At 42.3% G+C, this 133,739-nt stretch overlaps 7 protein-coding genes, 2 long non-coding RNA genes and 1 pseudogene across 19 annotated transcripts; 3 read left to right on the forward strand and 7 right to left on the reverse strand.

Annotated features, from left to right (window-relative positions):
• Window positions 1-2,634: 2,634 nt before the first annotated feature.
• LOC105052496 (potassium transporter 7-like) lies at window positions 2,635-12,814 on the reverse strand (annotated as a pseudogene).
• Window positions 12,815-21,011: 8,197 nt separating this feature from the next.
• On the reverse strand, window positions 21,012-32,528 carry LOC105052505 (uncharacterized). Its single transcript, XM_073251196.1, has 11 exons — window positions 32,497-32,528; window positions 32,298-32,395; window positions 32,064-32,173; window positions 31,652-31,932; window positions 31,506-31,545; window positions 30,962-31,010; window positions 29,893-29,924; window positions 29,746-29,799; window positions 29,020-29,217; window positions 28,783-28,939; window positions 21,012-21,214 (listed from the first exon to the last, which is right to left on the reverse strand). Exons 1-11 carry the CDS (start codon window positions 32,526-32,528, stop codon window positions 21,012-21,014), a joined length of 1,254 nt encoding a protein of 417 aa, XP_073107297.1.
• Window positions 32,529-40,068: 7,540 nt separating this feature from the next.
• LOC105050935 (5'-adenylylsulfate reductase 1, chloroplastic) lies at window positions 40,069-43,397 on the reverse strand. Its single transcript, XM_010931167.4, has 6 exons — window positions 43,188-43,397; window positions 42,774-43,092; window positions 41,413-41,761; window positions 41,166-41,303; window positions 40,741-41,067; window positions 40,069-40,638 (listed from the first exon to the last, which is right to left on the reverse strand). Exons 1-6 carry the CDS (start codon window positions 43,252-43,254, stop codon window positions 40,408-40,410), a joined length of 1,431 nt encoding a protein of 476 aa, XP_010929469.1. The 5' UTR covers window positions 43,255-43,397; the 3' UTR covers window positions 40,069-40,407.
• A 3,849-nt stretch (window positions 43,398-47,246) lies between these two features.
• LOC105050946 (uncharacterized) lies at window positions 47,247-70,015 on the reverse strand. 2 transcript variants are annotated; one of them, XR_012138716.1, is made up of 3 exons: window positions 69,932-70,015; window positions 68,699-68,794; window positions 47,247-50,657 (listed from the first exon to the last, which is right to left on the reverse strand). It is a non-coding gene; the product is annotated as an uncharacterized lncRNA (long non-coding RNA). The 2 variants fall into 2 exon arrangements; XR_012138717.1 differs by lacking the exon at window positions 47,247-50,657 and adding an exon at window positions 66,854-67,012.
• On the forward strand, window positions 61,044-66,854 carry LOC105050956 (glucan endo-1,3-beta-glucosidase 1). Of its 6 annotated transcripts, XR_012138715.1 has the most exons (5): window positions 61,044-61,244; window positions 61,337-62,623; window positions 64,070-65,297; window positions 65,860-65,930; window positions 66,361-66,414. XR_012138715.1 is itself a non-coding variant. In XM_010931185.4 (4 exons), the coding sequence occupies exons 1-4, from the start codon at window positions 61,172-61,174 to the stop codon at window positions 66,533-66,535; spliced, it is 1,563 nt and encodes a 520-aa protein (XP_010929487.1). In that variant the 5' UTR covers window positions 61,044-61,171; the 3' UTR covers window positions 66,536-66,854. The 6 variants fall into 6 exon arrangements, 5 of the variants coding, with proteins under 5 accessions (XP_010929487.1, XP_010929500.1, XP_073108350.1 ...); XM_010931185.4 differs by lacking the exon at window positions 64,070-65,297 and having other exon boundaries at window positions 65,903-65,930; window positions 66,361-66,854; XM_010931198.4 differs by lacking the exon at window positions 64,070-65,297 and having other exon boundaries at window positions 66,361-66,535.
• Window positions 70,016-71,848: 1,833 nt separating the features above from the next.
• Window positions 71,849-74,040, reverse strand: LOC105050978 (uncharacterized). 2 transcript variants are annotated; one of them, XM_010931224.4, is made up of 4 exons: window positions 73,626-74,040; window positions 73,373-73,518; window positions 73,184-73,291; window positions 71,849-72,654 (listed from the first exon to the last, which is right to left on the reverse strand). In XM_010931224.4, the coding sequence occupies exons 1-4, from the start codon at window positions 73,906-73,908 to the stop codon at window positions 72,106-72,108; spliced, it is 1,086 nt and encodes a 361-aa protein (XP_010929526.1). In that variant the 5' UTR covers window positions 73,909-74,040; the 3' UTR covers window positions 71,849-72,105. The 2 variants fall into 2 exon arrangements, with proteins under 2 accessions (XP_010929526.1, XP_010929518.1); XM_010931216.4 differs by having other exon boundaries at window positions 73,593-74,038.
• Window positions 74,041-77,646: 3,606 nt separating this feature from the next.
• Window positions 77,647-82,806, reverse strand: LOC105050993 (uncharacterized). Of its 2 annotated transcripts, none has more exons than XM_010931246.4 (4): window positions 82,221-82,806; window positions 79,801-79,877; window positions 79,602-79,712; window positions 77,647-78,502 (listed from the first exon to the last, which is right to left on the reverse strand). In XM_010931246.4, exons 1-4 carry the CDS (start codon window positions 82,789-82,791, stop codon window positions 77,918-77,920), a joined length of 1,344 nt encoding a protein of 447 aa, XP_010929548.1. In that variant the 5' UTR covers window positions 82,792-82,806; the 3' UTR covers window positions 77,647-77,917. The 2 variants fall into 2 exon arrangements, with proteins under 2 accessions (XP_010929548.1, XP_010929539.1); XM_010931237.4 differs by having other exon boundaries at window positions 79,801-79,946.
• A 13,733-nt stretch (window positions 82,807-96,539) lies between these two features.
• Window positions 96,540-102,342, forward strand: LOC105051005 (L-ascorbate oxidase homolog). Its single transcript, XM_010931255.4, has 8 exons — window positions 96,540-96,994; window positions 97,094-97,203; window positions 99,003-99,273; window positions 99,596-99,698; window positions 99,890-100,235; window positions 100,896-101,261; window positions 101,355-101,433; window positions 101,862-102,342. Exons 1-8 carry the CDS (start codon window positions 96,857-96,859, stop codon window positions 102,072-102,074), a joined length of 1,626 nt encoding a protein of 541 aa, XP_010929557.1. The 5' UTR covers window positions 96,540-96,856; the 3' UTR covers window positions 102,075-102,342.
• A 5,365-nt stretch (window positions 102,343-107,707) lies between these two features.
• Window positions 107,708-119,748, forward strand: LOC105051014 (uncharacterized). 3 transcript variants are annotated; one of them, XM_073252252.1, is made up of 13 exons: window positions 107,708-107,964; window positions 108,061-108,149; window positions 112,055-112,158; window positions 114,171-114,343; window positions 114,470-114,648; window positions 114,783-115,127; window positions 115,239-115,303; window positions 117,380-117,428; window positions 117,516-117,669; window positions 117,950-118,034; window positions 118,118-118,187; window positions 119,001-119,141; window positions 119,302-119,498. In XM_073252252.1, exons 1-13 carry the CDS (start codon window positions 107,835-107,837, stop codon window positions 119,308-119,310), a joined length of 1,593 nt encoding a protein of 530 aa, XP_073108353.1. In that variant the 5' UTR covers window positions 107,708-107,834; the 3' UTR covers window positions 119,311-119,498. The 3 variants fall into 3 exon arrangements, with proteins under 3 accessions (XP_073108353.1, XP_073108351.1, XP_073108352.1); XM_073252250.1 differs by having other exon boundaries at window positions 107,709-107,964; window positions 119,286-119,748; XM_073252251.1 differs by lacking the exon at window positions 112,055-112,158 and having other exon boundaries at window positions 107,825-107,964; window positions 119,286-119,748.
• LOC114914612 (uncharacterized) lies at window positions 114,435-120,295 on the reverse strand. The gene is made up of 2 exons (XR_003802105.2): window positions 119,783-120,295; window positions 114,435-115,027 (listed from the first exon to the last, which is right to left on the reverse strand). It is a non-coding gene; the product is annotated as an uncharacterized lncRNA (long non-coding RNA).
• Between the last annotated feature and the right edge of the window lie 13,444 nt (window positions 120,296-133,739).

Here is a 133,739-nt window from a genome sequence, read left to right on the forward strand (position 1 = left end):
TGATTTTGGGGTACGAAATACTCCATACATCCAATATCAGAGTATTTTTCATATTCCAATCAGACCTCCGAAAATAAAAAACCAGATTCTGTTGGGCTGCTTGCCATCGCACCCTGTCCTCCCCCACATCCTTCTTTTCTTTCCTCTTCCCCACTGCATTGAGGTCCAATGTCGACGCGAGGGCATCGGCAACGCTTGGCGTCGGTGAGATCCTCCCGTCCCCTTTCTCACCCTCTCCTTTTCTCCATCCCTCTTTCTCTCTCTTCGGGCTGCCTCCAACCCATGCTGGCCATGCTGTGTCCCAGTGTCAGCAACCACCGTCACCCTTGTTACCGAGCTTAATGAATCCAGCCATCCTTCCCTAAAAATAGCCTTCTTAGAGATTCCTACACTCAACTCCATCACGTCCGTTGTCACCACCACCACATCCCCCGTTAGAACCGCAACCGATTTTGTTGGGGACTGATTGGGGGGTGAACCGTTGGCCATTACAGGCTAACAAAAATTATTAAGATCCTTGACCCGTTTGGTGAGATATATCTTGAATACCACTGGAATATCATCAGTGATTGATCTAAAAGAATTATTGAATGGATGTTTTCGGAAACTATCTACAGAAAAAAAAAAAAAAAATTGTTGAACGGAAGATGTCTTTCTACGGTTAGAGCTCGCCTCCATCAGCTGTCGAGCAGAATCGATCCCCCCTCCAGGGTTCGATCTTACCACATAGAAAGGAGGTTCGGTCTTACCACACAGAACCGAATCCCCCCTCCAAGAGATTCGGTGCCATCACGTTCTACCCGATTCTTACTCAGGGTTTAAGCTATAGAACGTCTGATGAGGGTCCTGTTGATCAAAAAGTCCTATCATGCAGTTATGTCGCTCTACTCATCTATCCCACATCATGTCTTGTCACTACTTTCACGGCTAGCTGCACGCCAAGCCAATTCATGATCTCTGTCAGAGATATTTAAGTGCCTCACATGGCTCTATGCAACAGGACAGTCATAATAACTCTCGTCTTTTTACTGTTGACCCTAATTCTCTTGGAGCCACCCCGACTAAAGTGGCGTTACTGATCCCCAACTCGGCCATATGATCCCGTTCCCTTTCGAACCCATCGACAGTCGATCCCCCCTAAAAGTAACTTCAAGACACCGAGTATTGAATCAGAAAAGACACAACTATTCTCTAAGATTCTTGGCCAATTATTACTCTTAATCGGACTAAGGATCTTTTACTATTACAACCAATCATTTCTAGAAGGTTGGCCTCCATAATATTGATCCTCCGAATAGGACCCTGCGGGAAGTCTTCTGATATCCATATCTCCGCTGCCAATCCCAATCTCTACCAACCCATGGATGGACGAACTCGAGCTAACCGATCGATCCTCTTCTTTGGCCAATGCTCCCTATTTAATAGTAAAGACTCCCTTAGGTCTCTCGACTTCGATGTCCAAGGAGGGATCGGGCATAGGACAATAAACACCAACCACACGGACAAATCTAAGGGTTAATAATGACTTTTGTCTAAATATGTCAAGTCAGGATACATCACCGTAATTCTAGTCACCTTCCACGTGCCTACTAGGCCCATGTCATGTCGCCTCCTTTATCGGCTACACGATAGGCAAAAAGTAACTCACCAACTGACATAATCTATACCACTCATCATCACTAATCTCTCTCTAAATGGAGGTAAGAAGGAGACCCCAAATACGCTCACATGTGTGTCTCAGAAAATACTTTTTACTCTCCCTCTCCTCTGTTGTGTCAGTTTCCTGACTTGACCGTCGGAGGATCCTCGTCGGAGCCAATTCTGATTAAGATTTGTTTTGCAGGAATGTTACTTCGTATGTCTTCCATTTGCTCCAGTCATTTTCGTACGAGGTTAGAAATCTTCCGCAACAGATTTATTTACTTTGAACTAAGATTACATTTGGTGCATTACCAGGCAGTGGTAATCTGGATTACTTACAATCTAGATAGATTGCTAGTAATGTTGATTACTGTGTTTGGTACATACAGATAATGTTATAGTAAAATTATCGAAAATCTTAATTGACATGTTTAATATGACAATCAGATTACTGATAATATAACATCAAATTTTTAAAATATCTTTATTATTAATTTAACATTTTAACATATTTATTTAATTTTTTAATGATAAAAATTATTATATGAAAAAAAATATTTTTTATTAAATAATCAGATTATTTAATTTTTTTATTATTTTTAAATACTTATTATTATTATTATATTTTTATTTTTTCCCCCTCCTTCTCACGTACGCCACACCTCAACGCCTCCTCCCCCCTCCCCCCACACACCTAGCCATCAAGCACAGCCCCCCGACCGTCCGTGCCTCCTCTCACCCTCCCGCACCACCCCCTGGCCTCTCAGTGAACGTGCACCCCACACCCCTCGCGGCCATCTCCATCACTGCCCTCATCCACCCACGCCGCCGTCCTCACCCATCCCACCGGAGGCCGTACCGATAGAAAAAGGCGGCAAGGGTCAGGAAAGATATGGTCGGTCGGTTGTCTCTTCTTTTCATATACGGTCATCCCTTTGAGACCGTCAAATCTCAATAGATCAGTGATTTCCTCTTGATTGCCGGCGACTGCCGCTAAGGAGATGATGGCGGCTCGCCGATCGACTGATTTCCGACCGTCATTGGCCGGATTTTGTAGAAGAGGACGTCGGTTTTGGCCTCCCTCTTTTCGCTACCCATCGTGAGGAAGAAGACCGTGGGATGGATGGTGGCGACAGGAAAGACGACGGTAAGGGCCACAATGGTGACATAGGGAACGGCCCTACCGTCAGAGGCACAGGCGAGCGACGAGTGGCGCCGCATGGGGAGGGAGGAGGGGAGAAAGACAGTTTCGTTTAAAAATTTTATTGCAAGATTACTAAAGTAATAGTAATCTGGATAGCCATCCCTCTTCTTGGTAATTCAGATTATCTTATGAGAGATAATCCGGATTATCAATCTAAAAAACATACCAAACATGATAATCTGATAGGATCTCTTTAAATTACCAATAATCTGGATAGATTACTAGCTACCAAATGCAACCTTAAGATTCTAACCTAAATATCTATTTGGTGGTCAAGCTAATTATAAAATGAGATGGTAAACTGCGATCGTAAAATCTGATTGTGAAACTTGCAATAGATCTTTCCTCCACGAAAAGTCTTAGATAGATCTGCTTGCAAATGTGATTCTAAAATCTGAGATAAATCTGCTTGTAATTTGATAGTAAAATCTGTGAGGAATATACTTGTTGATCTGATTGTAAAATGTAACTTCCACTACCATCATGTATTGGACAGCATAATTCGGCTGTTGAAGGCTGTACACCGTTGTAACGACTCGGCTCATATTTTCACTTTTCCATGTACCCATTTCATACACAATGAAACGAGTGGAGGTATTAACACTTGTGTTGCTGAAGGAAGCATATCTAGTTTCTTTGTTGATTGAACATAATATTACATATCCAACACCAAGACAATACACACTGCCATTGGGAGCTACAAGAACTCTGAAACATGTTTGCGGTTCTCCCAAACGCTCCTGGGCTTCTCAACATATAAATTTCTCAATCAAAAGCCGTTCAAATAGCTGGTGCTCTTTGCCTACATCCTTATAGCCATACATGCATTAAGCGACCATTCTGGAATAAGTTCATAGAGTAAGTGATGAACAATATGCGCTTGTATAATATCATATAACAAAATCATATAGAACAATTACATGTTCGTAATTTAATTTTAACTCAATCTCAAGTCAGTCGACAAATCTATTGTGTTGAAATTTAGTATACTCTAAACTGTAGTCTGCATATATACAATTTACCCAATGGCTTCAAGAAATAGCTATTGTAATGTTGTAATATTTATTACACTGCTATATTACATTTCAAAATAATTTGGAAAAAGATTAAAAAAAATTGTACACATTTATTGTGGAGGTTACATACTAGTTTTCAACTAATACACCGTTAGATTTAGAGCCTGGCACTTCACTGATAAACAGTTGAATTAGCCAATAGGTTAAAGGAACCTCACCGCTACCATGAAATATTGACTGATAAATATACCATGAAATACCATAAATTGAAATTTGAAAAAAGTAGTGTCCCGACAATTTTCAGAAAAAAAAGGTTATAGCTGTTGCATATGCTTTAAAAATGTTGCTATCTAAATGGCCATTTATAAAGATTCGGAGTTCAGCATACCCAGCAATGCAATGAAACATGTGATAACTTTTCCAGTAGACCCGCTGAAAGAGACCTTTCATTCTGAGGCACCACAGGAACTGGTACATACTTTATGCAGACAAATATGATCATTGAATGAACTGCTGACAAGGTGGTCAGAAAGTGGCCAAACATTGTCGGGATTCCTTTCACCAGTTCGCTGTAAACCTGGACAATTCCAGCTGCTCTAATGGAACAGAAGATTGCAACCAACTCCATCATCAAATCCATCTAAAGCTTCATGTTTTACTTCAGTTTCATCCTTCAACTTGCTGCCACAATTCCACACGTACATAATCATAAACAGTGCTGCTGCAAAGACCAATAAGACCAAGCTTCCATCTCCCACACTGCCCAAAACTGAAGAGAAATAATTCCAGCCCTTGAAAGAAGGTGAGAAAGCATTGCATAGCTATGATGTTAATCTGCCATATTAGAAACATAATAATAGTTACTACGATTGTAGTCGTCATCATCACTCCAAGCAAAGGAATGATGGCAGGATAGATCCAACATAAGAGAAATATAAGGAAGATTAATGCATAAAAGACAATAAGAGTAGATTGTGCATGTTTAAGGATAAGAGTTCAGTCCGATTTGAAATACCGTATGCATGGCCAACCCCATTTATGCTTCCAAAGGAGGTGAGAAATCCCAGGGAGTAAACCAGCAAAAACATGCTTATCAACGGAATATATATCTGGCCCATGAACTATGGAGATGTGTGAATAATTTTAGACATGGAAAACAACCTAGAGCTGTTGATTGTTTTATGCATGAAAATGTTGCTGTTGCATTGCCCGACGTGCAATCAATGCAGCTATATTAGCTATGAAGAAGACTGGCCAGGAAGCTCTGCCTGCAATTACAGATAATGTATTTTCCCCTTAGTATCTATTAAACAGCAAAACCAAAAGAAAACTTGATACCTCTGGCATTGGAGGGTTTAGACCCTCAAAAGTGTTCTTCACAGATAAGTCAATTACAATACAACTCATATATAAATGGCACCACAAATTATATGACAGATCATGTTGGTAAATAAAAGGCTCGTGGACAAGAAAAGAAATGGGATCAATGTAGCTTAATTGGAATAGATGAAAAGAAGACCAGCTGATTTTTAGTTAAGTCTTTCATAAGGAATGCAGAACCAAGGTATCCCAGCAGGGGACAAGGCAGAACCAGAAACATAAAGGTAAGCTGCAATAAATAGCGAAATCAATCAACCATGGAAGGTACACATAGAAGAAGATATGAATAAGTAAACTTAAGCGATGCCTTACCCGAACTGTCCAAGCAGAGAAGCAGCAAAGATCTGCAGACATTGCCTCAGACCCTGAAATGTAATTAACAATGCAAGTGACGGTCATACTTCATCATAATAAATACACATAATTAATTAACCAGCGATGGAGGAGATATGGAAGAATCTTGCTGAGGTGTAGGGACTTACTGGCAGTTAAGATATTTCAGTTTCCTCTTGCACATAATTTTCATATTCATGTAATATTAATTATTCGAGTGGGTCATTCAAGTGATATCTAACGTTATTTTAATTTTACTTTTCATCGAAGCTATCTGCATCCATTAATTTGACAAATTAGGAGCCTTCTCTGACAAAGAATTATATCAAGGATATCTAGTCAATATGCATTTCAGATTTTCCTTTGATGTACACATTAATTGATGGAATTTTAAAAGTTGCTTCTCCTTCTTCTCATGGTATTGAGAATGCTCTAAGATGAATATAACTCTTCTGATGACATCTGCCCTCCAGCCCTTCCCTCTTCTACTAGCCCTTCCCGGTCAATTGCGGAAAACTTTCTCAATTCAATTGCCAATTTTTTAGCCTATCTCATGGTGGACTAACGAACTTACCAGTCTTGATCGTTATAAAGGATGATGCTACCACATCAAAACCATTGTCGAGGAAGAAAATCAATATATTGCTTATGTAGCTTATCCTTTAGACCTTTTTGAAAAAGATTCTGTTACTAATATGTTTACTTCCATTGTGGATAATGTATTTGGTTTCAAAGCCCTACAAGCTCTACATCTGAATTATCTGCGAATTCCCCCTTCTTATTCCAAAACTTTCCAAGGCCAACTCTACAAACAAAGCTTTCTAACTCAGCCTTAAGAAGATTGTATCCTTTGGATTTTTGGGACCAAATGAGCTAGGACAGCCTATACCGAAGGAGACAAATTCATACCCTGCTGATTTCTAGGGCTTGCTTTGCTCAGATGTTATTGCCTTTGCCCCCATGCCAGCTTGATCTCTCATCCCTCCCACCTTTGCCTATACCTTGCTTCTATTCCCTCCATTGGTTGATCGACGAGTCCATTGATATCTAGAGCAGTATTTATTTACGCATTGCTTCTCCTTCCTCTCATGGTATTGAAGATGCTGTAAGATGAATATAACTCTTCAGATGACATCTCAACCAAGTTGTCTAAAAGTTTCAACAATTGTTGATTCATAAACTTCTTAACTATTACCTTATATTTTTGTTAGATAATATTAAGAATTGTCATAGTTCAAGAAATTAAAATCCCATCAGCCCTTCTGCCAAAAGATAGCATTCTAGTTCTCATATGCATTTCTCTGCAAGTTATTTGTGCTCCTTGTAAGAAGATCAGGTCTGGGTTAATCAGCCCTCAGTTGTACTATCACAGAGATGTAGAGTTACAAAATGGTATTGGAGCAAACTAAGGTTACAAGATCTACAAGAATAGTTTGTTTTTTCTTTATTTTCTTTTATCGCTTCATATCTCACCCTTCTTTCTGCCTCCAGATCATCATGATGGAGCCATAAAAGTTTTCTAGACTGACCTATTGTGAGAACAAACTTATTTTTGTTTTAAAAAATCTATGGTATGGCAATAATGATATACATTTTCTATATCATACATTGATACAATCTCCTGAAGAGATGTAAAACTATGGCTCATCAAACTTCAGATCTCATCCAACTCTTACAGTTTTGATTTAAAATTGCTCTCTGGATGATAAGTGTTCAGGTTATAGTACATGAAGACAGTTTTAAAACAATAATGTAACTCATATATAAAAGTTGTGATGGGCTCATATAAGAATTAACAGCTTTTATTGTTTAATTTAGAATCAAGTCAGCACTTGTAATATATATTGACCGTTGTCCCATGATCTTGATGACTATTGTTTGTTTCTTGTTAATACAGTAATCAGGCCAGTACCTCCAGTAATTTTCGAGGAGAAACCTTTCCTGTTCTCTCCAGCAATCCAAAACCCTTTAAGTCCCAAATTTAGTTCCTTGAAACCTCTTGATCTCTTATACCTACCGCTTAAATATCCAATTATATATAAAATCCTGCAATAGTAGATTATATTCAGCACCCAGTAAGAATGTGGAGCAAACAGATGCCAAGAACAATCTCTTATCTCTTTTGAATTTGACATACATATCATGGATCTTCAGAGAAATGACATTTCCTATTAGGTTCCAGGAAAAAAAAAGGTCCTCACCACGACAATGATAACCTAAGCGATTATTTAATATGTCATACACAGATTTATATGCTTTTAGGAGTATTTGGGTGAAGACCTGCATTTCAAGTAACAAAATAACAATCCTATAAGATAAATATACACAGTATTCCTGAGCTGTTGACCTGAATTGTGATAGAAGCAGCACTTTTCCAGATAAGGTCAAATTATAGAAAAAAAAAGATAGCATGCCACCACCCACACTCTTCAAATAGCTGAGATAGTACTTAATAAAGTGATGCCAAGGGACACTGAATACCATCCTTACCTGTGGCACACAGAAGACAGCCCCCAAGGGACATCCAAGCACGAGTTGGATTTCTCTTAAAAAATGATAAATCTAAAGAGGATAGAATGCTCTCAAAACTTTTATCCCATATTTAAGGAGCTTGTAGATCCCAATGCCCCCAGGAAGGCAAAACAATATGATCAAAGCAGGGCACACCACAAGTCCCACTTTACTCATCCCAAACCTCAGGACACTGAACAAGACTATAGGAAATGCAACCAAAATCATCACCACTTCATCTGCAATAATAATAGGAAAAATTAAAATGAATAACTGCAGCAGTGCAACGTGAAAGAGCAGATAACTAGATAAAATAATGAAGCATCATTTCAATCTTACAAATTTAGTTTCCATTACAAATATCGAAGGTCTATAGAATAACGATCGAGCACAGAAAATACTGCCAGACAGGCTCACTTCCCTAGGAAAATCAGTGTGAAGCATAAAAGTGTAAGTATGCCTGGAAAAGGACACAGATCTTTTCCTTCAAATGTGACATATTATTCATGAAATTGATATGTCAAAGAATAACCAACATTTATATGATGTAGAAATTCAAAAATGGAAGCATGAATTCATATAAATAAATCTATAACTGTGTTAGCACTTCGTTCTTTATGTTTGAATGAAAAAGCAAAAACTGATAATTTCTTCCAACTGTGTCATGATTGTGAGCACAGCCTTTGGATTTTTGCCATGCGCGATAAATGTGAACAATATCAGAAAACATCAGGTCAGAATATTGATGTGAACTTCAAGGTCAGATCTACATCCTGTACACATTCCCTTTCTAATTAGGTTGAAATCAAGAAGGTGAATATACTAACAAATGTTCACTTGTGAAGAGTCTGATCTCTACCTCTCCTACATAACATTTGCAGTCAGATTGTAATATTAACCTCCACATATTCTTAACTTCAAATTCCCACTAAAAGGACCAACTCGCAAGCTGATCACATGAATGGAAATCAACATCCTAAATGAACCCTCTTTCTCTTTTTTTGGTACATAAAGGAAACCCTCTTTCAACTTGCAGGACTTCTGGAAAAAAAGATCCTTTAATTAGAGATGACAATTGGTTAGGCAGGTTCAAGTTCAGGGGCTGGTCTGAGATGCAGATTTTAGAAGAAAAAAAGTGCCAGTCTGAACCTAGCCTGTTTATCAAGCAGGACAAAAATTGGAACCTAAATCTGACCCATTTAATAAAAAGATTACCCAACCTGACCACCTAAACTTTTGGCTGCTTAAGAAACATATCAAGTCAGCTCCAGTCTCCAGGAACCTGTGTATCCGATTTGACATAGGCAGAAGAGTCATAAACATGTTGTAATGGATCAGCCTGACTTAAACCAACTATTACAGGTATAAATGGGTTAAAGGGGTCAGAAATCTGAACCTGAATCCAAACTATTTAGTAAAGAGGTTCAGTCATGTTGGCCTGTTTATAAACCAAAACCATTTATGTCAAACCAGAACCTGCTTATCGTGGGTTGGTTCATGTCATGGATTACCATCCTACTTTTACTTTATCTAGAACCCTAGCCTCCAACAGAGTGAAAACAATCTGGTTATTAGGAGTAGAAATACAGTCTACCACGACCGAAAAATAAGTCCAGGAAAATGTTACGATCAGTAAAGCATTCAATGCACTAGCTTCTCATGACACAACAAAAGAGGAAAGAAGTCACAAGCTGTATAATGTAAACAGTAAAATTGGTAGGAAGACTGTGGTTATTGACATACACCACATGGAAGGCTGATTGAAGCCGATCTTTTCTCAACTGATATGTTGCCCCATATCCATGGCCAAAAGTCTGGTTAACCATGTAGAGTACTTGGAAGGCAACAATTCAGGAGTGCTCAGATAACATAGCACATGTCTTTGACAAAAAAGCTACTGCAAGCCCCACATTTTTCAGTGATCTTCTGTGTTCCACATTGGCTATTCAAGAGGAGGCTAGCATTTGGGCAAAGATGACATGAAGGAGACAAAAAGTGGCATTTGAAGACCCATTTCTTACAGAGCTAGCCAATGACAAATCCAGTCAGAATTAATTGGGAAGCTGAATGCCCAATCATTGAACAAGTGTTAGCCAATGATTCAATGACCTTACTAAAAAAACACAATACTTGAGGATCCTATAATTTAAGATCTATCAGCTAAAGAACAACTACTTGGAAAATCAGTGTGCAGAAGAATCAAAGATGGTGGATGAATCACTCACTGCAATTAATTCATCTTCAATACGATTCATCAACTGTTTTATTTCATCCAAACAATGAAAGAGTGCAACTACATTGCAGATCCAATATCGAACATTTGCTGAGAATAAGGATTTATGTTGGCCTCCACCATCAGATCGTAGAGTTGCAATTCATCATGAATTCATGATGATCTTGAAACAAGCTCCTGGGAAGCAGAAGTAGCTGATATAGATTGTAATTCATGCTAGTTATGTATTCTTAGCTCATTTAAAGACTGAAAATTAATAAATGTTATGAAAATCTTAGCAAATATGAAACACATAACAATAAGTATATACATGCCAGAAAAAAACCTGGTTTTTAAAGATCCTTCTTGATTCAAAATCCTGGTTTTAGTATATACATGCCAGAAAAAAATCTAATTTGATTAATAGGTAGTATTAGGAAGGTTTTCAATTTATGAGGACTATATTGAATTGATTTACCTACATTTTACGATTACCTTACTGTGAACATATGTATACACCAATGGCCTGTCAAATGGGAAAATAAAGTGAGATATAGAAGGCACGGGCATGCTTCAAGGCCCTTCCAATATATGCATGAAAATGAGACAACTACTTGCTAGATTAACCATCAAAAACTATCATATTTAACAAATAGAATGACATTTCCTGCAAGCATGCAGTGGTAAAATATGCATCCATTCTTGAATTTATAATAGAAAACTGCAATATAATATGCGGATATTATCTGAATTAACAGAACAATTGTAAGAATACCAGTGCATGATCATTTTTCACAAGCTGGTTAAGCATAATATGCTGAAACAAAGAATACCAAGATTTTCTGCTATTAGCAACTAAAAATAGAGGTTTACCTTGTTGAACACTAACTATTCGGACCTTCAGTCCACTCACAGCTGGCATGGCTGTAATTTTCAAAAGAAACAAACAAAATGGTATAAATAATGACAAGGAGATAAACAAAGAATGAACATTCTATACATTCATTTGGCTGAGAAACTGATAGAGGTTATTATATTCTGCAATAATACGTTGAGAAGCATTTTGTTTGATACTGATGAGAGTACAATGTAAATAGGTGACAACTCCATCTGCTACGACCATGGAGGTGCCAAACAGCACCAACATTAGAGGTAGCTTCTTCGATGTTAATGAAGTCTCAAGACTTTCCTTAATTTTTCGAGACATCTCAAGGTTCGGTGATGGGACCTTGAGCAGGAAACCCGATATAGGAGCATCAGAAGGCAATTGGTTTGGGAGAAAACTTGCCTTCCATTCCTGCATATCAATGAGCAAACGTGCCCCCCTGAAAAAAAAAATTAGGCAGGAGAAATGAAAGAACACTAAGTTAAACTCTTTCAGTGCAATAGCTAAATACAATAAGGACCAAAAGCAAATAAATATTTACAACCCCCTGCATACCTTCACCGTCATTAACCAACAGAACAATAAAGATTTACTTCATCAAAGGCATCAAAATCAAAGGATATATAACAAGAGAGGGTGCTCCAAGAATTTCTTTCACACTAATAGAATATTTGTTGAACATCACATCAAAAGTGTACAGTAGGCTCGCCCGGAAATCCCCAAATACAATCACAACTGTCTGAAGAAAAAGTGTAACATTCCTGCGCAAATGAAACTCCTGCAATTGGGTAGGAAAATTTCAGAAAGAATTATTCACGTACTTACAAACTTTTCCAAACTTCAATTTCACAGAAGTAACAATTCATGAACTCAGGAAATCATAAATTATGCTTGCAACTGCCAATCACGATTCAATCTTTAAAGCTTCTTTGTCCGTTCAACTATCAAATTAAGCTAGACAGCACGTCGGATAAATCAAGATACCGAAAATTAAGATCCAGTTAACAAAGTGTGGAAGGCCTAATCATGCCTCGTGGTCGTTTCTGTGGGCTCCGGGGAGCTCGAGGACCTCTACGTCAAAGGAATCGATCCGGGGACCGGTCCTAATCAGCCCCTGCTACATATAATCTTCTTCTTCTGACTCGAAACTCGTTCGGTGCGCGATTCCTCCCCTTCTTCCTCCGAGCCCTCCTCGTCCTCGTTCTGGAAGACCCATCGAGATTCCGCAGAATCCATCTTCACCAAGTTCCTACTCTCTCTCTCTCTCTCTGAGCGTTCCGCCATTCAATTTCACTCCAAATATCCCAACAAAAGCCTTTAAACCACCAAAACTTAAATCCAAGAAACGATAGGAAGCGGGGCAATCAAGAAAAGATCGAACACAGAGAGAGATCGAAGTCCAGCATGACGGGAGAGGTTCGGTGATTTGATGTCGATGTCTCCGAGACGCACGAACGACATCGACCGAAACCGAGAGAGATCCAATAGGGGGAAGATATCAAGAATCAAAGGAATCGGATTTCGGAGAAATAAATCTTGAGAAATCTAGACGTTTGAGAAGTGTACGGACTGAGCCCTTTTCCAGCGAGGGAATCTTGGCGGTCGTTACCTGTGGAGAAACCCTGAAGCCACGGGCCCTATATTCCGGTATCCCGTAACGGCCGTCATGACTGTTTGGAATACCTCCGTTAAAGGCCGTGCAAACATTAACCGCCACTGTACAACGGCCTTAAACACGAATAATTTTTTGTTTTTGGAGTAAAACATGAATAAATTTGAAAAGAGTTTATTTTTAAGCTTTATTTAAATTTAATTTCAGCTTTTTATTTTACCCTTGAATAAACCTCCACTAATAAAATTCAAAATTGTAGAAAAACTGAAAATACTTTTTGAATGGTGATTCAATTTTAATGAGATTAAACTATTCAAGAGGCAGGGGGCATAATATTTTTGTTATTAATAATAAATAAGCATCCATTCGATAAAGTTATTCAAATATATAGCTATATATTCCATCAATTTTTTTCTAATCATAGCAAAATAATAAGTAAATCCTCATAATTAATTATAACTAATTAAATTGGACTTTTTAGCTATTAAATAAAACTAGAAGGTTATGAATAAAAAGGATTACAAATCTTTCGAAGCCAAAATTTCAAATCATGAAATAATGATGTGGTTGCCACATAGTTGACAGCATGAAACAAATATGGAAGGAATGGTTTCAGGACTTCACAAGCTGCAATAAGGGAAAAGCAATTGCATCTCTCCTTCTAACTATGCAACGGAAGGTCTGAAAGGAAAGAAATAACAGAACTTTCAGATTCGAAGTTTAAAACAAACGAACCTTCTCTTTGAAGAATGGATGAGCCTTACTGCAGATAGGAAAGGATACACTAAATCAGGACTGTAAGAAGAACTGCAATACCTACACCAGCATTTCAGGAACTCAAGGAGTACATGACAATTAATGAGGTATATACCTACACAAATATTTACTCAGTCGACAGGATTCGAGGAAGGTTGAGAATGACTACAGGAAATAAAGACTGAGGCAAACAACATCGAGATTACATAATAGAGTCAAAAGTTTCTTATAAATCGGAAGGGCCCCCACAAAACTAAGCATTAATCTTAACCTCTACCCTCAGAATTAGCTACAACCTGCAAACCCAAAGTGGAAACAACGATGTTTTCTTAAAATCAAAAATAGTGATAATATCACTACCCTGTAAACTCCTGCAAACTCCTGTAAACTCCCTACACACACATCACAGCTCTGTAAATAAATCATCTTTAAAATTCAATGAAATTTCTTCGGGGAAGCCCCTTTTCTTCTGGTTTCTCAAAAAAAAAAAGTGCTACTTATTGTTACATGAAATAATGGACAAGAAATATTTAAGAATAAAAGAATAACATTTTAACAATTATAAATATACAATATAGTAGAAAAATGTAATTTTATTTTGTTCAAGTCGTGGTTTACTAAATAATAAATTATTTGCATAAATATGCTAAAGATAGAGATATTCTATGAAAATTTATTCATTATTATGGCAATAAGGATCGCATTCGTGATGTTTTAATGGCTATATATTGTACTTATTATTTGAAATTTTTTTATCTCAATATAGACACTACTATGTTATATTGTGAATGTTAATGTATTCGATAGATGTGAGCTTTTTTTTGGTAGGAATTTGATGTATGAATCGAAGTAAAAGGACATTACCACTTGTGCATTTAAAAGCTCCTATAAGTGAATATGAAGTTGGTATGCTTAGAGATCATGATACAACTAATGATTAAAATAAAAAATATATTTGATATTGTACCAATATATATATATATATATATATATATATATATATATATATATATATATATATATAGTAAATTCATCAATTGATGGGATCATAGTCATTTAACAAATACTTTCTTGTTTTCACAGCTTGCATACATCAATTGTATGAATTAATATCTCTTATTTATAATGCAAATTCATAGCTAGGGGGTGCGTGTGTTGTGTGTGTGTGCACCTATATCTACTTTCAATCTTTTCAACTCCGCACTCATCCTTGAAAAAGGGCAAATGTATTGCTCCCTCTCCTCTTATATTTATATTCTTTCTATGTAGATATCTCTATATATAATTAATATAAAACTAATATATATTAATTAAAAATAAATTATATATAAAATTTTATTGAAATATCAATTTTGTAACAAAGTATTGGATTTTATAAAAGAAATATATGTTTCGAGGTTCTAATACACTTTTGCTTCTAAATTTAAATACCAGACCAGCTCTACACATTTATTGAATATCTAATACATAATTATTGAATGCTCATACACATATTTTGAATAGCCGATATATATTTAATTAGATAACTATCAATTCCATATGTCCAGTGTTTGCTAAAAATCTTTTCTTACAAGATGAATAACTAATTTTTATAAAATTTACAAATCAACTATATTAATATACTTATTTATTTATTTTAAATAAATTAATTATTGGTATTACAGCCATCCACCGAGCAACTTTTTCCTGTAACATAGCATTAACCGTGCCAGACGCTGGCGATAATACAGCAGAGGCGTAATGATTCCCGCTGAGTTTCTCCCGGAACGGCTCAGCGTCGTTGCCGGCGAATTGTGATATGGCGAAGAGTTGGCATCCTGCGGCTGCAAAGCCCCGGGATTGCTCGCCCAAAGCTTCCCTCTCCTTTTCCGCTCCAGGGCACGCTGCTACAAGCTCAGGCAACAAGAAGATGACAACGACGCCAAAGAACGTGACACGCAGAAGAAAGCGGAAGGAACGCATGGGGCCGTCCATTCTACCCTCCACAAGGCCCGAGGGCGGCACATTCTCGCAGCGCCCGCGTCCGCCCCACCGACACCGTCCTTGAGATCGGCCCCGGCACCAGAGACCTCACACTGAGGCTCCTTGAATCCACCCGACGGGTGATGGCCGTCGAGATTGACTCGACGGTCGTGCGTCCCAGCTGCGTATGATATGCCCACAACTCGTTTGTTCTAATTTCCCAAAGAAAGAATCGAACCTGTCTAACTTACCGGCTTTCTTGCTGGTGTTCTTGGGTGATCAGAAGCGATGCGCTCAAGACCGAATTTCCAAAATGTAATCTTTGTGTGGCCAACATTCCTTATAGGATATCTTCTCCCCACATCGCAAAACCTCTCTGTTGCGGCCAATCGCCTCGTCGTCCGATCGTCGGGGAGCGTGCACCTGCAAAAGGAAGTCCGCACTGACCGAAGGCGGCTCCGACGGTCAAGTCAGAGAGGTGACTGGGCAACAGTGAAATGTAGACAGAGAGCTCAATCGAGAGAGAGAGAAAGAAGGGCGAGCCTGCGTATGAGAGAGAGACGGAGCGGATCGATCCCTTGCACTGTTGCCTTCCCCGGTTTATATAGTGGAGCACAGTATGGCGCCGTCATTAATGGCGCGGACAAGTGAGGACCTGTCAACTCACTGTGGACTGTCAGAGTCGCCGTGAAAACGTCATGTCGCCGTGTGGCCGTCCAATCACCAGGGTTGACCCGGCTCTCGGCGGGACAATGCCCCTAGGTAACTGTGCCGCATGTCCGTGTCAGATCTGACAACGTCTGGCGGCTGTACGGTGGTTGGAGGAGCCGACCGACCCAAAGTCGGTAGCCAGCTGAGTGGTGTCGGGCCCCTCCATTGGTCGGCGAGTGAGTCGGCCATCAGACTTCTTGGTCGGTCGGCCAGTCGGTCGGTCGGTCGGTCGGCCAGTCGGTCGGTCGGCCAGTCGGAGTCGGCCGTCGGGGTCGGCCAGTCGGAGTCGGCCGTCGGGGTCGGCCAGCCGGTCGGTCGGCCGTCGGAGTCGTCCGTCGGGGTCGGCCAGTCGGAGTCGTCCGTCGGGGTCGGCCAGTCGGAGTCGTCCGTCGGGGTCGGCCAGTCGGTCGGTCGGCCGTCGGAGTCGGCCAGTCGGTCAGTCGGCCAGTCGGAGTCGGCCGTCGGGGTCGGCCAGTCGGGGTCGGCCAGTCGGAGTCGTCCGTCGGGGTCGGCCAGTCGGAGTCGTCCGTCGGGGTCGGCCAGTCGGTCGGTCGGCCGTCGGAGTCGGCCAGTCGGTCGGTCGGCCAGTCGGCCCCTTCGACCGTAAGTCGGTCGGTGGGGATTCCCCAACAGTTGCCCCCCTCCACTCCTGAGCCCGATGTCGTGTTGGCTCGCGTGAACACGTGGGCGACGGCTTCGGACGAAAGGAGTGGTGTTCCGTCTTTTCCTGCCCCGACTCTGGCGATCACATCAACGAACGATCCAATATCGGTCGTCCCGACTGTAGGTCGAGCATGCACGTCGGGTCGGAGGTCGGCCAACCTCCGAACGTTGCTCGTCGACACGATCATTCTGCAGAATCTGATAGTCGAGTAGCATCCGACGTATTCGGATAGGATGACGATGGCAAGTCGAATATCCATTGTCCAGCCCTTGGTCGGACGTATGCGTCGGGATGTATGATAAACGGTGGCAAGCCGAATATCCTTCGATCGGTCGTGACCAGATCGGTATGTCGCGAATGCGACTGCGGTCGTCTTGGCATTTTGCCTTTCTTAGTCGAAGCTAAGTCGGCAAGTTAGCCAGCCGCATTAGTCGAAGCCCTTTGCCTTCAGAGGCCGAGGCCGTCGGTTCGGCGATCGGTGATCGAGCCGTTGATTCGGCGATCGACGATCGGCCGTGTCGGTCGGAGCCTTTTGCCTTCAGAGGCTGAGGCCGTCGGTTCGGGGATCGGTGATCGAGCCGTTGATTCGGCGATCGACGATCGACCGTGTCGGTCGGAGCCTTTTGCCTTCAGAGGCCGAGGCCGTCGGTTCGGCGATCGGTGATCGAGCCGTTGATTCGGCGATCGACGATCGGCCGTGTTGTTCGGAGCCTTTTGTCTTCAGAGGCCGAGGCCGTCGGTTCGGCGATCGATGATCGAGCCGTTGATTCGGCGATCGACGATCGGCCGTGTCGGTCGGAGCCTTTTGCCTTCAGAGGCCGAGGCCGTCGGTTCGGCGATCGGTGATCGAGCCGTTGATTCGGCGATCGACGATCGGCCGTGTCGGTCGGAGCCTTTTGTCTTCAGAGGCCGAGGCCGTCGGTTCGGCGATCGATGATCGAGCCGTTGATTCGGCGATCGACGATCGGCCGTGTCGGTCGGAGCCTTTTGCCTTCAGAGGCCGAGGCCGTCGGTTCGACGATCGGTGATCGAGCCGTTGATTCGGCGATCGACGATCGGCCGTGTCGGTCGGAGCCTTTTGCCTTCAGAGGCTGAGGCCGTCGGTTCGACGATCGGTGATCGAGCCGTTGATTCGGCGATCGACGATCGACCGTGTTGGTCGGAGCCTTTTGCCTTCAGAGGTCGAGGCCGTCGGTTCGGCGATCGGTGATCGAGCCGTTGATTCGGCGATCGACGATCGGCCGTGTTGGTCGGAGCCTTTTGCCTTCAGAGGCCGAGGCCGTCGGTTCGGCGATCGGTGATCGAGCCGTTGATTCGGCGATCGACGATCGGCCATGTCGGTCGGAGCCTTTTGTCTTCAGAGGCCGAGGCTGTCGGTTCGGCGATCGGTGATCGAGCCGTTGATTCGGCGATCGATGATCGGCCGTGTCGGTCGGAGCCTTTTGCCTTCAGAGGCCGAGGCCGTCGGTTCGGTGATCGGTGATCGAGCCGTTGATTCGACGATCGACGATCGGTCGTGTTGGTCGGAGCCTTTTGTCTTCAGAGGCCGAGGCCGTCGGTTCGGCGATCGGTGATCGAGCCGTTGATTCGGCGATCGACGATCGGCCGTGTCGGTCGGAGCCTTTTGCCTTCAGAGGTCGAGGCCGTCGGTTCGGCGATCGGTGATCGAGCCGTTGATTCGGCGATCGACGATCGGCCGTGTTGGTCGGAGCCTTTTGCCTTCAGAGGCCGAGGCCGTCGGTTCGGCGATCGGTGATCGAGCCGTTGATTCGGCGATCGACGATCGGCCGTGTCGGTCGGAGCCTTTTGCCTTCAGAGGCCGAGGCCGTCGCAGGTATTCTTCCCCCTCGATCTCCATTAGGATCTGCGCACGAGGAGCGGAGAGAGGAGTGTAGGAGTCATACTAGGGGCGTGTCAGCCTTGGAGTCTGCTGCCGGGGTGACTTTTGGATACGTCGGGGTGGCGAGACCCGACCATCGGTCGGGGGCCTGCTGGGTTCAGCATGGGCCCGACCTTTCTTCCATTTTTCTTTTCAGCCCGTGCCTTAAGTCAGGCGCCGGTCGGAAGCTCCTTCGTCCGCGCGTATGTACTTGTACGCGCGCTCCAGCAATTCGGCGTATGTTCGGGGGAGGGTTTTGTCCAGGGAGTAGGTGAATCGGGACGCCCTCAGGCCCCGCTTTATGGCTGAGACAGCCATGTCTTCGTTGTGGTCCCGGACCTCGAGCGTGGCCGCGTTGAATCGCGCCATGAAGTGTCGGAGCGTCTCGTTTTTCCCCTGCTTGAGGGAGAAAAGGCTGTCCGACGTTCGCGGCGGCTTTCGGCTGGTGCTGAAATGGGCCACGAACGAGTGCTCGAGCTGCCCGAAGGAATGGATACTTTTCGATCGGAGACCGGAGTACCAGGCCCTGGCAGCCTTGCGAAGTGTGGCGGGGACCCTTGAATCGTCGGTTGCCCCTTGAATCGTCATGAGAGCTTTATAGCTCTCGAGGTGGTCAACTGGGTCGGTGGAGCCGTCGTATGGCTCCACGTTCGGCATTTTGAACCGACTGGGAATCGGCTCGTCGAGGACCAGTCGGGAGAGAGGTTGGGCGGTCTGGAAGTCGACGTCGTTTGAAGACTTCTGGCCGTCCATCTGCAACTGGGCGAGTCGGCGGTCGATTTTCTCGAACCGTCGCTCGTAGTCGTCCGCTCGTCGATGCTGGGAGACCCCAGGAGTGGAGTCTCCGGAGGATTCCGAGAGGGAGGCCGACGGTGTGCGCGGCCGCTTCTCCTTTCTTGCCCGTTCCAACGGGGAGGGAGAGGGCCGCTGGGACCGTCGGTCGTCGCGCCGTAGTCGTCCCTCCTCCTCTCCGCAGAAGCGCTGTTGGGAGCGCTCGCATGGAGGTGACAGGGATCGGCGCGGTCGTCGGCGGCTGCTCCTGGAGGGCATAGGTCGGGCCGCCGGTTGCTGCTGGAGGCTTTTGACTGCGTCGGTCAGTACGGTCATCTGCCGTACGATGGCCGCAATCTGGGCCTCCGTGGTCACCGCGGGGCGCGGAGAGCTAGGCTCCGCCGCCGGTGGGGGCGGGGAGGCCTCTTCCCGGCGGGAAGAGCGCCTGGCCGACCCGGTGACTCTCGATCGTTGAGCTCTTGTCTTTGTCATGCTGTTCCCCTACCTGGCGCGCCAATCTGTTGCGGCCAATCGCCTCGTCGTCCGATCGCCGGGGAGCGTGCACCTGCAAAAGGAAGTCCGCACTGACCGGAGGCGGCTTCGGCGGGGACCCTCCGACGGTCAAGTCAGAGAGGTGACTGGGCAACAGTGAAATGTAGACAGAGAGCTCAATCGAGAGAGAGAGAGAAAGAGGGGCGAGCCTGCGTATGAGAGAGAGACGGAGCGGATCGATCCCTTGCACTGTTGCCTTCCCCGGTTTATATAGTGGAGCACAGTATGGCGCCGTCATTAATGGCGCGGACAAGTGAGGACCTGTCAACTCACTGTGGACTGTCAGAGTCGTCGTGAAAACGTCATGTCGCCGTGTGGCCGTCCAATCACCAGGGTTGACCCGGCTCTCGGCGGGACAATGCCCCTAGGTAACTGTGCCGTATGTCCGTGTCAGAGCTGACAACGTCTGGCGGCTGTACGGTGGTTGGAGGAGCCGACCGACCCAAAGTCGGTAGCCAGCTGAGTGGTGTCGGGCCCCTCCATTGGTCGGCGAGTGAGTCGGCCATCAGACTTCCTGGTCGGTCGGCCAGTCGGTCGGTCGGTCGGTCGGCCGGTCGGCCAGTCGGAGTCGGCCGTCGGGGTCGGCCAGTCGGAGTCGTCCGTCGGGGTCGGCCAGCCGGTCGGTCGGCCGTCGGAGTCGTCCGTCGGGGTCGGCCAGTCGGAGTCGTCCGTCGGGGTCGGCCAGTCGGTCGGTCGGCCGTCGGAGTCGGCCAGTCGGTCGGTCGGCCAGTCGGAGTCGGCCGTCGGGGTCGGCCAGTCGGGGTCGGCCAGTCGGAGTCGTCCGTCGGGGTCGGCCAGTCGGAGTCGTCCGTCGGGGTCGGCCAGTCGGTCGGTCGGCCGTCGGAGTCGGCCAGTCGGTCGGTCGGCCAGTCGGCCCCTTCGACCGTAAATCGGTTGGTGGGGATTCCCCAACACTCTCTTTTAGTTTAGTAGGCCGTGCTGCTTCCGGAGCACGCGCCTGCTGGCCAGCCCTCGTGACTCGGAGTTCAACTGCCTGGCTGCGAACGTGAGGCGGGTGAGGTGAGTGACGCAGTCGAGCTCCTTATGGATGTCAGCAAGAAGGATTTGTTCCTTGCCGAAGGCTGACTCCTCTCTTGTTAGAATATGACCGAGGTCAGATGTCCCTGCTGTCCCGAAAAGGTAACAATATCTACTCCATTCCACACGGTGTCGGTGGCCGTGAGGCGGACGCGGCTGACGCGGCCAGGGAGGCGCGGCCGGTGGAGGCGGGCGGCACTCGGTGTCGCACCTCACTGGGCTGCTAGCCCGGGACCTCTGGATCCTGGACCTTCAGCTGTCGTGGGTGCTTGGTCGGGAGCGGCCTCTCGATCGCGTTTTTTTTTTTTTTTTTTTCTGGACAGACGTTTACACGGCTCTGATACGAGCACAGCACATAAAGTTAGAATACAAAAGATTCCACGGACATATCTCATCTTGTCTTCAGGTTCAATCTTCGAAATGCTCTGTAATATAACATACGATGAATCTCTGTTGCACTGTTTGTCTTCTGAAAATATGTCAGACATACATTCTGATTGAAGAACAAAAAGCAATCTAAATATTATAGAGAATTAGATGAGCCTCCAACTGTATCATGGTGTTCCAGATCCAAGGCAAAATCTTTTTGTATGAAAATTTTTTCTATTGCATCTTTCATTTAGGAGCTCTAGGGCCACTCCTTTATCAATGCCATCTCCATCCTACTAACTATAATAACCAATTTCATCCAGGAGCTCCAGCGCCACTCCTCCACTAATACCACCTCCGCTCTCTCTACGCTTAACTATTGTTCGAAGTTTAGTTTTGTCCACATTAAGTAATTTTCACGGTACATGATAGTGCATGATTACTTTTCATTAGATATGAGAATTATTAATTATGAAATTTTATAAGTTTAAATATGCTGTGGATCTCCATCTCAGTTTTGGCCAATTATCTCCTCGACACCAATACAAGATACTAAAAGATCGGATTTAGTTGAACACAGTAGGTATCCATAGCCGACTTAAGAGCATCAGGTGCATGCTCTAAAATTGGAGTGGGCCACATGGGACAATGGATGGCAGTTCGCTCCTCTGCTCTTGCCAAGGTAATTACCTCGATCGTCGATGAGGTCTTCAGATAGACCCCTACCGACCTACAGTTAGAAGTCCTCCATTGATACAATCCTCGACTCTTGTCGGTATACAGCTGAAAGTCCTCTTCATTGACAGAATCTATCTCTCTTGTAACTTAGAAAAGTTCAGATAAAGAAGAATATCTCCGCGATCAGATTATGCTCCGAATGGAAATAATTTTCTGTTAGCCTAATCTACGCACAATATTCGAGATTCAACCAGACTCTTAGGCATGCTCCAACTTTTCCTCTATAAATAGACGTATGGGAACCTCCAAGGTAAGCTTTAAAGTCCATTCTCTCTTTCTCGTTGTTCTCTATCTTTTAACTTGAGCGTCGGAGGATCTTCACTGAAAAATCTTCGATGAGATTTTTTTTTTCAGATTTTCAAGTCTGAGCTCAGGCATCAACTTTGTGCAACTTTGTCACCTCAGCTGTCCGACCTCAAGTGTAGGAGTTGGGAACAACAAAATATATGAAATTGAAACTTAAGATAAATTTAGATTTTTCGTACAATTTCAAAGTTTTTAGCGCACATAACCTATCAGTTTATCTGTTAGGATTTGACGCCTCGAGATTCAGTCCACATTGAGCTCACAGTGAGGTTCGCGGTGAAAAATGGAGTCCAACGAGATCAAGATCACCTGAAACGGAGCTTGGACAGAGGAGATACGAGCTTTTGAAGTCGGCACGAGATTCGAGGCAACGGAGAACCACCGGCGGCGGGCGGCAGCGTGCGGGATGCGCGACCCAAGCCAGTGCGGGATGTGCGACCCAGGCCCGCGGCCCAGGCGCGTGCACAGCCCAGGCGGGCGCGCAGGCCCGTGCGCAGGCACGGCCCAGGCCCAACGGTCTGCTGGCCCCTTTGCACCGGTCCACCGTAGACCGAGCGGTCCACGGCTGGGCCTGTGGACCGCGTGGGCGTTTTCCATCCATTTTTTGCGGTCCACGGCACTATTCCGTGGACCGGAGCGCGATCGGAGGGTCCAGGTGGCTCCCGGTCTTGATCCGACGGTCTGGGACGTGATTTGGATTGATTAAAGAGTCATAATCATGATCTAAGTCATGATTAAGGTCTATAAAAGGCCCTGTGACGAACAATGAAGTAGGTGTTTGGTTTTCTCGCGCCGTACGAACCCGAGAAGAGAGAGAGAGGCGAAAGCGCTGAGAGAGAAGGAGCAGGAGGCTCCTAGACAGCGGTCGCCAGGCACTTCAGGGGTTCAGGGGGTCTTCCAAGAGAGAGAGAGCTTTTGTGAGGGAAACTTCAGGTGAGAGAGCATTGGGTGTACAAGGGTTGAGGGTGAGGTCTCCTCTTGTAAATTTTTTTTTTCATAGTGAAGTTTGCATGCCCCGTGGAGGCGAGCCTTTTTGTGGCTGATCCACGTATTTTGATTGTTTTTCCTTTTGTTTTGTTTCTTCTTTCTTCCTGCTGCATTGCGTGGTACTGAAAAGATTTTGGGAGGTGGTGTCTTGGCCAGACATCCACCCAACAAGTGGTATCAGAGCAAGGCGGTATAAGGACGCAGATTGCAGTGGTGGTGAGCAAGACTGAAGATGGAGAAGATAGGAACAATTAAGATGGAGATCAACAAGTTCGATGGTAAGAGCAATTTCTCCTTGTGGCAGGCAAGGATGAAAGACGTGCTCATCCAACAGGGGTTGATCGAAGCTCTCTTGTACGATGAGAAGCCAACCACCATGGAGGTGCGGGATTGGAAACGACTACAGATGCAGGCGGTGAGTACCATCTGCATGTACCTGGCGGATGAGGTGGTGATCCATGTGCTGAGCGAGACTTCTCCGACGGTGCTGTGATCGAAGCTCGAGGAGTTGTACATGGCGAAGTCTCTCACCAACACACTTTTCCTCTGGAGGCAGTTTTACCAATTGCGGATGACTGAGGGACAGAGTGTGCAGGAGCATTTCAGCCACTTCCAAAAGATCCTCACCGACCTCCTCAGCGTTGGCGAGAACGTTGAGGAGAAGACCAAGGCGCTGGTTTTGCTGGCGTCGCTTCCCCCTTCGTATGAGTCTTTGGTGACTGCTCTTCTAGTGGGGAAGAGCACTATCAAGATGGACGAGATCACCGCGGCGATACTCCAGAACGAGGTTCTCAGGAGGGAGAACCCAGCTTCGAGCTTAGGTGGCGATAGCTCAGCTTTGGTGACTTCTGGAGGAGCAGGAGGCGGTAGATGGAGCGACAGGAGATCGCAACGAGGGCGGTCCAAGTCCAGGAGGGACTTGAGCAAAACCAGGTGTTACCGGTGTGAGAAGTTGGGGCATCTAGCCAGAGATTGCCCTCAACTGAAAAATCGAACAGTGGCTGCTGTAGCGACGACCTGCAGCGATTTAGATGGAGATGTCCTTGAGATATCTGACGAGGTATCTACTTCTTTCCAGCAGTGGATATTAGATTCTGCATGCCCCTATCATGTATGTTGCAGAGAGGAGCAGTTTGACTCCCTGAAGAATAGTGAGGGCACTGTATATCTGCCGGATGGATCGAGCTGTGCGATCAGAGGCATTGGGATGGTCAGCTGAAGGACACATGACGGTGCAGTGAGGAGGTTGGGGGAGGTCCGATACATACCCGATTTCAGGCGAAATCTTATCTTACTTAGCAGACTGGATTCGAGAGGCTACAGGACGGTAGCTGGTGGAGGAATCCTGAGGGTGCTACGCGGCGATAGGATTGTGCTGGAGGGGAAGAAAGGGAGCAGAGGACATTATTACCTGGCAGGGAGCACAGTGTGGGTAGAGCTTCGGGAGCCAGGTGGAGCCCAGAGCGAGGTGGAGCTCCAGGAGACGGATCGGGCACGAGACAGGAGACTCGGGAGGACGAGAGGCGACGTTGCAAGGTGAGATTCCTATTGCCACAGGATGATGCCCCGAGCAGGTCTCAGGTCAGGAGGAGCACAACATATGATGGAGATGGGATCGAGCAGCCTGGCTCGACCCCCATGTTTGCCCATCCATGATCAGCAGGCGATTGCCCCAGGGCATGGGGGCGAGGAGATCCAGAAGCTCTCGAAGTTTGGAGAAGGTCGAATATCGAGTCGAGGTGGAAATTGTTAGAATTTGACACCTCGAGATTGAGCCCATAGTGAGGTTCGTGACGAAAAATGGAGTCCAATGAGACCAAGATTACCTGAAACGGAGCTCGAACGGAGGAGATACGAGCTTTTGAAGTCGGCACGAGATTCGAGGTGGTGGAGGACCACCGGTGACTGGCGACGGGCGGCAGCGGTGCGGCCGCAGGTGGCGGCGCGCGGGACGCGCAACCCAGGCCCGCGGCCCAGGCGAGCGCGCGGCCCAGCCGGGCGTGCGGCCCAGGCGGGCTCGCGGGCCCTTGCGCGGGCGCGGCCCAGGCCCTCGTGGGCGTGCCGGCCCAGGCCCAGCGGTCTGCTGGCCCCTTTGCACCGGTCCACCGTAGATCGAGCGGTCCACGACTAGGCCTGTGGACCGCGTGGGCGTTTCCCACGCGTTTCTCGCGGTCCACGGCACTATTCCATGGACCGGAGCACGATCGGAGGGCCCAGGTGGCTCCCGATCTTGATCCGACGGTCTGGGACGTGATTTGGGTTGATTAAGGAGTCCTAATTATGATCTAAGTCGTGATTAAGGTCTATAAAAGGTCCTGTGACGAACAGTGAAGTAGGTGTTTGGTTTTCTCGCGCTGTACGAACTCAAGAAGAGAGAGAGGCGGAAGCGCTGAGAGAGAAGGAGCAGGAGGCTCCTGGACAGCAGTCGCCAGGCACTTCAGGGGTTCAGGGGGTCTTCCAAGAGAGAGAGAGCTTTTATGAGGGGAACTTCAGGTGAGAGAGAATTGGGTGTACAAGGGTTGAGGGTGAGATCTCCTCTTGTAAAATTTCTTTTTCATAGTGAAGTTTGCATGCCCCGTGGAGGCGAGCCCTTTTGTGGCTGATCCACGTATTTTGATTGTTTTTCCTTTTATTTTATTTCTTCTTTCTTCCTGCTGCATCGCGTGGTACTGAAAAGATTTTGGGAGGTGGTGTCCTGACCAGACATCCACCTAATATTATCGTGAAGGTATATGGTGAAGACTTCAACGACTTAAGAGAGCTTTGCTTCTTGAGACGCGCGCACACTCTTTTACCTTTTAAAGGATCTGGCCATTTAAGATAGAGCTGGCCTATTATGATCTTAAGAACGTGGGAGAGCAGACATGATGAATTGGACCGCAATAGGAGAATCTTTCTGCCAACCTGTTTCAATCTCAAAAAATATTCGAAAGCAAATACAAAAATTCTAGAGAATACTAAAAGTAGTAATTCCCTTGTTAAGAATTACAAATCCTCAAATAACTATAATAACTTTAGTTGCAATCTTGATGCCTGAGAGAGATGCCCCATGCAAATGAAATTAGATTCCTTTTTCAGGCTAAAGCAGTTGATTTTTGTATAAATAGAAAAGCACAATTAGAGCTAACATCGGTATGCATCAAGATTCAAGATGACATCATTTACATCCACTTCTCTCATCTGAACCATCAATTCCTGTTAAATTTCATATCTGCAACTTGATCAAAATTTATTAGGTGATAGGATAGCAAAATCGAGTTGAATTATGGCAAAATCGATGCCATAGGGAACTAATCATGTTTATTTTGTTACATTATTCTGTAGCCAATCCTTTTGCTGTCTTGAACAGCATAACATATATGATTAAGAAGGAAGTTGGGCCTTATGAGAAAAACGAGTTCCAGTCAAACGTTGCAAACAAATCTAATCTAGACTTTCTTGAAGCAGTTCAAGTAGTTCACAATAGTTGAATTGATCATCTTAAATCAAAGGTTTAAGTTTGTCTCAGAAAATATGATAAAACTGTAAGCATAAACATCTGTTTAGAACTCATCATTTCACTCAAAGATATTTTTATATCTTTTTAAAGAGAATTTAATGAAACACCACTCAACTGCCACATAAAACCTGAATTACTTTCACGACTTTATTCCCAAATTATGCAGAACATACCAGGATATTGTCGCATCAAAATTCACTAAACACGTTGACATGATGTCTAATAGACTCATTTCAATGACTTATGAATAATTTACCTTTTACATAAGGACTGAAAAAGTAAGTAAAAAGAGGAACATGGAACCAAATTTCATTTCCAAAAGAAAATTCCATACTAAAGTAGGCCATCCTCTTGTTACGAACTCTGCTTTTCCTTGGTCTAGTTCACTGACCTGTCAGAAAATGGAACCAAATAAAAAGAAAGTATATCAATAGCAAGAGTAAGGTATGAAACATAAGCTTTTCAAATATTCAGTAGCTAGCTGGACTGGACTTAGTTTGTTGGCATCCTCTCAAATTGGAAGATATCCAAAGTTCAAATAAAAAATTCAGATATATTATATAGTGAGAATGTGCATTACTTATCTTTTTGTTTTGTATTTAAAATATACTTGGAAGTATATGCTTGCTTAAGCAAGCATGTTTTCCGTTACAAACAATTAGACAAACTACCTTAACAATGTTTTTTGGGAGATTGATCTTCTCGAAAGCTTAACAATTGTATCTAAAGAGTCTTATCCTTCATTACATTCTATGTGATTCATAATATTTATGTAATAGGTAGCCATTGCCATGCATCAGAAAGTCCATGACCTACAAAACCATTGTAATCAAAATATATTTGGGGAAAAAAAAATCACCTTCTCATGTCATCTTTATTATCATCAGAGAAATTTTTGTTCACGATGCTCAAAACTTGGGCTTGTAGATGATTATTATTAGTCTTATAGAAAGGTTAAGGTTCCATACATTATTCTTGTCCCACCTTTTTGAGGAAGAAAAAAAAAGAAACATCAAACATGTTATATAAGTTATAGTATATAACAAACTTTCCGTTTCACAATTCTAAAAATAACTTTGATGGTTCTGCAGATAAAGTGTCCAAAACATTTCATATAACTTTAACGTCGAAAGTAATTGTTTGCTTCAACAAATAATTTTTTTTAGATAAAGAGAAATCACCTATGATGGTTATGTAAAGAAATAATTTTAGCAGTGATTCCCTAGAATAGGTGGTGTGTGTGTGTGAATATGAGTGTGTGACTTGTTATAATTGATCCTATTAATAATTTCGAAACTGAACCTGTTATCTCTATTAAGATGATTTTATATCATCGGATATTTATTCTGGTACCTGGAGCATAGAATATATAGAATGGATAAAAAAAAAAGAAACATTTGAACTATGATCCATACCTACTATTTACCATTCAAACTTCGCAACTCAATTTGTTTGTTTTCTTATAGAACATACATATCAATATACATGAATGATACCTTTTCTTCCGCTTACAGGATGTCAATAGGATTTAGAGTTATACTTATTCCAATAGCAACAAAAAAACAATTGTCATATATGGGTTTTTCCTCGTATTTTTCTGTTAAGTGTAGCTATATATGGGATATCTAAGAATATCATCATTCCAGATTCTATGTTTAATAATATTATTATATAATATATAGTTATTAACATGCATCATACGGTCCATCAAGTGCAAAGCCATCCTAGTTGAAATATATGTGAAAGAAAAATCACCTTTTATATATTCTTTGTCGACATTTGAAGAAACTTTTTCCCCGATACCTAAATGTTGGGCTTTTGTATTATTGTCACCAGCACCCTCTTCTGCAAAGGATTGAGATTCCACGCTGTTTCCGTTATTTTCCTTCACTTGCTCGCCCACTAGCTCATTCTGTGCAGAAAGAAGACACAATAATCAACCAAAGAATGAAAAATAAAATAATAAGCTTTAAAATTTCCATGAAATATTACCAACAGTTTTGATATATCTTCATTATCTTCTTCAAAATTATCCATGTTTGTCTTTTCAGCAATGCCAAAGGTTTCAAAATTAATTCCAGACGTTGGTGCGCCACAAGATGTAATGGGAGTTAGAGAAGTAGCACTATCTCCGGATTGTGAATTGTCTTTAGTACTAGAATGTAATAGTTCCTTTCCCTTTCTTGTAGACTATCAAAAAAACAATTTAAAAATTATTTATTCCATTCAAAAAATAAATATGTCATATATTAATTATAACATGCAATCAACTTGTTAGAATTATTGATCCCTAAATTTATCACTCATTTTCACATAAATAAGTTTCAAATGAATAGTAAACATAAGCCAAGAACTTACATTAGCAGTTCAATATTTTTTTAAAAAAATATAGAAGTGAAAACAATAATAAGCAAATGATATGAGAACTTATGCTATGATTAAAATACTATTTCGACGGGCATATCATTCAATAGAACAAGATAATCTAAGAAAATGTTAATAATACTGAAAAGAACAACCTCTTCTTCTACCATAGTCGTAACCATTTCTTTTTGAACAGATGAACTACTTTTTATTAAAATTATTATCCAAAAGACCTAGAATTAGTGGATTAATATTATTGGAATTGTCCATTACAGATACATGCAATCCTTGTGCTGGCGATTGTTCTTGTTGCCAAGTAAATGAATGGAGTTGTGGAACTTGGTTTGAACACACTAATGGTGGATTTATGCCCTTTTGTCTCACACTTGAAAAAGTTGGATCAATTACCTGTAGAGAAAATTGATATATTATCTTTATCAGTAAAAGTAACGTATGTAAGAATGTGGGAAGCAAGTAAACATTCCACAATAAACCACTTACAGAGTGAGGCCAACCAATTAGCTTATCTTGACCTGCATAAAAATGAAACATATTTTTTTGATATAGAAGACATAAGATAGAATTATTCTAGTCATACACTTAAAGACCTAAATTTTTATAGTTTTTTTTAACTTTGTGAACTGTAATTTCAAGAGATAGTGAATCCAATAAAATTTCAACCCACCATGGTCAAATCTCAAGAGATATTGGAACCTGAAATATATTGTTATTTAGATTATAAAAGGATATAAAAACAAAAATTATTAAACTATTGATGGATCTAATGAACCATGGTGTTTCAAGAAAAACTAGGTTTCTTCTATTTAATAAAACTTAGTTCTTTTAATGTATTATATATATATATATATATATATATATATATATATATATATATATATATATATATATATGTATATATATATATATATATATATATATATATATGTATATATATATATATATGTATATATATATATATATGTATGTATATATATATATATATATATATATATATATATATATATATATATATATATATATATATATATATATATATATATATATATATATATATATGTATATATATATATATATGTATGTATATATATATGCTAGACTAAGATCTATTCTCTTAGTCCAAATCATTTGAAAAATCAGAACTTCTAGTTGCTTGGGCATCATAGAAAGTAGCCAGTTCTTCTTCATAAACTGATATAATAATACCAGAAAAATTATAATATTAAGTGCATAAAAAATATAAGACAAATCAAAGTTTCATATAAACTAACTAAAAAATATTGCATAAATAAGAAGGAAACAAATAAAAATAATATAATATATTATATTAAAATAAGATTAAAAAAAAACTCTAAGTATTAAGGATTTTTTTGAAATAAATAAATTGTAGAAGTTGCAAAAATACTAAAGTGTAATTGCTTCAACCTCCCCTGAGGAGTTATAATCTTCATTTGATTGAGTTCCCTCGATTATATAGATTAAGTAAAAAATTTAGGCACAAACTGAATAATATCAAATAATCTAGATGAATGCAAATTGATATTTGGCATACCACATAATTCCATTGGTAGAGATGTAACCAGTGGGGAATGCTTGGAACCCTGCAAAATAGACTTCTAATGCATAAGTATTGTTTGTAGCTAATTTAGTTAATTAATGATATGATGGTACACACCAAAATCATATTATTATTTTTTTAATCTCACATTCATTTAATAAGATAAATCAAACTAAATCTTATAATTATCATATTAATTTATAGTTTAGAACAAGGTTCCAAATAATATAAACTAATATCTTGATTTAAAAAAAAAAATAATTATAGAATTATAAACTTCATTCCCAAGTTTTAGCAAGTCTTTTTATATTATAGAAGTAGATAGAGGCAAATTTATATGACCATTTTGATAACTAATATTTGTTAATTAATTATAAATTAATAGAACTTCATGATAACCTATGATAATCTAAAAAGTATATCTATTATTAGCACATATGAAATAATGCTTTAATTAAAGATTCAATTATTTTATACATTAATTGAATCAGAATATATTATATAAATTATGAAATTGAATATTTTGGAAAATGCTTACCATTTGTAGGAAGCCATCGATATTTAAATGTTGGACTTGCCTGTAACACAAAAACAATTTGCACATCATAACTTCAAATTAACCAAATAAAAATCGAACTGCATGACTTTCAGATTTGAAATTTTATGAACTATAAAAGGATATACCCAAGATGATATGTGGGTGTACTCCTGGATCGTCTGTCGTGTTGCATGTCTCTAAAGAAGTTATGTTGTCGGGGCCTTGTTTCATCTATACTAGCAAATTGACGCATCAAGGTGTGTTGCCTCTCATTCTCTTGACTTCTCATCAGAGGAAAATAATGTAAAATAGAATTATTTGATTGTAATAATGATGCCCCTTGTGGTGTCATATTGGGGTGCATTATCAATGATTGAAGCCAGAGATCTTGTTTATTTGATGTTTTAAAGGGCTCCAATATAAACTCCTGAGAAGTAAAAAGAGAAAATATGAAATCAATTGAAAAAATACTTTAAAAAAAAATAACAAATAGGGACATGACATATTTTCATAGACTAATTGGGCATAATAAGGGATGCTTCAATTTTTTTTTTTTACCTTCTGGATAGTTCCTTGGCTTTCACCACTTGACTGCTTTTGAAAGTATGAGTCACTAAAGATTGACCACCAATCAAGCAGGAAATTGCTATGATAGTCATCAAGAATTTCTGAAATAATTACAAAAATATTTAGTTTATACACATGGATATTCCACATAATTTTATTAAGGATGCATGATCGCAATTTCACTATACAAGAGTTTGCAAAATTGATCATGAAAGGAATCTTTACCCATGAGTTCATCAGAGATGTTCACTTCATTTTTAAAAGCTTGAGCGGTAGCATGTAAGTTTTTTTTCAACAAATAATCATAGATATAATTCCTAAGCCTGCAAACAAAAATCAAACCAAAAAGGTTAATTTTCAAGATACAACTAGGAAAGAAAACATAAAAGATGATCAAAAATAAGAAGCAATATTACTGTCTCACATGATTTCGGGATCCTGATGTTGCAAATCCATGATCATTTGAAGAAATTTAATGAAAAGAAGAAGCTAAATCACCAAATATTATAGGCTATTAAGGTCGGGGGCGGTGAAAGGGGCAGAGGGGAGAAAGAGAATTTATACCATGCAATACTGGAGATGATCGAGAGGTGTTTATTTTAGAAGGCTTTAAGATGCATGCATTGCAAGAGCTAAAATAGGAAATTTGATGGTCACTGGATACGCTAATTTGATTTTCGAAGAAAGGTGTGATACGCTTATTCAAAGCGTGATTCACGGAAAAATGATGAGAAGAGAAAATAGGATACAAGAGCAAAAAGGAGCAATGAGGTGGATGGTGATGTTAGTGCAAGCCGTTTATTATCCAAGCAACACTAGATAGCTATGTAGAGGAGAAATTTTATCTTAGTTGTTGGTTCCTTAAAATCTCCGAGAATCTCAAGTTGTATAGATGACCTAGCTAGAGGGAGAGATAGATAATGTTAAATCAAACATATATTGATTTTTATGATTCAAACATATATTGATTGTTAAATAACTAATGTTGTCATAAGAATAGAATGTAAAACCAAAGTAGAATATTGCAAGAGGGAGAGATAAATATACAAGTAAATCCAAATTATTTAGCTAGTTTCATAATATATAGATTTCAAGTGCATGATTTCCAATATCAAGCTACATATTGGAGTATTTTGGCAAAACAAATTAGAGTTATTTTTACCAACATGAGACTAAAGTAATATTAAATGTTAATTTTTCATTTTGTTCTTCTATTGGTTGTTATGGCAACGCAATGTTTGTTTTGATATTTATCTATCGGCAAGATATGTATGCTAATTTAGCTTCATTATAAGTACTTTAGCTGGGAGATGTGATAAGACAGAAATGGAAAGAACTATTTTGATCTCATAATAAGTATACACTATATTTTAAGGGTAAGGGCACCTTGACAGGCTGAACATGATTGAGTTCGGTACTCTTTGGTGACCCATTATTAGAGAGGAACATGTATTGTGCTTTCTTATAATCTTTGGAGGATAAAGCTCCCAGATAGATCCTTTGACTGTGCTTCTTACGTTGAGATGGAGGCATGCTTATTGGCGCAATCATTGGTTATACTTTTCGGGTCCTAAGAGCAACAGAAGCTAAACAAATAGTAGATCCTTGCTTAGCAAACTGTAACCTAATGGTTGTTGCTAGTAACAAATATTTCGTGTGTGCAATGGAGGTATGTGGAGAAAGAACACATGGGACTTGATATCTCAGCACTGAAAAAAATCTTTCAGGTTGGTCATTCTAAACTCAAACATCATTTTAAGTAGCAGTTGAGCTCCTGTGGAGGAGCAGGTAGTGGTGATGGACTAATGAGGCACTAACAGCCATCAAGGATCTGGTGTGTGAGAGAGATCGAGAAAGAGAGAATGGTGGTGATGGACTCTTGTCAAAGGGGGTGGGTGGTGCCGGTCATGGTTTTTAGGGGCCTACGCTGGGCTCATGGTGGCGGGTGGCATCTCTTTGACACTTCTGTTCCTGGACCTGAGCTAAGGGTAGTTTGGATGGGTATCACCTATGCAAGGCAAATCCTAGGAGTGGAGCAGCTGATTGTTGAAGGGATTCTACTATAGTGATTGGATGGATTCAGGACCGAGCAAAAGCGACCCACACCCACTCCATCTTAGGATGCGCATCTCTCATTATTAGGCATGTTTATTAGAAGGCAAATAGTATGGTGGATTGGAGCATCTTCTATGTAGCTCAACAATTAGAAGACACTTTGTGGAATGAGACGGCAATTGCTCCTATTAAATTTATGAATATTTTGTTTTTAAATTTTATTGGATGTACTCATAGTAGACTAATATGATCGATCTAGTTTGATCAAAAAAAAATAAAGATGTGGGTGCGTTGACAAGCCTTCAATCACCACCAAGATTGGAACGTCCCATTTGCACTAGCTCTATTCATGAGGTGAGCGGCCCGGCCAGCCTGGTTGAGCCAAAAGCCTTTTAGGCTGATTCGGCCCAAAGATTTTAGGCCCAACAAGCTGGGCCGAACCTGGAAAATAGGACCCTTTAATCAACGGACCATGCTTGGGCTTGGTGGATTGAAGCCGATCAAAGCTTGGCTGGGCTGAAGTTTTTATTTTTCTTGTATTATCAGTTTATGTTTGATGAATTTGTAGACAATTGTTGTTAATATGTGAACCCAATGGCGCTAATTGTAAATTGTAGATAATATTTAATTATTCATTTTAGTATTTTAAAAATATATGATTTTTAATATTTTTAGTATTTTTAAAAATATAAAATAGTCATAAAGCACGAGCTCCGAAGCCTAAGTAAGAGCTGGCGTGTTCTTGGAAGGTTAACTTGAAGGCCAAGCTGGATCAAGCTCGAACTTAGATAAATTGTGTTAATCTTTAGGCAAAGCTTACCTAGCCTGTGAAAAGGGCCAAAAAAAAATCTTCTTTGGCATGGATCCCCAGACTTATTGTGGGTTTGGGCCAATCTAGGCCTTGCATAAAAGACTACGGAAAGATTTTCCATTGTATCAACTAATAATCGTAATATGAATTAGTTAGTTACAACAATAGATTATACAACTAGTAGGAGCTGTGAAATTAGACATAAGAACTGTTTTGGAGGCAAGAAAATTCTCAGGACTTTCCTCCCATTACTCAAAGTCTGGGTAATGTTATGATTGATATGCATACATGGGTGTGGTTATAATACATATGAAGTACAAAGACAAGATTTTGTACCCATTGTCAAATTCAATGCTCAGAGCTGAAAAGTACAATGTTCAAAATTATCGATTATGTTCCATGAGATATACATACATACATACACTTTCAAAATATCTTGCCTATGCATCAAAATGCTCCAAATAAAAATATAAAGATGAGTGATATTAATTTTTGACAAGAAGTTGAATTCAATGACCCACATTTTAGATTTTCAATTGGTAATTCCGATCATTTGAATTTGATAATATTTTTTGAAATGTTATTGAATTTGGATGTGTGTGTGTGTGTGTGAAGAATACACATTAGTTTGCAACAGTTGACAAAGATGGTACTTAAGTTGGAAGTTGGACGGCTCACCCTTATTCATGAGGACAAGCGGCAGGGTGAGGCAATCAACATCGACGAAGCTGAAATTAGTGGGCTAAGACCCAGGCATCGTGAAATGCCCTGGCTGTTACAAGGCGAGGGGATTCTGAGCTCAGTGCTTACCTTTGGCCGCTATGTGTTACCAACATGATCTCCGATTACCACCGAGGTAATGATCCAGCAACCATGGCCTCATATGTGTTAATTTTGAAAAAGTTCCAGCAAGAAGGCTCTCACCAAACCCATTCGGAATCCCAAAACCAACCATTCAAGACATCTGCAAGACAACTAGGTCAGCTTATATAGTCCTTTCTGCTGTTTAAGTATCAAAAACCTCTCTCAATCTGAACTGATTCGATGGACCACAATGCGGTGTATCATACTGGCCATCCATCGTACGATGGACAGAAGCATTGTATACCATATGCTCCGGTGCACCGTAGGGGATCCGCACTCTGTGTGACTAGCTTTCCAACACCATGGTTTCTGTGCTCCATATTACTCCAACTTCTTGTAGGTAGTCCATTTTACTCCAAGTTGGCATTGGTCCATGCATCATAAGAGATGACATTCTAACCCATCATAGCCCACTTTTGCCCGTTTTGGATTCTTAACGGAAAGGCCACGCACCTCCTTAGGTTTAAGGAGTGTCTCGAGCCAACATGCTGAAATCCTTAGTTGGACTCATCCTTTTTTTCTGATAAATCTGCGAATAGTTTTGCCACTTTATCCAACATGCCTTCAACAATCCACGCGCCCTTCCTCTATTCTGTGAGTACGATCGGCTCAATGAGATAGTACTGGATTGGTTTCTCTCTTTCAAGAATTTAGATCTAATTCTTACATTTCAATTTTAGTATTCAGAAAGGTTGGCCGATTCTATTTTTAAAAAATTAAAATTTATTTGAATCGATGGCTGTGGTTCATGACTTTCTCTTCCCACTAACGCCATTCCTTAATGTTAGGATTTGACGCCTCAAGATTCAGCCCACATTGAGCCCACAGCGAGGTTCGCGGCGAAAAATGGAGTCCAACGAGACCAAGATCACCTGAATCGGAGCTCGGATGGAGAAGATACGAGCTTTCGAAGATAGCACGAAAACCGAGGCGGCGGGCGGCAGCGGCGCGGCCGCAGGCGGCGGCGCGCGGGACGCGCGTCCCAGGCCCGCTGGCCCGCGTGGGACGCGGGACCCAGGCCCGGGCGGGACGCGGGACCCAGGCCCGCGCGGGACGCGCGTCCCAGGCCCAGGCCCGCGCGGGACGCGCGACCCAGGCCCAGGCCCGTGCGGGACGCGCGACCCAGCAGCCTGCTGGCCCATTCCCGGTCCACCGTGGACCGGGTGGTCCACGGCGCGGCCTGTGGACCGCGTGGACGTTTCCCACTCGTTTCTCGCGGTCCACGGCCCTATTCCGTGGACCGGAGCGCGATCTAAGGGTCCAGAGAGCTCCCGGTGTTGATCGGACGGCTTGGGACGTGATTTGGCTTGATTAAGGATTCCTAATCACCCTCTAACCTATGTTTAAGGCTTTAAAAGGCCTGAGACACAGCAGAGAACGAGCGGGTTTTGGTTTTCTCGCCGCCGTACGAACCGAGAGGAGAGAGAGAGGCGTGAGGCGCTGTGAGAGAAGGAGCAGGAGGCTCCTGGACAGCGGTCGCCAGGCTCTTCAGGGGTTCAGGGGGTCTCCAAGAGAGAGAGAGCTTTTGTGAGGGGAACTTCATGTGAGAGAGAATTGGGTGTACAAGGGTTGAGGGTGAGGTCTCCTCTTGTAAAATTTTCTTTTCATAGTGAAGTTTGCATGCCCCGTGGAGGCGAGCCCTTTTGTGGCTGATCCACGTATTTTGATTGTTTTTCTTCTGTTTTGTTTCTTCTTTCTTCCTGCTGCATCGCGTGGTACTGAAAGGGTCTTGGGAGGTGGTGTCCTGGCCAGACATCCACCCAACACTTAACCTCCACCATCTCTCACTAACTCTTCAAAGACTCCATGGCCTCCGTCCCCTCAATAAGCCTCATGATATCCCATCATTTTTAAGATTGAAATTGGATTGAATATGAATTGGATACTAAAATATTTATATCTTTATTATTTTATTTGATAGATGCAGTTATGGATACAAATTTATAGAATGCAAAAATTTACATTCATATTTATTTTAATTAGATATATATATATATATATATATATATAAATTCAATATTGAAAATATAATTGTAAAGGTGGATATAAGTCAAATAATTAATATTTATAATCATAGAATTAAAGAAATTATTAAATAAAAGATAAATCAATTTAACAGCATATTAATGTGATCATTTATTTTTCATAAAATTTCAAGATTGTTATATAAAATTAAATAGGATGATAAATAGACTCCCTATCTGTATGTATCTGGATATGAATATAGATATGAATGTTAATGAAATACTTAAATTTATATCCAATAAATTTAAAAATAAATATAGATGAAATATTATCTGATTCACTATTATCCTGTGCCATCTTCTCTTTTTTTCTATGAGTAGTCTCCATCAAAAACAAACGCCTTATATCGCCCGCACGCGTCCTCGTCCAGCACGTTTCCAACCCCTCCATGCCCTCCTGTTTATACCCACATTTTCACTTCCACGCTCGACTGCTCTGACGACCACGCTCACACAAACAAGCTTCTTCATTGATCTCATCCCTTTCACTTGTTGAAATGGGTCCACTCCCAAGTGTTCAAATTTGGCTACCGCCTCACGAGTTCCCCTCCAGAACTTCTTGGTCCATATGGATGCTTCTGACTGACACGGCAACGCTTGCGTTGGACGACAACGCAGAGGTCGATATCGCTTCGTGCATTTTCCGCTTCAAAGTGTGGGCGACTCAAGTGTGCATATCAAATGTTGGATAAGATAACCAATAGGACGTAATTCCCGGGATCGGTGGGCCAGAGTTGTATCGGGTGATGTTGAAGGAGAAAAAAGAGGCTAGTGAGCGCGTGTTGGTGGACATCCTCTCATCTAGGCCTCATCGACGGAGGGATGTGTGAGAAAGAAAAAGACAAACCGTACTGTCACGATAGGCGTTGCACTGATTGTGCGTGCGGAGAAGGATTTTTAGACTTCCCATGTGATGTTAAGAGAAGGCCGTGACATCTTGCTGCACGATTGTTGGAGCGCTTGCAATCCATGGACATGGTGAAGAGTTGTACTGGGTGATGGAAACGCATGGAGTACCATCGAACGGAAAATTTATGATTGAGAAACACTGTATATAGTACCATAAAATTATATTTTATTATTTTATTAAATTATATGATCATTATTTTTTAATATATATTTAATATTTATAATTTTATTTTTTCATTTAAAATTTTAAACGATGAAAATATATTTCTTTACATTTTTTGGTATATTATGACATCCTGCAGACAAATTATTATTTCTTGCACAACAACAAGTCATAATTTGGTCACAGAATATCATAAGTAAGAAGGATATTTTTGTAAATATCCTTCTCTTGTTATAATTTTTTAAAAAAAATTATGACTTCTTGTTGCTGCGTGGGAAGCTATAATTTGATTACAGAATGTCATAATATGTCCATAAACTATCATAATTTTTTAAAATAATATCATAATTTTTTTAAAAATAAATATATTTTTATTATTTAAAATTTTAAATAAAAAAATAGTGATGCACAGAACCCACTGTTCGTTGCATCCAATCACTATGATCAAATTCAGCCCAGAATGAGCACATGCATCCGTTGCAAGGTGGAGAGATATAGCCGAGCTGTGTAGCGTAATTGGAGGGCACCTGAATAAGGACCACCTGATAAAGTCGTGAAACGAAATAGGGACTAAAGAAATTAATCGCTTTTGATCACGTTATCATCAAAAAAAAAAAAAAAAAAAAAAACACTTTTGATCAGGTAAAGTGACAATAAGAGGCTTGAAGGCTGCTTACACAAATTACCATCAATTAAAAAAAGGGTTCTGACACAAATTAACCGGTCACGCAAACTCCCTTGAATTTCCAAATCTGGTGCGAAAACCTTATCAAGGTTTTACTACTTTTTGAGTATTAGAATAAGAACCCAGCCAAAATCGAGACGGGCGCAGGATCTAACGAGATTGGCATCCAACCCACTAATAAATTCACCGCATAAAAAACTATGCTCAAACAGAAACGCATCTGAACCTCAAACAGTACAACCAACTACATTACATTGCCATCAGTAAGGATCTTCAATACATTTGTATCTCCTCCAGCACGCACATACCACTAAATGCAATTGTGTCAGCCACCACAGCGTTAACCAATAATCCACAAATCAATTCCCACGTAGAACCTAGACCTCAGTGCTCCAAAAACTCCTTCCAGATGCTTTAGAAGGGACATGAAATGTAAACATCTTTACCGCAAAGAAAGAAGAGGAAAAAACCAAAAGGAGCGGCAATTTAGGAAAAAACAAAAAGGAATACTCCTTTCAGATGCTTTAAAAGGGACATAAAATGTAAACATCTTTACCACAAAGAAAGAAGAGGAAAAAAACAAAAAGGAGTGTCAATTTAGAAAAAAACAAAAAGGAATACTCCTTCCATCCTACTAAGTACTTAACGAAAAATACACCAATTTAGGAATTCCTTCCTCTAAATCACCTCCAGAAACAACTGGCGGGAAGTGAGGCTCCCCGAGAAGCTAACATGTGGAGTCCACAAATTCTCTCAAAACATATGATACGGAATCCCATTAAATCCATCAACCACCAAGAAGAATTATGCTAGAAAACACCCCATCATCGAAGAGCATTGATAAATGCAAGGAGCGAATCAACGTCTCGTCGCTCTGAAGGATACTTGATGGGCCTTGATGCGTGCTTGGGAAAGAACAGAATTGTGGGGAAGCTTCCCAATTGCAGTTGTTGTTGAGCAAATGTTTTCTGGTCTCCATCAGCCCGGAACTTCCCTACCTTGATGCCTGTACCAGAGAGCTTCTCAGCCAACTCTACATACGAAGCTTCCATTCCCTGACGGACAGGTATAAAGCAAATCAGCAACTTGATCAAAGCCACTTATGGAGCTCCTGGATTTGAGAAAAAAACCAAAACCATAGCCTGCTTGTTACCTACCTGGCAAAAGCGGCACCAAGGAGCATAGAGAACAACCAGCCAGGGCTCCCTCCGGTTCTCTAGCCTGAGCAAGTTATCTATTCCTGGCCTGCTTAGGTTAACAATGGCTTGGGTCTCGAAGATGTCTGGTATGCCATGTACGGAGTTGACAGCCGCAGCTCCATTTCCATTAGTACCTAATTTTTGTGCCGCCTCCTGTGCGACGTTTCCCTTGTGGAGTCCGCACTCCTTGGCCTTTGCATCCTCCCACCACCACCTTCCTTCTCTCTCGTGCTGACCAGGCAAGACAGGTCTGGTGCAGGGTTCACAACCAATGGACACATAACCCTGGATACAGAGCAGATGGAGGAACATAAATATCATTTACAGAGAATCAGCAGAACAACCACAATTATATGCTATCAAATTCCTCCACTGATGTGTACCTGTGAGTGCAAGGAGTTCACAGGAACATCCATGGTCCTGATGAAATCCCATATATCTTTGCCTTCCACATTAGCGACTGGATTCCACTTTATCAAGCTACCAATTCCACCATCAATCCCTTCAAAAGAAGGATCTACCTGCATGTCCAATCGAATAACCTCAGCACTCTAAATAATAGATATAGAGTTGATGGGCATCATGCATCACATTCTGCTGCAAGATGGCAGGCAAAATTGAGAATGATACCTGAACGACAGGGATTTGGGCTCTGGTGCCAGGGGATTGATCCTTCCTCTGTCCAGTGATCCAAGCCCTGAGGCCTTTGAGAGCCCTCCTCAAAGGTCTTACTTTCCTCACTCTGCAGCACTCCTGGTGCCCGTCCTCATAGAAAGAGAACAAACCCTTGCTCCTCACAAGGGCCTGCACTTCCACTGCATCTGGGAACATGTATTCAATGTGAATGCCGTAATGCTTCTCCACAGCATCAAAGAACCTGTATGTCTCTGGGTTCAGCCTTCCAGTGTCAAGGCTGAAGACTCTGAAAGGCCGACCAGTCAACCGAGCATACTCTATCAATGCAACATCCTCCGCTCCACTGTAGAAGAAAAGCAACAAATTAGCCCAAATTTTGTTTAGTATGATTAAGATTTAGATCATGAACTCTTTTGTCTCTCTTCTTTCCAAGCAAAAAAGCTGCAATTGGATCAAGAAGCAGTATATGCGGGTGCATACGCGTGTAAAAGATACCGGCAAATGAAAGTTGAAGATTCATCAACTATTTTGGGTGACTGTGTTGTGCAATACACAGAGTCTTCCCTTTTGGAAAAAAAAAAAATGTAGAAAAGTATCTGCCAGAAGTTCAATCCGCTATTTATAAGCTTTCTTTTTTGAGGGCTCAATATTAACATCAAAAAAATAAATATACATATCGAACACTCTTATTATTAGATTCGATGATATATGAAACATGTTGAGACCTAATCCTTGGAATATGCAATATGTCGATGGAAAAGCCTGAATTCAAAATAAAGCAGAAAAACTAGTAAGCGTGTATTCATACAAATAACTCACGATCAATCGATCACCTATATTATTCACACTCATTATTAGACGAACAGCGAAATATAGGCTCTTCTACGATTTACAGGTATAACTGAAATAAATCAGAAATAAAATATTTGAGCTTTTGAATCAAACCATGGTGAATCAATTTTTATCTAACATGGATCGACTATGATACTTGCGCTGCTCCATGATGAATGGAACCAGACAGAAATGGGTTCAGCTACTGCTCGCACCCACGAATTCCAATAATAATGGTTCCAATTTGTGACCATATGCCAGAGATGCCGGCTTTTCCTTTTCTTTATTTTACGGTTGAAGTTGATGGAAACATCAACACTTTCTCTTATTAGCATTTAAAATGGAAATAAATATCCATTATGGGAATATATATATATATATATATATATATATATATATATATATATATATATATATATATATATATATATATATATATAATAAATTATTTTTAACACGTAATAAAAAAATAAAAAAGCATTATGGGCGAGAGAGAGAGAGAGAGAGAGAGAGAGAGATAAAACCTGAAGGCGATGGCGATGTCGTCCCCAAATTTCTCGAGGGCCTTATCCATGATCTCGAGGGGGGAAGCGTTCTCGAGCTCTCTCGCCAGCTGATCGTAATCCACCTTCTCTTCCTCCTCCTCCCTCCCCCTCCCCTTCTCCTCCGCCACCGCCTCCGCCATCGTAGCCGGCGCCGCCGCCAGTGGCGCCACGGAGTCGTTCCTCCTAGTGGGCTCCACCGCATGGAGCGGCTTCACGGCCCATCGCCTCCGGGAAGGACAATTGAGCGTCGACGGCACGATTGACGCCTCCAGATGCCTCACGGATCCAATCAGGGCAGCTGCACCAAGAACCAAGAACCATCTATCTCAGAAACGGAAAATAACAGAAGTAGGAAACCATAAGGCGAAGAAAATTGGCGGAAAGAAAACGCACCTCTGGCATCGCGGGAGATGAGCGAATGCGAAGAGATTGAACCGGAAGTCGCAGCAGCGGAAGCCATTAGACGAGAATCGTAACTTCTTTTCTCTTTCCAAAAATCAAGAAACGCTCGAAGAAAGCTTCGATCTCGCGCGCGCCTTTTCAATTCCTGGCTTTCGCTCGAGCTTGGGGGATTTCGGAAACAGAGAGAGGAATAAATAATGGCCGTGGCAGGCGGAGGGCGTTCCGGTTCAATGAACCTGGACGCTTTTCCTTGGAACCGCCGTGCTGACACGTGGCGAGAAATGATTGTAAGAGTCTCTTGCGCGTCGCGGAGAGATTCCGTCACTTGGCGAAGCGCGATGGCCGTGCCGAGCTGGGAAGCGAAGCGCTTGCGTCATAGCCCAGATAAACAACCCATAAACAAAACGTATCTGCGTTGTTAAATATGAGAACAATGTCATCGAACCCATTAAAAGACCCAGAAAAAAGATTGGTCGGTTGGCGGGTACGAGCGGCGTCGTATTGTGGGTTGGGTGTGGGTCCGGTGTTTTGATAATTTAGTTGGGTGTTCTAAGAATAAACCTTTGGAAGGAGAGATGCTTCTGGGTAGATTCGGAGGTTGTGTACGGGATTCGCCCAACTTTTTTTTGGGTGGTGCGGGGAGAGTGACGGTGATTGTTAATTTTGGGAAGTCAAATATCGACGCCCCAGTCCTCTCCTTTTATTATTATTTTTTTAATTTAAAGATAATGAAATCTATGATTTAGATTTTGTGATGGAGAGGGCACATAATAAATCTGTGGAATAAAATGACTTCTACAGGGCCAAGAAAACAGAGAAACAGAAAATCGTCGACCAATTATTTTGTGAGGCTGGCTTGCAGCCATCGGCAACACAATTAATAGAAAGATATATCTAACGGTCGAATAATTTATGAAGGCCTCAAAAAAGTGTTTAACGAGAGCACACGTCGCATGTCCTTTTCTGGGGGGGGGGGGGGGGGGGGGGTGGTGTGCAAAATTTGACGCAGCTTTGACTAGTCGTCCAATCTTACTTGTCCTTGAACCCTTTGAACTTCCCTTATGGCAACCAAAATAGGATTATTGATTATCCAGAAAAAAAAAAAACAAAATAGGATTGTTTGACCATCCAGTGCTGCATCGTCCATCATTTTGCTCTTGGAAATAATGAGATTAGCGCGCGCGCATATATATATATATATATATATATATGTCCGTAGATTCATGCAACGCAAATATCATGCAAGTATCGTGCATCTCGCGGCAAGATTGCAGCAAACAAAAAATTGGAGATCCAATGGCCCAAGACATGCCAACCTCCCAGATGTTTCCATCCTTGTTTGGATGTCATGCCTCATGACTGGTTAAATCGATATGGTTATGGTGTGGTGGAGCATTTTGTTGGGTTTTTTATTTAAATAATACTTTTTAATATTTTATTTCTAAAATATCACTGTTCAAAAATTATTTGTGGATCTAACATGCTGCGTGCCACGTGGGTTCAACAATTTCATGTCCACATGGGTCAAAGTCATAGATTCAACTTATGATTTTGATCGACTAAGATGGCACTATGAAATTCTGGAGTGGAGCCATATTTTCAAGTGAAATCGTGGGTCGAGCCTATTATTTCATTTGAAATTACAGCTACAATCCACGATTTCACTTGAATTATGGGTTGAGCTCATGATTTGATTGAATATTTGAATTTTTTTTAAATTTCAGTCAAGCCCTTCTTCCTCCTCACTTATCTATCTAAAAAATTTTCTCAATATATCTCTCCCAACCTCAAATCCTCATCCGTATTCTAAAATCGACTTAATGACTTCAAGAAAAAATAAAGGTATATTTAAAAGAAAAAAAGTTCGATTAGAAAAAGAAAAACAACCATCACATAAGTACGAAGAAAATTTGTTTTTGAACAATAAGTAGCAAAAATTTTAAATCTAATTTTTTTTGAAAAAAATAGTAGAAAAAAGAATAATAGATTTCAATAGTTTCAGCTATTAAAATTAAAATTATTATAAAAAATTTAACTAAAATAGGATAGCTTGGTTTGTCCAGCAACGTAATCAGAGATAGTCAAACTATCATTTCAAATAAAAATTTAATTTAAAAATCATTAAAACTATTTAAATATACTATTCTTCTCTTATAATTTTTCTTCGAGAGAAATCAGACCTAAAATTTTTGGTGTGCCCATTATTTAAAAACAAATCTTCTTCGTACCTACATAAAAGATATTTTTCTTTTTCAACTCAAGTCATTTTTTTCTTTCGACATATCTTCATCTTTTTTTTTAAAGATATTAGGTCGATTTTAGGATAGGAACGGAGCTTTAAGGTTAGGATAGGTGCATTAGGGAGATTTTTCGAAAAGATGAGTGGGGAGGAAAAGAGGCTCGGTTGGGGTTTTAAAAAAATTCAAACACTAAGTGAAATTGTGGGCTAAAAAATCATGAGTCCACCTCATGATTTCACAATGCCATATTAGTTAGTCAAAATCATGGATTGAACCTATGATTTTAGCATATGTGGACTTGAAATCGTAGATTCAACGCATCATTTAAACCCTGATTTCAACCCACACGATACGTGGCACGGTAAATCTAAAAATAAATTTTAAATGATGGTATTTCAAAAATAAAATATTAAAAAATATTATTTAAAAAAAATCCACATTTTGTTGGCATTTTTTTTTTTTTTCACTCTGAGCCATTTGTCTTGCATCACCGTGAGCCATTTTTCAATTTTTTTTTTTTTTAACCTTATGAAATACGGAGGCTCGGAAACCAGCCGCCTATCATTTATTGGAAAGAGTATTTACAGGCTAGCAATGGCACGAGGATAAGTTACAGAGCCTTGTTTCAGACACCAGGAGGTAAAAAACACAAACAAGAAACAAATAGGAAATACGGAATTGAAAGACCAACAGGAAAGTCACAGAGCCACCGTCTAAACTCTAAACTCATCTCTTAAGTGTACCCATCTTATCATAACCACGCAGGAGGGTGCCATCATCCGTCTGTTTGAGAAATTTAAGAATGAGGAGATTCGGGGTAAAAATTCTGCACCATCTCTTTCGAAGATGATCGGTGGGTTTTTTTTTTTTTTTTTCTCTTTATCTTCTTTTTCCAAGCAATTGGTACTGTTGCTGGATTTTGAGCAACCGCCAGACTGTCTTCTACAAACTGATTTTACTCCTTTTTTTTTTTTTCTTTCTTTCTTTCTTTTTTGGGCCAAGCTGCACCGACGATATCATTTCTACTCTTCTGCATTCTCTCTCTTTTGTACTCTCTTTTTTTTTTTTTGATAAATTTGAATAAATTTTCCCATTCTTTTCATAAAAAAGAACAAAAATTAGGGCGGCCGCCTAGTTGATTAGGCAAGAAATTTATGTGGCGAATGGCGAATATGCTTTTTTTATTGTTACATACTATCACATTACTTTGTTCAATAACTATAGTAAATAATTAACATTGATTATTGTCAATACATATGTGCATACGTACATACACATATACATATGTACAAATAAATATGCATGCATGTATGTATAACTCTGTATCTTATTCTTTGACACGTCATCCCTATTTAAAATTTTTGGATCAACTTAGAGGGACATATTGTAGCAGAAAGATGGGATGGTGACCGATCGGCACATAATTTTGCATCCTGCTTGTCCTGTGCCAGGGGTTTGCATGATTTTTGTGCTGTATGGTGCTAAGTGCAGTGCTGGGAAATACCCAAACAAACCCAAAGCCAGGTATATAAGACACGCAAAGAAATTAAACCATAGTTTGCAGAGGGTGATATCCTCTGTTCAATGCTTGCTTCCAGCATAGGTCCCCAGGAATTTAGCCAAATGAAAAGAATATTTTTTATTTCCTCTCAATTCTTCCGGAGTTTTTCATCCTTCAGTAGTGTGTGCAGGGTATCGGACATTCATGATGAAGAAAATCCCGCACAAGGTTATTGCAAAGAAATCTAGTCACACAGGTATCACCAGACTTAAATCAAGCGGACAACCCGAATGAAGCACAGGATCCAAAGGAACTGAAACTAATCAGCCCAGAATATTTACCGGCTCATTACGAAATAATAAAAGGCATCATGAATCCCAGAGCACAACTAGGCAGTAGACGCCAAAGGATACGCTTCAAAGGATCGGCAGATTATATACATACCAGCAAGCGCATTGTACCATAATTTGTATAAAACCTGAAGCAATGGAACAAGAAGTTTGGTATCTGGTCGTGCGTACGTCGTGCCACATATATGTGAACAGTAACAATAGCATGCCTTATAAGCCTGCAGCACCAGGAATGCTAAACCATCGCAGTTGCAGTTCCACTTCACCACTCTCCACATTTCTCAGCTTAAGAACAAGATCTTGGGTAATTCTGCCATCTTTCCACACAACAGTCTCTCACCGGATAAGCAGTTATTCCTCTCAGGTCTCACTGTCCTCATTATTGTGCCATTTGGAAGACCGGAAATCCATCCTTACAGCCTCTAAAAATGACTGTATTTCAAAGTCTGCATCACCCATTCTATCATCTCGGCCGAATGTGTCCTTGTCTAAGACTGGATAAGTGGCCTTACCCAGTCCGAGAGAGAGCTTCCGGACACTTAACAGATGCCAGCCTCATCAAATCTACGAAGGCTGAGGAGATATATTGGAGACAGCGTTCCAAGGTGCAATGCTTAGCTGAAGGAGACAATAATACCACCTTCTTCCATAAATCAGCTGGTTTTCGCAAGAAGTACAATTGGATATCTCGCACAGACTATAATGGCTCGGATGTTTCAGACCGCAAAGGCACCCAGAAGGTCTTCAAAGAGTATGTCAGGGGTATCTTTGATGTGCAATCATCTTCTCAATTTGACTTGGATTGAAGTCTCATTTATCCTCAATGCAATGATGACTTGAACTATCTGGATGGGCCTTTTTCTCTTGAGGAAATTAAGGAAGCTGTCTTTAGTTTTAAAGAGGATTGTTGTATGGGGTCGGATGGAATCACAATGTGCTTTTTCGCAACATTTTTGGGCAATGGTTCAAGAAGATCTCCTCCACTTTTTCTCTCAACTTAATGAATCCAATGTGAACCTTTCTCGGATCAACTATGCAACCCTTTATCTCATCCCAAAGAAAGAAGCAGCAAAGCATCCTCCGACTTCAGTCTATCAGCCTCGTACATAGCTGCATCAAAATTTTCACAAAGGTGTTGGCTAACCGTCTCCAGCCTTTCATGGATAACCTTATAGACCTAGCACAGATAGCATTCATTAAAGGCCTATTCATCCTTGATAATTTTTGTGTGCGAATGAAATTCTTCACCATTCAAGAAAGATGAATGCTGATGGGATCATTTGTAAACTCGACTTCTCCAAAGCCTTTGATAGAATTCTTACTATCTATTTGCTGAATGTAACAAGACACCGTACTTTTCCCATGAAATGGATTGGTTGGCTGAGGAATGTACTAGAATCATTGAAAGTTGCGGCCATGGTGAATGGAAAAGTTGGCGAATGTTGAGTTGGAAAGGCCTTTGGCAAAGAAACCCCCTCTCCCCTTTTCTCTTCTTACTTGCAGTGGATCCTCCGTGCCGGATGCTTAGCCTTGCCTCTTCGGCTCATATCATTGAGGGTCTGGGGAATCCTTGGTTTTGCAGTGGTATCAAGACCCTCCAGTATGCAGTCGATACTCTCATTTCTGCTCAAGCTAAGAAGGATTGTATGGCAGTATGAAGTTGATTTTTTATGCATGTGAGTTGATCTTCGGCCTTTTCATCAACTACTTGAACAGCTCTGTCTTTGCCGCCGGTCGCAATTGCCCATCTTCAGAAGTTTGTGCTCAGTGGCTGAGCTGCTCCTATGTATCCACTCCCTTTACCATTGAGTGGTGGTAAGCCCTCCAAAACCAACTGGACGGTTCTCATTCAGAAGGTTGAGATGCAACTGTCAACTTGGAAGAGCAAGTTTTTGTCGTTCGCCGGCCATCTTGCTTTGATCAACTCGATGCTCACTTCCTTATTTATCTATTGTCTCTTTTGAAGCTGCCATCATGGGTCATCAAGAGGATCAACAGGTATTGGCGTTCCTCTCCGGTTGGGATCTTCTTCCACTTCAGGCCTCTCTTGAAAGGTCAACTGGAGGTCCATTGGTATGTCGAGAGAGGGAGGAGGACTCAGGGTGAAAGACATTAATATTCTCAACACTGCTCTCCTATTTCCAAGCAGGGATGGAGGTTGCTTTCCAATGAAGCAAGCCATTAGAAGAATCAAATTAACCTTGCATATCACCAGAAAGTTCGTCTCTTTACTTGTTGGAAACCAACCAGAAGATGTTTCAGCTTATCGCGTGATGTTGTGAAGGCGCTTTCAGCATTTTGGAACCAAGTCCAATTTCAGATATCTCGGCAATGGCCAACATACTCTATTCTAGAAGGATACGATGCCCCTCTCAAAAAGATCTTCCCTGCCCTGTACTCAACCAGCCGCAAAAAGAATGGGATCATCGCAGACTTCTTCCACTGTAGAACTCAAACTTGGAAAATTAAGCTGACAAGTAATCTGTCTGGTGACACTAGATCTCAGTTTGCTAATGTAACTTTCTTGTTGTCACAGGTCTCCCTGAAATCCATAGAAGATCCTTTAGTTTGGAAAGCCAATAATCAAGGAGGATTCTCTACCCCATCACGGTATAATTTCATGAACTTCAGAGGTGTTAATTGCAGGTTCACACCTACCCTCTGGAGCCTCAGCATTCTCCATAGTTCAAATGCTTCCTTTAGTTGGTGTGGAGGAAGAAACTAAATACCAGGGAGGCCCTTGGAAGCAAACTTTGTAGATTTCTCGGCCTGGTGTAAACTGTGGTCAAGCTCTTGAGACTGTTGCTCATCTCTTTTCCACCTGCTCAGTCTTCAGCCTTACCCGGAAGAAGATTTGGTTGGCTTTGAGAGTCCTTCATCCCCAATCCACCTTCAATCATTTCTGCACTCATTGGATAAATTGAAATTTCCTTCGGATCAGAAGGCGCATTATCCTCATGCTTTTGGTTGCTGTTGCCTGGTCTTGCTGGAAGGAAAGGAATACCAGCCTATTCCCCAACAAACACAAATCCTTGGCCTCCATTGCATTGGATGCTTTGCTGCTCTTCAACGATTGGTCGATCATCTGTAAATCAGGAGAACTTGCTTGAGTTTGCTGCTGTTTGGATGAACATCAGGATGGCTCTCACATTCAGCTCGATGGAAACTAATTTCAGCAATCATGCATGGTGATGCTGCACTTTCTTTGTCTATAGATCAAGCTCTTCAGTATCACCGGCACGCCTACTGGCACATAAAAGTTTTTCCAGCACTCCTACCTTTCACCCTCTCTCTTTGTTAAAATTGTTCTCTGTTGTGTTTGCCCGAACTGTACCTATCAATCACTGCTGGGTGGCTAGCCTCCCAAAACCTTCAAAAATCACTTAAATTTGATTAGATCTAGATTAGAAGATAAGATCCCACATTGATATTTCAAGTTATTAGATGTGATTTAGTATCTCTAAACTGCTTATACTAAAAATCATGTGATTTAAAGACTTTCTAATTATATATCATGGAGTCAAAAAAATATTGTTTCATATTTTTTAAAATGTTCAATTTTATGATCACTTGATGCATAAGCTAGGTATCTTCAAATCATATGATTTTGATGTATAAGCAGTTTAAATATAGTAAATCAAATCTGTTGGGTATAAAAAAATCCCAGCCGAAGTTCGTAAATAGCCGATTCTTCCAGGGCTCTTTCGGCTTCCGACCTTGTGTGGCGTCTTTCCGAACTCCCCCGATCGTCCGAGCTTCCATAATACCATCCGGACTTCTCCAATAATGGGCTCCTCCATTCATCTACCGGACTGCTCCAAACGCTCTCTGAGCTTCACTATCAGCCGATTTTCTACAGTGATCGACTATTCTCCGAATCTCAGCCTAGACTTCTTCCGGTCACGAACGACTTTACTCCGAACTTCTTCCGGGCTTCGTCGACATCCGAGCTTCTCCAACAACAGGACTTCTGCAGTAACCAGACTCCATCCAAATTTCTATGGTGGTCGACCGCCTTTCGGATTTCATCCGAGCTAATTTCACTCGAGCTCCTACAAGAGCTGGATCCCAGACGAACTTCTACGACGGATAGGCTCCACCGGATCTCTACTCCGAACTTCTTCCGGACCTCATCAATGACCGAGCTTCTCCAGCAGCGGGATTTCTACAATAAGAAATCTCCATTCGAGCTTCCACGATAACTGATCTTCGATCGAGCTTCTACAATAAGCGACATCCTTTCGGACTCCTACGAGAGCCGGACTCCATCCGAACTTCTACAGCAGAGCCGTATCCCGGACTCCTCCAACGTTCGACCTTTCATAGTGTCCTCAAGTCTCCTCCAGCGAACGAACCTCCACAACGCCATCCGAACTCCACTGTCGGTCGACCCTCTGCCGGATTTCTCATGAAATCGGACTTCTCCAACAGAAAGTCTCCGTCCGAGCTTCTACAGTAGATGACTTCCGCCTGCGGCATCAGCGCTCTAGACACCCGACAATAGTGGACTCGTCAGCAACCTCAAAAATATCCGAGCCTCTCTTAGATTGCAGAGACAGAGAGCCATTCCGCTCCATCAAACGTCCCAGTCGAGCTTCAGCCGTCAGACCCGAACTCTTTGGCAAGTCACGACAATGGCCACTACCCCACTCCACTCTCTGTAATAGATTTCACGTGGTCCCACCACTCTCTGGCAAGTCGCGACAATGGACATCACTCCACTCTCCATAACAAACTCCACGTGGCTCTGAACGGCCCACTGACGCCACTACTCTCCGCAACAAACTCCGCATGGCCACGAACGGCCCACTACCAGGCGGTTACAAACATCGCTGTCGATCAGTTATGCTCTCCGTCTATAAAAAGAGACCCCCAGATACGTTCTTCTCTAAGCTAAAAACTCTATCTCGAAAATCTACTAAAATTTCATTTGAGTGCTCCATTTCTGTTGAGGCAGAGTACTGACTTGAGCGTCGGAGGATCTTGCCGGAGCACTCCCAACTCCGGTTTAGACTTTCCTTGCAGGTTCCGGCGGCGGACGCGATCTACTCGACCCCAGCTTCTCCGACGTCGGCGGAATTCTGCACCAACAAAATTGGTGCCAGAGGAAGGGCGTGTGTCTTCGCAGTACCCTTGTTCTTAAAGGAGTACTCAGTGGGATTGTCTTCGGTCATCTTTTTCGACATTGTCTCCTTCTTCTCCCGCCAGATCTCCACCTGATGCCTCTCCGAAAGGCATCCACCAGGCGATCCACGGCCTCCGCGGCCAGATCTCAGCGAGACCCGCAAGCTCTGGCCTCGTCTCCAGTTTCTCAGGCTCTTCCTCTGGCAACGGCAGTCGACATGGAGCAGTTCGACCTGCTAGTTCAGCAGATCAGGGGCCTCACCGAAGCAGTGCAGGCCATGCAGCAGCAGCAGTAACAACCGCAGGCATCTGTGCGGCTGGAAAGAGCATCGCCAGAGTTCCAGAATCCGACGATCGGGCGGGCCGCTTGGGCCAGTCGCCCTATCTTTCCCGAAAAAGGAAAGCAGAAGACGAAGAACCCTCCGTCTGATCACGATTCCACCCCCGGAGTGTCCCTACCTCTGTTCCATCAGGAGACCCTCGAGACTCGCAGTCAAGAAGATCTCTTGGATCAAAGGTTTCAAGAGATGAACCGACGGATCAAGGAGCTCATCAGACGAGATCGGCTCGACAAATTCATCCGACGCCGACCTGAAGATATGGAAGATCGATCGAGGGCCCTACCACTGCCAGGGCCGCCAAGGAGAGAAAAACAGCCTGAGGATCGGCCCCCCATCGGGATCATCAATACCATCTCTAGAGATCCCCGGCGGGGAGCAGTCAGTGGATCGGCTGAACCGCCCAAGCGGCAGAGGACTGAAAAGTCTATAACCTTTACTGAAGAAGATGCCCGGGAGATTCAATTCCCCCATAATGATGCGGTTGTAGTTTCTTTAAATATTGCTGACTATGATGTACGCCGTATTCTTGTTGATAGTGGAAGCTCGGCTGATATTTTGTTTTATGATGCATTCTCAAAAATGTCCATTCCGGATGGTCGATTAGGGCCGATAAGCTCTCCATTGGTGGGATTCACTGGCGATGCCATGCCAGTAGAAGGGGTAATAACTTTGACCGTGGTTGCAGACCGGTACCCGAAGCAATCAAGAGCGCAAGTGGATTTTCTGATAGTAAGGGCGCCGTCTGCCTACAACGCAATACTCGACCGACCTGGTCTCAACGCCCTTCGAGCTGTGGTATCGACCTACCATTTGAAGCTGAAATTTTCTACTAGCCAAGGGGTCGGAGAGGTCAGAGGAGATCAAGCCCTGGCAAGACACTGCTACAACATAGCCCTGCAAAGAAATGGTCAGTTTGACCCCTGTACCGTTGATGGATTGGACACCCGCGACGATCTTGCTGAAGAACGGGGTGAGCCAATTGAAGATCTTGTCTCAATTCCTTTGAATAATGGGAATGAGGAGCATGTGGTGAAGATCGGCTCCAACTTGGGAGAAAAGGTACGGGTAAAGCTCATCAATTTTCTATAAAAGAATGCAGACATTTTTGCTTGGGCTCCGACGGACATGCCAAGGATTGATGCTAAAGTCATGGAACACCGTCTGGCTGTTGATCCCAAACATCGGCCGACGAAGGAAAAAATCCGAAGCCATGCACCGAAAAGGCAGATGGCAATGGCTGAGAAAATTGATAAACTCCTGAAAGTCGGGTTCATCAGAGAAGTCAACTATCCGAACTGGGTCTCCAACGTGGTTCTGGTCAAGAAGGCGAATGGCAAGTGGAGGATGTGTATAGACTTCAAAAAGCTGAACAAAATCTGCCTGAAGGACAGTTACCCTCTGCCCAGAATTGACTAATTAGTGGATGCAACCTCGGGCCACGAGCTTCTCACTTTCATGGATGCATTTTTTGGCTACAACCAAATTAGGATGGTACCAGAAGACGAAGAAAAAACTGCTTTTATTACTAACCGTGGTCTTTATTGTTACAGGGTCATGCCTATTGGCCTCAAAAATATAGGGACGACCTACCAACGGCTGGTGAACAAGATCTTTAAAGAGCAGATCGGCCGCAACATGGAGGTCTACGTGGACGATATGCTCGTAAAAAGCAAATCCTCAATGAACCACGTCGCTGACCTTGAGGAGACCTTCAGCGCCCTCCGAAAATATAAGATGAAGCTGAACCCGACCAAGTGCGCTTTTAGAGTAACCTCAGAAAAATTTTTGGGCTTCATGGTATCGGGACGCGGGATCGAAGCAAATCCAGAAAAGATTCGTGCCATCCAGGAGATGACTGCCTCAAAGTCAATAAAAGAAGTTCAGCACCTTATTGGGAGAGTAGCAGCTCTGAATCGCTTCATCTCAAGGTCGGCCGAACGATGCCTGCCTTTCTTTCAGACTCTCAAGCAGTCGAAGAACTTCTGTTGGACCACTGAATATCAGCAAGCATTCGAAGAATTAAAGAACTACCTCGGCTCACCTCCGCTATTAGCAAAGTCCGAATCCGAAGAGAAGTTGTTCCTGTACCTGACGGTCTCCCCTGTGGCTCTCGCAGCAGTTCTGATTAAGGGAGAAGCAAAAATTCAACGACCGATCTACTACATAAATCGAGTACTGAGAGATGCCGAAACCAGATATACTAAGCTAGAGAAACTAACTTACGCCTTGTTGATTGCAGCTCGAAGGCTCCGACCTTACTTTCAAGGGCGCACCATAACACTGCTCACCGACCAGCAGATTAAGGCAGTTCTGCATCGAGCGGATGCTTCCGGAAAGATAGCGAAATGGGCAGTCGAGCTCACAGAATTCGACATCAACTATCAACCTCGGCCGGCGATTAAAGCCCAGATATTAGCAGACTTCATAGTGGAGTGCACTATTCCGGAAGAGGCCGAACTTGAACAGGGTGAAGCTGCCAACTCAGGATTTTAGTCGAACCCCCCTGAGGAAAGAACGGATCTTCCTGATGGTTTCTGGGCGCTCTATGTGGACGGTTCCTCCAACATGTCGGGCGCGGGCCTGATCTTGGTCAATCCTAAAGGAATTATCGCAGAGTACGCGCTGCGCTTCGAATTCCCTGCGATGAATAACGAAGCAGAATATGAAGCTCTGATTGCAGGACTGAGGATCGCCAAAGAGTTAGAAGTAGATCGGCTTCAAGTCTATAGTGACTCCCAATTGGTGGTGGGACAAGTCAGCAGAAACTATGAAGCTCGGAAAGACAGTATGGCCAAGTATCTCGAAAAGATAAAAGAGATCATCCCTGCCTTCGGTAGCTTTGACATCAAGCAGATTCCAAGAGCAGAAAATACCAGGACCGACCTTCTCTCCAAGTTGGCTACACTGGCTCCAGCTGAACTGCCCAAGCAAGTCTTCTTCAAAGTTCTGAAGTGCCCAAGTACGGAAGAGCCACAGTTTGTGATGGAGATCAACCATGAATCCAGCTGGATTGACCCACTGGTTGCGTACCTCAAAGACGGGGTTCTTCCTCCTGATGCAAAAGAAGCTCGGAAGCTTAGGAACCGGACCTCCCGATATATTCTTTATGAAGGCAAGCTGTACAAGAGGTCATACTCTTTTCCCCTTCTAAAATATCTCCGACCTTCTGAAGCCGACTTCGCCTTGTGGGAGGTACATGAGGAAGTCTGCGGAAGTCACCTGGGGGCCAGATCTTTATCCCACAAGCTGCTCCGACAAGGCTATTACTGGCCTACCATGTACCACGACTCCATCGAATATGTCAGAAGGTGTGATCGGTGTCAGAGATATGCAAATATCCAAAGGCAACCCGCCTCCAAACTTACACCCTTGAGTGCCCCATGGTCGTTTGCACAATGGGGGATGGATATCCTCGGACCTTTTCCCATGGCATCCGGGCAGCGAAAGTTCCTCCTGGTGTTAATTGACTACTTCACCAAGTAGGTCAAAGCTGAACCTTTGGCGAAAATTATAGAAGCCAAAGTGCAGGACTTCGTATGGAAGCCAATTGTCTGTAGGTTCGGCTTACCCAGAACTCTCATTACCGATAATGGACGGCAATTTGCTGGAGCAAGGTTTACTGAATTTTGTGAGGACTTAAACATCTCCCATAACTTTACGTCAATAGCCCATCCGCAAGCAAACGGCGAAGCCGAGGTTACTAACAGGACTCTGTTGCAAGAAATCAAGGCGGGACTTGAAAAAGCAAAGGGGACTTGAGCGGATGAGCTTTATCATGTGTTGTGGGCATACCGAACTATCCAAAGACAGCCCATGAGGGAGACCCCCTTTGCCTTAGCCTTTGGAACAGAAGTCGTGATCCCGATCGAACTCAAGCTTCCGTCAGCGCGAATTGTGGCATTCGATGAGCAGCGTAACTCACAGGATCTCAAGGCCAACCTCGACTTGTTAGAAGAAAAGCGGTAGACAGCTCAAGTTTGGATTGCCGTCTACAAGCAGAAAGTGGCCCGCTACTACAACTCCCGGATCAAAAGCAAGGCCTTCAGAGTGGGAGACTTGGTACTTCGACGAGCCGCTGTCTCACAACCTTAGAATCAAGAGAAACTTGCCCCTAACTGGGAAGGTCCGTATGAAGTCAGGAAAGTGGTTCGGTCCGGAACATACTATCTAAAGGAGCTCGGAGGAGCAGACCTTCCGCGATCATGAAATTCGAAAAATCTACGAATGTATTACCAATAACTTTGCCTTAAACAAAAGTTACTTTCATATTCGCATATCTTTTCTTTTGGTATGAGCTTATAACGACTGGGAGTAGCTCCTTCAAACAATCGAAATTAAATATGTCAGGAACAAGAGAAAAACATCATCCTGACACAAATGAAGGCCCGATTATTGAGAGACCGGATAGGAGGAGAGGCCCTTGCAACGGTCCTTATCCGCCCCCACAGCCATGTTAGGAACAGGAGGAGAACCTCGTCCTAACATGAGCAAAATCGAAGGTCCGATTGTTTAGAGATCGGATGGGGGGAGAGGCCCTTGCAACGGCCCTTATATGCCCCCACAGCCATGTTAGGAACAGGAGGAGAACCTCGTACTAACATGAGCAAAGTCGAAGGTCCGGTTATTTAGAGACCGGATGGGGAGAGAGGCCCTTGCAACGGCCCTTATGTGCCCCCATAGCCATGTTAGGAACAGGAGGAGAACCTCATCCTAACATGAGCAAAATTGAAGGTTCGGTTATTTAAAGACCGGATGGGGGAAGAGGCCCTTGCAACGGTCCTTATGTGCTCCAACAGCCATGTTAGGAACAGGAGGAGAACCTCGTCCTAACATGAGCAAAGTCGAAGGCTCGATTATTTAGAGACCGGATGGGGGAAGAGGCCCTTGCAACGGCCCTTATGTGCCCCCGCAGCCCTGTTAGGAGCAGGAGGAAGACCTCGTCCTAACATGAGCTGAAATTGATTGTGTCGGAAACAGGAGGAGAACCTCGTCCTGACACAAATGAAGATCTAATCGTTTGAGACCGGAGGAAGGGAAAAGCCCCTCAGCAACTCCTCTACACCCCTACAATCCCGTTAGGAGCAGAAGAAAAACCCTCGTCCTAACACAAAAAAAAAAAAAAAGCGACGAGCTACACCACAGAAAAAAAAATGAAAATGAACTACATCCAAGGTTCAAGGGACCTCATCTCAACGAGGAAGAAAACCCTTGTCGAAAATCTCCAGTCCCTAAGGGCGAGTCAATACGGCGATGATCAGGAATCTTCAAACAACGTCGACATCGAATAAGACAGAAGACAAAAGAAGTTCGATAAACGATAACTTAATGCAAGAATGGACAAGGTAATGAAAATTTTTCTTTTCATTTCATTAGTAAAGTGCGGTTACAAAGCCTTTGAAGGTCAAAAAAAAAAAGAGCAACGAGAAAAGAAAGGAATACATAGAATAAAAGGTAAAAAAGCTCTAAGGAAGCTCGGCTTCTTTAGACTTCGAACTTTCGGTTCCATCCATCATCGAGGATTGCTTTAAGTATTTAACTTCTTCTTCTTCCAGTCCTCCTTTTTTGCTTTCCCCTTCCGCGAGATTGGAAAGTACTCGCGGTCGAAGATGTACCACGAGCGCGGGCACTGGGCGATCAAGATGAAGCACGACCGTATCTGTCTCTTTTACCCTCGCCTTCTTCGCCGACCCAAAAGTTGCAGCGCCTTTCCTTTTGTGGGCCTTGAGACTCTTGGCTAGCATCCAAGCCGCGTCCGCGTCCATATCTGCAACGAAAGAAGATCGGCACGGCTTAAAAACAGAGCCACGAAAACAGGAATTCTGGAACTAACCTAGGCTGGTCTGAAAAAGGCAGAGGTGCAGAGATGGGGACGACTCGAAGAACGTCTAAGGCTGAGAAGGACGCTGGGGAAGAACGAAACTCTCAGGAAAAAGGAGGGACCGCAGAAACTTCCAGGCAAAGTGAGAACCCTGAAGGAGGGAGGCGGATTTAAATAAGCAACGAGGTCCGGTGCAATAATGATTGCAGATCTCCTCTGGCCGATCTACGACCGCCACGTATCCCACTCACCATGGCAAGTGGCTAAAAGCGGCTGGCCACTGACAGAACTATTATTGCACCGTACCTAGAGCAACGCTCCAGCGAAAATTCTAAAAAAATCTTTTCGGATCGCCTCAATTTGAAAAAGCTCCAGCATCGGCGCGCCAAACGCCAAAATATTTGAAAACATCCGAGTACGAAAATCAAGGGAGACAACTTCGGCTGTGAAAATTTCTCTGTACTTCCTTCATTCGGAATCCGAACTCGAAAGTAGGGGGACTGGTGTTGGGTATAAAATAACCCCAGTCGAAGTTCGTAAAAGGCCGACCCTTCCGGGGCTCTTCCAGCTTCCGACCTTGTGTGACGTCTTTCCGAACTCCCCTGATCGTCTGAGCTTCCATAATACCATTCGGACTTCTCCAATAATGGGCTCCTCCATTCATCCACCAGATTGCTCCAAACGCTCTCTGAGCTTCACTATCAGCCGATTTTCTACAGTGATCGACTATTCTTCGAATCTCAGCCTAGACTTCTTCCGGCCACAAACAACTTTACTCCGAACTTCTTTCGGGCTTCGTCGACGTCCGAGCTTCTCCAACAACAGGACTTCTACAGTAACCAGACTCCATCCAAGTTTCTACGGCGGTCGACCACCTTTCGGATTTCATCCGAGCTCCTATAAGAGCCGGATCCCAGACGAACTTCTACGACGGATAGGCTCCACCGGATCTCTACTCCGAACTTCTTCCGGACCTCGTCAATGACCGAGTTTCTCCAACAGCGGGACTTCTATAATAAGAAGTCTCCATTCGAGTTTCTACGACAACTGATCTTCGATCGAGCTTCTACAATAAGCGACCTCCTTTCAGACTCCTACGAGAGCCGGACTCCGTCCGAACTTCTACAGCAGAGCCGTATCTCGGACTCCTCCAACGTTCGACCTTTCATAGTGTCCTCAAGACTCCTCCAGCGGACGAACCTTCACAACGCCATCCGAATTCCACTGTCGGTCGACCCTCTGTCAGATTTTTCATGAAATCGGACTTCTCCAACAGAAAATCTCCGTCCGAGCTTCTACAGCAAATGACTTCCGTCTGCGGCATCAGCGCTCTAGGCACCCGACAACAGTGGACTCGTCAGCAACCTCAAAAATATCCGATCCTCTCTTAGATTGCAGAGACAGAGAGCCATTCCGCTCCATCAGACGTTCCAGCCGAGCTTCAGCCGTCAGACCCGAACTCTCTGGGGATAATTTACTTCATCATCCAAGATGCATGATCGATGTTATATCTTGCAAAGGGGATAATTTTCAAGCATTGATAAACAGAAGAGATGCTGCTGCTTCACAATGAAAGAGAGTAAAAGCAATGTCCCAAGCAGAAAATGCCTGTGAAAATGAAATTTTAATACATGTTTATGAAGAATCATCTGATTTGGTCATGATAAATAAATGGTCTTACATGAGGTTCACGGTTGGAAGCTCCCCATGCTCAATTTCTTGCAAATTATCTCTACCGCCTGTAAAATGACCGTACATCATCTAAACCCAGATGCGTGTTAAACCTCCATTTAATAAACATAATTGCTGTTTTTACAACATTTTTATAAATTTCTCTAAAATATATTCTACCCGTAGCATATGAACAGAAAGAGGTTCACACATGGAGAGGTCTTTTCGCAAAGAAAAGGTGATTGAATAACTACGGCTGTCCATCTCACACGTGCTCTAGCACGTGCTAGATACCAGCATAATGTGGAACTTTTTTTTCCCCCCCTCTTTTGGCCTATTCTTTTATTTTCTGTAGGCACGAGAACGAAGCTGGATCTGTTCGATCTCCACGGCCGACGGGAAAGAGCAAGTGCGCGCAACTTGATGTCGGCGAGAATGGGCTAACTTTCGATCTGGGGCGTCCTTGGCCTCTTTCCCAACTGAGACAGCTCAGCTGACTTCTCCTTTTGTTATATCAAACACTGATAAACACCAAATCTGATTCTATTTAAGAACTCGAGAAAAGACACGCAGCATGTAGAGCAAACATTACTTGAGCTGAACAAAACCCCAGAGACTGTGTCCTCGTCATTGTCCGCATCACCCAGTCCAATCTCTCTGTATAATTTCAATTCTCTCAATTACCTCTGCCCTCTTATCTCAGTCACAGGTCCCACTCCCACGAGTCACACGTCTGAATGTTTCTACAGATAAAGACGGAGTGGAGAGGGAGCCGTAAGAGAGAAAGAAGGCAGTAAAACTGAGACAGATAGAGAGAGAGAGAGAGACATTCCAAAATTCAAGCCACCCCTTCCCCACCTTTCCTTCCAAAATAATGCTACCGTCTTCCCCTAACAATAAAGGCCAACTCTACTCGAAAAAGAGAGACCCATGGGAATGACTCCCATCCTGTCCATCTTCCACTTCCTCTTCCTTTCCCTATCCTTGTCTTCCTTATTTGCCGGTAAGACTACCGTCCAAATCTCCCCAACCCTCCTCTTCTCAACCCTCATCCAAGCAATACTCATAGATAATTCTTCCATCATTTCTTTGCAGCAGCGGCGAATCAATCAAAAGACGAGGAGACGCCGTTCGTCGGTGTCAACATCGGCACCGACGTCTCCAACCTTTTTACGCCGGAGGAGCTGGTGGCCTTTTTGAAGTCCCAGCAGATAACCCACATCCGGCTCTACGACGCCGACCCAGCCCTCCTCGCCGCCCTCGCCGGCACCGGCATCCGTGTCGTCCTCGGCATCCCCAACAACCAGCTACTCGCCCTGGGTTCCTCCAACGCCACCGCCGTAGCCTGGGTCGCCCGCCACGTCCTCTCCTTCCTCCCCTCCACCCTCATCTCCGCCATCGCCGTCGGCGACGAGGTGCCCGCCTCCCTCCCGTCTGCCCTTCCCCTCCTCCTTCCCGCCCTCCGCTCCCTCTCCTCCGCCCTCTCCTCCTCCGCCGACCCTCCCATCAAGCTCTCCACCCCTCTCCCTTTCTCCATCATCCTCGACCCCTTCCCCCCCTCCCAGGCATTCTTCAACCAGACGCTGGCCTCCTCCTTCCTTCTCCCCCTCCTTGAATTCCTCTCCGACACAGATTCCCCTCTCATGCTCAACCTCTACCCCTATTACGCCTTGATGCAGAGCCGCGGCGTGATCCCCCTCGACAATTCTCTCTTTAAACCCCTCCCACCGTCGCTCGAGGAGGTGGATCCCAATACCCTCCTCCACTACACCAACGTCTTCGACGCCATGATCGACGCCGCCTACTTCTCCATGAAAAACCTCAACGTCACCGATGTGCCTATCCTCATCACCGAGACCGGCTGGCCCTCCAACGGCTCCCGCAAGGACGAGCCCTTCGCCACCAAGGACAACGCCGACACCTACAACTCCAATGTCATCAAGCACATCCTCGACCGCTCCGGAACGCCGCTCCACCCGGAGATCACATCGAGCGTCTACATTTACGAGCTGTTCAATGAGGATTTGAGGCCGGGGCCGGTGTCGGAGGGGAACTGGGGGCTTTTCTACGGGAGCGGGACACCGGTATACTTGCTTCATTTGGTGGGGAGCGGCGAGTTCTTGGCGACGGACACGACGAACAGGACGTACTGCGTGGCGGCGGAGGGGGCGGACGGGAAGGCGCTGCAGGCGGCGCTGGACTGGGCGTGTGGGCCGGGGCTGGCGAATTGCTCGGAGATACAGCCCGGGGAGAGCTGCTACGAGCCAAACAATGTTGGGAGCCACGCATCATATGCATTTGATAGCTACTACCAGAAGGAGGGGAAGGTGCCCGGATCCTGCTACTTCCAAGGGGTGGCCATGGTCACCACCACCGACCCCGGTAAGTGCGCCGACTCCTTTTCTATACTTGTATACCAACCCCAGCGTGTTTGCCGACTCTTTAGTGGAGATGTCCATAGTCTATATTATAACTTTTTTACTTTAGTGCGTTAAGTTGAACGGCATTGGATTCTAGTTGTTGCTCTTTGTATCTGTGTGAGGGTGGTGATGGCCTCCGTATTGCATGCATCAGGTGCAATTGGACCGCGTGAAATCCCACGGTGGATAACACGCCACGCTACCCCTTAAATGTCACCAAATTTCGATTGCGCGCTTTCCGCCGTGAAAGCTCCGGGATTTGCCCTGGTTCACTTGACCAGGCGCATGGAATAATTTCCCGTCGTGATGGGCTGTGGAGAGGAAATGGATTGGTGGAATTGGAATGTAGTGGGATTTGATAGGAGAGGGCACACTGAGGACAAGGATGACCCTCTTGGGGGAGCAACATGGAAGCCGAGGAAAAAAAAAAAAGACATGGAAGACAGAGGAAGACCAGAGTACGAGCTGAGTGTGGCCTGGATCCTGCTGTAAATTTTGTTTGATACTCTCCGCTGTTGGGACTTGGAAGTCATTCGTCAGGACTTGGTTAGAATCTATGCATAGACCTCCAAAAGAGTGAGCTTTTGTTGTTTTCTTCGTGCTTGTTTCTGAACACAATGAGAAAGCTTTTGGGTTTCATTGGTGGGCAGGAAATATTTTAAATTTACATTGATTGGCTACTAAGGTGACTGAACAATTCAAATTTTTAATATACACATGAACCATCCAAATTTTTAATATCACATACAAGTCCTTGTGATCATTTGACGTGTTGGGCTTTGGTGTTTTACTAGCTCTAGCCAGAACGAGTATGCATGGAATACTTGTTCCTTAAAGTTGGTATCCAGGGGGTGCATTATTGGTAGAGTTTCTTCTTCCAATTTCTCATCGACCACTCGTTACCCCACCTATATACCAATCTTTTTGCTGTGTTAGGAGAGCTTCCTCTCTGTCAAAGCCATCTTCGTATCCATTCACGCCTTGGTTGCAAGGAAAGAATAGGAAGAAAATAAAAAGAATAAAAGAGAAAATATTAATTTTTTTAATTAAATTTTTTTTATAAAAATAAAAAAATAGAAAAAATATAAATTCTCTCGAATATGTAATTTTTTTTCTTCAAATCAAATGAAATTGAAGAAAAAAAAAATTAGTGAAGCTTTTATAATTTCCATCTTATCTCTTTAATAATAAAGATCAAAACTAAGATTTTTCTGCTCCAAAAGGTAGTTTAATTTTTTTATAATTGATTTATTTCTAACCATTAAATTAAACATGGATTGTTTGAATTTCTCCATCAGCAATTAGTTGGAGCACCAGATGTACATGATAAGTGCGGTAAATATCTAAAGATCAGAATTAAATTAAATAGTATTTTTTTTTCTAAAAACCTTCTTGCCACCCATCTTAGGTCATCATCAAAGACGAAGGCGTGAAGGTCGAGGGAGGAGGGGCGACAGCCTGTGGTGGAGAAAAAGAAAGAGGAGGGAGGCGGGGCGGTTGTGGGAGGGGGGCAGCGGCCTGCGGCGGAGAAAGAAGAGGGAGGCGGGGCATTTGTGTGAGAGGAGGGGGGCAACCTGCAGTGACGAAGAAGAAAGGAGTGGAGGGGGCGGCCTGCAGCGGAAAAAAAGATCAGGGGGGTTTGCAGCAGAGAAGAAGAAAGGGCAGCCTCAGCCTGTGGCAGAGAAAAAGAGGGGTGGAGAAGAAGAATGGGAAAAGGAAAAGGGGAAGCAAAAAGGCTTAGTATAATCCATGCAACTCTAAAAAAAACAACATACCCAACCTAGCCTAGAAATATCTAATAAAGGATTATCAATTGATGAGGGGGAGGGAAGGCGGTGCAGTAGCAGGATGGGAGGGTTGCGACAGAAAAAAAGGGAGAAGGCAACGCGGTTGCGGGAGGGGGGACACGAGCATTAGGAGGAGGAGGAAGACTGCCGGGGAGGTGGGCGGGAGGTGGCAGATGACAGCGAGAAGAAACGAAGGCGGAGGATTAAAAAATAATAAATAATAAATAATAATAATATAATATCATAAATGCTCTTCATAATAAAAAAATATTAAAAAAATATCATATCAAAATTTTTAAAATTAATATTATATTTTAATCTTAAGATTTATTTCAAGCTTTCCACCTAAGTTTTTCATCTGATTGAACTCTTGTGAATGGAAAAAAAATCAACGAAAACAAAAAGAAAGATGAAAAAAAATAAAAGACAAAATCTTTTCTTGATTTCTTTTTTGGATCTATTGATTGGATTTATTGAGTTCGTTTTAAGAGTATAATAATAAAAAAAAATTATATTTTTTTTTCTTTCTTCTTTACTTCCAATCAAGAAGGGAAGAAATAATTTTTTTTTCTTTCTTTAAACTTCCAATCAAGAGAAAAAAAATATATTTTCTTTTTTTACTTTTCTTTTTTCTTCTTACAATTTTTTTTTTCTTTTTCAAAAGCGTCAATGTTGAAGACTCTCTATGGATCATTTGCAACAGTAGTGACCATTCATGGCCAACCAGAGAAATTATAAGCACTTCAACATGAGGGTTTTATGTGCAACATTAAAGAATTAGAGGGTTTATATGCAACTTGAGAAGATTTCAATGACTAACATGCTGAAAACGACTTTTTAATCAGAAAGGTATGCTGGGTTTGCAGCCAGAAGCTGTGTACAGTTCCCAAGTCATAGACATTAACAGTGAAATCTTTGTTGCGATGGCCACATGCTCACGACTGAGAAGTTGTCGACTCATAACTGCAATAAACATAACAGCAAATTCTTCCTAGAGGAATAAAATACCAACCGGAACATGTGATGATTGTTTCTTAGTTTTTTGTTGAGCTGATACTAAACCAGATTGTTTTTAGGTATCTTGATCAATTATTATCCCAATTTCCCCCTAGTACCCACCAGTTTGAATCTATTATCTATCCATCTAGCAGCTTAATTGCCCACACAACCCAATTTTCATATATTCTGAGAGTGGTCCTACTTGTTACAACCAATTGCAAATGGCACTGGCATTGCAATTTAAACAGTCTTTTACTTTGCATATAAGGTATCATTATATGAGTTGACCCAATAGTTGCATGCTCAGGGACTAATAATTTCTCACTCTAGCTTTTAGCTGTCATTTTTGTTCAAACTTTTTATATTATGTCATCATTATCATTACCATTAACTATTTTTCTGGTTGTGCTAGAACTTTGGTTGCTGAGAGACAAAAAATTGTGGTTATGTTTCAGGTCATGGGGATTGCATCTTTCCTGGAAGGTAAGAACCCTCCGAACCTTCCATCCTTTTTTCTTTTTTTTTTTTAAGCATTTTTCTTATTATTTCCCTACAGTTTAACACTCTGCTCTGAGTGCTCTCCTATTTTACATTCTAATTCTCACTCTTTTCTGCTTTAAGTGCATTCCCTTGGTGTGAAAGAAGAAAGATAATGTAATTGAAGTTCCATAATTGTCCCTCAGCGCCATAAGTGCTAGGTCAAAGGCAATCATATGCCACTCTAAGTCCATCAGCATGACTCTAATGGAATGTTGAATTCATGGCTTTTCCTTAAGAATTTTTTCATGTTTGACGGGGAACTTGTTTAATATGCATTGTGGCGTTAAAATTTATCTATTCGCATTAAGTTTTGCGGTAGCTTCAGCAAAAATCTAAATTATGGCGGACCCTTTTATTTGTTGTTTTCGGGCAGCAAGCAGGAGAGTAACATCACCAATGCTGGAGCTAATGCAACTCAGGCCAGTAAGGCTGAGGGATGCACCAGATTCAGACCAAGAAAAAGATGGAATCAAGGCCTCCACATTCTTTACATGGTCATGAGCATGATGGTGGTGGTTACCTTCTCAACCTCCAACTTCTGGACATGATGGCAGGCAACAAAGAAGAAATGGAATCTGACAAATTCGCCAGAAGAGTCCAAAAATGTGTTCATTCTTCTCATAAGCTCATGATTTTATGCACCTCGTCCTCGTTATTCATTTTTGCAATACTGTTTACTCTTTTGATTTAATTTTTTTTTTGTATTTATTTTTACCCATCATTTATTATTTGTGGGAAAAGAATAGGAAGCCAGACAGGAAATCACTCGGAAACTAGTTAGAAGTGTGTTTATGTGCACGTGCTTCATTGTTTCCTGCTAGTTGCCTCATTTTGAGGAAGTGGAATTGAATATGTTTCCAATGACCATGAAGGGTGTTGTCTCTATCATCACTTTGAAAGAAAAAAAAAAAAAGGCATAGCAACCCGCATGGAAAAAAACATGAAACCTTGGGGCAACCATCTGCTGAAAAGTTGGCAGGCTGATTTTTTCAATCCAAACTTTGACACGGTGAACAGCATTAAATCTGCAACTAAGGAACAACAGCTATTTCACTGTAACACAATAGAGTACTGTAATTTTAATGATTAGGATCTATTTGGATGATGACTGGGTCCAAAATTCCATAGATTGAGAGTTTGGATGACTAATAGAACTATTATAGTGCACCGGTCTGAATCCCAAGGAGTAAAAAAGATCTACTGAAGATAGACTGCATCGGATTTTTTTCAGGTATAACATCAGCATATGAAAACTTGGAGGCAATCGGATGAAAACCAGCAAAATGGATTTAAAATTACAGATCTTATAGCAAATAGATTGATAGGATTGTTTTTTCTTCTAATTGCACTCTTATCGATGGCCTTGCATGACACGTGCCATATACACCTTCAAATAAAGTAGGACTTGACTAAAAGCATGAAACAATACCAAGTCAGTCCCTAGTTTTCAAATATTAGCATTTTTATAAACCATGAAAGATGCATCTATAACGACCAGAGTTTATGCTATATTTGGTTGGATCATGAGACGATGGATGGATGAGATTAGAAGAATAGATGACCCTCATTCACTGTTTGATTCAAAAAATTATAAGAATGATAGATGAAAAAAGTAGATTATCCATCTACATTGACCCACCATTTTGCATCCTCTCAAATTAGAAGGATGAAGGATGGATGGATGGAACATTGAAAGGATAGACTTTTATACTGACAAAATTACCCCTCATTAATTTTTTTGATAAACATATAATATTTCTTTACTTTTTCATTAATATTATTTATATATATTTTTATACATACTATTAATTAAATACTATTAAATTTTAATAGTTATTGTTTTAATTTTAATATATAATTTTCATAATTATAATTAAATAATTAGATTATCTTCTATTTTTTTACTTATATTTATTTAATTAACTATTTGTATAATATTAATTAACTATTTAAATTAAATTATAAGTTAGTTAGTTATTTATATAATTAATTTATTAATAATTAATTTATGAAATCTGTATTAAATTAAATATTTATATAATTTTTAATATGATTATAGATTATAAAGATTATAAGTTTATAGATTCTTTACTTCTTTAATATAAATAAGTATAAGTATTATAAATTAATAATAATAATATTTTTATCAAAGGATAGTTTTGTAAAATGTTATAAAAATATCATCCTTCCTTTCTCTCATTCTTCCTATACCAAACGGATAAGAAAATCATTTCCATCCATCCTTCCATGTTCACCAAATATATGAGACCTTTCCTCCATCTATCCTTTCTTCAATCCATCCTTCATACCAAATAGAGGGTTAAAGAGAAGGCATAATGGATTGTGATATTGCAAATCAAAATGCAATACAGGGCCACCATTGGACCATCTGATGTGCTAGGCATGGACTGAATTCATGCCTGCAGGGGCCAAGGGCTAGTATAAGTTCACAACCAGTATGAAATGCAGAACTTGGATGCACCAGTCCTTAAAAGTGGAAGATGAACGCACGATATGAAATAGATTTCATAGTTCTCTTTAGAAGGCAAGGATACTTTGTACAAATGGCACTACGAATCACAGCTCTAAAGGTTTATTGTTAGCACAGTTATTCCATCAACTTAAACGAAAATATATTCAAGGACAAAAGTATTAGAAAGTCAGATAAACATATAGGGGCCATTGAGAAGTCTAAGAATCCCTCGATTTACCTGTCAAAATAGAGCTGAATGTGAAGTTTATCTTCAATCTTCTACAGTAATTCCATCCGCAATGTATTAACGACCGCATTAGAAAAGTAATTTCTCCTGCGAGGAAGGGAAAATCATGTTTAGTCAGTTCATCTAATTATAAAGATCAGAGCCAACAGATGATCAACGCAACCATTTGACTCTATAAATCAGGGTTCAAGACTAGCAGAACTATATGGACAAAGGAATAAACAGGAACCAAAGAATTAAAATCTCAAAAGTATCCATGAGAACCCGAGAAGTAGGATCGATGCCCGGCACATATTTTTCTTCTCTTAAGTATTTCTATCGATTCAGATTCCTTCTGGGCGAACAACTCGGAATCAATTCATTCACGGCGTTATGAAATGAAACATATAAGAGACAGAGATTAGGGTTTTTAAGTGATCATACGATAGAAGCAATTATTTTGAGGGAAAGTGCGAGTAAGAAAGAGATCTAAGAAAGGAACTTGAAATAGATCATGATGATGGGAATTGGTGGAACTCAGTAACAATTTGTTCAAACTATTATGGTGATCAAAACCAGCGGATAGAGATTAGGTTTTTAAGGGATCGCATTATCACAGCGATTGTTCCGCTATGAAGAAAGATACGGGGAACGTGTAAGCATGAATCAAATCTTGGAACGGAATTCGAGCCGGTGGAGGGTTGATGGAAGTCTTCCTCATTTTTTTTTTTTTTTTTTTTTTGAGGCAAACGGAGGCTGAGGAGCAGCCACCAGATTTTATGATGGAAGTCAAGATCGATCGGTTTAAATATTATAAGCAACCAAAACCTAAAGAAAAAGATTAGATTTTGAAGCGAAATACGATGCCAAAAAATCATCAAAAAGCCCTTCGAGAAAGATACGAGAGGAAATATGAGAAAGAACGATATCTTGGCAAGGAAATCAAAGTAGATGAGCGAGAAACCAACAGAAATATATCAAGATTTTCAGCGATGGACGATCATAGCAAATATTCCACGGATACTATCGATATTTAGAGGGAAACCTGATCAAGAACACATTCGCTGAGTCTCGAAGATCGATTAGTTAAAATCTTTATGCGGAAACATATAAAGAGATTAGGTTTCATAGGCGACCCTATGATCATAGCGACCATTATCCGCTGATTGAAGAAGAATTTGAGGGAAAATGCAATCAAGAATGAGATCGGGCCATGGAATTCGGAGAATAATTGGAGGAACTCACCTGTCATTCGGCGTTCGTTTCTGCGCCGTGCTCCACCATCTCCTTCGATCTTGCGAAGGCGTGAGAGCAAGAACGAGAGCAGAGCGGGAATGAGAGGGATTGTTGGGACTGGGGGCCATACTAATGGAAGGCAGTTAAGACGGTGGGACCCTAGCTGGCATGTGACGCAAGCTGACAAAGAAATTTCGCACATACGATCGAGCTCATTCCAGGGCTTAGTGGATGTTAACGGGCTCGGTGCGGCCTAGGCCCGACTACTCGTGAGAAATTCTTTGCGCACCGCATGCTATACGGGACACCATTTTTTTTTTTTTTTTTATTGACCATATAGCTACATTTCTGAACACTTATTAAATATGCTCATTAAATACTTATAAATTAATTTTTTTGATTAAAAATTTTGAACGATAAAAATATTTTTTATTTTAAAAATATTATGATATTTCATAAATTATTATAATATTCTAAAATATATTATAATTTTTTAAAAATAAAAATTTATAAAAATATTTTAATAATAAAAATATTTTTTATGTAATTTTTTATTTTTAAAAAATAATAATATGCTTCAAGATGTCATCACGAAATGTAATAAATAAATCACAGGATGTCATAATTTTTTCAGAATAAAAAAATATTTTTATCATTTAAAATTTTAAATCAAAAAATAAATTTATAAATATTTAATGAGTATTGAAAAGAATGGCTATTTGAAGCAATCATGTAAATTGTTGCGCTCTATATCTGATTTTCTGCACCGCCATGGTGTACGAAGAATTTCTCCACGGATGAAACGTTTGTTCCGGCCTAGTAATAGCCCCGATTGGCCGGCCTAGTGGGCTCAATGGCCCCGTTTGGCAGCCCCGATTGGCCGGCCTAGTGGGCTCAATGGCCCCGTTAGGCCTGGTCCCGGAACTAGACCTGCGTGGCAGTGTGGCACTGACCAGGCCAAGTAGTCTCTTCCGGGTTGTCGTTCCAATGCCATGATACTTGCCAGGCCAGGGGAAGTGCTATGCCTGCCTTGAAGATTCATCCATACGAAGGTAGGACAAATATCCGAAATGTTTTAAATTTTTGATATTTTGATGGCAAGGTTTTATTTTTATTTCGTATTTCTGTAAAAATAAGTCACTTCGAATTTTTGCAAAAACAGTTCATCTTATACTTTGCTGGACTATTAGGCCCTACTGTCGAACGGATGCAAAAATTTAGCAAAGTCACTTCATTTGTTAATTACTGCAAATATAGTCAGGTTTGTGCTGATATAATGGTGAATTCCAAAACAGGATCATCTCGGTAAAAAATTTAAAGAAAACTCTAATCTTTGGCAAAATAAAGATAAAGTGGATTTTCCTTGCTACCATAGGTTTATAAATCATGTATTTCTGATCTCCGTATATCAACGACAATGGTCTCAGCATTTACCGCCGTAAATCTCTCATAATGCTGACTGAGGCAGTTCTGGCAATGATGGTGAGCATGGCAGCAACGTGGTGGCTTTTGTGAAACTATGAAGACATTGAGGCTTAATGAAGTCTGAAAACTGCAGTGAAGTAAAATTCTCGCATGTTTTCTGTCGAATTTTTTCATATTTTTCTGAAACAAAATATTTGATCAATAAATTCCCTTCTGAAATTTCTGTCACAACCAAATTGCAGAAAGAAATTGGTTGCTTAGCCTCTCTTCCTTTTTTTTCTGCAAACATCACAGCTTATATAGAGTTTGCCAGCATGACTGGTCACAATCTCAATAGATTTCCAGCTGCTTCCAAAATAAAAGGCATTTATCAATTTTTATGACAAAACTTTGTAAATAACTTGCATTGATAAGACAACATTGCATCTCAAGACTATCTTAGTAGTAACAACTGACAAATACTGAATTTCTGAAGATGAAAACAAGTCATTAGCTGTGAACTAGAGAAATCACACCACCATTTCAAAAGTCATTTACGGTTACAGAATAGTCACAAGACAAGATATTGTCACTTCATACCATGAGCTCCAAGTCTCATGTTACTCTGGTACCATTCTACTCACCCACAACAAGATACTACGCACTCATTCTATCTCAAATATTAACACAAGCCACATATATAAGGATATCCACCATGACACTGCTTTATATTCAAGAGTCTTCAAATCCTCTGAAGCTCCTCATTATTCTTTCAACCATTATTGCATCAGGCACATAGTTAAAAGTAACCCAAAATGATCACTGGGAAAAACAGGGAGCTCCATCCTCTTCTTGTAGTATGAAAGGCCCGGTATCGCCTCCATTCCAATCATTTTTATATCGATCAATTTGAAATCTGCTAATTTGCATATGAACCGGTCCAATCTCTTCTGCAACTGAAGAAAGTTACCTTTCAGCATTTGGTTGGACTTGGTATCATAAGTCCATCCATTTTCTCCAGGTCTAAGATCTGTCCAGGCATCAGCCCATCCATCAAGAGGAAAAGGCCCATCTGAGACCTCATCCCAGTTCATGTCACCACCGAAAACAACATTTGTATAACGGTTAAGACCGTTGAGAGCCCCTTTAGCCTGAGCCACCCGTTCTTCACTATTCATTCCCCGAGGAGTGGGGCTCTCAAGGTGGGTGGTGACAGCAATCAGGTTCTTGCCCATCCCCACATCGACATTAGCTAAACAGAGTTCTCTTCCCATTGTCGAGTTCTCAAATGGCGCACACAGAAATCCTTTTACAGGTAACTTACTCAACTGCAAACAGGTAACTACTAAACATTATTCTCAGTGTCAAAACAGCAAAAAGTAAAAAATAATAACAAGAACAATAATAGTGAATTATCCATAACTGTGTGTCGAGCACTTATGTTAGATCATGGAGTATATAAGCCATTGGTAGAATAGCTTACTACAACCACTAAAATCTTATATTAGATAAATAATTTATGACATCGTACAGCAGTTATGACTATTAACCTTACCATAATCAAATGATTATTTTCCTAGAGTCTGTTAAATTTTAATTCCCAAAGACCCAACATAGATAAATTTGCCATGACCATCAAATACAGGGAAGATGTGTAAATTTGTTGAGCAAATACGAGAACCATCCTGACATTCATAGATGTGTTACAGGGGAAAAGAAAGGGAAGCAAAATGTTAGATCAGTAAGTGATTCTCTATTAAATATACAATAGATTTTAAACAAGTAATGAAAGGAACAAGTCTTTGATGGTAAGCCAACTTAATGGATATGAGAAGTAAGAGCGGATTAGGATAATACCAGCATGCAGAAATATTTTCTAGTCGCCCTCTCGGGCGGAACTGAACAGTTATAGTCTTTCCACCAATCAGATCTTTGAAAGATTCCATAGATATTAGGTGTGACCTCCTGCAAGATGGAACTTATTACTTCAATCCATGTACAACAAGCGCTTAGAGGAGAGATTTTTTGATGGCAAAAGTGTCATGCCTGAAAGAAAATCAGATCCGGGCGATGCTCCTGTACAAGGCGGCCAATTGCTCGCATTCTGTCAAGCACTTGCACATCTTCACAAAACCAGACATTATAACTCATGATTTTTATCATTCTCGAGGCAAGATTCCGATCACCATCTCCTGCCACAGCCATCGAGTTCTTTTAGGTGAAATTGTAGGAGATCATGATATAAGCTCATGAAACAATGACCTACCCAGCTGATAGGAGGCAGGATATTGGGAAGAACCTTGGAGATGACTACGACCAGTGCCACTGCTGCTGCCTCTGGTGTCTAACCCCTCCATCGTTATGTCACGGCGATTACTAGAGCCCGAAGACGACGACGACGCGGCGCTCCACGCTCCCAGCGCCAAGAGGGCGGTGCCTGCCACCGCCGCGCCCACCTTCAGCGCCGTGGCCGCTGCGGAGGACGGCGGCTTTTCTTCCTCTGCCGATTTCTTGTTCCGATCATGGTCACTTTCGCCGGGATCACGAGATGGGAACTCGGAAGAGCTCTCAGCGTTGCCCATCTCCCTTGCGCTTCTTTCTCTCCCTTTCACAAAGTTATCGGCACGGAGACAGAGACTCTATCGGCGACTTGGAGTCAATAGCACCGGTACTTGTTGGGGTGTGAGTGGGTGGAGGTGGCTTTCGTTGCAAGCGGAAAAGAGCGACTTGGAGTCAATAGCCCGGTACTGGTTGGGGTGTGACTGGGTGGGGAGGTGGCTTTCGTTGCAAGTGGATCAGCTAAACCATGAAGAACGCCGTGACACCATGAACGAGATGCAAACCTCGATACGTAAGGGCGGTGCGATGGAGGTGATCTACCGTGTCGTGTTTTGATCTGTCAGAAGAGACTGTTTCGTGTCTTGCGGTATGCTTGAAGAACTGAGGAACGGTTGGGCCTTTATTCCTTTCCCAACATGGCGCAGTTTGGTGTCCGGTTGGAACCGCCTGAAGTGCGGAAAATACAACGTAGGGTGCACCATTTTTTTTAATTGAATCGTATAGTCATTATTTTTTTTGATACATATTTAATATTTATAAATTAATATTTTATATAAAAATTTTATATAATAAAAATATTTTTATTTAAAATTATAATATTTTTTTATAAAAAAATTTATAATTTTTTAATATTTTATATATTTTTTTGTGAATGTATATGATTTTCTGTGATTTTCTGTGAATATATATGGCTTTCTGTGAATATATATATGTTCACAAAAATTTAATATGTTCAGAGATAGTCACGGGAAGCCATATATATTTATAAGAAGTTATATATATTGACAGAAAGTTATATAAAATCAATATGTTCACAGAAAGTCACTGAAAGTCATATATATTTATAAAAAAAATTTATATTAATAGAAAGTTATATATATTTACAGAAAGTCATATATATCCACAGAAAGTCATATATATTTATCGAAAGTCATACGACAAAAAGTTATATATATTCACATGAAGTCATATATATTCATAAGTCATTCAAGATATCAGAAAGTTATGAAAGATATTTTCGTTATATAAAATTTTTAAACGAAAATACTAATATGTAGACATTAAATATGCATCGAAAAGCAGTGGGTATGTGGTCCAATAAAAAAAAATGGTGCACTCCACGTCAGATTTTCTACGCCACAGATGGTGTACAAAGAATTTTTGGTTGGAAGCGAGCCTATACGGCTGTGCTTCGGCCAAAGAAAACGATACGAACGCGGCTTAACATGGTTTATCCTATAACTATATGCCTATCCAAAATTTGGTATATGTTGCTCCACGGTAGCATACAGTATTTCTTTTTCTTTTTTCCTTCATTCTTCCTTAAAGAGGCTGGCGTACAACAGTGTTTTTTCTTTCATCATCAAATTTTATTATTTTTAAAAATAAAAATAAAAATTAAATTTTATTTCTTAAGTTTTTAAAAATAAAAATATATTGGTATAAATATTATTTATATAAATATAAACATGATATTTATGATCAAGATAATGATAATGACAGTAATGAGTAGTGATAGTAGAGATGATGGCAGCAATGAAGATCCTTTAATATAACAATAATGATAATGATGGTGGAAGCATTGATAGTAATTATAGTGATTATAGTGCCAATGATAATAATAGAATCAACAAATAAATACTTTACAAATAAATAAATAAATAACTACTTTATAAATAAATAGTAATGAAAGCAGCCAAACAAATAAATACTTTATTTTTCTATTGAAGATCATGCAAGCAAAGAAAATGCAATTCAAATTTGGGAATAAACCTTCAATCTTGACATCTAAAGTTGCGAAAAGAAGTATACGTAAATTAATAGATTTTAATAAGTAATGAAAAAAAACAAAGTCTTCGAATGTAAGCCAGCTTAATGGATATGAGAAGTAAGAGCTGATTAGGATAATACCAGCATGCATAACTATTTTCTAGTCGCCCTCTCCGGCGGAACTGAACAACTATAATCCTTCCACCGTTCAGATCTTTGAAAGATTCCATATATATTAGGTGTGACCTCCTACAGGATGGAACTTATTACTTCAATCCACAATAAGTTTTGAGAAGAAAATTTTTAATGTCAAAATTGTCATGCCTGAAAGAACATTAGATCCGGGCAATGCTGTTGTGCCAGGCATATATATATATATATATATATATATATATATATATATATATATATATATATATATATATATATATATATATATATACTCATCTACAAGTTTAAAAATTGCCATTTATGTAGTGAATAAACTTAGCTAATATAAAAGAAACATTTACACTTTCTTGTCCATCAGAAGTGACAAACTCTTTTGGTGCATAGAGCACCATCCTCTGCGGTGGCATTGTCATGGCAGTTTCTTTGTTGTTGAAGATGTCTTCTACTTTTTTACCAAAAGAAAAGGAAGATGTCTTCTACTCGTGTGTTTAATGAGCGCACCCCATGCTATCATGAAGGACATCCTACACATTGTTTCTAATTAAATATAATTAGGATTTGTAACTAGACTTTCCACACCCTATATAATCCAAAAAAATTCGATCTACATGTCCCATTTGGCATAATTATTTGTAGCAACATCTCCATTCCCTCGCAAGTATGGAAGAAAGTGTCTCATGACTCATTACCTTAACGAACACAATATAGTGACCATCTAAGTTCAATGCACTAACCGAAGGTGGCAATTTCAAGAAAAGCAATATTATCCAGGAAATATATCAAACACAATAAATTTTAAAAAAAATCAAGTACCATACAATAAAATGAATAAACGTAAGCAATAGCATTCACATCCACACGACATATAAAAGTTACTCCAATCAGAAAAGCACAGAATGGTTTAGTCATTGGATTGACAGTCTTCAGACACAAATACCTGCACGAAGATACGTGAATCACAAAACGGTAATAAAATTGTCGTACAAATGGTTGGAAGTGCCACTTCCATTTATCTATTGACAAGAAAAACCACCATTGAACGAAGAGAAAAGGGTAACAAAGATTAGTTCTAAAAAAGGCGCATTAGAGTAAGTGAGTACACTAAAGAGAGTTGATACCAACGGTTTATGAAGATATTCTCTTTTCTTTATTTTATTGGATCCCCTCAGACATTTCCACAAGTCCTCTCGGGAATATCATTTTTCTTCTCTGATATCTCGTTTCTTCTCCAGCAGCACCTCCACGCGCATCTCGACTCACATACTGCTAAGGAAATTGTGCAGTGGATTGGCTGGCCAATTATGCCTCTTCAAGCTCCTCTTAAGGTTTCTTCGACTGTTGAAATGTGGCTAATGCTTTCTCTTACCAACCCCACCAAAAAAAAAAAGAGAGAGAAAAAAAGAAAGAAACAGAGAGTAACTTCACAAGCTACCTAACTTGTAATGCACAATTTTTGTCAATACAAAGGAAAAGGTAATCCAACAGCACCTAAACTCATAAGAGTACGATTACAAGATGCATGCGAGGAGTCAACGAACTCAGTTGAACTTCTCAATGAAAGCACGAACTGCCAAATGAACTGCTGCAGAAGTTAATCATTTGATGATGGCACAAGCTGCAACTTGCTTCATTGCCCTGAAAGGATTTAATAAGAACTTAATCATTTGATTTATACATTGATTGAATTGTCTTGTAAAACCATTAAATTAGATCTCCACCTAGACACCCAGGAAATTATGGATTTTCACTTGAAGTTCATATCATCCATTGCAGCACTTTCAAAGGTGAATTTGTTTTGCAAGCCAATATAGTTACGTATCTTTGCCAAGGTAGTACCATTGTGACAGAAGAACACTGTAAATTTGTAAGATTAATTACAGAATGTCACATGGACTATAATTCCACCCAAAAGTCCAAGTCCATAATTGAAGTAACAGGATTAACCACAATTCATCCTATCTGTTTTTCACCTAGTCTCATATTGGAAAAAGAAAAAAGAAAAAAAAAAACAGGGCACAAAATAAAATGCTGCACATCACTGCATCAAACTAGCGGCCTCAGCAATTTTTGCAGCTTGGCATTCTTAAAAAGTCACGAGCGGGAGATATTTAAGAGCAGACCATAGTGATCACTAGGCAAAACAGGAAGCACCAGCTTCTGGAACTCTTTCTTAACCTTTCTCTCTTTACAATAGGTAAGACCTGGTATAGCCTCCATCCCAACCATTTGGATGCTATCAAGCTTAAAGTCCTGCAAGCTGCAAATGAATCGATCTAGTCTCTTTTGCAATTTCCGGTTACCTGACAGCATCTGATTGGCTTTTGTGTCATACGTCCAACCACTTTCTCCAGGCCTTAACTCCATCCAAGCGTCAATCCACCCATCAGGAAGAGGAAAAGCACCATCCAACTTGTCATCCCAGTTCATGTCACCTCCAAATATAACATTGGGCGAGTCTTTGAGAAGATTAAGGGACTCTTTTGCCTGAGCAACACGTTCCTTGCTGTACATCTGATCCCATCGGGGAGGGGCAGGACAGGGACTCTCAAGATGGCTGGTAGCAATGACCAACTTTGTGCCTCCTCCGGCATCAATATCAGCTAAACATAACTCTCTTCCCATTATGGAATTGGTGAACGGTTTACATCTGAATGCTTTCACAGGCAATCTACTCATCTGCAATAAATTGAGAGCAGAATTTCTTTCTATAGATATTCTAAAAATAATTATCTTCACAAATGAAACACTAATGAAGAATGTTAAGCTTGAATCATGGCTGCCTGAAGGAACTGCAAGGACTACAACAGATATCCCTCAAGGTTGTAATAGGTAACTCTTGATAGGCATTATTGCTGAATACGAATACACTGACCCAACTATCACCTTTCCAGATTCTTCTCAAAAAATTTCTAGAAGAACCAAAAAAATCTCACAGAAAATAAAATGCTAAAAGAAGAATAAAATGAAATTAGAACAAAGATAGGGTAATGCTAACAGGAAAAAACCACAAGTTGATGCAACCAGCATGTTGACGAAAATGACTTTTCACAAATAACAAAGAAAAAACTACTAATTCACAATCATGAAAGCAAGTGGCAAAGAGACAATACAGAACAAATATAGAAATCAGATATGCAACACATGGAGAGATAGCCACTATGAAGATCCAGTTGTGTACATGTTTCATACATCAAACTTTTTTAAGATGTACCTGATTGACACAAATTCATATGTAATATGGCCACAATAATAAAAAGTTGTGCCAAATACATCAATGTACCCATCAATAAAAGGGGGAAACATCTTGAGTTCTTATGAGTAATTCTACATTCAATCTGTATGCGTATTATGCATGTATGCACCCTTAGAGATTCGAATTTGTATGATAATACTTCATACTTCCTAAACAAATGAGTTAGTGCATGCTGCAAATCATGGTGTGAGGAAACATCATAAGCTAGTCTTCAGAGGGCACGAACAACTATGAGACAAAGGCTAGTAAATGTGCATATTTTTGCTCCATTCTCAGATTCCAAAATTAGTATAAAATTATGCAAATAAACTGAGAATCAATCATATCATATGTTCTTTCCTAAACAGACATACACTCAAGAGAACAATTTACTGAATAAGTTCAAAGTAGATGGAGGAATGAATAAAAGAAAAGACATTGATGCTATGCCAATGGGCTTTTTCCTTTTTTTTTTTTTTTTCTGGATGATGACATGCCAATGGTTAGAATGACATTTCTGCAGGATCATTATAACGAGCAAACCTGCATGCAGAAATAAGGACTCTCAGCTGCCACCTTCTGTGCCACTGAACATTTATATTCTTTCCACCAGTTTGCATTTTGAAAAATTCCATAAATATTTGGTGTGACCTCCTGCATGATGTTATTCATGGTTATAAATGAATACTACTACTGTAATGACACCTATTAAGATAAAAAACACGCCTGATGTAAGTCAGACCTGAAAGCATATGAAATCAGGTGAATGTTGTTGAATAAGGTTGCCAAGGGCTTCCATTCTTCTGGACACTTCAAGGTCTTCGCGGAACCAGACATTATAGCTCAAAATTTTAAACACATTCATATTTGAAATGAGATCAACATTCTCTGTAGTACAGCGCACAAGAGGATTCGGAATTTAGCAGGTCTGCTAAACTCCCAAATAAATTTATTTTAAAAAAAGAAATATTAAGCCAAGAAACAACTAATTGAACTGCCATATCTTCACTCCTGCCCCACTCAATTTTCAATATTTTACACACTAAGGAGAAGATCATCATGGTTTCAACATGTATGCAGAAAATCTTGCCCAAATTGTGTTCCACCATGGAGGATAGAGACCAAGGCTAGTGATAGTGCAAATGCCTAATATCATGCTCTAGACATTTCCTTCAGATTCAGGTTTGCATGGCACAAAAAAAATATCTCTGACCACATAATTGTATTTCTTCATAAATTGTATCAAAAGAAATTCTCAGTCCATAGATTCATCGTATAACAATATAGAGTGCAAGAATTCTTCAATAACCAACTGATGCACTCAATGCATCAGAGCTGATATCTTGTAAAAAGAAAAGGAACCAATCAGACTGCCAGACTTTTTATTATGAGTCCATTTTCTCCATCAGTTATGAGCAAAGGAATAGTAAATGCATGAGGAGAAAAGATTTAACAGACTGCTTGAAAAGGATTGCCTTGGTTCCTTTATTTTTCTCTTACAGAGAAAAACCGGAGCCCTTCAAAATCATTCACAATTATAGCTAATGAAAGATCTAGAAGATCTAGTATTTAAGAAATTGGTGCCATGAATTTGCTATTTACAAAACCAGATGACTTTTCCCTTTCCTTTTCAAATGTTCTAGAACATTAAGTATCATAGACATGCTTTAGCTCAGCCTCTCTTTCAATTATGAAATACTACCTTACAGACTCAGGAATATGAATGGTGATCAACAAATTAAGTATGCAATTGTAGAAGTCAAAATTTGAGAACAAGAGAGAGAGGGGAGGAGACAACTAAAAAATTTGTTTCTACAACTCAAGTAAACAAGGTGTAAACAAAATGAAAATGAACAAAAATAAGGAGTAGAGCTTGATGATGCAGAAAATCATGAAGCCTGAAGACCATAAGAATACCGGCAAAAATAAATTGGATGCAAGACAGAAACCAGCAAACTGTAGAAGAAAATGGAAATTGGAAGAATGGTGATGGATATATGTTCTCTATATGAAGGTGAAGCAATAATGGCCATCAAAAGAGAGCTTGGAGAATTTTGAATGCAAAAGAACTTTTGTCGATGAGCAAGTTATATAGGAGCAATTTCTCATATTGGGAGCATAGTGGAGTTATCAGAAGTTGGTAATGATGCATAAATGGCTGGTCTTTGCAATGCATTAATGGTTTTCAAAATGAAGGGAAAATAAGAAGGGAACTAGTCACACATTAAGGCTTTATTTGGTTCCCAAGAAAATGAAAGATAATAAAAGTAACTCAGTGATGGAAAGAGAAAAAATTATAGAACATTTTTGCATGTTTGATTGTCTAAGAAAACTAGAGAGAAAGATGTAGAAAACTGGTATTGGTTGGTTGATTCGTTATGATCCAGTTGCCTCTGAAATTCCTACGATTCATGTGGATCATGGGCCATTGAAACAAGGGATGATAAGCCAGTAATTCAAGAATGGAAATTAGTTAGCACAATATCATTTTTAGCAAAACAGAATTTTTTGATAACTTGTTGCCAAATCAATTTAGAGAAAGAGAACTACAAATCATATTAGCATCAATATCAGCATCTTATTCAAATTTTGATCCATCAACTGAGCTAGAAGTGTAAGAAACAGATAAAAATTGAAAACTTTGTGGGCTTCTTGCTGCCTTCTGTCATGATGTTTGTTTTGTTTCCTAAATATTGTATTTATGCCATACATGATCTTTATCGCTTAATTTTGTATGCATGTGTTCCTTTATCTTGCAAGAAGGGTCGCGTCCCTTTTGATGTTAGAATCATGCCCACTATCAGTGTAGTTCACTGGTATTGATGTTACATGTGCATACACACTAAGAAACTCATCATCCTTAATGACAAAACCGTTCGACCATATCATCAACCTTATAAAATCCATCACCACATTAGTCCCAAACAAAGTGAAGAATCGCAATTGAGACTATTCTGTCCTTCATCAAAACCCTAATTTTATCAGAAATCAAAAGAATATTCATCCCCATTTTCTCCAAACCCTAATCTTGGCAACCAAACAGCAGGAAACATCCATGAAAACCTAAAAGCAACGCTAACCAACTGTCAAGCAAAACTTCATCAATAGAGGATCCAGGCACAGGAAAACAAAGAGAAAAGGAAAAGGGGCACGAGACGCAACCTGAGACCGGGGAGGACACCACATCCTTCCTCGCTACCTTTTCGTCGCGGCGGTCGGATTCAGCGGGCGCCGGTCCACGACGCTTGCTGCCACAGCGCTGGAGGGGGAGGAAGACGGAACCGATGGAGGGGTTGGAGAGCTCGTCGGGCTCCAGATCCAAGTCGAGAAAAGCGGATGACGGCGCGGTCCTGGTGCCGCCACACATCTCGCAGGAGGCGGCGCCGGAGGGGTTGGAGAAGGTACAGGCACGGCAAGACCATCGGATAGAGGAAGAGGAGGAGGAGGAGGGAGAGGAAGGAGAGGCGGCGGAAGGAGAGAAGCAGATCTCGCAGGTGTACTTCTGGGAGGCAGGGTTAAGGAAGGTGCACTTGGAGCAGGCCCAGGATGCCATCTTTCTATTCTTCTGGCCGGGGCTTTGCTTTTGCCTTGGCGACTGCGACGGAGAGGAAACGAAACCAAGGAATAATAGAGGGTGGAGAGGCCGAATGCGAGCAGCGAGAGCCATTTTTGAAACAGAAGCGCCACGGTCGGGTTCGGGGAAGCTTGCCCGCCCAAAACTCTCATCGGTCATCAGGACCGGCTCCGAATGCTGGGTTATTTTGAGCGGCCGCTCGCGAGGAAACCAGATTTGGGTAAAATGTAGACGTGCTTGGCGGGCATCGATTGAACTCGAGTCATACCGGCTTTAAGTGATCGAATATCTTAAAAGCTTAATTATAAAAAATAATAATTTTTTTAAAATTTTTAATTTTATTATAAACATTAATTTAATACTACCAAATCATCTAACTTTTAAATTGATTCAACTCGATCCTTACCTATAACTTTTGTTGACCTGCTACGACGGGGTTATCACGTAACAGAACTTTGAAACACCGAAAAGAAAGCTACATAAGCAGATTATATGACATAATGTGATAATTTCATAATGATAGATAAATAAAAATTATAGTTAGAATTTGAATTAAACTAATGTAATAGTTGAATGATCTAATTGTACTAAATAAAAATTTATAATAAAATTAAAAATTTTCAAAATATTTAAAATTTTTTACATAATCAAATCTGTTTTAAATTACTACTCTAATATTTATTAATTTATTTTATAAAAAAAATATAAAACAGAAATTATTAATCTTGCACCTTAGATCGGCCGAGCTACATCTCATTAAGAATTTGAATGCCCTTTCTTATGCCTTCCGGTTATTAATTTGCAAAACTTGATAACCAGATTACAATGATTAGCTGAAATTGTCTGATACTATTCTCAAAGAAGAAGAAATTAATGAATATGAAATCTAGTTCTGGTGAGATGAAACGAGTAAAACATGATATCAATTGAAATCCTGCATGTCTTCTCAAAAATTCAAATCCTAAATGAAATAATGAACCAATGTTGAACGTGCTATCATATTCGGCATTTCTCTAGAATTCCAAAAACACACACAATGCAGTAGAAGAGAAAATTTAACTATGAAACTAACGTGCTTATTGCTAGCACTAAATTAGCACCATTAAAGAACAAGATGTTAATGAGAGACCATTAAAGAACAAGATGTTAATGAGAGAGTTCACAGCACGAACAAAAACTTCAATAAAGGTACTATATGACCAAAAAATAGTATAATAGATTGCTTATCTTATGCTTCCCACAAGGACTATACGTTTCCTTGCAAGGATGTCGGTAGGTCAGCCCGAGTTAAGGGTAACCTAACCAAATCCAATCTCTGTATCCTCTAACCCAAACTCAACCCAAGCCAACCATGTATTTGGGATTTCTCTAATCCAAGTGAACCCAACCCGTAATTATTCCAAGCACGAAACAAGAATTCAGACAGTTCAATGGGTCCCGAAGATCGATTAGTTAAAATATCTATGCCGTTAAAAGAAATAGATAAAGAGATTAGGTTTCGTAGGCGACCTTATGATCATAGCGACTATTATCCACTGATTGAAGAAGAGTTTGAGGGAAAATGCAATCGAGAATGAGACCGGGCCAGATCCTTGGAATTCAGAGAAAAATTGAGGGACTGGAGGAACTCACTTGTTATTCGACATCCGTTTCCACGACTTACTCCGCCATCTCCTTCGATCTTGCGAAGGAGACAAGCATGTGAAACTCAGCACGAGATCAAGAATGAGAGCAGGAAGAGGAATAAGAAGAAATTTGAGACTGGGGGCATACTTATAGTCATAGAAAGCCGTTAAGGCAGTGGGATCTTTGTTGGTTTGTGATGCAAGTGGACCAAAAAATTCCGCACATGCGATAGAGCTCATCATAGGGTCTAATTATTACTTCCATCTGGTCCAATGGTCAACCCCAAATCCCACGGTGGATAACACACCACATCACCCCTATTATATCACCATATCCAGATTGCGCGTTATGCATCGTGCATATGGTCTGAGATTTGCCATAGATTGGTCCATGCAATAAGAGAAATTCTTTGTGCACCACGTGCGGTGCGCGGACATACGCGGTGATTGGCTCACATGCGAGCTTGATGAAATTTTTTTTTTTTTTACTTTTTTGTATGCTGTCCAACCTCCACGAATGAGCCAATCACCGCATATGGTGCACAAAGAATTCCTACGTACTATAGTTGCTCCATTTTAAAAGGCTCAGTAGATGTTAGCAAGCTTAGTCCAGCGATGGTTCCCGGTTGGCCTGGTCGCATGGGATACCAAGCCCATGGAAATTTTCAAAATCATGTTGTGGCATAAGATGAGATTTTGAATAGAGCTTTTTTTTCCCTTTTTTCTTGGGGGTAAACTTTGTGATCTATATTATTGGAAGTAAAGACTGTACAGAAACAGAGGAGTGTGTCCCAAATACAGCAGACCAAAAATGGACCTGTGAGCTTAAACAAAGAAGTAATAAAACATCCTTAGACAAACAACCAAAGAGTAAACCTATAACACCAAAATCTAGTTGCAAGCAAATGTAAGTCATATCTACCCGGACTCTGTTACAAACACATGACAGAAGGGCAGCAGGAAAACAAAAGCATTGAAGAAAATAAAGGCACAGTTCAGTTCAGTAGAATAACAACCCAGATGGTAGTCGGCTTGATAAAGAAATATATAAGAATAATCCTGCTGAACCTTTTGGAGCACAAACAACAGCTTGCAGGAACTAGTACAGGAGATTTTTGTTATGAAAAATTGTGATAGGCGCTTTGACCAAGTTGATAGAAGACGAAGCAAAGATTTCCTTTGTAACTTCCATACAGTACGTATGCGGCAACCTGATAAATAATTTGAGATATGCATTAAATTAATCCAAGTGAAGGAGTATAGAAACCAAGTCCTACCCATGCACAGTTTGAAGACCCGTAGCGTCACAACTAGGAAACAACTGTTGAGAAGGAAGAGAGGTATATCATGAATAGTGTGTCAGCCGAAGAGCCTGAAATGAAAAGCCCCCCACTCAAAGTGTCATGAAAAGTTGAGAGGATCTTATAAACTGTATCACGAAGAGGTGCAAATATTGCTGTAGATACTACTGAAGAACCATATAACCTGTATTGAGTTAATGAAGAATAATGCCAAGAATAAAACAGGAGTTGATCAAGGTATCAGGCATAAATGAGCGGGAATATAGGTTAACAGAATTGCCTAAAACCAATGATCTCCACTGCAACCTGCAGAAATGTAGCAAAGTACAATGAATCTTACCGATTAAAGTCAAGAGAAGATCATTTAGTGGAAGTAACACAGCCCAATATTGAGGATTTTGAATAGAGCTTATAGCATGCATGCAGAATATAAAAGATACTCGAGTAGTTTCAAGGATATGGCATCTGGAGCTGTCATGTACCATGAGATTTTGCAGTTTCTTCTTTTCAAACAATTATCTCTTGGAAGTCCCCACAACTAGATTATATCAAAGTGAACTTTGATGCTTCAATTCAGCCTGACTCTACTGGGATGGGATTTTATGGAACGAGCTGCGTCTATTCCGATTAATATAAACTCTGTTCCAATTGCTAAAGTGATGGCTGCATGGTATGGGGTTGAAACAGCAGTTTTTATATTTCAGAATAATAAAATTACGTTGGAGGGAGATTCAAAAATAGTAGTGACTTGGATTAATGGCAATGATTCTCCACAACATCCTATAACGAGGAATATCAGACATTTTTTGTTCTACCATAACTTTTTTGTTTTTTTTACATTCATGTTCTCCAGCAAGCTAATTATGTAGTTAATTGGTTGGCCAATTTTGCAAGCGTGGAACGGGCTAAAAAAATCTCAATGCAAGAATTTTCACCTATATTGATGTTAAGATTTGACGCTTCGATATTCGATCCATATTGAGCCCATAGCGAGGTTCGCGATGAAAAACGGAGTCCAACGAGACTAAGATCATCTCAAACGGAGCTCGGACGGAGGAGATACGAACTTTTGAAATCAGCACGAAATCCAGAGCGGTGAAAGACCGCCGGCAGCCAGTGGCAGGCTGGCGGAGCGGCAGCAGGTGGTGGGATGTGGCCCAGCGCGTGGGCTGGGCACGCTCGGCCCAGGCCCAGCACCCACGTGGTCCACCGTGGATCGTGAGGCGCCAGCGGTCTACGGGAGCCGCGTGGACCGAAGTCATGGTCCACGCATGGTTCAGAGACTTTTGTGCGCGATCCGATAGCCCAAAAAGCTTCCGATCTTGATCCAATGGCCGGAGAGGTATTATGGCTCGATTAGGAGTCCTAATATGGATCTAATCGGATTTTAAGCTTATTAAAAGGCCTATATACGTGAAACAATGCTGGGTGTGGGTGGTTTTCCTGCTCGTGAGGATCAGTGAGCTTGGTTTTCTCGTACGGCATGGAAAAGAAGGAGCCTGCATGACACTGTGAGAGAAGGAACAGGAGGCTCCTAGATAGCGAACAGCGATCACTTCAAGGGTTCAAGGGGATCTTCTTAGAGAAAGAGTTTTTGTGAGAAGAAACTTTTTGTGAGAGAAATTAGGTGTACAAGGGTTGAGGATGAGATCTCCTCTTGTAAAATTTCTTTTTCATAGTAAAGTTTGTATGCCTCATGGAGGCGAGTCCTTTTGTGCCTGATCCACATATTTTGATTGTTTTTTATTTTGTTTCTTCTTTTTTCCTATTGCATCATGCGATACTGAAAAGGTCTTGGGAGGTGGTGTCCTGGCCAGACATCCACCCAATAAATGGTATCAGAGCGAGACAATACAAGGACGCAGATTACAATAGTGGTGAGCAAGACTGAAGATAGAGAAGACATGAACAATCAAAATGAAGATCAACAAGTTTGATGAAAAAAGTAATTTCTCCTTGTGGCAGGCAAGGGTGAAAGACATGCTCATCCAACAGGGGTTGATCGATGCTCTCTTGTGCGATAAGAAGCCAACCACCATAGACGTGCGGGATTGAAAACGGATACACATGCAGGCGGTGAGTACCATCCATATGTACCTAGCAGATAAGGTGGTGATCCATGTACTGAGCAAGACTTCTCCAATTGTGCTGTGGTCGAAGCTCGAGGAGTTATACATGGCGAAGTCTCTCACCAACACTCTTTTTCTCTGGAGGCAGTTTTACCAGCTGCGGATGGCTGAGGGACAGAGCGTACAGGAGCATCTAAGCTACTTCCAGAAGATTCTCACCGACCTCCTCAGCGTTGGTGAGAATGTTGAGGAGAAGACCAGGGTGCTGGTTTTGCTAGCGTCGCTTCCACCTTCGCACGAGTCCTTGGTAACTGCTCTTTTAGTGGAGAAAAGCACCATCAAGATGGACGAGGTCACCGCGGTGATACTCCAGAACGATGTTCTCAGGAAAGAGAATCTGACTTCGAGCTCAGGTGACGGTAGCTCAGCTTTGGTGGCTTCTGGAGGAGTAGGAGGCGGTAGACAGAGCGATAGGAGATCGCGACGAGGGCGGTCCAAGTCCAAGAGGGATTTAAGCAAAATCAGGTGTTATCGGTGTGAGGAGTTGGAGTATCTAGCCAGAGATTGTCCTCAACTCAAAAATCGGACGGTAGCTGCTGTAGCGACGGCCGGCAGCAATTTAGATGGAGATGTCTTAGAGATATCTGACGAGGTATCCATTTCTTTTCAGTAGTGGATATTAGATTCTACATGCACCCATCATGTATATTGCAGAGAGTAGTTTGACTTTCTGGAGAATAGTAAGGGCATTGTATATTTGCCGGATGGATCGAGCTGTGCGATCAGAGACATTGGGACGGTCAGCTGGAAGACGCATGATGGTGCAGTAAGGAGATTGGAGGAGGTCCGATACATACTCGATTTCAGACATAATCTTATCTCACTTAGCAGACTGAATTTGAGAGGCTACAGGATGGTAGCTGGTGGAGGAATCCTGAGGGTGCTACGTGACGATAGGATTGTGCTGGAGGAGAAGAAGGAGAGCAGATGACATTATTATCTGGTAAAAAATTCAGTACGAGGTGGAGCTTCGGAAGCCAGGTGGAGTCCAAAGCGAGATGGAGCTCCAAGTGGAGGTAGATCGGGCACGAGACAGGAGACTCGGAAGGACAAAAGACGACATCGCAATGTGAGATTCCTATTGCTGCAGGATGATGTCTTGAGTAGGTCTCATGTCAGGGGGAGTACAACATACGATGGAGATGAGATCGAGTGGTCTGGCTCGATTCCCATATTTGCCCATCAATAATCAGCAGACGATTGCCCTAGGGGCATGAGGACGAGGAGATCCAGAAGCTCTCGAAGTTAGGAGGAGATTGAATATCGAGTCGAGATGGAGATTGTTAGGATTTGATACCTCGAGATTCGATCTATATTGAGCCTACAGTGAGGTTTGCGACGAAAAATGGAGTCCAACGAGACTAAGATCACCTCAAACAGAGCTCGGACGGAGGAGATACGAGCTTTTGAAATCGACACAAAATCTGGGGCGATGGAGGACCGCCGGCGGCTGGCGGCGGGCTCGCAGAGCGGCGGCCGCGCGGCCGCAGGCTGTGGGATACTGCCCAATGCGCGGCAGCGCGCGGGCTGGGCGCGCACAGGGTGTGGCCCAGCGGGCGCGCTTGGCCCAGGCGCGGGGCGCGCAGGCCGGCCTAGGCGTGGAGCGCGCGGGGCGCACGGGCCGGCCCAAGCCCAGCACACGCCGGTGCCCAGCCCAGCGCCCGCGCGATCCACCGTGGACTGCGGGGCGCTGGTGGTCTACGAGAAATAATGCTGGGTGTGGGTAGTTTTCTTGCTCGTGAGGATCAATGGGTTTGGTTTTCTCGTGCGGTGCGAAGATCAGAGATCCAAAAAAAAAAGGAGCTCGCGTGACGTTGTGAGAGGAGCAGAAGGCTCCTGGACAGCAGACAGCGGTCACTTCAGAGGTTCAGGAAAGTCTTCTTAGAGAGTGAGCTTTTGGGAGGAAAAATTTTTTGTGAGAGAGAAATTGAGTGTACGAATATTGAGAGTGAGATCTTCTCTTGTAAAATTTCTTTTTTATAGTGAAGTTTGCATTTTCCGTGGAGGCGAGCCCTTTTATGGCTAATCTACGTATTTTGATTGTTTTTTATTTTTTATTTTTTTTTTATTGCATCGCGCGATAGTGAAAAGATCCTGAGAGATGGTGTCCTGACCAAACATCCATCCAACAATTGACATTTTCATCGACATGGATCCTAGAGATATTTCTTTCATCTGTTTACAATGAGTTCTCCATGCAACCTTGTTATCCACCCCCCACCCCCTACCCCCACAACAAAACAAAAAAAAGAAAAAAAAAAAAAAAAAAAAGGCAACGACATCACCCAAATGATATTAGTGAAAGCCCACATTATGCTAATTGCCTTGAAGGTTGGAGGACTTAAATGGCATCGGATTCAAATTGTATCTTTCGTGCAAATGAATGATTGATTTTTTTATTATAATATTAATCATTTGATTACATATTATATATATCTCAATACGCTCTATTTTTTTTTTTTAATCCATCTGCATATATTTCAAAACAGTCATTGAGAAATCTAACAGTTGACATCTGAAAGAAGCTGAATCATTCTTCAGTGCGAAAGATGCAGACCAAACCCAATGGCATCAGGGCTGCATAGTGGTCAAGCTGCATGAGGGATTTGCTTGTCCGAAGCTAACCCTATTTACTCATATACTTTTGGTTGGATAGAGGGTGCAATCAAGCTCAAGATAAACATGGAGGATCCTACGTACATATGAATATAATCAGTGCTCTATATAGCTTAGGTAGTGAGCAATGGAAGGACAATGTATATGCATTAACACATTTTGCCTTTCAGCTATCTTATCAAATATCATCAGGAAATATTAACCAACTATATATACAAATATTTTTCATTTCTATCTATGCAGTCCTGATTTATATATGGGTTCGGATGGGTCTTCCATCCACGGAGTCCTGATTTTTAGCATTCTTCAAGACGACACTCACTCTTGCGTCTCGATTTTTGCTCAAAAAGACTAATGTTCTCCAAGACTTCTACGGTTTTAAGATGAAACAAGTTCGCTCGAGAAACATTGCTTGCGAGTAAAGTTGATCATGGATTAAATTTTGGATCTAAATTTTATCCATTAAATGAGTAAAATTTTAAAATAAATTTATATAAAATTTGATATTTTTTAAATCTAAACTCAATCCGTGACCAAACCTACTTGCGACTCGAGGTGGCAGCGTGGCCATGCTTGAAGGGGATGGCCCGGCATGAGAGGTTCGCACTACTTTGCTCCAAGTGCGGCAACGCAAGGAGAGCGGTGGGTTAGGAAGACAAGTTCAAGTGTCGGTAAATATTTTTTTTATTTTTTTTAAAAAGTCGAGGTACTAATGTTTCCCACACCCGTCGAACTGATAATATTCCGACGTTGGATTAAAATACATGATGGGTGGCGTTTTTTAATGATTTGTAAGTGAAGACTGAACGCTGTCGCCGTCCTGTCTTGACCGACAGTCAACGATTCGGAGGATGGGCTCTTCCGAATTCGAATCGTCGAGTCCTGCACGTGACGCTGACGGCAACGGCGCGTATGCGTCGTGGGCGCCAGCTGTAATAGCGCCTGGAAGGAAATTAGGAAATCCAGCCTCCTGTTTTGTTTTTTTTTTTTTTATTTTTGGTAAACTTTTTTTTTTTTTTTTGCTATCTAAAAGGTAGATCTGGCACTGGCCTTTTGCTGGATTCTTCCCTTCTATTTTTTCTTTTTTTTTTTTTTATTCGTCTCATGTCTCTGGTCCATCTCTCCAGTGAACTACTAGTGTGGACGTGGAGCAAATTGAAAGTGGCTAGCTAATGATGGGGCAAATATATTTTCAAACGGAGAAATTTTTTGTATATTATTTTATAAAAAAAATAAATTATTTAATTATATTGAATTATATAATATAATTAATAATGAGATAAATATTTAATGATGTTCATTATTTTTGATAAAAATATTTTTTTCATCTATAAAATAAAAAAAATATATTATCATTTTTTAATATCTTATATAATTTTTTTATAAATATATATAATATTCTGAACATGGTATATGATTTTTTATGAATATATATAATATCTTGAACAATATATATGGCTTCTTAATATCTTATATGATTTTTTATCAATATCTATAAAAATAATATATATGACTTTCTATGGATATATATGACATTCTGAATAAAATATATGATTTTTTGATATTTTATATGATTTTTTATTGATTATAAAAATGATAATACTTAAATTACAGCACCATTATAAATTTTTTGGCCTCAATATATATTTGAAACGATTGAGGCACTTTTTATCTACAAATTACCTTTTAATTCTAGCAATTATCTAAAGATCAAATCTTTGTGATTCTTTTTATTAGTCCATTAATATTGGAGAATCCATTGTAACCACCATTGATCCACCGTACAAGGAAGATTGGTTTCACTCATATGATGATGCAGGAGCTTGATATGATTTATTGGGGATATTGGATTTTATTTTGCTCGCTTGTGTTTTTATTTAGCTATTGTGTAATATTTTTCTCAATTAGTTTTATGATAAAAGAGCCCATGGACATTAATGAAGTAAGCAATGTGTTGCCCTCCCCTAAATTTTCCTAACATTCCAAGTTCTATCGATGGTGGTACTTGATTCCAATTCGCTTGATTCATATGCTCAGAATTTTACCAACTTGGTAGGTTAACACTTCTACCCTTCGACGTTATGTCCCCACATAATTGATATTCTACCTTTATATGCACATGGTTTTTCCTATATACAATTTTCTTCTACGTGATCGTTCATGAATTAAAAATATACAAATGAATGTTGCTTCATAAGAAATAGTTGGGAATGAATTTTTTAATTAAAAATAAATTAAATATAGATCATACTCATTCATCATATTTCAGTTCTAAAAAATTTATAAAATTTTAATAGATATTGTGACTTGTGATAACTAAAGAATTCGTTTGAAATTTTTTCAGACACTCAAAGCGCAGCCATAAAACAAATCCATTCTACTGTACGGTTTGTATTTTGAATCAGATTTATATTTATATGGCGGGCGACTAGGAACTGCTAAAAAAGAATTCTATCAACAAATAAATTAAGCCATGTATAAAAAATTAGTGGCTTTTTTTTATAAGAAAAAAAATTAATGGCTTTAACGTTAACATTTTAACTTGATGCTGGACCCACGTGATGTGGATCGACGAGCTAACGAGATATGATACATTGCTGCTGGAAACCCTAATAATTCTTCAAAATTTTCCCAACATCCATGAGACAAGGTTATTTTCATTTTAGAACATATACCACGGCCTGTTTGGAAAATAATATATGAAGAGGAAATACCAATTTTACCCGACGCATGGTGCAGTTCTTTTCATGCCTTAGAGGTTACTGTTAGAAGTTCGAGATGCATCGCAACCAAGCCAGGCTATGCGACAAGACAGTAATCGTGAATCCTGGCTTATTGCACGCTAAGATGCTTTTGCCCACAAACGACGTGCATGTTTGTTTTTTTGGTAAACTAACCGCATTCATATATTTAAAATCTATTTGAATAATTAAATTTAAAATTTTATAAAATTTATGATCTGATGATAAAAAATATTAGGTTATAAATAGATCAAATTATATATTTATAAATATCTAAAATTATTTTTGAATGAATTGATCCAAATTTCATATCAAATTATAAATATTTTTTTTTCTCTACGAAATTTAGATCAGTTCATTCAAAAAATAATTTGGATACTTATAGATAAATAATCTAATCTATCGATAGTCTATTATTTTTATATTTAAATCATGAATCTTATAAACTTTTAGATTTAATCATCCAAACAGTCTGTATGATTGTAAAGTTCATTCCCATGGTTCAATTGCAGGAAGAGTCCTGCACGAATGTTTTTTACCCTATTTCCATTGTTTGGAGATACGTGGGAAGAGGTGACGATTAAAACGCACCGACACGGGATAATGTTAATTGAGGAATGGGGCTTGTCCTTCTGATGCAACTTTCGGTGGTTCACGTGGCAGTTCACGCATCTTGTTGGCTAAATTATCCGTGTTAATGAATTAAGTAATTCTTATCAACTATAGCCTCGAATGACGTGACCTTGGCCCGGCACATGCTACGTTTCCTCGCTCAATCCAACCCTTCCCAAAGCTCGATATATATATATATATATATATATATATGTATATATATATATATGTAAAAGAGCATGGATGAACAATTGCAATAAAATTTTTTCCAACTATTTTTAAAATATATTATAATAATTTAAAAATTATAATAAATAAAAAAAATTTAATAATCAAATTTTAAAAAAATTATAAAAATATTTTTTCAATTTTAATCTAATTTTATTTACACCACTGTACTTAAAAAAATATTAGATTATCCTTCTAATTATCGATATATTCCAATATGATCTAATTTTCTATCTTCATTAATGGAAAGATGTCACGTGACCATCACATGATATTATTATTTTATAAAATAATAAAAATATTTTTATTTTTATTTTCTCCCTCTTCTCTAATTGATCCCCTCCTTTTCCATTGCCTGCGTCCTCTTTTTTTTTCTCCTCCTTTCTCCTCTCTCCTCTCCATCCTCCTCGCTCATTTCTCCTCCTTTACGGCGGCTCCTTTCATATCCATTCATTTTTTCACCACCTTCCCTTCTTCCTTCTCATGCTCATCTTCCTCTTCCTTCATCCCTTCTCTTTTATTGATCTCGATCTCCATTGCTGGTATTTTTTTTCTCCTTCCTTTCTCCTCATCTATTTTTCTTTCCTTTCTCCTCACCTATTTCTCTTCCTTCATGACGGTTTCTTTCATCTTCATCTATTCTAAATTAAATTAAAATTGAAAAAATATTTTTATAATATTTTATTAAATTTTTATTATAGGATAAATATAAATTTTTATAATAATCAAATAAAAATTTCTGCATCAATAGTAGTATCTATAAAATAAATGAAAAATCTTATACAGATGCTTTGATATTCTCGTAGAAACTTCTACCATTAATATCGGCTCTTAGCGATTCATGAAATATATATTTTTTAATAATAAAATAAATTATAAATAATAGAATATTTATATATAAAAATTTTTGTTATATGTTAAGTAATGAAGTTTAATGGCGGCAAAATATATTAATAACAACATCATTTGTATATACAGCATGAATAACTTTAATGAGGATCAAATACATCAATAACGGCATCGATGTGATGGAAGGACAAATTGAGTAGACTTAGTCAAGGAAAAAATGGAGAGCGATCTTGCGACATATATGAATGCCGGTGGAGGAGATGGAGGAAGATTGGAGAAGAGGATGCGAGGGAAGAAAGGACAGCGATGGTTGTTTGAAATTGCCATCCATCAACTCCATTGGTACGATTCAAAAATCTACTAGATGGGTGTGTATGAGAGATGTGATAGTGTCTCAGTCTCACACGGAAGACGCAACCCAAACCCTTGCTCTCGCACACTTGTTTGTTAATATTCGCATTATTATTTTATTCATTTATTTTGGCTAGCGTAATTATTTTTGGAAGTAAAATCATGTATTAAATAGAAATAAAATATGAATTTCTCGCGTATTTTCTTTTTTTTTTTTCCAACTTAGACAGATCAATTGTATACTCCACATCGCCAGACAATTTGTGCATCCTTCATGCATCGTAGTTCTCAATCAAAGCATGAATTTTTTGAAACAAAGCAAATGCATCATCCCTTGTAAAGAGAGGTTCACAGCAATTTCCTAAATCCATGCCCTGAAGGCTGAAGGAAGCTCTTGCTAACCAACCAATTCATCCAGAGCTGTTTTAACTCTCTTAACTAATTAAAACATGCCTCCGCAAAGAATGCAAACAAAAACAGCTGCTATATCACCCAAATTCATGCCTATAATTAGGCTTTATCACAGCGACAAACCGCTTTCCTTGCTTTAGTAATATTAGATAAGGATTGAAATTAACTTTAAGCAAGATGCTTTTCAGACATGACATTTGCAGTGTTGTTATTTGTCATGTCATCACTAAGTTAATCAAATTTGGGCCCATAGAATTTCCATTGCAGGGCAATAATCTTTTGAATGCATATATGTATCCATAAAACAGTAACTTTTTCTTTTTATAGAGTGGACCTTTTCCTTCTCAATTAAGCAATTGAATATTTGAGAATGCCGTTGGAGTTGCCCCGATCCCACATGGCCCACTGACACCGATACAAACACCTGATTAAGGCGCCGCATAAAGCTATTAAGGAGATCCAGCAAAGATAGCAGCGAGATGATGAGTAGACATCATTGATCCCAAGTTGGCCCTCAAGCCTTAAGTAAACGTCCTTCCAGCCTTTTCTTACTGCATTACCCTATATACAGTGGAGACAAGTTACTAAAAAAATTTCTCGTTGTCACTTGGCTTGCATGGACCGTAAGGTCTGAATGAGGTTATTCTCATTGTGTAGAGACATGGCAAAGTTGATAGGTAGACATCACTGATCCCCCTTGGCTCACATGGACCAAAAGAATAAAATCGGAAAGTATTGCATGAGGTTACATAGTGAAGAGATTAAGAAAAATATTTTTACGTATTCTCCTCCGTGTAGAAGAAAATATTTTACAGGCGTATATTGGGCTTGGCAACTCGCCATCACATCGGTTCATGGTATTTAACCAGGCTCCGTAACTCGGCTCACTATCACCTTAATGCGAGATTTGGAGGTGGTTACATGAAAACAGGTTGACCGCCACTTGCGTGCGCGGCGATGGAACTGTAGTTCCTTGGTTAGCCGGTTCATAACCATTGGCATTGTACCCGTCACCCCTTCTGCCGACCCCTGCCCTTCTTTACTCCCGCATCATCCCGTGACGGCTCTCTCTCTCTCTCTCTCTACACTACAAAAGGAGGCCTGTCTGGAAGGCACACAATTCACAAGTCCGCGTCTATTAGTACGCTTGCTTCCCGATTAATTATCCCTTCCGATCTCCATTCCGCTCCGCTCACACTATTCGCCACTATCAGAATGTGGCCGTAGATCTCGTCTTCTCCTCCCATTCTTTTCCCCTTTCCCTTTTACTGTGCTTCTTCCCTAATTACCCATTCTCCAAGCATCTTCTTTTTTTTTTTTTCTCTAGGCGGGAAGCAAAGGGAAGGGGGAGGGGCCTCAGAATGGGAAAGACCAGCCTCTTGGCTTCTTTCCTCTTCTTTTCTCTTCTTATTTCCTCTGTCCGAGGTGACGACCCCTATCGCTTCTTCACCTGGAACATCACCTACGGCGACATCTGGCCTCTCGGTGTCAAACAACAGGTCCTCTCTCTCTCCATCTTCGTCTTCTCGTTTCTCCGTGTTTTCTTTGAAATGGGAGAACTTTTGTTCAATGATTTGTTCTTTGGTGGCGGATTTCAGGGGATTTTGATCAATGGCCAGTTCCCGGGGCCCCAGATCGAGGCGGTCACCAATGACAACATCATCATCAACGTCTTCAACAGTTTGCCGGAGCCTTTCCTGCTCTCCTGGTCACTACTATTCTTTCCGTCACTATTTTTTTTTCTCTTTTTCTTTATTATCAAATTATTCTTTACGCTTCAATTCATGGAAGTCATTTGGCGAGATCAAATTCAAGGTCCAAATCTGTGTTTTTTTTTTTTTGGCAACGCGATCTATAAAAATAAATCGGTGGGAATCACCCACATGTTTGTGAGGGACGCCGACGCCACTTCTGGCTGTCGCTTTAGAGGATGACGTGGTTCCGAGGGGTTTCGCCTCTGGGGAAAAGGGGCGAAATCGGGGACACGCTTGTCATTTTCTTCTTGTGAAAGGCGGGATGCGATTGGCGCTCCTTTTAGCTTTTAGATCTGGTTTTTTTTTTTTTAAAAAAATTAAAATAATAAACAATCTAAAAAACAGGGCGGCAGTGGGAACCAGGCATCCGATCCCTCTCTTATTTGTGTGGTTTAATTGTTACATATGGCATATCTGATCTGATGTTGGTGCAATCCAAGCTGCCCTTAGATTGAGATCTGAAGGTTAGAATGGAATACGCGGGGCCCGCTTATTTATTATGGATTTCATGTCAGCCGCCAACTTCCACTAATAAAGATTGTCAGTGGTGACAGGTTGTGATACTGTGAATGGGTCGGAGTAATTGGGTTTGGGCCCTTCATGAACGTGCCTCGGGAGACCTGACCTTTTGTTGAGCACTAGAGGCCTTTTGAAAGGATCAATGTCAAAGTGCCTGTGTGTTAGAAATCGAAGCCATTATGAGATAGCTATTGGACAAGTTAGAGTAGGCCCACACCTATAAGATAACTGTGCAGGTCTAAACCTGAAGTGTTAAATTTGTAAGCTTGGGCCAAGGCCCTGTAATGTTTAACTAGATAGCATGAGTTCTTAGTATCGTAATTGAATAGATCAAGAGTTATCTAATAATATACAAATTTCTCAATTTATGAGTTATTCAAGAAGAACACACAGACTGCAAATTGAAGATCTTATCTAGTTTTGTTGTTGTGGTGTTATTAGCTGTTGTTTGTTTTCCTTCGTATTGCATGATTATTTTTACAACAATAATTATATGAATATATCACCAGCCAGACTAGAATCAGATCGGTCGGATTTAGACTCGAGATCCGATCAATCAAAGCTTTATAATAAAAGATGTTACATCAATGATCTAAGTTGTTGAATATGATTTATTATCTCAAAATTGCTTGCACACAAAAAATCATATAATTTGAAGATGTCTAGCTTACATATTAAGTAGTCAAAAATTGGACAGTCTAAATAAAATTAGATTAGATTTATATTTTGATTACTTAATACATAGGTTACGGGTCTTCAAATCATATGATTGTTGATGTACAAGTAATTTTAAGATGGTAGATCACATCCAACGGTTGGATCATCGATGTAAGACTCCTATTATTCAGTTTTAATTTGATCGGATCTGAATTCAAATTCGAACGATGTTATCTCCGTACATCAATAACCACGGAATGTTTTCTCTGTTGACATCTTTCTTTGAGTCGTGGTCATCTGATTTTTTTCCTCCCAAAGCTGAAAGGTTCCCAAGCATTCTCTGTATGCAGAAGAATTTCATATAACAGTCAGTATTCCGTTCGATAAGATTGATTAAATTACTTAACGCGAAACTCTGGAATCATGAGGTTTTATTTGTACTAATGAAACAAAAAATCGCGGTACCGTATGGACTGTTCTTGTTTCATTTGAGTAATTTGGGCGCATCAGTTTTTTCCTCATCTCCGTTCTACAAGAATTCTGACACTGATGTATGGGGTTTTAAATGTTTGCACAGGAACGGGATACAGCAGAGGAGGAATTCATGGCAAGATGGGGTCTATGGCACCAACTGTCCCATCCCACCTCGAAGGAACTTTACCTATGTGCTGCAAGTGAAGGACCAGATTGGAAGCTACTTCTACTTCCCCTCTCTCGCATTCCACAAGGCTGCTGGTGGATTTGGTGGCTTCAGGATTCTGAGTCGTCCATTGATTCCTGTGCCCTTCCCTCCTCCTGCTGGAGATCATACTTTGTTGATTGGCGACTGGTACAAGGCCAACCACACTGTAAGCCATCCTAACTGCAACAATTGCTCATGTTGAGTCCCAGCGAGATTTTTTTTTTTTTTTTTTTTTTTAAAAAAAAGAAGAAGAGAATACACTGAAGCCATCATTGGCATCAACTGTTCATTCTTCTTCCTCATTTTTTTCCCCACTTCTGCACATAAGCATTGCTCCATGTTTCTATCAAGGACCGTATCTTCATCCTTGCTTATACTACTTTGATATCTTCAGTCTAGCATGAACTAGCGAGTTGTTATTTTTATACTTTAGTTGCCTCGATTTATCATTATTTGCTGTAATAAGTTTTTATTTTTTCCATTCGTAGGTTCTGAAATACATATTAGACAGTGGTAGGAATCTTCCTTTTCCTGATGGTGTTCTAATCAATGGCCGTGGATGGAATGGGAACTATTTTACAGTTGATCGAGGTGCTCCTCATCTTCTTTTATCTAAAATGACAAACCACTGCTACTCTGCACAAAGTTAAAAGTAGATACTATCCATCTGTTCTTCCATTTTTTCTGTGTTTTTATCTCACTACACTGCGATATATATTATACGAGTTATGTTTGGTTAATTTGATATCACCGTGGTGGATATTATATTTTGATTCTTACAGGTAAAACATACCGGTTTCGGATATCCAATGTGGGGTTGACAACATCTCTAAACATAAGATTTCAAGGGCACACGATGAAGCTGGTTGAGGTTGAAGGGTCTCACACCCTCCAAAATACCTATTCTTCATTGGATGTCCATCTGGGCCAGTCCTACTCAGTCCTAGTCACAGCTGATCAGCCGCCGCGGGACTATTACATTGTGGTTTCCACCCGATTTACCAGCACTGTGCTCACCACCACTGCCATCCTCCATTACAGTAATTCTTTTGGAAAACCTGTGGACCCACTTCCTTGGGGGCCTACCATCCAGATTGATTGGTCCCTCAACCAGGCTAGATCTGTCCGGTATTATCCTGATATTTCACTTCAAAATATTTAATGATCACGTATTTATGTTCTCATTTTTCTGTCATCTTTTTCACCCCTTAATGTGCATCTATTTATCCTTGTGCACTGTGAGCCGTATAAGCTTCTCTGAAGATAGTTTATCAGGTTCATGAATAAATTCTCAAGCAATTCAATTAAGCTCTTTAATTATGCCAATGTCCTCTCTGTAAATAAAAAATTGTTTCCTGTGTTGTATCGGTGTAGTGGTTTGTATCTAAATTTGATCCGAATCCTTGGTTATAAAATTTATCTCCATCTTATGTCTTATGGTCTCTACTCTCTATCATTAAGTTTTTTTTTAATATAATTAGTTATAATCTGACTTATGAACTTTGCTCCTATTTCAGCTTGGAATACATGCAATTTGGTTTTCTATATTTCCTCTTAAATTTACTTAGACTGTTGAATTTGATGATCGCAACCATGCAAAACCTTTTCTAGTCTATCAACGTAATATTTAGCATATATAGATGGGAGCTAAAGCTAGTATCTTTAACAATATGGATAGATATTTTGATGTGGTTTGCTCTAATTTTGTTGATTTACTAAATTTCTTATTCCACTTTGTAGATTTTCAAATTAACGTGGATCACTGATCTTTTCTTATCTAAAACCCAGATGGAATCTCTCAGCTAGTGGGCCAAGGCCTAACCCACAAGGTTCCTATCACTATGGGCTTGTCAACACTACCCGAACCATTAGGCTTGCAAACTCTGCACCTATCATCAATGGCAAGCAGAGATATGCTGTCAACAGTGTCTCCTTTATTCCAGCTGATACTCCCCTGAAACTTGCTGACTTCTACAAGATTTCTGGTGTATTTTCACTTGGAAGCATTCCTTATAACCCAACATTTGGAGGTGGTTATCTCCAGACCTCCGTTATGGCAGCTAATTTTCGAGAATATGTTGAGATTGTCTTTGAGAACTATGAAGATACTGTTCAATCATGGCATATTGATGGATATTCCTTCTGGGTTGTCGGGTACTAATGAAGAAGCTAAATCATTTTTACCGAGAGTTTATATTTTCATTCTTAATTACCTATTGTAATCAAGAATTATTTGGAACTCTGCAGAATGGATGGAGGGCAATGGACAGCAGCTAGCAGGAAGTCTTACAATTTGAGAGACACTGTTAATCGTTGCACTGTTCAGGTAATTATTGAGACTTTAAACTTTCATTTTTCCTTGCTCTTCAACAGATTGGTTAATCAACATCTCAGAGTTTTAAGGTTCAGTAATGGCAAATGTCTATGACTAGAAAACTCTAGATAGAAAAAAAAATGACTTGAGAGTATCCTATGATAACCCTGTTCAGTAAATTTTAGATGTTGTTGTGATGTTTGGCAAGCTGTCATAATTTTGTGCCCCACTGAATTTTCTGCATTGATGTCGAAATTGCATGATTATGTCTGGGACTTTTGGATTGACCAAAATCATGGTGCAGCTCCTCAAACCAACAATAACTGGAAATATATAGATTCAGCTGACTTATCTAGCCTGAGAAGTACAACTACAATGAGTTAATTTCATCTGTTACATTTGGATTATCTAACACATGGGTGATATTAAACTTATTTCAGGTGTATCCAAAAGGATGGACTGCTATCTATATGCCTTTGGATAATGTAGGTATGTGGAATGTAAGGTCTGAAAACTGGGCTCGACAATACTTGGGGCAGCAATTCTATCTCCGTGTGTACTCTCCAGCAAATTCATGGAGGGATGAATACCCAATTCCTAGGAATGCACTTCTTTGTGGCCGGGCTGCAGGTCGTCGAACAAGACCACTCTGATCAAGTGCATGTCCAGATCTTGTCACGAGGGGGTGACAGATTGTTTACATGAGATCAGATGGCTACTTTGGGAGATATTGCTAGGAACTCAGCTTGGAGCTCCGCTTGGGCCTGCTTTTTTTATTCAAAGCAATTCTCATATCTATTTGTTGCTTCCTTAGCTGCTGCAATGGTAACCATTGTTTGTAGGAAAATCAGGTTCTGTATGTGTATCACTCCATATGTTGTTTCCTTGCAATGTAGCTGTTAGGATTTGACGCCTCGAGATTCAGTCCATATTGAGCCCACAGCGAGGTTCGCGGCGAAAAACGGAGTCCAATGAGACCAAGATCACCTGAAACGGAGCTCGGATGGAGGAGATACGAGCTTTTGAAGTCGGCACGAGAATCGAGGTGGTGGAGGACCGTCAGCGATCGGCGGCGGGCGGCAGCGGCGCGTGACCCAGGCCCGCGCGGGACGCGCGACCCAGGCCCGCGGCCCCTTTGCCCCGGTCCACCGTGGATCGGGCGGTCCACGGCGGGGCCTGTGGACCGTGTGGGCATTTTCCACGCATTTCTCGCGGTCCACGGCACTATTCCGTAGATTGGAGCACGATCGGACAGTCCAGGGAGATTCCGGTGACGATCCGATGGTTCAAGAGGTTGATTTGACTTGTTTAGGACTCTTAAACCTAATCTAATTAGGTTTAAACTCTGTTTAACCCTTTAAAAGGGCCCTGTGACGAACAGATGGGGTGTGGTTCGGATTTCTCGCCGTACAGCGCCGTACAAACCCGAGAAGAGAGAGAGAGGCGGAAGCGTTGCTGTGAGAGAAGGAGCAGGACTTCTGGACAGCGGTCGTCAGGCTCTTCAGGGGTTCAGGGGGGTCTCCAAGAGAGAGAGCTTTTGTGAGGGGAACTTCAGATGAGAGAGAATTGGGTGTACAAGGGTTGAGGGTGAGGTCTCCTCTTATAAATTTTTTTTTTCATAGTGAAGTTTGCATGCCCCGTGGAGGCGAGCCCTTTTGTGGTTGATCCACGTATTTTGATTGTTTTCTTTTTGTTTTGTTTCTTCTTTCTTCCTGCTGCATCGCGTGGTACTGAAAGGATCTTAGGAGGTGGTGTCCTGGCCAGACATCCACCCAACAAGTGGTATCAGAGCAAGGCAGTACAAGGACGCAGATTGCAGCGGTAGTGAGCAAGACTGAAGATGAAGAAAACAGGAACAATCAAGATGGAGATCAACAAGTTCGATGGTAAGAGTAATTTCTCCTTGTGGCAGGCAAGGGTGAAAGATGTGCTCATCCAACAGGGATTGATCGATGCTCTCTTGTGCGATGAGAAGCCGACCACCATGGAGGTGCGGGATTGGAAACGGCTACAGATGCAGGTGGTGAGTACCATCCGCATGTACCTGACGGATGAGGTGGTGATCCATGTGCTGAGCGAGACTTCTCCGACGGTGCTGTGGTCGAAGCTCGAGGAGTTGTACATGGCGAAGTCTCTCACCAACACTCTTTTCTTCTGGAGGCAGTTCTACTAACTGCGGATGACTGAGGGACAGAGCGTGCAGGAGCATCTCAGTCACTTCCAGAAGATCCTCACCGACCTTCTCAGCGTTGGCGAGAACGTTGAGGAGAAGACCAGGGCGTTGGTTTTGCTGGCGTCGCTTCTCTCTTCGTACGAGTCCTTGGTGACTGCTCTTCTAGTGGGGAAGAGCACTATCAAGATGGACGAGGTCATCGCGGCGATATTCCAGAACGAGGTTCTCAGGAGGGAGAATCCAGCTTCGAGCTCAGGTGGCGGTAGCTCAGCTTTGGTGGCTTCTGGAGGAGCAGGAGGCGGTAGACGGAGCGACAGAAGATCGCATCGAGGGCGGTCTAAGTCCAGAAGAGACTTGAGCAAAATCAGATGTTACCGGTGTGAGGAGTTGGGGCATCTAGCCAGAGATTGCCCTCAACTGAAAAATCGGACGGTGGCTGCTGTAGCGACGATCGGCAGCGATTCAGATGGAGATGTCCTGGAGATATCTGACGCGGTATCTACTTTTTCCCAGCAGTGGATATTAGATTCTGCATGCTCCTATCATGTGTGTTGTAGAGAGGAGCAGTTTGACTTCTTGGAGAACAGTGAGGGCACTGTATATCTGCCGGATGGATCGAGCTGTGCGATCAGAGGCATTGGGACGGTCAGCTAGAGGACACATGACGGTGCAGCGAGGAGATTGGGGGAGGTCCGATACATATCCGATTTCAGGCGGAATCTTATCTCACTTAGCAGATTGGATTCGAGAGGCTACAGGACGGTAGCTGGTGGAGAAATCCTGAGGGTGTTACGCGGTGATAGGATTGTGCTGGAGGGGAAGAAGGAGAGCAGAGGACATTATTACCTGGTAGGGAGTCCAGTGCGAGGTGGAGCTTTGAGAGCCAGGTGGAGCCCAGAGCGAGGTGGAGCTCCAGGAGGCGGATCGGGCACGAGACAGGAGACTCGGAAGGACGAGAGGCGACGTCGTAATGTGAGATTCCTATTGCCACAAGATGATGCCCCGAGCAGGTCTCAGGTCAGGAGGAGCACAGCATACGACGGAGATGGGATCGAGCAGCCTGGCTCGACTCCCATGTTTGCCCATCCATGATCAGCAGGCGATTACCCCAGGGCATAGGGGCGAGGAGATCTAGAAGCTCTCGGAGTTTGGAGGAGGCCGAATATCGAGTCGAGGTGGAGATTGTTAGGATTTGACGCATCGAGATTCAGTCCACATTGAGCCCACAGTGAGGTTCGCGGCGAAAAACGGAGTCCAACGAGATCAAGATCACCTGAAACGGAGCTCGGATGGAGGAGATACGAGCTTTTGAAGTCGGCACGAGAATCGAGGTGGTGGAGGATCGCCGGCGATCGGCGGCGGGCGGCAGCGGCGCGGCCGTAGGCGGCGGTGCGCAGGACGCGCGACCCAAGCCCGCGCGAGACGCGCGACCCAGGCCCAGGTCTGCGCGGGACGCGCGACCCAGGCCCGCGGCCCCTTTGCCCTGGTCCACCGTGGACCGAGCGGTCCACGATGGGGCCTGTGGACCGCGTGGGCGTTTCCCACGCATTTCTCGCGGTCCATGATACTATTTCGTGGATCGGAGCGCGATCGGACGGCCCAGGGAGATTCCGGTGATGATCCGACGGTTCAGGAGGCTGATTTGGCTTGTTTAGGATTCTTAAACCTAATCTAATTAGGTTTAAACTCTGTTTAATCCTTTAAAAGTGTCCTATGATGAATAGAAGGGGTGTGGTTCGGGTTTCTCGCCGTACAGCGCCGTACGAACCCGAGAAGAGAGAAAGAGGCGGAAGCGTTGCTGTGAGAGAAGGAGCAGTGCTCCTGGACAGCGGTCGCCAGGCTCTTCAGGGGTTCAGGGGGTCTCCAAAAGAGAGAGAGCTTTTGTGAGCGGAACTTCAGATGAGAGAGAATTGGGTATACAAGGATTGAGGATGAGGTCTCCTCTTGTAAAATTTCTTTTTCATAGTGAAGTTTGCATGTCCCGTGGAGGCGAGTCTTTTTGTGGCTGATCCACGTATTTTGATTATTTTCTTTTTGTTTTGTTTCTTCTTTCTTCCTGCTGCATCGCGTGGTACTGAAAGGATCTTAGAAGGTGGTGTCCTGACCAGACATCCATCCAACAGTAGCTTTAGCAAATATACCAGGCTCAGCTAGCTTCATCTGAGTTGCCTTAATATATGATTTCATAATCATTCCAGAAAATAGAAAGTAGCATGCATATTTTACAATCGGCAGCATATCTACCGAGTTATCACAAATCAATTTTGAAACCCAAAAAAGGGACGCTGCACTTTTTGATAAATTTGATCAACTCCTTTATATGGAAAAGAAGTCATTGAATAGAGACTGCAGGCTTTTCACTTCCAAGGACTACATAAACTTAAGTGCCATTCAGCCTTTTTTCAAATTCAAAGATTTTCTTAACAGCCAATAGGGAAAAAAATTTATAGGAACTGGCAATTATTTGACTGTTATTTTCCAATATCATCATGGGACCTAGATGGGATGCTTTGGTTGATTTGCTTTTACAGCAAGATGTGTACACTATCCCTTATAGAGTGTTTTACATCCGCTATCCAATTGGAGACCTAGTTTGCTTACCGGCTGAACGTTTAGTTTAGTTGCGGTGCTGAAATTTCTAGCGTACAAAGTGGGAGTGTGTGTTCTTTCTGAAAGATTCATTAGACGATTGGATGCCAAACGTATATAGACAGCAGTATGGGACAACATTTTGGTTTTATAAACATTTATATGTCGGCATGCAGGAGATAAATTGACCTTCTAGCTGGTTATGTTTGTCCAATATTATCTAAATACATACATCTATAATGCTTGTCACATTGTTATAAAATAAGCATTTTCCATTTCATTCAACAAATTTTAACTCTTGTATGTACTTCTTTTGTGTTATAAGAAGGAATACTAGGCGTCACCTCATTCACAACATGAGTGGTCCATGTGAGAGAATAGTGTATATGCTTTACTGCGATAATAATTGGATTAAAAAAATTCACCTGTCAATATTGAAAAGATCCATTCCTTGTGTCAGCTAGTGAACTTCTCTTGCTTCTCTCTCGAATAGTGCAAAATTTGAAATAATACAAGTCTTTATTAAAGAAAGATGCCATGCATGGGATGCTCATTGTTTTCAATCAGCAAAGGTTCTAGTGCAGATATACTTGGATGTCACGTTGTTAATTAGTTTCCTTCAAACTTTTTTTTCTCACATTCCAAGTTTAAGTTTGCATTTTCAGAAATAATGCATCTTAACATAAGGATCTTATCACCGACACTAACATTCATTAGGGGTTAACATGTGGGATTGCTTCTATCATGTTTCAACTAGTCCCAGCATTCCAATTGCCAGGCGCAATTCAAACTTTATTTTGGAATTTTTACACGCAATACCCGGACATAAAGAACATATATGCTTATTATTGGCGTTCTTTAAGGGGTTACATCTTTGGGTGCATCTATCATGTTTGATGGAGTCCCAGCACCGCAAATGGCAGGACCGGTTCAAAAATTACAGGCTATTTTTACATACAAGGCGCTAGCAGAAAAATGTAGATCTAATAAACATTCTCTGAGGGGTTATATGCAAGATTGCGGAGCCGTCCGGTCCAGTTCCAGCGCTCCGAGTGCCAGGTCGGACTCGGGGATATCCGTCGGGTGAGAGAAGGAGCGCTTTGAGAGCTGTGCGGTGGATGATCCAACGGTGGATTCGCGTGAAGAAGGCGATCTTTCTTTCGCGTGAAGATGCAACCTGACTCTACCAGGCCTACTTCCAACTTATAACTGCACCAGTTTCGGCATACCCCGTGACGAGACTAGTTCAAGCTTTACATTTGCATTCTCATATCTAACACCCTAAAGTAAAAAGCGCGTACAAAATATTCGTTCCATCGTATTTGAACTAATATCGGCAAGTCTCGTGACGGGACTAGTTCCGACTAAACATTTGCATGCTCACTTATAACCCTCCAACCCTTTATAAAATAAAATAATTTATTTAGGACTTCCGTCAATCCGTCCGTAACGGCATGGATGCTTTCGCATCATTGCTTCCAATCCCCGTAACATTTTGTTTATAATAAGAAATAATATATCTTCCAAATGCCTTCTCTAATCCTACCTCTCGCTGGCGTTATTAAATTTCCCCCCCATGGCGATCGTCTTCTTCCTTTCTTGGAGTCATGCGTCCATCTGATCCGATCCCAAAATCCTCTCTCCGGATCGGATGGAGTCCTCTTCGGCCTCTCTTTCCCATCTATCCCTCGTCTCCAGGGCCAAGACGGCCTTCCACTCCGCCGCGGCCAAAGCCGAGAAGGTTCTCACTGACATCAAAGCCGATTTGAAGAGCGATCGAGGTGCGGGTGATCTCTTTCCTTCATACCTGATTCTTGGCAATCTTGATCAGATTTCTTGTAAACATTCTTGCTTTTTTTTGGTTTAATTTGGCGTAGAAAGCAATGGGCAGTCCCAAAAGGGTCCGAGGAGATCCACGGACCAAGAAACGGTTGCTTCTGATGCTTCTGATAAACCCCAACAAGAGGTCTGTTTAAATCTTATTTCGATCGAAAAACGTATTTTGTTAATTTTTTTCCTTTACAAGAGTTCTCATATGCCGTTACTAGAATAAAACTATGATTCTTTTGTTCTGTTAATACCTGAATTCATCAGTTGTGTCATGATGTGTCCTTTTAATCGATTAATACCATCGTGTGACTGAACAATCCTTAAAATTTTGCTATTATTTGGTCGCGGGTTCCTTTGTACTTTGTCTAAGAGAAACTTGCTTAATATGGAATCAACATACCACAATCATAACCATCTATCCTTATCCCAAGTTTCCTAATCATTCGGGGTTGGCAAATGTAAGTAGTGACGGAACCAACTTCCTGACAGTCATTCTTGCCGCTTTTTGTTGTGCATCACAGCTTTCTCTCGTCACTGTTTTCATTGCGAAATTCTTGATCTCTTTTCATTTATGACCCTTGTATTAATGGTGGTTTGGGTGATATCAGGGGGAGCCAATTCTTTCCATCAATTCTGCCTGTTATGGTATTCTTCATGTCTTTAAGCTTCAGAATTGGATACTTGTTAATAGTCAGCATCGTCCTGCTTGGGAGTTGTGTGATAGTTTTTCAAGCAAGATGACCTTATGAAAATAGTGCTATTAAACTCCATCGAAAAGGCCATTTGATTTCTTTGCCACACTATTTCAAAATATGATTACCAGAAGGGTTTGGTTACTGTGACATAGAGTTAACTGATGTTGGACCCTGCTATGCTGCTGAATGAATGTCACCCTGATGTTTGGCATACTTGGACTTGTCGGGATCTTTTGTGAAAAGGATCATGCGTACAACTGAATATATGTCTAATTGTGTGGGTGAATGTCTTGATTCATGCATGCCTGTGTTTGGATTTTGGGCATGGGTGTAAATGGAGTGCCAATAGTTATCTTAAATAACTGCTTAACTTTTCTGATTGATCTCAGCTTCTCAAGCCTCCATTTTGGAATTTTCATGCAGAAAAGTGGAGGTAATGTGAGTTGTGACTCCCATTTGAAAGAAAGGCTGCAGCCATTCTGCAAATTAACAAAAACTTAACTGGAAGACTGGTCTTTAAATGTCAACAAAGTTTTCAATATGAGTGAGTGTTTAAGAACAAGAAGATATTGTTTAAGAGTCCAGTGACCTTTTCATTTGAAAAGAAGATTATTTTTAGTAACCAAAAGCTGTTAGCTCAGCCGGTCAGTACCTTCCTCTTTACCTGAGATGTCTCAGGTTCAAACCTAAGTGGTGGTGAATAACCACCGTATTCTCAAAAAAGAATATTAGGAAAGATAAGGAAGTTCAGAGACCAAAAACTCTACTTTATTGGATATCTAGATTCTACTTTATTGGACTTTTACTAGCGTCAGTTCTAAAATTTCGGAGACCACAAGTTATTGTAAAAGTGACTTCTGACATCATGTTGCAACTGTTAATATCACCATATGTAATTAACTATATTTTTGCAGAAGTCATAGGTAACTTGTACTACTTTATTGGATTTTTACTAGTGATAGGTTATAAACTTTGGGGACCACAACATATTGTAAAAGTGACTTCTGGCATCATATGACTGTTTATGTCACTGTAAACAATCGATCATATTTTCTGCAAAAGTCATGGGTAACTTTTACCAAGGTTAAAGTCCTAATCATCCAAAAGAACTAGCATATGCTCTGTGAGGGAATAATTAGGAAGGGAGGATAAATGAATTTGTATATCAAATTTAAAACTAAGAAGTAAGAAAATTTATCCAATGGTTATTTAATAAGATACCAGAAAAAGGAAGCTTATACCTTATCGAACAAGGAAACAGCTATAAATATAATGAAGAGAAAACATCGACTGTAAAGAAGATAGGAGGGAAAATAAAAGAAAATATAAATCATCGTTAAAAGCATCCTCAAGCAATATTTCTGTGTACGTCTAACGTCAATTTGAGGCATGGTCCAATGATAATGATATCCACGGAGAAATTGTCCAGATTTTTAAATGCTATGTGACTTTCTCCAAAATTTCATTTGCCTAATTCTTTCCCTTTGAGTTAATTTAACAGATGCAACAATTTCTATGATAAGCATTGCAATAGGGGAAAAACCATCCATAGAAAGGATAAATATAAAGGGAATTAGAAGTTAAATGCAGAAATATATATGCAGAACTGATAAGAAAATATAAATGTTAATATATGTTAACAAAATCAAACATTACATTAATGGCTTTCAACATGGAAACTAGAATAGAATAGAAATATACATGCCCTTGCAAATATAATATCATAGTTATGCATAAATTTCAACGGAGAATGGTTAAAATTATGGATATATGGAACCCAAGAATAAAACAATTTGACATAGCACAACCTTTTTTCACCATCATGACATCGGCAGGAGGAAAAGAAGATAGCACTTCAAACTCAGGGAGCAGATAGAACTACTATTTTATCACCAAGTAGGAAAAGTTTGAGGGCTTCATAAATTGGCTTCCCAGGCATTCTTAAATGCAATACAGAAAAATAAATAGTTGAAGCTTTTAAAGGTCCCGCTCCTGGTATTCCACACCAGCTATCAACAACTTCAGAAAAGGGCAAGGGGAGGGGAGAAAATAATTTAACCTTCCACAGTTGGATTGGGGAGTACATTTTGATCAAATCGATTTCATTTATCTAATCATATCACACCGTTGAATATCAGAAAGCACACTCAATGGGAACATATTAAAAAACTAGTCAACAATTAAAACATCAGCACCCTCAAAGAATAGGAGAAAAGGAGAAAAAAATGAAGACATCCTTAGAAAACTCATCACGGGATGCACAAATACTTCTGAAATATTGGCCTTACTTGAACAATTGTGAGAACCAGTGGGAACAGCTCAAGAGCCATTTAACCTTGGTAAGACAAAGATTGCTCAACTCTTAAGAACAATTCATTGAATGGTTGGCACCCATATTCTACGACTGTTATAGAACAAAGATCACATGCCCCAATCCCATCAAAGTCAAACCAACTCTTGACTAACATCACAGGCCCCATTATCACCAAACAAAATCCAGTATTAGGAGGACGAAAGAAGCCACTCAACCAGAATGCGGATGCCAATAATCAACTAATTACTCAAGCTGAGTATATCAAAGACAGCCAATCCCTCAGGAATAATACATCAAACACATGATATGCAGGTAAAAATATTTTCCACAATGAAAGAATTGAGCATTGCATTATCTTATTTTCAATTCCCCATAATAGTTCCCCATATTTCTTAATAACTTTCTCCCACTTCCCATTCAAACCATGCCCAAAAATCGAGCTATTCTACAAAACAAAGTCTCTCGGAGACACTCCATCAAATGCCTTCAGAGCCTCAACCAAGGAACCAAGTGTCAGAAAGATGCCAATCAAAGAACTCCCAAATTATAGATATTATCCACAAAAACACTCCTAAAACATTCTTATGGATTTTAAGGATGGAGATTGCAGTGAGTTTCAACCATGTTGAGAGAGAGAGATGGCTGGGGATATGGGTGTGGAGAACTGGGTTGAAGTTTGGAGATATTGGGACATGTGGGGACATGCACGTCATTTTGACAAATGAAAGGGACAGGAAAAATTTTGCCATCTGTTTGAGTGAATATTCATTAGGTGCCGGATTGGCTTTAATCCTATAGATAATCATTAACCTTTGGAGTCTTGACATTATATGCAAAGCTGATGGATCTGGGAACTTGATGATTGACAGGTTGGCAGCTCAACTGATCATGTGGTGCTTCTGCCATTGTTGTTTCATTTTGGTGGCTTATAGATGAACTACCCATGTTGATTTCTCTCATTGTATCTCTAGAGCAGTGAACCTTCATTGGATAGCAATGCTTCTTTTAGAATGTTATTTTTTGCACTGTCAGGTTTTAGAAAGAGACTCCACCAGAGTGAAAGATGGCTCAAACACATCAAAAAGATTGGCCATTCCTTCAGCTTCTGTAATTAAACAGCTGGCTCTGGCTGTTGAGTAAGCTCCTTTTACTGAAAAATGTTCTTGATTTGATCTCAATGAATGTGAATATTCTATAAAGATTTAGCGTGAAATATGTAGCCATTAGCTGAATTACTAGATGAAAATGGGAAACAACTGACTTAAGATTCATATTGATTGATATGAGGATATCCTTTTTTCTTCACCACTTTTTACACTATTTATATCTTTGGTATAACAATTATATATGTATGTATGTATGCATGCATGCATGTATTTATGTATGTATGTATGCAGGTATGAATGCATGCACGTATGCATGTATGTAATGACTTAATTCTACTGTTCTTTTGATAGATATGCGACCTTGCTTTGAAAGTTTTCAGAACGTGCCCTTCTCCTGTGTCTGCTACTAGCTTTCTTTATTCTGGTAATTTGCATTTTGCATTACGTACTATGTCTTCGTGTTAAATTCAATGTCTTGCCATCTCAGCCTGAGAGAAACTCTTAATGAAATTTTGATTTGTTTTCCCAGTTTTACATTCAAAAAGAAAAATAAAAGAAAACAATAGATGGATATACAGCATTCATTGACTCTTCTGGCACAGATATGAACATGTAATACTTTGCTAGCCTCTGCCTCTTGATGATGCTATGTCATGAGGAAGATGAGGATATGATGGTTACTTAACTGAGTAATGTTGATTTACAAGAGACTGGACTGCATGCCATAGCTCTATAGTTTATGCTGAAACCTTGAACAAAAATCCCATGCAAGGATACTGTAAAACTTGAGATAGCTTTTTCAATTTTTAAATTTAATAATGCAGTAAGCTGTACAAAGTACGTGTTATCGGGTTTTCAACCTTCAAAACACTCATCACACACACACGCACACATCCTCCAACCACATAGGAAGAAAAATACCATGCTGTACATCCTCTGCAACTTTTTTAACAGGTCTCTTGAACAAAATAAACAGGATTGCATTAATTTAGACAAGAATTTAGGTGCCCATCTATATCATAAGGTATCTACCATGCGCACCATGTTTATAGGTTATTGACATGGCACAACAGTGCATATATATATATACTATGTACTGGTATGCATCAGAGCATATAGGTGTGTGTCAACCCATTTTGCTTTGATACATATTAATACAAGTGAAATGTTATGGTATGGAATTTTAACTCTTAGTTTTTAATTTGCACTCAACCATCCCAAATATCATTTGCTTCTACTCAAGTTGGCTTGCAGTTCTTCACCATTATTTCTCCTAATAGGATTTGAAAGTCCTATCTACAGACTGGACAAAACGTCAACAATAATGAGAGAAAAGATATGTTCATTGAGTATGGAGGCTCAACGAAAATTCACTCTTGCTTTAAATAGTGCAAATAAAACTATAGAGGGTTAAAAAGAAAAAAGAAACTTAGATAAGGGGAATAAGGCCAGCAAGTAATGTGATGTTTGCATTATTTTCTAATCTTCACTACTGCCATTAAGGATGAGAAAGATTTTTTTCCAGCTAAAAATGATGAGAAAGGGACAAAAGGTAGCATGTTGTAAAGAGTAGTAAGATTAACAAACGACAAGTAAAATACTTTGAAAGTTTTTCATAGTCAACAAGTCTGGATCTTATAATAAGGATGAAATCTGAATGAAAGTTGTTAGCATAACCAAGGTTTAGAAGGATTTGGAAAAGTTAAAGATTGTTAATGATTACAAGGTTTAGGAGATCTGGCATCCACCAGATGTGGTAAGTGAAACATTTCCCTAGTGTTGGTGTGAACTTTTCCTTTTTACCATTACCAACTGATCTTTAGTGTTCAATGATGGTTATAATGTTAATTTTCATGCCATAATTCCCATGCCAAGTACTAATAATATGTAGACATCATGATCTGGTCTTCTAATCTTTATCTCTTGCACATCCAGAAACATCTAAGTTTTCCAAGACTTTTTTGCATCTTTCAAATCTCTATTATTTTATAAAATTTACTCTCTTATGCAAGTCTTGATGTTTCATGCTACTTCCCCTGTAGGAGTGGAAAAAAATTTAAATCTATTAATGATCTTTCGACACTTGTTGGAGATCCTTTACCGATCAAAGAGAAAACTGGCTTAAGCTTGTCCATCGTCAAGTCATTAGTTCTTCGTGAAAAGGAAGAGTGTGATGAGGAATTCCATTCTTTGATATGTTCTCTGTTCGAGTCAGGTAGGTTCATGACAGTAATGATCTACTTTCCTGTACTGCAATTTTAGTACACCTAAAAGTTTTGCAGTGTGAGTGTGTCACATTATGATCCTTTGCTTAATTGTAATATTTGCAAGACACTCGCAGAGGAACACTTTCCCCTGAGGAACAATGGTTCTAGCTTAGAGATTCTTCATACAACCAGTTTGCTTAAGGATCTCCATGGTGCACCACCCGAAAGTTTTGTTGTCCGACTTTCTCAAATTATTGGGGGCTTTAAATCCCTGCAAAAAATGGCATCATTTTGGCGGTGTGTAATTGTCGAAGTAAGTAGATGGCTTTTTTCATGTACTGTAAAATTGATAGCATTTTTCATATATTTTTCCCTTTATAATTAATAAACTTGCAAGAAACTTTTGCATTCTATTCTTGGCCATAACTGTCTTCTTTGTACCCGCAGCTGAGGAAATTTTGGTCAGAAGGACAACCGGTGCCTCGAGTGCCATTAGATGCAGATCCTGACTTGAATTCCTGTCTCCTGCATCAGAAGTTACAAGTTATTAATTGTTGTATTGCCAGGAAACGGTGCCGAACTATTGCCAAAGAGTCACTGGATTCTATACTGAAAGAAGCCAGTCTTGACGGTAGAGATTCATCTGATCTTCCAGTAAAACTGTCTCCAAGTCATAATATTTATGCTAGAACCTGCAAGGGAGAGTCTGTTCTTAGACTTGGTGCTATTCATCCATCTGAAAATTTAACTATGTTAGAAACTGATGAACCTGTATACTCCCCAGTTACGCAGGTATGATATTGGTCACTAAATTTCTGGTAATTTATTCCTTGAAAACTTAGAATATGTTGATTTGAAATTTTCAAATGATATTTTAATCTACATGCTGACATTCATTTGCAGGAGGGTCCAGTTCTAACAGAAGAACTTATCAAAGAAACAGAGGATTTTGTGCTGCGTACTGGGAGGTCTGTATGTTGCTAATTCCAGTTAGCTAATAAAGACCACAATATCATCATACTGCCCAATTATGAAATAATAAACTTTTCATATCCTTTCTAGATCCAAGTTAGATCAAACATTAGATTTTTGCCAAATATGGAGCGGTGTGGTTGATTTAACACGTTCCACTTTGGATGTGCCTTTATTTTTGGGGCAGCATGATCTCAGATTTCCGTTTTATGATTCTGATTCATTCATTCTTTCTTTCTTTCTTTCTTTTTTTGTAAATCTACTAATGGGATAATAGTGTGATGATTAGGCATTTTGGCATACAAATCTTGAAGGATATGAATATGTCTCAGCAATCTCTTACAAAAAAACACTATATATTTGTAGTCCATAAGAGTATGTATCTGGTGTATTGGAGCTAAATGTTTATTTATCCTTTCTTGGGCATGCTCCTTCATATTTCCATTCATGAAGGGAGAAGTTGGAGAAAGCATAGAGGATTGTTAATTATGAGTGAAAGAGAGGACAAACATGGTGCTTTCTGCATATAGCTAGCTGTGAACCAAACTTGATTGCAGTTCTCAAAATGAGCTTGAAAAAGATGGTAAATATGCTGAGGAGGATCAAAAGCTAGGCGGAAACATGTGGACCTCCTTACGGTCATGATGGAATGATCACAAATGCTGTCAATAGTTGCATGGTTACCATCTTGGATATAGATGCAAAACTCTTGAATCAACAATGTACTCAGTGAAGCTGAAAGCCACTTATCAGGCTTCCTATCACTGGATCTAGCTGGCAAAGTGATTTGTGAAATTTTAGTCTCAATTGGGAGATTGGAATATTTCTAAGGGGTGAGGGTGAAGAAGATTTCACATTTACCTGCTCTGGAAAGTTTGGTAAGGTCATATGATACATGCATGCATGTACATGCACACAGAGGTATAAACTCTTGTGACCAGGTAATACTAACAAGTAACAGCCTTCAAAAAAATGCAAGTAAGTACACATGTAGTTATATTTTTTCCGTAAATAAAACTGTCTATAGTGTCTATGTGAATGGATACAAGGTACAGACACATCATGTGTATGTGCAGCTGCAATCCTACCAACTGAATTTCATTAGTATAATATTTATGTCTAATTGAAGGTTTCAGAGGTTTCTTTTGCATGTGCTGTAAGAGGTTACAAAGTTAGCCTTCTTCAATAAAGATAAATACTTTTCTGCCGAATCCGGGTCCAAGTGCATTTGTAACATCTTAGATGTGCTGAGATGGATGTGTGGGTAGGAAAAGGACCGAGTATATTTAAGGAGCCATATAAGATGAACCTGTTGATGGGAAAGTGATGGAGAATGAAGTATGATTGTGGAAAAATTTAATGCATATCACACTGATTGTACAAAACATGACATTCACAAATACACCATGAGCATCACACCCACTAGAAAGAGGGGTCTTAAATTTTTAAAGATTCTATCTTTTGTTAATTTCATAGAACAAATGTTGATGCCTTAAAGATACTAAGTTCTGTTTGGACCCCCATTTGGATGGTTAGAGACTTCGATTGAAAGATGATGAGTCATCCAGAATTCTATACTTCCACCAGACGCATGTTGGCCATCTCATGGGATTGATTTTATCCGAAGAACTAACTATGAACTTTTTCCTCAAGATTGACTTTATATTAATTATTCAATGGGTAAGTGTAATCAGATAAATTGTAATTTAGAAATATATAATTCGGAAATACATAATATTTAGAAATAATTAATCACCTAAAAATACTCTCTGTTAACTCTAAAAAGTGCGTGTAATATTGAGACCACTTAATATGACATTGTCTACATGTATCCATACAAATATACAAACTCCATCAATGGTGGATATAAGACAAACAGCTACATGGTGAGCAATAATATGATGAACCTGGTGGCACTTACTCAGACATGATATCTGAAATAGCATGACTGTAAGCAAATGATTCCACACAATTTTCTTTACCATTATTAGTTTTTTATGGTAAATAGACATCTTGCTTACATTCATTACTGAAATCAATTTAAATAGTTTATTGTTCTTCTAAATGCTCAGTGTTGGTGCTGGGTGCTCTAAACTCCTCTCTGACATGCAAGCTTTCAAGGCAAGTCCAAAATCATTTTCAGCAATGCATTAATGTTCTGTAGTTAGTTTTTCTTTCTGGGTGGAGTAAATATATATCATCTATCAGGCTGCAAATCCTGGATGTATTCTGGAAGACTTTATAAGATGGTACTCTCCTCCAGACTGGATGGAAATGGAGTCAGATGGTCAGGCTAATGATTCAGTTGATGGAGAAGGCTCATCTAGACGAGGTCGGCTAAGTGGAAGGATGCAAAAAGAAGGTGTCTTTCTCCCTTTGACGTTAAACTTATTGCATTAGTGATAGTTATTGTTACACAATCACTTATGAGAATCACATATTCTCATCTAATTGAGGAAAAATGATCTTGTGAAATCTAAGATTAATTATAGCAGCCCTTTTCCCTGAAAGGAAGAGGAAAAAGAGTGATTCCTTGCCTTCTGTTTGTCTGTCTCATAGTAAACTGCATTCATGAAGATCTAGGTTAGTTGTTGACTATGTACACAGGCTATTCTTGTGAAAACGTCCTTAGTCAATTGTAGGTAATTTGTGGCGTGAACTATGGGAAACTGCCAAAGCATTGCCTGCCGTCAAGCAAACTCCACTTTTTGATGAGGATTTGGCAGTGTAAGTACAGAATCTTGTTTATGGGATTTATATTTACTTGAATATTGTTTGAGAAATAATGTCTAAACCATTTGATTTTGAAGTGAAAGCATCTTAACCACCTTGGAGGACATTCCACCATCTGAGCTCTTTGAGCAGCTCTTTGTCTCTGTGGTAAGTCCTATCTATTCAGTTTTCCCCTTCTCCGTGTGTGTTTTTTCTCACGCCAGTTATACCTCATACTTCTTTTAGTTCCACTTCCTTATCATGATTTCTATCTGACTATAAAAATAATAATCTTCAGTGTTAGATTCCATGTAGTTATTGTCATGTGAATTTCTCAAGCTAAAGTTACTTCTTGTTATCTTTCCTACTTTCTGTGAAAATTTTCTTTATTCTCTCCTTACAATTCTTGAAATAATTATGTGTGCTCTATGATCCTGTACTCAGTTCACATCAGTTTCCACTTTCCAGTAGCATTGGTTTTGAACAGGACAAGTAAATATAATAATACATGAAAATTACCATAAGCAAATTGCCACTACGAACTGAATCCCTGTAACGAAGTTACCATGATCTTTTTAGGGTAAGTCATGGTCTACAAGGGGCCAACTAGCTTGAAATTGGTGCATCATATCTAACTTAATCGATGGTAGCAAGGAAGCATTGGCCGGTTTTAAGTACAAATGGTGATATACTCGGAAAAAGGAATTGTTAGACGTTTAAGCTACATTGCGTTTGCTGTCCAATGTAGCAGGTAATAGAAGAATACAAGTTCTTCATTATAATTGTGGCATAGCCATTCCTGAAACCATGTACCTTCATTTAGGAAATGAAGTGGTTTATAAGTATTTTGTGGTAAATGAGATTTTTGTTGTGATTCTAATAGTCTTTTTTTTTTTTTTTTTTGGTGAAGCTAGTTAATTGTGCAGCTTGAAATCTATGTTAAAAATGGAACTGACAGTATCCTTGTTTGACAATATTCAGCTCTGTGCTGGCTTTCTGATAGCAGAAGCCGCACTTCCTCTGGATGGTAACTTGTCAAAACTGTTCTACGAGTGCAAAGTTTATGTTATTGCAACTTACCAAAGCGGCATGTCAGAGGAGAAGTTAGATGATCTGTGTAAGGTATGCTGGATTTTAACTGAAAACCTATTTTACAGTCTTGAGGAGTGCAAGTCCTTGGTGTTGATGTGGTTTAGATTGATTGTTTCATCTTAACAACTCTCATTTTGTTTTCAAATAACCAATTATTTCAAATGTTTCTTTGAGGTCTATGAAACCATAGAGGCAATAATAGTCCATCCGGAAGAAGCCTTCATGATCATGGAGCAGCCAGATGAAACAACACCAGTAGAACCAAAAAGCAGTTTAAAGAAATTTGGCCTGAATTTTGTTGGCAAAGACAGGCAACCATTATGGAAGAGATCCTCGAAGGATGAGAAGAAATCAGAGGAAAAACATAAGCATGTATTGTCTCAACTGTTTGAGAAAAAGGCATCTCTGTTTCCTAAGAAGAATCCAAAATCCAAAGCAATACCATCTAATTCTGCTCCAGCTACTTTGGACGACAGTGGCTGGACGATTGTGTAAAGATTATACCTTTCATAAGTTTGCATTTCATAGAGCATAAAAAAGGAATTTTGTAAATAACATATGAATGCTTTGGTTTAATTTATTGATCCAATCAATTAAAGAAAAGGAAAATGAAGAGCTCAACAAAGCCAGTTTAATATGTCCTGTAGGTTTTTTATAAAAAAAATATGTACCGTCGGTATGTTCTTCCTCAGCAAAGCTTCTGCATTCCAGTCAGTGGGTTAATTTGGCTATCTGACCATGCTGTTGTCCTGCGTTACCACTAACGTGTCTTTGTTGCTGGTTACCGCAAGTTGTGAAATTCCTCTCAAACCAATTTTGGCTACACATACCCAGTAGTTGGTGTGCATCTATTTTTGACAGGCTTGGGCAGGTAACGGATGCTGCCTTATCCATCAGTGTTTGCCACTGCTGGACCCTGCCCTTGTGGTAGGTGATCCTACTCAAAGGTCAGAACAGAAGACTATCACAAGAAAAACTCTTCAAATTCTACCCAAAGCTATCGGAAGTTGGAATGCTGCAGCATGGTTAAAGCTGTTGAAGTCATTTCTATTATTGAGGCTTCTGGAATTTTGATTACAGAATCATACACTTATGATAATATCATAACTGACAGATAGTTTAGAGCGCGTGGAATTAAAAATTTATCTCGGACTGGTTGTTTTCTTAATTTGGCCCTTCTTTATCTTCGGGTTTGCTTTTCTGCTTCTTGTTCTGATGCCTTCTCTTCTTCTGAAGCTGCTGGCGGAAAGTCTTTGCTTATTATCCCCGGCACAACAAAATTAGTAATCCAGTACATAAATAACATCACTGCACTGCAGAGACAGACACAAGATCTCCATCATACGAGGAGTTGGAAAAGCTTTATAGCACATAAAAAATCAAAAAAGAAAAATAAAAACATTGGGTTTGTTTCAATTGCTGTTCGATTGAAAGCAGTCCAATGACATCGGCATGATAATTTTCTGTCCCAGTAAGGAGATAGTAGCAGCTCTTAGTTCCAGTTTAATGATGGCTGTTATTTTTGTACTAATGCAAATCTAGAAATTTTAACTTTATCATATTCGGCCTGTAATATTATTATCAAAATACCATATATAGAGATATAAGGTCACTATTATAATGCTGCAGTAAAATAGTTCAGAAAAAGAGGTCCTGAAGTTTATTTAGCATTTTAGCCAAATCAGGGTTTCGTACAATGGCGCTTAGTTTCATGGCCGCATTATATATTTTTAATTGTATCGCTAACCATGGTGCAATGCAGGGCTGAGCTTACCTGATTGGGATAAGGACTGAGATATCCCCTCCGCCTGCTGGGGATTTGGCAGCTACACCGAGGACATTGTTGAGAGCTTGAGTCTGAACTGTAGAATGGGAACGTAGAGGATATCCTTGTTTGGGCGTTCTTATGGGGACGAGCAGCTGCGTGCCTCTTCTTGGTTGGGTTGCATGGTTGTTGAGGAATGGGTGAGATGGAAGAGATGATGGACTTAGACAACGGATAGCCTCCATTGAACTTGGACGTTTGGGAAAGTCGTGTCTCTCTAAGGCCTTGAGTTAATCTAATGGGTTGGTGTGGATAATGTTCCCTTATTTGAGTGGCTCCTGGGCGGTGCCATCGAGTCACGCTTCATGCACGCGCTCCTTTCGTGGAAGGTGGAAAGACGTTGCGGTGAATTTGGACTATCTGTTGCCGCCTGCCGGGCAGGAATTGTCCCGTCTGCAGCTTGGGTCTTGACGTGCAATCGGGACTTTCCTTCTGGATGACCTGCCTTGGGTCTTGGTTTAATAGTGCGAAGGACCTATTGTGGCTCCATTGGCCAGGCCGGTAACTATGCTGGCGCAGAGAAGGCACACGATATTGACTACAACGGCGGGCTACTTAGGATGCTGTTCTGTAGGTGGCCTGTTCACGATCTTAAATTTCGAGTACCCAAATATACTTGATACAAATTGCTGCATAAGTAGTGGGAGCGAGCTGCGACAAGGAGGGCCGCACCACGCCATTATCCTTTCCTTGTAGGCTAGCCACATGGAAAGATCTCGTCAGATAAGGGGCGTATTACAGTTGGTAGCGTGAGCCACCGAGTAAAAATAAAGAGTAGAGGGAGGGAATATACGCAGGTCCAGATTGGGCTGTTTGATTGAGAGTAATCTGATATGAAAAAATAATTTTCATATTAGATTATCATATTTAGTATGAAAAAAAAAAGAAAAAGAGATGGTAAATAAATTGATGGACTCCTAGTTTATTTTCAGGAGAGAGGAGTTAAAATAAATACCATGAAGGATTGATATTTGATAAATTCCTAAGCAGCGGTAATCCATACTTGATAAAAATATCTCCAATAAAGCTGTATATATAATTATTAAATTTATTTAGATATCTTTCTAAATTTATTTAATAAAAAAATTTTATAAAAAAAAATAATGGAGATGACATTATGTAAAAAATTATCTGATTATAGTCATTATATAAAAAATAATTGAAGATTATAATTACTGCTATTTTAGTATTAAAAAATTATTTTACATTGAAAGGTATATTTATAAATTTGATCATATTTCTGCATAGATTTACCTCTAATCAAACATAGTAATCTTTTTCCGGCATCCATTTTTGAAGTAATTTTTTCACAAATATAGTAAAAATTATTTTTTTTATAATTATTTTTTTAAATAAATAATTTTTAAAAATTATCAAATTATTTCATAATCTGATATACTCAAATGGATCTTAAAAGAAAATTGATAACATGTCGTTATCATCCATAATCAAGCCCCTACACTTTCTGAAGACTGTGAGGGATGAAGTCTCCATGCAGTTCCGGGAGGGGCCACGCGAGCTACGTCCAGCTGTTGAGAGATTTAAGCAGCTCAACGATGGCTTGTCTGGATCTTCCATTGTAAACCGATGTCCATTGCAGCTGGATAAGTAATTCGGGTTGCTCAGGCTTGGCTGTTGAGAGCTGGGGGCATTGCATTGCCTCCATGCTCAGTCCTCTTTGTGGAAGTGGTGGCAACTCGGGCTGCTCGCTGCACTCCATTCTCCAATATCAGGCAAACTAGTTATGGCTTGAGGGTGATTCTTGTTGCGGCCAATCGCCTCGTCGCCCGATCATCGGGAAGCGTGCACCTGCAAAAGGAAGTCCGCACTGATCGGAGGCGGCTCCGACGGGGACCCTCCGACGGTCAAGTCAGAGAGGTGACTGGGCAACAGTGAAATGCAGACAGAGAGCTCTGAAAAAGAGAGAGGAAGAGAGAGAGGGAGGAGCGAGCCTGCGTATGTGGGAGAGACGGACGGATCGATCCTTTGCACTGTTGCCTTCCCCGGTATATATAGTGGAGCACGGTATGGCGCCGTCATTAATGGCGCGGACAAGTGAGGAACTGTCAACTCACTGTAGGCTGTCAGAACCGCCGTGAAAACGTCATATCGCCGTGTATCCGTCTAATCACCAGGGTTGACCCGGCTCTCGGCGGGACAATGCCCCTAGGTAACTGTGCCGCATGTCCGTGTCAGAGCTGACAGCGTCCGGCGGCCGTACGGTGGTTGGTGGAGTCGGCCGACCCAAGGTCGGTGGCCAGCAGAGTGGCGTCGGACTCCTCCGTCGGTCGGCGAGCTTCGTGTGGGTCGGCTACCGGATCTCTGGGTTTAGTCGGTCGGGAATGGACCGTGGAATGGCCGCAGTTAGCCGCTGATGGCGTCCGTCGGCCTGTCGCCCGACTTACGATCGGCCAGTCAGAGTCGTCCGTCGGGCCGTTGGTTAGTCGGTCGGGCTGCCAGCCGGTCGGCCCTCCGATAGTCGGTCGGTCGGTCGGGCCGCCAGCCGGTCGGGCCCTCCGATAGTCGGTCGGTCGGTCGGTGGGTATCCCCCAACAGTTGCCCCCCTCCACTCCTAAGTCGGGTGGAGAGCTGGCCGATGCCTTCATTCGGGTAGCAAGACCGGGCGACTGGGAGTGGATTTGTCGCATGTGCAGATCCGACCGTACCGCCGGCTGATCCGTTGTCTGACATCTCACGAATCCCAAGTGATCCGAACGTCTAGTCGATGCCAGAAGTCGCGCCGGCGTCCGGTGTCAGACGCCGCGTCTTGTCGTCGTCAGTCGTCACGTCGGTGTCAGAAGATCGGGTGCCGGACGATACGGCGTCAGTCGATCGGATATTCGGCGCCGATCGCGGGTGAGGCGTCCCATCGGGAACGCGGACCGGCGCGGGCGGCCGACTGCGGAGCCAACCCCCGCGCGCCGCGTGTCATGGTGGTTGGCCGGCGTCCGCTCCGGCATTTAATGGGGCGGTGCGGGCGTCCCGGGCGAAGCGCGCCGAATCCTCAGCCAACCGGCGGGCGCCACGCGTCGCGCATCTGGAGGACTTTGGTCGGCGCGGGAGCATCTCGGCCGTCGGTCGGCCCTATATATATAGGACCTCCCGGACCCTGACCCACATTTGCCATTTGCTGGGGAAACTCTGTCCGGGCGATTTCTCGGTCGTCGCGGGCAGAGCTCTTCTCTACTTCCGGAGGGTCCATCGGGTTCGTGGTCCTCCTTCCCCTTCTTCTTCTTTCTTCTTCTCTTCTTTCGGTCCTGCACAATGACCAGGAAACCGACTCAGGGAGCTCGGTCGGGGAACCCGACCGACGACACCCGATCGGCTCCGGAAGATGAGGCCTCCTCGCTTTCGGGGCCGAACGTCGATCAGCTTCGGGAGCACTATCGCATCCCGGAGCAGTTTCGGCTCTCTGCTCCAGGGGCCGGCGGTCGGGTCAACAACCCTCCGCCGGCGACCTGGCGCTGTATGTTGAGGACCTTCGTGCGGGTCTTCGACTTCCGATTCCGGAGTTCGTCCGGAATCTGCTTGATTACTACGGACTCTGTCCGGCGCAACTGGCGCCGAACTCTGTCCGGCTAATCATTTCTTTCGCGCTGTTGTGTCAGCTCTTGCCGACCAACCCCCGCGTTTCCCTCTTCCGGGCCTTCTTTGTGCTCCGACCCCACCCTAAAGCCCGAGGGTGGTGGCTCTTCAACCCCCGGAAGGGTCTTGCCTTCATAACCGGTCTTCCATCGTCCATTCATGGATGGAAGAACCAGTTCTTCTTTGTTTCCTCTTCCTCCTCTTGGGGCTTTCCTTCTCGCTGGGGTGTACCCCGAACTGAGGCCAACGACAACAGTCGGGTCGACGTGGACGACCGGGAGGACTTCCACCGACTCAAAGACATGTCGGTCCCGAAGCAGAGGGAGCTTGTTACCGAGCAAGCTCTCTATGATGCCGGCCTGAGTCTGGTCCCCCGAATAGGTATCGCCCGATCCCCCAGCTTTTCTTTTTGTTCGGCTTTAGGGTAGTTCTGGTCCGGCCTTTGACATTGGTAGGTTTTGCAGGGACACCGCCGAGGATGAGGCCGACCGACGCCGAAATTCGTCAGTTTGCCGCCGCGAGGAAGAGGCCAGCGTCGGGGGCTGGCCCTTCGCGCCCTTCCAAGAGACCAGCCCCAGTCCCGCCGACCGTGGAGGCGTCGGCGACCGAGGGGTCGGAGCCGATCATAGCCCTCGCGGCTCCGACTGTCCGAGTCGAGGAGAGGCCGACCGAGGAAGTGGCCGAAGGAGTGTCGGCGGTTTCGCCGCCGCGGGTGGAGCCGGATGTCGTTCGGGAAGCCGAACATCGTCCGGAGGCGTCCGCTGGCGCAACGGGGGGCGCCGGGTCGAACTCCAGCGTCCCATCGCTGCCAGCCCCGTCGGTCGGGGCAGCTGATCGGGGGAAAGCCCCGATGGAGCCCTCGGAGGAGGAGAGATCAATGCCCCCCAGCGCATACTACCCTGAGGGTGCGTCGGCCTTGGCCGACCACAACCTTGCGAGGAGGTTGTGCCAGGGGATCCTCCTCCCTACCGACGTTCAGTCGTTGCGGTCTCGGCAGGTGACCGAGATGCTGTCGCGGTTCTACCCGTCGATGGTGGAGGTAAGCTTCGCGTCACCTTTTTCCTTAGAAGAATTTTCGCTTGCCACATAATTCTGACAAAGCTTTTTTCCGTCGGCAGTTGATCTTCACCATGTCCGAGTTGGAGGCCGGATACCGAAGGTTCGGCGACGTTCGGGCAGCCTTCAAGGAAAGGTCGGCGGCGGCCGAGGCCGAAAGAGCGATGCTGGTCGACCAACTGCAGGAGTCGGTCGACCGGGAGGCCAAGTTGACGGACGAGGTCTCCCGGCTTATGGCCGAACTGAAGTCGGCCAAGAAGGAGGCCAAGCACAAAGGTCGGGTCGTGCGTCGTCTTCGACGCGAACGGGACAGTGCCACCTCCGAACTCCAAGGGGAACGCGAGCAACTTCGGGCCAGCCTGGGGAAGCTCGCGGAAACCGAAGAGGATTTGTCCATCGCCCAAATCGACGCCGAAATTGCCAGGGCCGAGGCGGAGTTGGCGAGGGAGGAGCTGGCCCATACTGAGGACGAGGTACGGTCGGCGAGGGAGTCGGCCGATCGTGCGGTTGAGGACTTCCGGGCCTCCGACCGGTACAAGGAGGAGATGCTCGAGTCGGGCTTCGCCTCCTACCGGGTCGGGTTCGAGGACGGTCGGGATGCCGTCCATGCCTTGTACCCGGAGGTGGACGTCAGCCGAGTCGCCCCGCTACTCGCCGAAGAGGAGGGAACCGAAGAGGAGGCCGACCACCGTCGGGAGGCGTCATCCCAGCGGAGGAAGCCGTCCCGGAGCAGGAGCCGACCGGAGGTCCCTTGCCGACTGAAGGACATCCTTCTGCCGTCGACCCAGCGCCGCTCATGGTCGAGACGCCGATTCTTCCCGATCCTCCGTCGGTCGAAGAGATTATCCAGGACGAATGATCGGTCCAGCCGACTGTCTTCCTTTTGTTTCTTCTTGAAAATACATGTAATCGGCTTCGGCCCGACTTTGTAATTTCTTTTAATCAATGAATGAAATTGTCTTCTCTTTTCCTTCTTGTTTGTAATGTTTCTTATCGCTGTAATGTCGAACCCTAGTCACCAACTTAGAGAAGTCGCCAACTCGGGTAAGTCGGTAGGACTTAACCGGCTTGCACAGTTCCGAAGTAGCTTGTGTCCCGACTTTAGGTCGGTTTCCAATAATTGTAGTCGCCATTCGGGCGCATCTGTCAAGTAGGGAGCCGACCGAACCTAGTAAAGGTTCGGCAGCCGGACCTCCGTAGATGCACTTAGTCGTCATCATCCGGCGCAGTGTCGGGGGCATGATAGTAAGTCGGGTCCCCATGCTCTTGCGTCGGGTTTCATGTCTTTGACAGACGGTGGCAAGCCGAGTGTCGTTCAGCCGGCCGTAGGTCGGTCGGCGAGTAGTGGGTGCGACTAAGGTCGCGTCATATGATAGACGGTGGTAAGCCGAATATCCCTCGACCGGCCGTAGCCTGGTCGGAAGTCGCGGCAATAGCCGCGTGGGCTTTTAGCCTTTCTTCGGTCGGGGCCCGATCGGCCAGTCGGCCGATGGATTCTGCCCGAAAATTCGACCGTAGAAGGAGTATGAACTCCCGTCATCGTAGATGCATCGGTCCGTGTAAGGGGCCGATGTGTCGTCGGTGCCAGGTCCGCGTCGATGCGTCGGGGCTGAGCGCCGATCAGTAGTCGAAGAGTTAGAACTCCGATTTTTCAAACTGAACTTGTATTCCGAGATTGAATTACAGAATTCACTGGTAATACAGCTTCAAGTTGTCGGCGTTCCAAGTCCGGGGAATGGGTTTCCCCTCAAGGGTCTCCAGCCGGTAGGCCCTCGGCCCGAAGGTGTCAGCAACCTTGTAGGGTCCTTCCCAGTTGGGAGCCAACTTCCCTTGGTCCAAGGGTTCGACACCTCCGCCTTCCTCAAGACTAGGTCGCCAGGTTTAAAGAGCTTTGGTCTGACCTTGGCGTTGTAGTACCGGGCGACCCTCTGTCGGTATGAGGCCATTCGGATTTGAGCCTCATCTCGCAGTTCGGGGAGAAGATCTAGGTCGGCCCTCCAGCTTTCGGAGTTGTCCGGCTCGCGGTACTGCTCGACCCTTGAAGATGGCAGGCCAATCTCGAGCGGGATCATGGCTTCTGTCCCGTAGGCCAAACTGAACGGCGACTCTCCGGTTGGGACGCGGGGGGTCGTTCGGTAAGCCCACAGGACGGAGCCCAGCTCGTCGACCCAGAGGCCTTTGGCTTCGTTCAGTCGGGTCTTGAGTCCATGGAGCAGGGTTCGGTTCGTCACCTCAACCTCGCCGTTGGATTGTGGGTGCCCTGACTGAATTAGTCGATGACGAATGTGGAACCTGGCGCAGAAGTCCTTGAAGTCTTGGTTGTCGAATTGCCGTCCGTTGTCGGTGATGATGGTGTGCGGCAATCCGAACCTGAAGATGATGGACTTTTGGACGAAGTCCTCCATCTTCCGCTCGGTGATCTGCGCCAAGGGCTCGGCCTCGACCCACTTCATGAAGTAGTCGATGGCGACAACGATGAACTTCCTTTGGCCCGACGCCGGTGGGAAGGGGCCGAGAATATCGACTCCCCACTGAGCGAAGGGCCATGGAGCGACAATGGGAGTGATTTGGCTGGCCGGTTGGTGCTGAATATTGGCATACTTCTGACATGGCTCGCACCTTCGGACCAACTCTGCCGCATCCTTCCTCATGGTCGGCCAGTAGTAGCCCTGTCGTAAGACCTTGAAGGCTAAGGACTTGCCCCCCAAGTGATTCCCACAAATTCCTTCGTGAACCTCTCGGAGGGCGTAGTCAGCGTCGGTCGGTCCCAAGCACCTGAGCAGAGGGAGGGAGAACGACCTCTTGTAGAGTCGGCCGTCCATGATCACATATTGTGACGCCGACCATCGGAGTCGCTTGGCCTCCGCGGGATCTTCGGGACTGGTCCCGTCGGACAGGTACCGGACGATCGGGTCCATCCAACTTGGTTCAGACGTTAGCTGCTGTACTTCTTCGACCCGATCGATGCTCGGCTGTTGGAGGTTTTCGACAAACGTCCGACCCAAAGAATCATAGGCCGACGTTGCCAATCTGGAGAGAGCGTCGGCACGGGCGTTCTCCGTCCTGGGGATGTGGGAGATCTCGAAATGCCCGAAGCGGGCCACGAGATCCTTTACCTTCTGAAGATACTTGATCATGGTCGGATCTCGCGCCTCGAAGTCGCCCTTGACCTGCCCCATGATCAGCTGAGAGTCGGAGAATGCCCGGAGGCTGTCGACGCCCGTTCCTTCGCCATCCTCAAGCCCGCGAGGAGTGCCTCGTATTCGGCTTGATTGTTGGAGGCCTTGAAGTCGAACCGGAGGGCGTATTCGGTGACTACCCCATCCGAGTTCGTGAGCAGGAGCCCGGCCCCGCTTCCCTGAGCGTTGGAGGCTCCGTCGATGTGAAGTACCCAGGTGGAGATCGGGTCTGGCTCAGAGACCGAATCTCGTCCCGGGCCTTCAGCTCCCGACCTTCGGTCGGTCGTCGGGCATTCAGCGATGAAGTCGGCCAAGACCTGAGCCTTCAAGGCAGGCCTCGGTCGGTACTGAATGTCGAACTCGCTAAGCTTCATTGCCCACTTAGCGAGTCGTCCGGATGTGTCGGGTCGGCGCAGTACGGCCCTCAGGGGCTGGTTGGTGAGTACCACGATGGCGTGGGCCTGGAAGTATGGTCGGAGCCGCTGCGCGGAGACGGTCAGGGCGAAAACCATCTTTTCCGTCTCCTGAGTATCTAGCTTCGGCGCCGTGGAGCACTTTGCTGGTGTAGTAGATGGGCTGATGGGTTCGGCACTCATTTTCCCGAACGAGCACCGAACTGATCGCCTCAGAAGATGTGGCCAAGTAGAGATACAAGGTCTCCCCGACCTGCGGCTTTACGAGCAGCGGCGGGGAAGCCAGGTACCTTTTCAGGTCTTCAAAGGCCTGTTCGCATCATCCGACCAAGAGAAACCGTTCGCCTGGCGCAGGGTCTTGAAGAACGGGAGGCACCTTTCAGCTGATCGGGAAATGAATCGGCTAAGAGCGACGATTCTTCCGTTCAGTTGTTGGACCTCCTTCTTGGTGTTCGGATGACGCATGTCGAGGATCGCCTTTATCTTCTCAGGGTTGGCCTCGATCCCTCTCTGAGAAACGAGGAATCCGAGGAACTTCCCCGAGGTCACCCCGAAGGCGCATTTGGTCGGGTTGAGCTTCATTCGGTGTCGTCGAAGGGTGCGGAAGGTCTCCTCGAGATCCTGAACATGGTCCGGGATCTGCGTGCTCTTCACCAGCATGTCGTCCACGTACACCTCCATGTTACGCCCAATCTGGTCTTTGAAGACCTTATTGACGAGTCGCTGGTAGGTGGCGCCGGCATTCTTCAATCCAAAGGGCATCACCCGATAACAGTAGAGGCCCTTGGGGGTCACGAACGCGGTGTGCTCCTCGTCTTCAGGCGCCATCCGGATCTGATTGTACCCGGCGAAGGCGTCCATGAAGCTGAGCAGCCGAAATCCGGACGTCGCATCCACCAGCTGGTCGATCTTCGGGAGTGGAAAGCTATCCTTCGGGCATGCTCGGTTGAGGTCGGTATAGTCGATGCAGATCCTCCATTTCCCGTTGGCTTTCTTGACCATGACGACATTGGCGAGCCAATCGGGATACGTGGATTCCCGAATGAAGCCTGCTTCGAGCAGCTTGTCCACTTCTTCGTCAATGGCCTTCTGCCTTTCTGGGGCGAAGGACCTTTTCTTCTGCCTCACCGGCTTCATTGTCGGGTCGATGTCGAGTCGGTGAGTAATTGTTTCTGGAGGGATGCCCGACATATCTGCTGCCGACCATGCGAATATGTCGTCGTTGGCCGTCAGCAACTCCGCCAGTCGGTGTCGTTCGGTGTCGGGCAATTGAGACCCGACCCAAACTTTTCTGTCGGGATTTTCTCCTACCGGGATCGCCTCGAGCTGCTCGGCCGGCGAACCCCGCTCTTCCTCCTCCCGTTGATCCAGTTTGTCGATTGTCAGGGGATCCTTTGTCTCGTCGCTTTGGGCGGAGATTTGGAAGCATCGTCGGGCGAGCTGTTGATCTCCGCGCATCTCCCCGACTCCGTTTTTGGTCGGGAATCGAACAAGGAGATGGTACGTCGAGACGATCGCCCTGAGGGCGTTCAGTCCGGGTCGCCCGAGTATGGCATTGTAGGCCGAAGGAACTTGGACGACCGCGAAAATGAGGGAGACCGTTCTTTGCCGTGGTTCGGTACCGACCGTCACGGGCAGGGTGATTTCTCCTTCTGTCGTGACGGTGTCTCCGACAAAGCCGATCAAGGGGTGGAGACCCCACTAAGTCGATCAGTCGGTAGTCGCATTCGGGAAAGGTCGAGTAAAAAAAACATTTGTCGAACTTCCATTATCAACAAAAATTCGTTTTACATCATAATTGGCTATTGTCCCACACAACAACAGCGTCGTCGTGGGGAGTCTGGATGCCCCGAACGTCGTCTTCTGAGAAGGTAATCACGTCGTCCGGGCGCGGCTTTTTCGTCGGCTCCCCCCTGTAGACGTCCCCGATCCCAGCCGCTTGGAGATCATGTTGATGACTCCAGCCGTCGGCTGGTTAGTCGGTGCCTCTTCAGTCGGCTGGGGGCGTCGATCGGCAGTCGGTCGGGTCGGCGGACCCTTTCGAAACTTGCCGAGATACCCCCGGCGGATGAGATTTTCGATCTCATCCTTCAACTGGATGCATCGCTCGGTGTCGTGGCCGTGGCTCCGATGGAACCGGCAGTACTTCCGATGGTCGAGGCCCTTTGCCTTCAAGGCGGAGGCCGTCGCAGGTATTCTTCCCCTTCGATCTCCATCAAGATCTGCGCACGGAGAGCGGAGAGAGGAGTGTAGGAGTCATACCTGGGACGCACCGACCTCGGAGTCTGTCGGCGGGGTGATTTTTGGATCTGTCGGGGTGGAGAAAGCCGACTATCGGCCGGGGGCCTGCTTGGTTCGGCGAGCTCCCGACCTTTTCTTCGTTCTCCTTCGGACCCCTGGGCTCGACCAAGCGTCGGTCGGACGCTCCTTCATCCGCGCGCATATACTTGTATGCGCGCTCCAGTAGCTCGGCGTATGTCGGGGGAGGGTCTTGTCCAGAGAATAAGTAAATCGGGACGACCTCAGGCCCCGCTTCATGGCTGAAACTGCCATGTCTTCGTTGAGGTCCCGGACCTCGAGCGTGGCCGCGTTGAATCGCGCCACGAAGTGTCGGAGCGTCTCGTTTTCCCCCTGCTTGAGGGAGAAAAGGCTATCCAACGTTCGCGGCGGCTTTCGGCTGGTGCTAAATGGGCCACGAACGAGTGCTCGAGCTGCGCGAAGGAATGGATACTGCCCGATCGAAGACCGGAGTACCAAGCCCTGGCAGCCTTGCGAAGTGTGGCGGGGAAGCCGATGCAAAAAAGAGCGTCGGTTGCCCCTTGAATTGTCATGAGAGCTTTATAGCTCTCGAGGTGGTCGACTGGGTCGGTGGAGCCGTCGTATGGCTCCACGTTCGGCATTTTGAACCGACTGGGAATCGGCTCATCGAGGACCAGTCGAGAGAGAGGCTGGGCGGTCTGGAAGTCGACGTCGTTCGAAGACTTCTGGCCGTCCATCTGCAGTTGGGACGAGCCGGCGGTCGATCTCCTCGAACCGTCGCTCGTAGTCGTCCGCTCGTCGATGCTGGGAGACCCCAGGAGTGGAGCCTCCGGAGGATTCTGAAAGAGAGGCCGACGGTGTGCGCGGCCGCTTTTCCTTCCTCGCCCGTTCCAACGGGGAAGGAGAGGGCCGCTGAGACCGTCGGTCGTCGCGCCGTGGTCGCCCCTCCTCCTCTCCGTGGGAGCGCTGTTGAGAGCGCTCGCATGGTGGCGACAGGGGTCGGCGCGGCCGTCGGCGGCTGCTCCTGGAAGGCATAGGTCGGGCCGCCGGTTGTTGCTGGAGGCTTTTGACTGCGTCGGTCAGTACGGTCATCTGCCGTACGATGGCCGCAATCTGGGCCTCCGTGGTCACTGCAGGGTGCGGAGAGCTAGGCTCCGCCGCCGGTGGTGGTGGAGAGGCCTCTTCCCGGCGGGAAGAGCGCCTTGCCGACCCAGTGACTCTCGATCGTTGAGCTCTTGTCTTTGTCATGCTGTCCCCTACCTGGCGCGCCAATCTGTTGCGGCCAATCGCCTCGTCGCCCGATCGCCGGGAAGCGTGCACCTGCAAAAGGAAGTCCGCACTGACCGGAGGCGGCTCCGGCGGGGACCCTCCGACGGTCAAGTCAGAGAGGTGACTGGGCAACAGTGAAATGCAGACAGAGAGCTCTGAGAGGAGAGAGAGAGAGAGAGAGAGGAGCGAGCCTGCGTATGTGGGAGAGACGGGCGGATCGACCCTTGCACTGTTGCCTTCCCCGGTATATATAGTGGAGCGCGGTATGGCGCCATCATTAATGGCGCGGACAAGTGAGGAACTGTCAACTCACTGTAGGCTGTCAGAGCCGCCGTGAAAACGTCATGTCGCCGTGTAGCCGTCTAATCACCAGGGTTGACCCGGCTCTCGGCGGGACAATGCCCCTAGGTAACTGTGCCGCATGTCCGTGTCAGAGCTGACAACGTCTGGCGGCCGTACGGCGGTTGGTGGAGTCGGCCGACCCAAGGTCGGTGGCCAGCAGAGTGGCGTCGGACTCCTCCGTCGGTCGGCGAGCTTCAAGCGGGTCGGCTACCGGACCTCTGGGTTTAGTCGGTCGGGAATGGACCGTGGAATGGCCGCAGTTAGCCGCTGATGGCGTCCGTTGGCCTGTCGCCCGACTTACGATCGGCCAGTCAGAGTCGTTCGTCGGGCCGTCGGTTAGTCGGTCGGGCCGCCAGCCGGTCGGGCCCTCCGATAGTCGGTCGGTCGTCGGGCCGCCAGCCGGTCGGTGGTCGGGCCGCCAGCCGGTCGGGTCCTCCGATAGTCGGTCGGTCGGTCGGTCGGTATCCCCCAACAATTGGCATTGTCATATGGTCCCTTTTTCAACAATATACGTCATTTTGTTGTCATTTCAAATCAAAATTAATACAAAAAAATCTTATTGATGATGATCCTTGCTTTCAATTCGTTGTCGGTGCTGAAGATATTTTTCAAATTTTCAATAAAAACTCGCCAACATAATTAAGTAGTTGGTGGTAGTTAATCTTTCACCTGTCAAACGATTGCCCAAACTAAATCAAAT

This window comes from Elaeis guineensis, chromosome 2 (genome assembly GCF_000442705.2).
Source record: "Elaeis guineensis isolate ETL-2024a chromosome 2, EG11, whole genome shotgun sequence".
Taxonomy (NCBI): Eukaryota; Viridiplantae; Streptophyta; class Magnoliopsida; order Arecales; family Arecaceae; genus Elaeis; species Elaeis guineensis.

Excerpts from the sequence above, each read along its gene's own strand:
- LOC105050956 (XM_073252248.1), top strand. The coding sequence starts at position 61,172 with ATGGGAATGACTCCCATCCTGTCCATCTTCCACTTCCTCTTCCTTTCC. Across the intron at positions 61,245-61,336 it reads CTTGTCTTCCTTATTTGCCG|CAGCGGCGAATCAATCAAAA; the intron begins GTAAGACTACCG and ends ATTTCTTTGCAG. Across the intron at positions 62,624-64,069 it reads GGTCACCACCACCGACCCCG|GTCATCATCAAAGACGAAGG; the intron begins GTAAGTGCGCCG and ends CACCCATCTTAG.
- LOC105050978 (XM_010931216.4), bottom strand. The coding sequence starts at position 73,908 with ATGGGCAACGCTGAGAGCTCTTCCGAGTTCCCATCTCGTGATCCCGGC. Across the intron at positions 73,519-73,592 it reads TCCTGCCTCCTATCAGCTGG|GAGATGGTGATCGGAATCTT; the intron begins GTAGGTCATTGT and ends TGGCTGTGGCAG. Across the intron at positions 73,292-73,372 it reads CGGATCTGATTTTCTTTCAG|GAGGTCACACCTAATATCTA; the intron begins GCATGACACTTT and ends TCCATCTTGCAG.
- LOC105050993 (XM_010931237.4), bottom strand. The coding sequence starts at position 82,791 with ATGACCGATGAGAGTTTTGGGCGGGCAAGCTTCCCCGAACCCGACCGT. Across the intron at positions 79,713-79,800 it reads CTGATTTCATATGCTTTCAG|GAGGTCACACCAAATATTTA; the intron begins GTCTGACTTACA and ends AACATCATGCAG. Across the intron at positions 78,503-79,601 it reads GTCCTTATTTCTGCATGCAG|ATGAGTAGATTGCCTGTGAA; the intron begins GTTTGCTCGTTA and ends AATTTATTGCAG.
- LOC105051014 (XM_073252250.1), top strand. The coding sequence starts at position 107,835 with ATGGAGTCCTCTTCGGCCTCTCTTTCCCATCTATCCCTCGTCTCCAGG. Across the intron at positions 112,159-114,170 it reads CAGCTGGCTCTGGCTGTTGA|GAGTGGAAAAAAATTTAAAT; the intron begins GTAAGCTCCTTT and ends CTTCCCCTGTAG. Across the intron at positions 118,188-119,000 it reads AGCAGCTCTTTGTCTCTGTG|CTCTGTGCTGGCTTTCTGAT; the intron begins GTAAGTCCTATC and ends GACAATATTCAG.
- LOC105051005 (XM_010931255.4), top strand. The coding sequence starts at position 96,857 with ATGGGAAAGACCAGCCTCTTGGCTTCTTTCCTCTTCTTTTCTCTTCTT. Across the intron at positions 97,204-99,002 it reads GAGCCTTTCCTGCTCTCCTG|GAACGGGATACAGCAGAGGA; the intron begins GTCACTACTATT and ends ATGTTTGCACAG. Across the intron at positions 100,236-100,895 it reads AACCAGGCTAGATCTGTCCG|ATGGAATCTCTCAGCTAGTG; the intron begins GTATTATCCTGA and ends TCTAAAACCCAG.
- LOC105050935 (XM_010931167.4), bottom strand. The coding sequence starts at position 43,254 with ATGGCTTCCGCTGCTGCGACTTCCGGTTCAATCTCTTCGCATTCGCTC. Across the intron at positions 43,093-43,187 it reads CATCTCCCGCGATGCCAGAG|CTGCCCTGATTGGATCCGTG; the intron begins GTGCGTTTTCTT and ends TTCTTGGTGCAG. Across the intron at positions 41,068-41,165 it reads TGAACTCCTTGCACTCACAG|GGTTATGTGTCCATTGGTTG; the intron begins GTACACATCAGT and ends CTCTGTATCCAG.
- LOC105052505 (XM_073251196.1), bottom strand. The coding sequence starts at position 32,528 with ATGGATTTGCAACATCAGGATCCCGAAATCAT. Across the intron at positions 29,218-29,745 it reads AGGGCATAAATCCACCATTA|TCTACAAGAAAGGGAAAGGA; the intron begins GTGTGTTCAAAC and ends TTTTTTTGATAG. Across the intron at positions 28,940-29,019 it reads AAGATATATCAAAACTGTTG|AATGAGCTAGTGGGCGAGCA; the intron begins GTAATATTTCAT and ends CTTTCTGCACAG.